This window comes from Oncorhynchus gorbuscha, linkage group LG26 (genome assembly GCF_021184085.1).
Source record: "Oncorhynchus gorbuscha isolate QuinsamMale2020 ecotype Even-year linkage group LG26, OgorEven_v1.0, whole genome shotgun sequence".
Classification (NCBI taxonomy): Eukaryota; Metazoa; Chordata; class Actinopteri; order Salmoniformes; family Salmonidae; genus Oncorhynchus; species Oncorhynchus gorbuscha.
In genome coordinates, this window is record NC_060198.1 from 31486438 (window position 1) to 31630616 (window position 144179).

Here is a 144179-nt window from a genome sequence, read left to right on the forward strand (position 1 = left end):
GCATACCGTACGTTGGACTGGATCGAACACATTAATATGAAGCCGATGATAACATCACTTGAATCTGCATTCGAGATTACATTATTTCAGCCAAGACTTGGTGACGAACTTGCTTTTGTACACCTGTATCTCTATGGCATATCAGATTAACATGCATCAGAGCAATAGTGATCAAAGCTAGACAAGGAACAGTAAAGAGAAAGAGCAGATTGTGGCGTTGAGACCCTAACTTTGCTTGAACAGATGATGTAGCAGGTTTATGCACAGAAATGCTGAATACGAAAGAATGTATTTGAGATAAGGTTGAATGTGAAGGACATTCTGTTTATCATTAAAGAAATTGTAACCCATCAAAAAAGGTAGTAAAACACTGACAAGGGGAAAACCCTGGATGCACTCTACTTTAATTATTCTCTCTGAACGTCAACTGACAGACATGACCAGTGAAAGGATCATCTGTTTTGGATTGGGCAGGACAGAGTAGTGTGGGCCAGCAGCACAGATTGACACACATTGGCCTCGTGACACAGACTGGACATATGGCCTGAGAGAGGATGAGTGCACAAAATTACAGTGATATCATGCAGAGCGCTTCATCATTCTAATGTGCCACTCCAGCAGAGCGGATTGGACACTGCCAGCCAGGTCCGCTTCGCTCCGTTCCCTTCCTATATGGAAAAATACAAGGAAACCTTTTTTTTCAGTGTGGACTGATAGGTCAACTAGAAAATCTCGGTCTCTGACATGTGCATGGTGATGGTGCTCGGTGACTGCATGGATGTTGAAGCACAATGTAGCCCTGCATCAGTGACAGGTGATGTGTTTGTGGAAAGTACAGGATTATGAGTAAAGATCAGGTTCACTCAGACACTTAAATTTGACACCAAGCCACATGTAAATGATCCTTAATATGACATAGTCCAAGTTGTTGACAAAAGTCTTACAAAAACTAGCTAGTCTCCTTACCAGTTGGGTCTTAATGATAACGAAGCTTGGCAAGCAAGGCTATACATTATCTAACTGAATGGCAGTCTAAACCACTTAAATAAATAAAAACTACAGTAAAGTCATGGCAATTATGGTTTTATGAATGTATGAAATTTCACATGGGAACTTGTGCATTCGCAATACAAGCACACATTTTCTTCATTATCAAAATGTAATACATTAATATGGACATGACTGGCATTATTGTGTAACAGCTCTAGCAAAATTCACTGGACATCAAGTGACTATAAAGCACAATAGAGGATTTAAAAAGACAGTAACACATACTTCTCTCACTTAAGTGAGAACAACTCAAATTAACTCAGTCTTACCGACTCGAGTTTGTCCTAACAAATCTGATACATGGTTATTTCCTTGTAACATTTGAAATGGATATACATTAAAGGTTGTAGGACAAACAGGGTGATTAGAACATAAACATAAAGTAGGTCTCAGACATGGACATAACCTTCCTTGTCCTCAATATTAACATGTTAAATTACATTAAATAATTACAAAAACAAAATACTGACCCTGCAATTGCTGATGATTGCTGACAATTTTGATTAAAGTGACAAATGTTTACAGCTTTCCCAAAGTGTGACCTTTCTCTACCCCTCAAGTTTGCTCCATAAATGTCAAATTCAAAGCCTTCCTGTAACCAAAGAAGTTTTTTATAAAGTATGCAAGATGTACCGTGTCTGCAACTCATCTTTTCTCAATTGTTATAAGTTTCTGTTTTTAGAGCAGGTTCAGTCCTGTGTGATGTGTCTATCTAGCACTTATCTAAATGCCTGTACATAGCTAGGTAAGTGAGTCTGGACAATAAATATAGCAGAGGTGGCTGGTGGGAGGAGCTATAGGAGGACAGTCTCATTGTAATGGCTGGAATGGAATAGTACCAAACAAAATCAAACACATGGACAACGCGTTGGACTCCGTTCCATGGATTCCATTCCAGCCATTAATGAGCCTGTCCTCTTACAGCTCCTTCCACCAGCCTCCTATGATATACAGTAAATATAGTGAGTGTGAACAAGTAAGTGCTTTAGAAAGTGAGGGTAAAGTTAGGAGGGCTAAATGAAGCACGACACACTGAGCAAATATTGGAGAAAGAACATCCATGAGGAGCTGTGAGTTAATGTGTGCATAAGAGTTGAGTTGATACGGTGAGGGGAAAAAAGTATTTAGTCAATTATGCAAGTTTTTGTGCAAGTTCTCCTACTTAAAAAGATGAGGCCTGTAATTTTCATCATAGGTACACTTCAACTATGACAGACAAAATGAGAAGGAAAAAAATCCAGAATTTCATTTGGAAATGGTGGAAAATAAGTATTTGGTCAATAACAAAAGTTTCTCAATACTTTGTTATATACCCTTTGTTGGCAATGACAGAGGTCAAATGTAATGTAAATGTAATGTCAAACGTTTTCTGTAAGTCTTCACAAGGTTTTCACACACTGTTGCTGGTATTTTGGCCCATTCCTCCATGCAGATCTCCTCTAGAGCAGTGATGTTTTGGGGCTGTTGCTGGCAACACAGATTTTCAAAGATTTTCTATGGGGTTGAGATCTGGAGACTGGCTAAGCCACTCCAGGACCTTGAAATGATTCTTACGAAGCCACTCCTTCGTTGCCCGGGCGGTGTGTTTGGGATCATTGTCATGCTGAAAGACCCAGCCACGTTTAATCTTCAATGCCCTTGCTGATGGAAGGAGGTTTTCACTCAAAATCTCACGATACATGACCCCATTCATTATTTCCTTTACATGGATCAGTCATCCTGGTCCCTTCGCAGAAAAACAGCCCCAAAGCATGATGTTTCCACCCCCATGCTTCACAGTAGGTATGGTGTTCTTTGGATGCAACTCAGCATTCTTTGTCCTCCAAACACAACAAGTTGAGTTTTTACCAAAAAGTTATATTTTGGTTTCATCTGACATTCTCCCAATCTTCTTCTGGATCATCCAAATGCTCTATAGCAAACTTCAGACGGGCCTGGACACGTCTGGCACTGCAGGATTTGAGTCCCTGGCGGCGTAATGTGTTACTGATGGTAGGCTTTGTTACTTTGGTCCCAGCTCTCTGCAGGTCATTCACTAGGTCCCCCCGTGTAGTTCTGGGATTTTTGCTCACCGTTCTTGTGATCATTTTGACCCCATGGGGTGAGATCTTGCATGGAGCCCCAGATCAAGGGAGATTACCAGTGGTCTTGTATGTCTTCCATTTCCTAATAATTGCTCCCACAGTTGATTTCTTCAGACCAAGCTGCTTACCTGTTGCAGATTCAGTCTTCCCAGCCTGGTGCAGGTCTACAATTTTGTTTCTGGTGTCCTTTGGTCCATAGTGGAGTTTGGAGTGTGACTGTTGTGGACAGGTGTCTTTTATACTGATAACAAGTTCAAACTGGTGCCATTAATACAGGTAACAAGTGGAGGACAGAGGAGCCACTTAAAGAAGAAGTTACAGGTCTGTGAGAGCCAGAAATCTTGCTTGTTTGTAGGTGACCAAATACTTATTTTCCACCATAATTTGCAAATAAATTCATTTTAAAAATCCTATAGTGTGATTTTTTTCTCATTTCGTCTGTCATAGTTGAAGTGTACCTATGATGAATTACAGGCCCCTCATCTGTTTAAGTGGGAGAACTTGCACAATTGGTGGCTGACTAAATACTTTTTTGCCCCACTGTACACGTGTCTGTCTGTTGGTGGTTAGCAGATACGCTTGTATGTGTAGATGTAGCCCTTGCAGTAGGGGCAGGTGTGTATCACATCCTTGAGATCATCGATCAGACAGGGAATCAAGCAGCAACCCAGATCACACCTGTGGTAGAGAGAGAAAAGAAATTACGAAAACAAACCACCTGAGAATACAGACCATAAATCAATAGTCTTATTATAGCTAACATCCCGCTGCTCTCCTTCATTTCATTCTGTGGTGTTTGGCCGGAAATCAAATATTTCCTGCCGTAGTATATTATTCTGTGTTTATACCATGGCATTGTTGAATACTCGTTTCTGACTGGCTTGAAGGTCATTCTAGAGCGTGCATTATTTCCTTATGAGGCATGGTAGAATTCAATGGCTACTTCATTCTTATATGTTCTATGCTTGAGCTGCTTTTGAAAGCAAATGTTTAAATTGAAAACATTATTGGCATTGTTGCATTCGATTTTCATAATAGCAAGCAGAACTGATGGTTTGGTTAGCTATACTAGCAAGTCTGTTTGGTTACAGAGGAAACTACTCTCATTACAGTGTCTTCAGAAAGCATTCACACCCCTTAACTTTTTCCAGATTTTGTTATTTTACAGCCTGAACTTAAATTGGATTCAATTGAGATTTTGTCATCACTGGCCTACACACAATACCCCATAATGTCAAAGTGGAATGATGCTTTTTTATTTGACAAAATGAACAGATCGTACCCTTTTTTTTCCTCCAAAGTTTCACATAAAATGACATACCCAAATCTAATTGCCTGCAGCGCAGAACCTGAAGCAAGGATATACATATTATTGGTACCATTTGAAAGGAAATACTTTGTTGCTGTGATAAAAGCGTTGTTGTTGTGCACTCTCCATGCACTCGCATGGTATTTTTTGAACTGTAATAGCTACTGTAAATTGGGCAATGCAGTTAGCTTAACAAGAATTTAAGCTTTCTGCCCATATAAGACATGTCGATGTCCTGGAAAGTTGGCTGTTACTTACGTCATCCTAGTCACATTAGCAACAACCGTCCCGGTTTAGGGACACCGATCCCGTAGAGGTTTTAATTTAAAAAATGAAAAGTTGAGTCAATAAATACTCAAACCCTTTGTCATGGCAAGACTAAATAAGTTCAAGAGTAAAATGTCTCTTAACAAGTCACATATAAAGTTGCATGGACTCACTGTGTGCAACTGTTTAACATGATTGTTGAATGACTACCTCATCTTTTGTACCCCCCACACACAGTGGTGACTCGTAATGGTAATGTTCCCTAGTTGCACCGTGATTGGCTCATTCTCTCACTCATGGGGACACCACGTCACTGCCAAATCTAAGGGTAGGGCTCGAAAATGTAAGCCTCTTGGGTGCTGCCATAGATCAGAAATGCCCATCCAAGAAGGCTCAAGGTCATTGGCCACAGATAAAATGACATCAAATCGCATTATATCTACAGTAGCTTTGATTGGACTGATCAAGTCAGCATCACACTTTCCAAAATCTTCACTCGTAATCATCCTCAATCAAGTTGACGATCTACTTGCAAATCCTTGTCATATGAAGAGAAATAATAGATCAAACGTATCGGTGCTCATCGGCCAATTGGCATAAACATTACACAACAAGTTGGAAATCGAAAATTCAACAATGAGTGGTTTGGAAGGAATCAGTCTATAACTGCCAGTATTGCAACGCAATCACTAGCCTGCTATTCAGTGGAATGGCTGTGTGGTCCAAGTCTGGGTTAAGGGTCTCTTTTCCAAGCTTAAAATGATAAATATTCAACATTGGCCATGCTGTCAATCCAACATGATTTCTGCCACACTCAAAACAACTTAACTTGGAAATCTGACTTCAGTGAGTTCAAGACAACTAGGAACTCTGGGGGGGGGGGGGGGGGGGGGAAATGAGCTCCAGCTGTGGAAATAAGTTTTAAACGGTCATCCAACTCGGAACTCTGGCCTCTTTCTAGAGCTACGACCTGAAGATCACTGATGTAGTCATGATTCGACCTAGTTTTTTTCCCAAATTCACAGTTGTCTTGAAGCAACATAAATCCAGAGAATGCCAGACTTTGATGACAAAATTTGCCCACAAAGGACCGCTGCGCCACCTTCCTGTTCAAGTGAGCACAGCACAACAAGGTGAGTCCACAAATGTCTTGTATGCTGCTGCATAAATTATGTAATATGCCAGGGAGATATGTATACGGTAGCTAAGAAAGTAATACTAAATGTATGTTGTGTAGTAAGCTTTTTGTAGTAGCCCATGTGCCTCACCCTATTTCACCTACTGCTCTGACCTTGTGGTGCACATGTAGACTATAACATGTTTTTGAGAAATGTAATCATTGAATATTGTAAGACCTTTCATTGTCTGCTTATGTGCCCTTTATTTATCCTACGGTTCTGACTTGGTGTACAGAGAGAACGGCCTATGTTCTGAATTCTGCCTCTGTACATTTCAAAAGTACTGAACAAATAGTTATATTGACTACATCTGTCCTAGCGCGCTGACTAATGTCTTAAATCGAAATTACAGATTGTCTCTTATCCACTTATCGTCCCCTTATGCCACAGTTCGTATATCTCAATTGTCAGTAGAAACCACATTTGTTTAAGCAAGTCAGCCAAAACAGCTGTGTTTTTTTAAAGGCAGTAAATGAGGCTGAATGAGCCGTTTCACTGCCAGATAAGGCTCCGCTGGTAGCCAGGTGTAGCAGTGTTAAGGTGTTGGGACTGCTGTTGGGACTCTGCTGTTAGGATAGCTTTATTTAGGCCCTAACAGTTTGTGGACACCATTTGTCACCGTTATAGTGCAATTAATTTATTGTTTAGTGTTGTGGCTTTGCTGGCTTGCATCCCCCCCCCTCAAAAAAGATTTACATGCTAAAATCACCACTTCCCACACATACAGATAATTGTATGGTCCCTCAGTCGAACACAAAGACCAGGGAGGTTTTCCAATGCCTCTCAAAGAAGGGCACCTATTGGTAGATGGGTCCAAAAAAAAGCAGACATTAAATATTCCTTTGAGCATGGTGAAGTTATTAATTACACTTTGGATGGTGCATCAACACACCCAGTCACTATAAAGATATAGGCGTCCTTCCTAACTCAATTGCCGAAGAGGAAGGAAACCGCTCAGGGATTTCACCATGAAGCAAATGGTGACATTAAAACAGTTAGAGTTTAATGGCTATGATGATGGAGCAACAACATTGTAGTTACTCCACAATACTGACCTAATTGACACAGTGAAAAAGAGGAAGCCTGTACAGAATAAAAAAATATTCCAAAACATGCATACTGTTTGCAACAAGGCACTAAAGTAATACTGCAAAAATGTGGCAAAACAATTAACAATTTGTGTTGAAGAAAAAAAAGTTACTGTGTACCACTCTCCATATTTTCAAGCATAGTGGTGGTCCATCATGTTATGGGTATTCTTGTAGTCATTTTAAGGACTGGGGAGTTTCAGGATAAAAATAAACAGAATGGAGCTAAGCATAGGCAAAATCCTAGAGGAAAACCTGGTTCAGTCTGCTTTCCACCAGACAGTGGGAGACAAAAATGGTGGTCTCGCAAAGATCAACAACCAATTTGAGTTTGAAGAATTTAGAAAATAATAAAAATGGGCAAATGTTGCACAATCCAGGTGTGTAAAGCTCTTCGAGACTTACCCAGAAAGACTCAGCTGTAATCGCTGCTTCTACAAGGTATTGACTCGGTGGTGTGATTACTCATGTAAATTCAATATTTCTGTGTTTCATTTTTTATTATTTTTGCTAGCATTTCTAAAAACATGTTTTCACTGTCATTATGGGGTATTATGTGTAGATTTTTTATATTTGATTTATCCGTTATTTTACCAGGTAAGTTGACTGAGAACACACTCTCATTTGCAGCAACGACCTGGGGAATAGTTACAGGGGAGAGGAGGGGGATGAATGAGCCAATTGTAAACCGTGACTGTGATGGTTTGAGGGCCAGATTGGGAATTTAGCCAGGACACCGGGGTTAACACCCCTACTCTTACGATAAGTGCCATGGGATCTTTAATGACCTCAGAGAGTCAGGACACCCGTTTAACGTCCCATCTGAAAGACGGCATCCAACACAGGGCAGTGTCCCCGATCACTGCCCTGGGGCATTGGGATATTGTTTAGACCAGAGGAAAGAGTGCCTCCTACTGGCCCTCCAACACCACTTCCAGCAGCCAAATGGGTGAGAATAAAAAACAACACATTTAATACATTTTTAATTCAGGCTGTAACAACAAAATATTGAATAAGTCAAGGGGTATGAATACTTTCTGAAGGCACTGTATCTAGTAAACTTGTTAGCTACTTCAGTGGATGTTGAACACATTTCTACCTGCAAATGTGTTCAATTATAGCCATGGTGTGAAAGAGATGATCAACTCTGGACTTTATGCGCTCTCTGGAAAATAATGTGGTGGAACACACCTTCCACGTCGTTTATTATTTTCCATAGAACGTATAGCCACTTGTTGGTTATCCGTTACATAACCTCTACACAATGTAGTACACTAATTCTTCATCTTACCCAACAAAGAAGCAGAAGAGGCAGAAGACAGCGTTCATGAGGCCCACGCTGTGGTTGATGCGGGTGATGATGGGCTGCTGGCAGTGGTGACACACAGTCTGTACGGGTGCTGTCTGGAATATCTCCCCCTGTAGCACGGTCACTGTGGTAGCTGTCCCAGGGGGTACCAGCACCGTGTGAGCCGTCTGACCTGCCACAGGCCCAAATTGAATGGGCCCCGGGCCAAACTGCCCCGGGCCAAACTGCCCTGGGCCAAAGTGACCTGGCGGAGGGTAGAAGCCACCTGTAGGGTAGAAACAAGGCGGTATGTACTGTTTATGTTCTGTATACAGGTGCTATGCCAAACACGGGTATGCATTTAGAGTCGCCCATCTTATTTAATTCCCTCTGTAGACCAGTGCATGCCTACCATGTGGTATGGGCATGGCCCCATCTCCTGGGACGTGTGGAGGCAAGAAGCCTGGCTGTAGCGTGGCCTCGTAGGGTGGAGGGCCATAGTCTGGAGGCAGGGGGTGTCCCTGAGGAGGACCCGTCGATACAGGGACCGCCGAGCCTGGGAGAGAAAACACAGACAAACAAGAAGGATTTATTAGTGAGCTTTCACAGCAATGATTGATTGAAGAAACATTACTTATGTTGGGCTTAAATCAAGTAAGGCATTGGCCCATTATTGAGAACATGCATAATCATCTGTTACTCAGGCCAGAATAGTTATTTTTCATAGCTTTACAATTCTCAAGGATTTGTTACGTAGTTTGTAACAAATACACTTTGTTGATCACATTCCCTTGGCTGGTCGAAACAGTATTTTGTTGTAAGGAAACCTGGGGTGGAGGGGGAGCCCAGACAAAGAATGATTTGTTCACAGACAGGGCCTACTTTCAAGGTTTCCCTGGTGATGTTTCTCTAGGCCTTTCTCTAACCAGCCACACAAGAGCTGATATGGGAGGCATTTAGAGGCAATTATGCAAATTCATACCAGTTTCCCTACAGCTAGTCAGCTACAGTGCAAATACTAAATCAGCAGCCCAGTCGAAGAAACCAGATGGTATTTTGAAGTTCACAGGTATGCCTGTGCGTGGTTCCTACCCGGGACTTCTGTCCATTTGTAAAATAGTCTCTTAAAATGTGTCTCTTTTTGTAGTCTTGTTCCAAACTAAATGTTTTTTCCTCCACATCATACACAAGAGAGAGAGACAGTTCTAGAATAATTGTACCCGGAATGGCTGGCTGTCCATTCTTCTCCTTGATAAGAGGGGCGCTGGGACCTCCGGGGTAGGGAGGAGGGGGGTCGCTGGACATGCTGACTGGACCTTTGGATGGGGGGGGCCTGGGGTAGAAGCTCCACTCACCACTGGCCTTGAACTCACTCAGCCAGTCTGTGAGAAGAACACACACATAGGCCTATCAGTTCACTGACAGTCAGTTCAACACCCACACACTACAACATGATACAGCAGCTGCCTCGCAAGTAAATGTATTTATTTGTAATTTTGTCTCAGTATTGACTCGTCTAGGAAGACCCTAGATCTTTTCAATCAAGTGAATTGGTATGATAAATATGATGGATGCAGACAACATTCAACAGTATAGCTGGATAACACTGGGTTTAAGCTAGGGCTAGGCTACTGCCTCTGAGGCCTCTAGAATATCACATTTGCAGGGATTTAAGTCAAAAACAATGGCAATTGCTTTCAATCCACCCTTTACCTAAATGTGTGTTAGATGATAAACATTAGTATTGTTTATTATCCTAACACACTCACGACAGCAAACATTAGGGAGTTTAGCAATGAGTTGGCAGTCTGACATTAAAACAGAATTGACCTAAAGCCACCAATATTTACAGAAAAACAGAACCCATGGCAGCAGAGTGAAGAGAAGGGACATTAGTCATGATTACCTGCTGATGACAGTGGGGAGTTTCCACCTACAGAGCCTGCTCTTCCGTCTGGTCCAACAGCCTATAAGAAAAAAAGGAGAGAAAAAATACAACAGGTTTATTGCATGTGGTCCTATTTGTAAATTGCAATTGCTACTTTCTCAGGCAAATGAAAAAACACTAACAGTATGCAGCCATTAACAAGTGCTAGGTTAATTATAGACAACTTGCTTCTCTCAAATATTGGTGCAGTAACATTTAGTCTCCAAGATACTAACACATGCCTGCCCATTAATCACAGTCGACTGAATCATGGCATTCCTATGACTTCAATTCATTCACCTGACAACACAAGCGCTTACCCAAGACAATCGCAGTAGCCTTTAAATAAAACAAGCACATTGCCACAAAAATGGAGCAGCAAAGCCGTCTGGTGTAACTAACTTAGCCTATGTCAACCAGAAATTTAGCTCTATAGTCCTACAATTCACTTCAGCATAAAGGAGATTGACTGGCCAAACGACACAGGAGGAGCGGACATTATTGGAACAGTTAAGAACTAGATATCAAATGTTATTTGTCACATGCACCGAATACAACAGGTGTAGTAGACCTTACCGTGAAATGCTTACTTACAAGACCTTAACCAACAATGCAATTTAAAGAAAATACACACGCAGAAAAAGAGATAGAATAACATAATTTAAGAGCCGCAGTAAATAACAATAGCGGGGCTATATACAGGGGGGTACCAGAGTCAATGTGCGGTGGCAATGCAAATAGTCTGGGTAGCCATTTGATTAACTGTACAGGAGTTTTATGGCTTGGGGGTAGACGCTATTTAGAAGCCTCTTGGACCTAGACTTGGCTCTCCGGTATCGCTTGCCATGCGGTAGAAGAGAGAACAGTCTATGACTAGGGTGGCTGGAGTCTTTGACAATTTTTATGGCCTTCTTCTGACACCGCCTGGTATATAGGTCCTGGATGGCAGGAAGTTTGGCCCTGGTGATGTACTGGGCTGTACGCACTACCCTCTGTAGTGCCTTGCAGTTGGAGGCCAAGCAGTTGCCATACCAGGCAGTGATGCAACCCGTCAGGATGTTCTCGATGGTGCATCTGTAAAACCTTTGTGAGGATCTGAGGACCCATGCCAAATCTTTTCATTCTCCCGAGGGGGAATATGTTTTGTTGTGCCCCCTTCACGACTGTCTTGGTGTGCTTGGACCGTGTTAGTTTGTTGGCGATGTGGACCCCAAGGAACTTAAAGCTCTCAATCTGCTCCACTACAGCCCCATTGATGACAATAGGGGTGTGCTTGGTCCTCCTTTTCCTGTAGTCCACAATCATCTCCTTTGTCTTGATCATGTTGAGGAAGAGGTTGTTTCCCTTGCACCACACAGCCAGGTCTCTGACCTCCTCCCTATAAGCTGTCACATTGTTGTTGGTGATCAGGCCTACCACTGTTGTGTCATCAGCAAACTTAAATGATGGTGTTGGAGTAGGGCCTGGCCGTGCAGTCATGAGTGAACAGGGAGTACAGGAGGGGACTGAGCATGCACCCCTGAGGGGCCCCCGTGTTGAGGATCAGCGTAGCGGATGTATTGTTACCTACCCTTACCACCTGGGGGCGGTCCATCAGGAAGTCCAGGATCCAGATGCAGAGGGAAGTGTTTAGTCCCAGGGTCCTTAGCTTAGTGATGAGCTTTGAGGGCACTACGGTGTTAAAAGCTGAACTGTAGTCAATGAATAGCATTCTCACATAGTTGTTCCTTTTGTTCAGGTGTGAAAGGGCAGTATGGAGTGCAATAGAGATTGCATCATCTGTGGATCTGTTGGGGCGGTATGCAAATTGGAGTGGGTCTAGGGTTTCTGGGATAATGGTGTTGATGTGAGCCATGACCAGCCTTTCAAAGCATTTCATGGTTACAGATTTGAGTGCTACAGGTCGGTAGTCATTTAGGCAGGTTACCTTAGTGTTCTTGGGCACAACGGACAATGGTGGTCTGCTTAAAACATGTTGGTATTACAGACTCATATGTCATCTCAGCAATGCAGCGCAATTAACTTGGCTACAGATTAGCCTAACACTTTCCCTAACAGACTCTACAACAACATAAACCTCACCTGACTACTACACGTGTCTGAAAACAAACACAGCCTAGCCTTGGGAGCAGGACACTGCTATGCCACCAGCTGTCCAAACCTGCCATCCATACTTCGGCCTACTAGGCTTCACTTTCCCAGGTCAGCTGACCATGCCTGTGAGAGATCACCATGCATGTCAGGGCGTCTCGAATTTGAACATAAACAGATTAAGAGGCTGGCCTGCCTGCTCCAAAACAAACAGTCAGAATGCCAGATAGCACAATAAAAATAAGCCTGTCAAATGACTGGGTAATCTAAGGCAGAGGAGGAGGCGGAGGAGGAGGAGAGCTATCCAACCAGTTAGTGAGTGTGATGTGAAGACTGATTAAGCTGGGGAAATGACAGGCATGTCCAGGGTATGATAGAAATAAAAATGTACAAATGCATGCATGGCATCTGAATGTAGGCCACAACTCTATGAGAGCTAGGCTAAGTTAATACCCATATTGTGCCCAAGGCAACCTAGATAAGGCCATGAATTTGCACTTGCTTTGTTTGATTAAACTGGAAAGTAAGCATTTAAGCGTCATACATTACAACAGCATCAGAAATTCAGAATCAGAGTACAGAACACTTGGGTTTAAGGGACCTCCAGAGACGCTTCAGTCATGCACTTCATTATGTCTGGATGAGTTTGATTTGATCACAAACAGTTGAAACGGGCCTTCATTTGTTATAACATTACACTGAATTCCAACAAAGTCATTGAGGATCAATGATGGATGCTACAAAAAAAGTGCCATCGCCAATTTATGTTTAAGTAGAATATGAATGAGCCATCATCATTTTCAATAATTGACCTAAAAATAAAGATCAACTACACTATTTTGTCATGTGGAACTGAATCAGGGGGGGGTGACATACAACAACACCAGCATAGGGCTCTCTAGTGAGAGGCAACTTTCTAGAAAGCTTCATCCATCATTTTCCTGAATCCTCTTGCTACAGTAACTTTATTTACATAGATGATCCGCTCAACCCACCAGACAAACACTCTTTACGTAATGTAGCTAGCCATCTAGACATCGACACAGTTTTATATCAAACATACATTGCTATCTTAGCTAGCTAGCTCGTCGTTACTGCATTTAGAACTTGTTGACGTGAGAGAAGCCTCGATTTGACTGGACGTTTACATCAGCTAGCTAGCGTTATACAACTGTCTGCCTAGTTAGTATAGTTGCTACTGTAGCTTGTTCAACTAGCTAGTTAGGTATCTAGCTAGCTATTATTTTCATCAGTGAAAATGGAACACATTTCAAAAGAACAGTCAAGTTACATGTAACGTTAGCTAACTCACATTGAGTAACATCAGTTTAAAACTAAACGGAGATTAACGTTAGCTAGCTACGTTACGTTAGCTAGCTGATTGCCTCTCAAATATTGTTTCCTAGTTATCTCTACACGGAATTTACCTGATGTGTTGTCTCTTCCACACAATTGGAATTAGGTGATGACGACAGCTATATCACAAGCCTGTTTGCAGGGAAGTCAAATGATGGCAACCGTGAGCTCGTCTGTTTATCATTCATCTACTCAACATCCGCCTCTTGTGGTGCTTTCAAGACAACTGGGAACTCGGCGAAAAAAACGAGGTCAAATCACGACGTCGGCGAGCTTCAGGTCGGAAAGTCGGAACTCTAGAAAGATGCAGCGTTCAGAACTCGGAAAGAAATCAGTTCAATTCAAATGGGCTTTATTGGCATGGGAAACGTGTTTGCATTGCCAAAGCAAGTGAAATAGTATTTACAATGTTGATTGTGCTCCACTGGTTGCCCTTTTCACATGGCAACGGCAACAAATCTCACTGCTTTGATTGCACAATGCTGTATTTCGCCTAACAGATATGAGTTTATCAATGCCTGATTTGTTTTCAAATTCTTTGTGGTTCTGTGTGAAATATGTATCTAATGTGGTCATACATTTGGAAGGAGGTTAGGAAGTGCAGCTCAGTTTCCACCAATTTTTTTGTGGGCACACAGCCTGTCTTCTCTCAAGATCCAAGTCTGACTATGGCAGCCTCTATCAGTAGCAAGGCCATGCTCGCTGAGTCTGTAACGTACATAGTCAATTTTGGATCAGTCACCGTGATAAGGTATTCTGCCACTGTGTACTCTCTGTTTAGGGCCAGATAGCGTTCCAATTTGCTCCATCTTTTTGGTTGATTCTTTCCAGTGTGTCAAACAGTTATCTTTTTGCTTTCTCATAATTTGTTTGGGTCGAATTGTTTTGCTGTCCTGGGGGGTCTGTTTGTGAACAGAACCAGCTGGCTGAGGGGACTCTTCTGTCGGTGTTTCACCTGTCTTTGTGATTGTCTCCACCACCCTCCAGATGTCACCCATCTTCCCCATGATCCCCTGTGTATTTATACCTGTGTTCTCTGTTTCCAGTTGGTTTTAGTTTTGTCAAGCCTACCAGTGGTTTTCCCCTCTGCTCCTGTCTCTCGATTGTTCCTCTTTCCTAGTGTTGACCATTCTGCCTGCCATCCTGTACCTTTGCCCCACCTTCCTGGATTACTGACCTCTGCCTGCCCTTGACTAGCCTTTTGCCTGCTCCTGTGATTATAAACTGTTGTTACTTTGACATTGTCTGCATCTAGATCTTACCTGAAACGTGATAGTAGGTTCATCTCTCTATGTAGATGAGGGCTTTGTGGTGGAATGTGAGGGTATCGCTTCCGTTTAGGTGGTTGTAGAATTTAACAGCTCCTTTTTGGATTTTGATAAATAGCAGGTATAGCCCTAATTCTGCTCTACATGCATTGTTTGTGGTTTTGTGTTGTACACCAGCTATATTTTTGCAGATTCTCATTTTGGTCTTTTTCATTTTGTGAATTTTTGGTTGGTGAGTTCAGACCTCACAACCATAGAGTGCAATTGGTTCTATAACTGATTGAAGTATTTTTGTTGTTGCCTGATCCTAATTGGGCTGTTGAGTTTTAAGTTCCTTTTGATGGAGTAGAAGCCCCTCCTTGCCTTATCTCTTAGATCGTTCACAGCCTTGTGGAAGTTACCTGTGGTGTTGATGTTTAGGCTGAGGTAATTATAGTTTGTGTGCTCTGGGGCAGTGGTTTCCAACCTTTTCATTTATTTTACCGCCAACTGAATTTAGCTCTGCCTGAAGTACCCCCTCAGGTCCTAGTATCCCTGGTTGGGAACCACTGCTCTAGGGCAATGGTGTCAAGATCATTTATATTTATTATCCTGGCAACTAGACCATTTCTGGAACACTTATTTTTGTCTTACTGAGGTTCACTGTCAGGGCCAAAGTCTGACAATCTATGCAGAAGATCAAGGTGCTGCAGTAGGCACTCCTTGGTTGGGGACAGAAGTATCAGATTATCTGTGAACAGTAGACATTGGATTTCTGAGTCCAGTAGGGTGAGGATTGATGCTGCAGACTGGGTGCCCCCCCCACCCCCCAACTTTCTAGAGCTCTGACAGGCCTGAAGATAACTGACGTCATTATTTGACCTTAGTTTTTTTTCTAGTCTTTAAGCACAATTTTCCCAGCAACCTACTGCTCTGGGTATGACGATGCATTATTTGTTTCTGTTTCAGACACATTCTTGCACTTTTTAGAAGTGTCACATTTGTAGACACCGATGATACTCAGTAACGTAACAAAGATGAGAAATTAAGCTTTTCATATGTAGACTAATGGCCTAAAAGTACATGTATTATGGATATGTCAACATTGCCCGTAACATAATGTTGACGTTATTCTATTTGATGTATAAACATTTTGAACATAGGATATTTACTGAGCATGGGTTAGATGGGGACTCTTGGATAGCGCCTGCTGTTCAGCTGTTAGCCTCTGCACTACGCTTACAGATCACCTATCTTCTAGGCTTGATGTGCATTCCCCGTAATATACTCGTGTCCCCCGTGGACTGGCTGGTACTCTGCATGAAGCATCCTCCATTCAGGCTGTAAAGGCACCATTTTCCTCCTTAACTAGCTACATTGACAAGAATGCTGGAAAAAAACACAAATATTTTCTGACACCGGTGGCTGAATGCGTTGTGCAACATCCTAAATTGCTCAAAAATAAAATGAGTGAGTGTGATGTGATGTGACCACTGATTAGGCTGGGAAAATTACGGGACGTTCAAGGGTAGGACAAAATAAGAATATACAAATGCATGGCATCTGAATGTATGGCACAGTTCTATAAGAGCTAGGCTAAGTTATCCGTATTTAGCCCAAGGCAACCTGGATGAGGTGATGAGTTTGCACTTTACAGTTTAATCAAACAGAACATGCATTTATAGGCCTCATGCATGATTATAACAGCTTTAGAATCCGAGTACAGAACAATTAGGCTTGATGGACATCCAGAGAAGCTTCAGTCATGCACTTCATTATGTCTGGATGAGTTTGATTAGATCTAGATGCGGAAAAAAAAAGAGGAGGAAGGTCAAAAGGGGGGTGAGTGTAACGGATGTGAAACGGCTAGCTTAGTTAGCGGTGCGCGCTAAATAGCGTTTCAATCGGTTACGTCACTTGCTCTGAGACCTTGAAGTAGTAGTTCCCCTTGCTCTGCAAGGGCCGCGGCTTTTGTGGAGCGATGGGTAACGAGGCTTCGCGGGTGACTGTTGTTGATGTGTGCAGAAGGTCCCTGGTTCGCGCCCGGGTATGGGCGAGGGGACGGTTTAAAGTTAGTCTGTTACACTATAACTTTACCTTGACATCCAATTAGTGAGCAACAAAGTAATTAAGGATCAAGGTTCCACCATGGTGGAAAATTGTGTTTAATAAAGAATGTATGCATAATTTCCCCGTTGTTTTCTGCCTTTTCTGCTCCACTCTCACTCCAATATCACATTGCATCATTTAGTGATAGTTTGCACCTGGTTCGCGCCCGGGTATGGGCGAGGGGGCGGTCTAAAGTTATACTGTTACCTTGATGCTGTTGACCCGGATCACTGGTTGCTGCGGAAAAAGGAGGTCAAAAGGGGGGTGAGTGTTACGGATTTGAATGTATTTAATCCCTGGGTTTTTCTCCCATACAAACAAACTGAAACTGGACATAGGCCCCTGCACTGTGGCAATGATACAAACACAATCAGCCTGAAACTAAATACACACGAGGAAAGGTATTTGAGTTATACCAATGACTGCCTGGGTCTTTCCATGAATAGAGTGCCTTTTTTGCATCACTTCGATATTATTATTTTACTAGGCAAGTCAGTTAAGAACTAATTCTTATTTACAATGACAGCCTACACGCTGGGCCTGTGCACCCTATGGAACTCCCAATCACAGCTGGTTGTGATACAACCTGGATTCAAACCAGGGTGTCTGTAGTGACACCTCTAGTACTGAGATGCAGTGCCTTAGATTGCTGCGCCACTCTGGAGCCCCACAATGAAGTAGAAATTGTTCGCCAATATTCAATTATTAAAGCCCGTGATATTAAATGACATGCCCTTTAATATAAACCACATATAACATTTAATAAATTAGATGTGTGTATATATATATTTATATATATATATAACTGGCTAAAGTACCAGAAATCTGCATTTTGACATGTCCCATGGCATGTTTTACTGAGTTCTAGGACGATTTTAACCCACTTAATCGCCACATTTTCCAAAGTGTCCACCATCATTGTAAAGCCCTAGTTATTTTGATGCCTCAACAGATATTTCTGAAGGCTGTTATTTATTTCATGTGATTAATGATTAACTTATGTTTGTCCCTCATTTTAAGTTCAAGTCTGATTTATTTATTTATATATTTGTATTTAACTGAACTCTTGTTTTAATGTGGTTAAAACATTCCTTTTGAAATACTTTTTCTCCAAAGAAACATTGAGCATCTAATTGTCGAATCATAGTGTAAAAAGCAGGTGAGCTGGTTGTACTATATTTCTTTGCCATTTTCTGGTGTTATGTGTTGGAAAACCCGAGTGCGTCGACTCGAGTATAACTTGTCAACCCTGTTATCCATAGAAAAATAGGGTAGACATGCTTAGACAAAAAGCTCCCATTTGCTCTGTCTGCCACAAGGGGAGTTATGGCTGATTTTAAATATGAAATTGTTAACCCAGTTATGATCAACCCTGTTACTTAAATTGGGACTTGCTATAGTTTACCCAAAAGGCACTCTATTGGTGGATTGATCTGCTGATTACTTTTCGTGTTTGGTTTTGCACTCGCATAGACACTCCCCCAGTCCTCCACACATTGCTGGCCAGTAACTGAACTTACAACTTATGTTTTATTGCCGGGTATGTCAGAAGTCTGTTGATACTGGTCATGATATTTTCAGGAATAAACTGAACTCTTTCCTTGCAGAGTTCTACATCTAACTGTTGAATGGTCTGGAAAAGAGAGGCCAGTTAGGATTTGACTTCACATCAGTCAAATCACATCCTGAGCAAAACGTTGCAATTGTCAGGAAAATGTGTATGTTTGTGCTGATGACCTGCAGTAGCTAGCTTGCTAAATATTCCCTTTCCTAAGCCATGGATAGAGATGGGGATTTGGACTTGTGGTTTTCACCTAATTCTTTGTACAGGCCAATGATTAAAATGGCTATTCTGATCTAACCATAAATTCATATATTGTACCACTGGTGATTGAAGTTCAATATGTAGCCTAGTAGACTCATGTTAACTAGCTAGCTAACTTACCTGGTTTATAGAGCCCCACAGTGGAGGTACACACACAGTGCATTTGGAAAGTTTTCAGAACCTTATTCTAAAATGGATTAAATAGTTATATTTCCTCATCAATCAATCTACACACAATACCCGATAATGACAAAGAAATTTTAAAATATTTTTATGAGACTCGAATTTGAGCTCAGGTACATCCTGTTTCTATTGATCATCCTTGAGATGTTTCTACAACTTGATTGGAGTCCACCTGTGGTAAATTCAATTGATTGAACATGATTTGGAAATGTCTATATACGGTCCCAGTTGACAGTGCATGTCAGAGCAAAAACCAAGCCATAAGGGCGAAGGAATTGTCCATAGAGCTTCGAGACACAATTGTGTCGAGGCACAGATCTGGGGAAGGGTCCCAAAAAATGTCTGCAGCATTGAAAGTCCCCAGGAACACAATGGCCTCCATCATTCTTAAATGTAAGAAGTTTGGAACCACCAAGATTCTTTCTAGAGCTGCCCGCCCGGCCAAACTGAGCAATCGGGGGAGAAGGCTCCCAAGTGGCGCAGCTTTCTAAGAAACTGCATCTCAGTGCTTGAGGCGTCACAACAGACACCCTGGTTCAATTCCAGGCTGTATCACATCCGGCCATGATCGGGAGTCACATAGGGCGGCACACAATTGGCCCAGCGTCATCTGGGTTTGGCCGATGTAGGCTGTAATTGTAAATAAGAATATGTTCTTATTTGACTTGCCTAGTTTAAAAAAAGGTTCAATAAAAACATCTTTGGTCAGGGAGGTGATCAAGAACCCGATGGTAACTCTGACAGAGCTCCAGAGTTCCTCTGTGGATATGGGAGAACCTTCCAGAAGGACAACCATGTCTGCAGCACTCCACCAATCAGGCCTGAATGCCAAGTGTCACTTCTGGAGGAAGCATGGTGGTGGCAGCTTCATACTGTGGGGATGTTTTTCAGCGGCAGGGACTGGGAAACTAGTCAGGATCGAGGGAAAGATGAATGGAGCTTAGTTCAGAGAGATCCTCAATGAAAACCTGCTCCAGAGCACTCAGGACCTCAGGTGACGTTTCACCTTCCAACAGGACAATGACCATAAGCACACAGCCAAGACAACTCTGAATGTCCTTGAGTGGCCCAGCCAGAGCCCGTACTTGAACCTAATCCAACATCTCTGGAGAGACCTGAAAATGGCTGTGCAGCGACGCTCCCCATCCAACTTGACAGAGCTTGAGACGATCTCCAGGGAAGAATGGGACAAACATACCCCAAAAGACTCGAAGCTGTAATCTCTGCCAAAGGTGATTCAATAACGTGCTGAGTAAAGGGTCTGAATACTTATGTAAATTAGATATTTCAGTATTTTTGTATACATTTGCAAAATAAATTTAAACCTGTTTTTGCTTTGTCATTATGGGGCATTTTGTGTGTAGATTGATGAGGGAAAAGAAAAAATGTAATCCATTTTAGAATAAGGCTGTAACTTAACAAAATGTGGAAAAAGTCAAAAGGTCTGAATACTTTCCGAATGCACTGTATATCTGAAGAATACTTGGATAGAATATTACATGTACAGCAATAGTTGAATAGGATGGACTTCACTCAAATACAGTATATACAAATTAAATGGTTTAAACAGTATGTAAACATAATTAAAGTGACCAGTGTTTCATGTCTATGTCCATTGGGCAGCAGCCTCTAAGGTGCAGGGATGAGTAACCAGGTGTTAGCCGGCTAGTGACAGTGACTAAGTTCAGGGCAGGGTACTGGGTGGAGGCCAGCTAGTGATGGCCATTTAATTTGATGCACCTGTACTGACCTAGCCTTCTGGATGATAGCGGGGTGAACAGGCCATGGCTCAGGTGGCTGGCGTCCTTGATGATCTTCTTTGCCTTCCTGTGACACTGGGTGCTGTAGATGTCCTGAAGGGCAGGCAGTGTGCTCCCGGTGATGTGTTTGGCTGACTGCACCACCCTCTGGAGAGCCCTATGGTTGCGGATGATGCAGTTGCCATACCAGGAGGTGATACAGCTTGACAGGATGCTCTCAATTGTGCATCTGTAAAGGTTTGTGAGGGTCTTAAGGGCCAAGCCAAATTTCTTCATCCTTGTGAGGTTGAAGAGGCGCTGTTGCGACTTCTTCACCCCACTGTCTGTGTGGGTGGACCATTTCATATTGTCAGTGATGTGTATGCTGAGGAACTTAAAGCTTTTCACCTTCTCCACTGTGTCCCCGTCGATGTGGATGGGGGCGTATTCCCTCTGCTGTCTCCTGAGGTCCACAATCAGCTCCTTCATTTTGTTGACGTTGAGGGACACGTTATTTTCCTAGCACCACTCCACCAGGGCCCTCACCCCCTCCTTGTAGGCTGTCTTGTCGTGGTTGGTAATCAGGTCTACCATTGTTGTGTAGTCTGCACACGTGATGATTGAGTTGGAGGCGTGTGTGGCCATGCAGTCATGTGTAAACAGAGAGTACAGGAGGGGTCTGAGCACGTACCTTTGTGGGGCCCCTGTGTTGAGGATCAGCGTAGTGGAGGTGTTGTTGCCTACCTTCACCACCTGGGGGCGGCCAGTTAGGAAGTCCAGGACCCAGCTGCACAGAGTGGGGTTCAAACCCAGGGCCCCAAGCTTAATGATGAGCTTGGAGGATACTATGGTGTTGAAGGCTGAGCAGTGTGCAGTGCGATGACGATTGCAGGTGATGTGTTCCTTAACTAGCCTCTCAAAACACTTTATGATGACAGAAGTGAGTCTGTCGGGGCGATAGCCATTTAGTTCAGTTACCTTCGCTTTCTTAGGTACTGGAACAATGGAGGACATAAGGGCTGTGTTCCGTGTAGGCTTACCCTGGTGAGACATTTTGATGTTTGTAAATCTCTCTTGGATAAGGTGACGTTTAGCAATATATTCAGCTCTATTTACTCTCTGATTTGAAAATGCTAATTAGCATCACATCGTGCAAGACTACAAATCGCTGCAAGCTCCTGCATGTCACCTCTAGCTGGCACCTTTGCGAACAGGTTAATTTAAAGAAATGTGTATGATTTTTTTCATTACTACATTTAGATATTCTTACCTTTTCCTCGATTCATCAGTCTTGTCCGGATTATCATGGCATTTGTAGTTATTTATGATAGCCACATTAGCAGCTAATTATAATTTAATTTTGGGGGGGTAAATACAGGCAAGTATATTGATAAAAGTTGCCTTGTCCTAGAGAGATTTACATGGTTATTAAAACGTCATACACAGCCCTTATTTTAAGCATTTTAAAATCCCCTATGGGAAAAATGAACGGCACTGAGCTCTCTGTGATTGATGATTGAGGTGTGATGGTAGGTTGTGTGTTTGTGTGTTCAGTAGACTGCATTGTACAAGATGGCTGCCTCAGTTTTTTGAAGCACACTCTATTGATTGTTTGGTGAGGTTTCGTAAAGTAGACCTTTTCGCTGTAGCTGACCATTATTGATTATTTGTCCCTGAGAAAGCCCTGAGCTGAGCTTTTGGTGCTAGTCAGGGAGGGATTAGTGAGAAAACGAATTCTCTCATCGAAAGATGATGAGAGGGAGGCTTCAGGAGAGGAGACGGGTAGACCTTCCGATGCCAAGTCGGAGGAAGGGGTTGCTCGTACCCCCTTTACATTGCCCCGATTTGACCCTTTATCTTCTGCTTCAGGTCGTTCAGGCGGGACCACTAGGCTGAAGGTGAGGCTGGCTCGGTTAGAAATGGAGCAAAAAGATAAAGAGAGACAGATGCAGTTTGAACTTGAAATTAGGAAAATAGAAGCCGACAAGGAGGTGAGGATCCGACAACTAGACGCTGGCTCCAGTGCAACTCCACAAGCTGCTCATCATCAAGCCCACTTCGATGTGAGTAAAAAATATTGCTTTAGTCCCTCCATTTCGAGAGTCGGACGTTGATTCTTATTTCTCTGCGTTTGAGTTGGTGCCTGAAGCTTATAGACAGAGCTTCAGGAACCACAAGAAACCATCTCACCGTACTTTCGTTGAGTTTGCTAGGGACAAAGAGTCTCTGTTTAGTCGCTGGTGTTCAGCCAGCAAAGCTAACACCTTTGCTGATATTTGGGAATTGATGCTGTTGAAGGACTTTAAAAGCAACCTCCCTGATAGAATTGTAGTCCATTTAAATGAACAGAAAGTGGCGGCATTGGCCCAGGCAGCAGTGTTGGCAGATGAGTATGCTTTGACACACAAGACTGTCTTTGGTGTGCCTCATTTTGAAGGCCGGATGATTACGTCATCAGTTCCTCATTCAGGTCGCTTTTCCTCTGACAACTGTAAGCCTTTTCATGAAATCCGTGAATGTTTTTACTGTCACCAAAAGGGTCACGTGATTGCGGACTGCCCAGTTTTGAAAAATAAACCGAAACAGTCCCAGTCACCGTCCCCAAAAATAAAAAGTTTGGTTTAGTCAAGTCTTTGGCTCGTCCATTGGATCGAGTTATTGATTCAGCATTTGAGAAACCGGATCCTGTCTATGCTCCGTTTATCTCTGCCTGTTGTGTTTCCTTAACTGGAGAATAAGCTGGTCAAAAGCCTATCCAAGTCTTACGAGACACCGGGGCGGCGCAGTCAGTTATTGTTACTGATGTTTTACCCTGGTCTCCTGAAACGTATTGTGGCTCGCATGTCATATTACAGGGTATAGAGACAAAAACCATACCTGTACCATTACACTGGGTCCACTTAGTGTCAGACTTGGTATCAGGACGTATCAGGACTGCCTTTAAAAGGAGTCACATTGCTACTAGGTAACGATATTGCTGGTGGGAACGTTACCCCTGTGTTAGAGGTAGTAGACAATCCAAAAATCAGAACTACAAATGAGAAATTGGTTCAAACATTTCCCCATGTTTTTCCTGCTTGTTAACGAGAGCACAATCTCTCAAGCTTAGAGATGTGGTGGATTTGGCTAGTTCCATTTTTGAGAATGTTGAGGTAGAAGACAATGCACTGAGTATGCCTTCTGCAATGCCGACAGTTTTTACCCCCGTAAAAACTAAGGCAGGGGAAAGCGAAAACACGCCCCAATTACATTACATTATTTTGTCATTCACCCCCGAGAAGGTGATTGAATGTCAAAAGGGAAACACCAGTCTTCGCAAGTGTTTTGCTTCGGTAATTTCCATTGAGGAAGCTAAAACTAAGGAGAATGCCTACTTTATGGAAGCATGAGTTTTGATGCGGAAATGGGAAGCTCATGACACCGTTAATGACTGGAGTGAAGTGTGTCAAGTGGTTGTTCCTACACCGTTCCGACAGAAGGTGCTGTCACTCGCCCATGACCAGGCGTGGTCCGGACATTTGGGGATCACAAAGACTTATAACCGGCCATGTTTGAAGTCTGACGTGGTCCAATTTTGTAAAACATGTCACATATGTCAACTCACTGGGAAAGTGAATCAAACAGTTCCTCGAGGGCCGCTCTGCCCGATTCCTGTGGTGGGGGAACTGTTTGAAAGAGTGATAATTGCCGAAAACCAGGTCAGGTAACCAGTTCCTACTAACAATAATGTGCAGTGCTACTCGATACCCAGAGGCTATTCCCCTCCGTACTATAACGGCTACGACTGTGGTGAAGGCACTAGTGAAGTTCTTCTCATTTACATTACATTTAAGTCATTTAGCAGACGCTCTTATCCAGAGCGACTTACAAATTGGTGCATTCACCTTATGACATCCAGTGGAACAGTCACTTTACAATAGTGCATCTAAATCTTAAAGGGGGGGGTGAGAAGGATTACTTATCCTATCCTAGGTATTCCTTAAAGAGGTGGGGTTTCAGGTGTCTCCGGAAGGTGGTGATTGACTCCGCTGTCCTGGCGTCGTGAGGGAGTTTGTTCCACCATTGGGGGGCCAGAGCAGCGAACAGTTTTGACTGGGCTGAGCGGGAACTGTACTTCCTCAGTGGTAGGGAGGCGAGCAGGCCAGAGGTGGATGAACGCAGTGCCCTTGTTTGGGTGTAGGGCCTGATCAGAGCCTGGAGGTACTGAGGTGCCGTTCCCCTCACAGCTCCGTAGGCAAGCACCATGGTCTTGTAGCGGATGCGAGCTTCAACTGGAAGCCAGTGGAGAGAGCGGAGGAGCGGGGTGACGTGAGAGAACTTGGGATGGTTGAACACCAGACGGGCTGCGGCGTTCTGGATGAGTTGTAGGGGTTTAATGGCACAGGCAGGGACCCCAGCCAACAGCGAGTTGCAGTAATCCAGACGGGAGATGACAAGTGCCTGGATTAGGACCTGCGCCGCTTCCTGTGTGAGGCAGGGTCGTACTCTGCGGATGTTGTAGAGCATGAACCTACAGGAACGGGCCACCGCCTTGATGTTAGTTGAGAACGACAGGGTGTTGTCCAGGATCACGCCAAGGTTCTTAGCGCTCTGGGAGGAGGACACAATGGAGTTGTCAACTGTGATGGCGAGATCATGGAACGGGCAGTCCTTCCCCGGGAGGAAGTGCTGCTCCGTCTTGCCGAGGTTCAGCTTGAGGTGGTGATCCGTCATCCACACTGATATGTCTGCCAGACATGCAGAGATGCGATTCGCCACCTGGTCATCAGAAGGGGGAAAGGAGAAGATTAATTGTGTGTCGTCTGCATAGCAATGATAGGAGAGACCATGTGAGGTTATGACAGAGCCAAGTGACTTGGTGTATAGCGAGAATAGGAGAGGGCCTAGAACAGAGCCCTGGGGGACACCAGTGGTGAGAGCGCGTGGTGAGGAGACAGATTCTCGCCACGCCACCTGGTAGGAGCGACCTGTCAGGTAAGACGCAATCCAAGCGTGGGCCGCGCCGGAGATGCCCAACTCGGAGAGGGTGGAGAGGAGGATCTGATGGTTCACAGTATCGAAGGCAGCCGATAGGTCTAGAAGGATGAGAGCAGAGGAGAGAGAGTTAGCTTTAGCGGTGCGGAGCGCCTCCGTGATACAGAGAAGAGCAGTCTCAGTTGAATGACTAGTCTTGAAACCTGACTGATTTGGATCAAGAAGGGCATTCTGAGAGAGATAGCGGGAGAGCTGGCCAAGGACGGCACGTTCAAGAGTTTTGGAGAGAAAAGAAAGAAGGGATACTGGTCTGTAGTTGTTGACATCGGAGGGATCGAGTGTAGGTTTTTTCAGAAGGGGTGCAACTCTCGCTCTCTTGAAGACGGAAGGGACGTAGCCAGCGGTCAGGGATGAGTTGATGAGCGAGGTGAGGTAAGGGAGAAGGTCTCCAGAAATGGTCTGGAGAAGAGGGGAGGGGATAGGGTCAAGCGGGCAGGTTGTTGGGTGGCCGGCCGTCACAAGACGCGAGATTTCATCTGGAGAGAGAGGGGAGAAAGAGGTCAGAGCACAGGGTAGGGCAGTGTGAGCAGAACCAGCGGTGTCGTTTGACTTAGCAAACGAGGATCGGATGTCGTCGACCTTCTTTTCAAAATGGTTGACGAAGTCATCTGCAGAGAGGGAGGAGGGGGGGAGGGGGAGGAGGATTCGGGAGGGAGGAGAAGGTGGCAAAGAGCTTCCTAGGGTTAGAGGCAGAAGCTTGGAATTTAGAGTGGTAGAAAGTGGCTTTAGCAGCAGAGACAGAAGAGGAAAATGTAGAGAGGAGGGAGCGAAAGGATGCCAGGTCCGCAGGGAGGCGAGTTTTCCTCCATTTCCGCTCGGCTGCCCGGAGCCCTGTTCTGTGAGCTCGCAATGAGTCGTCGAGCCACGGAGCGGGAGGGGAGGACCGAGCCGGCCTGGAGGATAGGGGGCATAGAGAGTCAAAGGATGCAGAAAGGGAGGAGAGGAGGGTTGAGGAGGCAGAATCAGGAGATAGGTTGGAGAAGGTTTGAGCAGAGGGAAGAGATGATAGGATGGAAGAGGAGAGAGTAGCGGGGGAGAGAGAAGGTTGGGACGGCACGATACCATCCGAGTAGGGGCAGTGTGGGAAGTGTTGGATGAGAGCGAGAGGGAAAAGGATACAAGGTAGTGGTCGGAGACTTGGAGGGGAGTTGCAATGAGGTTAGTGGAAGAACAGCATCTAGTAAAGATGAGGTCGAGCATATTGCCTGCCTTGTGAGTAGGGGGGGAAGGTGAGAGGGTGAGGTCAAAAGAGGAGAGGAGTGGAAAGAAGGAGGCAGAGAGGAATGAGTCAAAGGTAGACGTGGGTAGGTTAAAGTTGCCCAGAACTGTGAGAGGTGAGCCGTCCTCAGGAAAGGAGCTTATCAAGGCATCAAGCTCATTGATGAACTCTCCGAGGGAACCTGGAGGGCGATAAATGATAAGGATGTTAAGCTTGAAAGGGCTGGTAACTGTGACAGCATAGAATTCAACGGAGGCGATAGACAGATGGGTAAGGGGAGAAAGAGAGAATGACCACTTGGGAGAGATGAGGATCCCGGTGCCACCACCCCGCTGACCAGAAGCTCTCGGGGTGTGCGAGAACACGTGGGCGGACGAAGAGAGAGCAGTAGGAGTGGCAGTGTTATCTGTGGTGATCCATGTTTCCGTCAGTGCCAAGAAGTCGAGGGACTGGAGGGAGGCATAGGCTGAGATGAACTCTGCCTTGTTGGCCGCAGATCGGCAGTTCCAGAGGCTACCGGAGACCTGGAACTCCACGTGGGTCGTGCACGCTGGGACCACCAGATTAGGGTGGCCGCGGCCACACGGTGTGGAGCATTTGTATGGTCTGTGCAGAGAGGAGAGAACAGGGATAGACAGACACATAGTTGACAGGCTACAGAAGAGGCTACGCTAATGCAAAGGAGATTGGAATGACAAGTGGACTACACGTCTTGAATGTTCAGAAAGTTAAGCTTACGTAGCAAGAATCTTATTGACTAAAATGATTAAAATGATACAGTACTGCTGAAGTAGGCTAGCTGGCAGTGGCTGCGTTGTTGACTTTGTAGGCTAGCTGGCAGTGGCTGCGTTGTTGACACTACACTAATCAAGTCGTTCCGTTGAGTGTAATAGTTTCTACAGTGCTGCTATTCGGGGGCTAGCTGGCTAGCTAACAGTGTTGATTACGTTACGTTGCGTTAAAAGAACGACAATAGCTGGCTAGCTAACCTAGAAAATCGCTCTAGACTACACAATTATCTTTGATACAAAGACGGCTATGTAGCTAGCTATGTAGCTAGCTACGATCAAACAAATCAAACCGTTGTACTGTAATGAAATGAAATGAAAATGTGATACTACCTGTGGAGCGAAGCGGAATGCGACCGGGTTGTTGAGTTCTAATCGGAAGACGTAGGCTAGCTGTTGGCTAGCTAGCAGTGTCTCCTACGTTAAGGACGACAAATAGCTGGCTAGCTAACCTCGGTAAATTAAGATAATCACTCTAAGACTACACACTCTAAACTACACAATTATCTTGGATATGAAGACAGCAAAGACAGCTATGTAGCTAGCTAACACTACACTAATCAAGTCGTTCAGTTGAGTGTAATAGTTTCTACAGTGCTGCTAATCGGTGGACGTTTGCTAGCTGGCTAGCTGCTGGGCAGAGCAGTGAAGACTACGTTAGGACGACGAAATACGATAATTACGCAATTATCTTTGATACAAAGACGGCTATGTAGCTAGCTAAGAAGAAATTGATAAGATTAGACAAATCAAACCGTTGTACTATAATGAAATGTAATGAAAAAGTTATACTACCTGCGGAGCGAAATGCGGATGCGACCGCTCGGTCCCTAAAGTAATCCAAACTGATCAGGGATCCAACTTTATGTCCAAACTGTTTTCAAATGTGTTAATAATAATAATAATAATAATATATGCCATTTAGCAGACGCTTTTATACAAAGCGACTTACAGTCATGTGTGCATACATTCTACGTATGGGTGGTCCCGGGAATCGAACCCACTACCCTGGCGTTACAAGCGCCATGCTCTACCAACTGAGCTACAGATTATGTATTTCCCATCAGGTCTCCAGTCCGTATCATCCAGAGTCAAGGGGCTCTCGAATGCTGGCATCAGACGCTGAAGGCAATGCTACGCAAGTATTGCATGGATACCAGTACCGATTGGGATGAGGGGGTGCCCTTTGTCCTATTTGCTATAAGGGAAATGATACAAGAGTCCTTAGGGTTCAGCCCTGCTGACCTTGTGTTTGGACACACCCCACGGGGTCCGCTGAAAGTTTTGAAGGAGCATATCTTATCTCCTACACCCAGCAGCTCCCCTAAAAATGTGTTAGATTATGTCAGTAATATGCGGGCGAGACTGCACGTCGCTTGTGCGTTAGCCCAAAAGTGTCTCTCCTCGTCTCAAAAACGCATGAAGTTGCATTATGACAAAAAGGCTGTTGGCCGTTCTTTTGCACCAGGGGATCAAGTTTAGTTTTGTTGCCAATCCCTGGCTCATCTCTGTCGGCACGTTTTTCTGGATCATATCTGGTGGAAATGAAACTCAGTGACACCAATTATGTGATAAAGACCCCAGATCGAAGGCGTTCTTCCTGTGAAATGTGTGAAAACATATTATGTGCGTGATTCTCCCAACAGTTCCTCAGGTAAGCCGGTCCAGCCCGCCGTGTCCAAACTATGTTTGCATTTTTTGTGGTGGGTGTGTTACGTTCCCCAGTTTCTGTGTTGTAGTTTGTGTATTTGCATGTGTATATTTCAGGAAATGGATTCCTGAAATCCCTCAAGCAGCTGATTGGTCGACTCTACGGCTAATTGGAGAGCTGACCCCGCCCCCTCGTCAAGACGCAGCTGTCTCCAATTACCCATTCATTCTGAAGCTATATAAAAGCCAGTGTTCTGTTCAGAAGAGAGATCATTGCTGGGAGGAGATTGCAGAAAAATCGATTGTGATTTAGAGAGATCATGGCTGAGAGAGGAGGCTGATGGCTGAGGGTCATATTATGTTTGTTGTTTCTGAGAGTGATACAGGCAGTTGGTATGTACTGTGTTAGTTTGTTGCATTATCAGATAGAGCTTATTTGATGCCCTTTGTTTCTTAGTTTGTTTGTGAAATTGTTTAATATTCTGTTTCTTTTTTTCCAAGGGGGAAGGGGAAGGCACCTAGGGAGTGCTTAGGCAAGAGGCCCGCGAGCATACATATACCCGTAGTATATTCACTGTCTAGGCACACTAGGTAAGACCTGGGCGGACCACCCCCTGGTGGTGCAAAATTAGGTAAGTAGTGGTTAGGCAGGTAAGATAGGAGATGGGGCTTTGATATTTACTTTCTTTGCTTTGGTTCAGTCCAGCCCCTTTTCCCCATATTATCTTGTGACGGAATACATTCCTTGTAAACGGTACCACTCTGTCTTTTGTCATCCTTACTCACACCTACAGTCCATACCTCTTTCACTTCACGGGGAGTTGAGTTGTAGCAGGATGTTGTGTTTGTTATGCTGGTGAATGAGGACCCAAAAGCGACTTAACGAAAACAGAGTCTTTATTCCAGTATATGACAAAAGTGATAATCCTGGAACTTATCAAGGAGAAAACAAAACAGGAAAACTAAATCCACTCGTCAGTAACGAGGACTGACTGGAGACTCGACCATAGACTGCAGGTTGCTTCGGGAAGGCACCGACCGTAGCAGACTAAGACACCTGCTCACACGCAGCATCTGAAGAAGATAAAACACGACAGGGCGAGACAAGGACACAGAACAGCGAACATCATACAAGGATCCGACAAGGACAGAAGCAGAAAACAGAGGGAGAAATAGTGGCTCTAATCAGAGGGCAAAATAGGGGACAGGTGTGAAAAGAGTAAATGAGTGAGTTAGGAGAATGAGGAACAGCTGGGAGCAGGAACGGAACGATAGAGAGAGAGAGAGAGAGGGAGGGGGAGAGAGAGGGATAGAAAGAGGGAACGAACCTAATAAGACCAGAAGGGGGAAACGAACAGAAGGGAAAGCACAAGGACAAGACAATATATGACAAAACATGACAGTGTTCCCTCTTCACAGAGGCATGTGTAACACCCCCCCCCCCCATTTTTTTTGTTTGTTATTTTGGCATTAATACATGTCACATAAGTTTCCAAACAATGTAAAAATAAATCATTGAGTTAATAAAGCCGCATACAAACATGGTCTCTTTTTTTCTAGGCAGCTCCAAAATGCAGGTGTTTCAGCCTACCTCATTGCTTTCTGTGGTGGTGGGGCAGCCAGCCGAAAATACAGAGCGTAGGTCTTGGTAATGTTCTTAAGTTGTGCCATGATTAGCTCAGTGTTCTGTCACTCGTGGGGACAGTACGTCACCGCCAAGTTTAAGGGTAGACCTCGAAAATTCAAGCCCCTTGGGTGCTGCTATAGAGTTACATTAGAAGTGCCCATCCAAGAAGACTCAAGGTCATTGGTCACAGATAAAATTATGTCAAATTACATTATAGCTACAGTAGCTGTGAAGTTCTGACCTTTATTCCTTTGTTTTGTCTTTATGTTACGTGTGTGCGTTTTAGGTAGTGGTGGATTTTCTTTAACCTGTTAGGGGGTTATATTCCTGTGCGGGTAGCGTGACTACAGCTCAAGCTCATTACCATAACGCACAATGCGCAAAAATATTCCTAAAAATATTTAACCTCCACACATTAACAAGTAAAATAGCTCAAATGAAAGATAAACAAGTTGTTTATCTAGCCAGCAAGTCAGATTTCTAAAATGTTTTACGGCGAAAACATAGCACATATTTATGTCAAACCACCACCGCAGACATAGCTCATTAGCATAGCCAAGTAGGAAAAAATATGCAATCAACAAACGCAGGATTAAAAGAAAAATCATTTCACTAACCTTTTGAAATCTTCATCAGATGACAGTAATATAACATGTTACACAGTACATTCATTTTTTTTCAATAATATGCTATATATATCCATAAATCTCTGTTTACAATGATGCATCGTTCAAAAAATGCTACTAAAATGTCCGGAGAAATTAAATAGCTCCGGCAGATAACGTCAGCTAACAAGGAATACACATCATAAACTTTGACTAAATATGCATGTTTTACATATGTATAGGAAGATACACTTCTCCTAAATGCAAACGCTGTGTTACTTTTATTTATAACATTACATTTTGCGTTTACTAGGCTATAATAGGGAGTCGGCGCTCCCACATTAGCATAATGACTCCTCTATCTTGGAGTCGACAGAAACCCAAAATGAACACATAAATATTACCTTACCTTTGCTGTTCTTCCATCAAAAGACCTGGAAAGGATTATACTTACCAAAACAGCGTTTAGTTTTCAAGTCTGCGTCTTTCGGTTCTCAAAATAGCCACTTTTCGGTCAAAATGTAGGCAAAATTCAAGTGGATGCGCACCAAAACGTCGAAATTATATATCATATGTCGAAAAAACTTGTCAAACTATGTTCATAATTAAGCTTTAACATCTTATAAAGGTCTACAGCAATCGTGAGGGCGAACAGACACACACACGTCTTTTAATCGATCCTGAGGGAAAGAGAGAAAATGTGCAGAGCGCGCAAATAGGTGCACTGTTTTTTGGCATGACCGAGACCTTTCGGCACGCTCAAAGTCTCGTGAGCGCGCGATTCTCACAGTTACACACCTCATTGGAAGCAGGCTTCGCGCTGAACACATACAGACTCTTCCCAGGCTTGTAACTGCTTGGTAAGTGCGTATACGATGACGTCAAAGTGGTGCCAACTTTTTCCATTACAAGAGAGACTTTGGGAGAATGCATGCCCTGACACTTCTGCTTTACATAGAGACAAAATTTAAACGGTTTTAGAAGAGTTAGAGTGTTTTCTATTCGATAATATTTGTTATATGTATATATTAGCAACTTTTGAAAAAAATGTATCCTGTTTTATATGGGTACCCAAATCCTCCAGAAGGGGCAGTAAACCGTGGTATCCTGAACAGCTTGGCACCCTGTAGTTTTTGGGTTGTCTCGTTGTGTGTCCCGCGCCCTGTATCTGTTGGGCTTATTTTGTTATGCCTGAGTAAAGCACTTAAACCTCAGTGGAACTCTCTCTGCGTCTGATTCCTGCACCCATCTAGTCCCGTGTGACAGTAGCTATGATTGGACTGTCAACGCCATACTTTCAAAATCTTAGCTTTCAGGCGTCATCATGAATCATGTCGACAATCTACGGGCAAATCATTTTAATCCTTGTCATATGAAGAGAAATAATGAAGAGAAATCATAGATAAAACGTATCGGTGCTCATGGGCCATTGAACATAAACGTTACACAACAAGTTTAGAATTGCAAATTCAACAATGAGTGGTTGGGAAGGAATCCGTAACAGTGGATAACTGCAAGTGTTGCAAAGCAATCACTAGCCTGCTATTCAGTGGAGTGGCTCTGTGGTCTTGAATCTGGGATTAAGTGTCTCTTTTCGAAGTTTAAAATGATAAATCATGCTGTCAATGAAGCGTGATATGTACCGCTCTCCAAACATCTGTTAACTCGGAACTGCCAAAACTTGACTTCAGTGAGTTCAAGCCTACTGGGAATTCCGGAAAAAAGGAGCTCCGACTGGGAAATCCGTTTTGAATGGTTATCCAACTCGGAATTGTACGTCGGGAACTCGGGCCTCTTTCTGGAGCTTCGACCTGAAGATCAATGACGTCATCATGATTCAACCCTGTTTTTTTTCCAGAGTTCCCAGTTGAAAGCACCATAAATCCAGAGAAGGCCAGACTTTGATGACAAAATTTGCCAAGAAAGGCCTGCCGTGCCACCTTCCTGTTCAAGTGAGCACAGCACAACAAGGTGAGTCCAAAGATGTATTGTATGCTGCTACATAAATTATGTAATATGCCAGGGAGATATGTATACTGTATCTAAGAAAGTAATGCTAAGTGTACGTTGTGTAGTAAGCTGTTAGTAGCCCATGTGCCTCACCCTAATAATTTGGTCTATTTACCACTCTTAATTTCGCCAACTGTTTTGACTTGGTGGTGCACATGTAGCCTATAACCTGTTTTAGAGAAATGTAGTCAACACATTTTTTAAGAGCCTTCATTGTCTGCTTATATGCCCCATTTATTTATCCTACGGTTCTGACTTGGTGTACAGGGAGAACACTGTAAGAATGACCCATGTTCTGAATTCTGTCGCTGTACATTTCAAAAGTGCTAAACAAATAGTTATATAGACTACGTCTGTCCTAGCTCACTCATGAATGTTTTAATCGAAATTACGGATTGCCTCTTATCCGCTTGCCGTCCCCTTATGCCACAGTTTGTACATCTCAAATGTCATTAGAAACCACATTTGTTTAAGCAAGTGAGCCATATCAGCTATGTTTTTTTAAAGGCAGTAAATGAGGCTGAATGAACTGTTTCACTGGCAGACAAGGCTCCGCTGATAGCCAAGTGTAGCAGTGGTAAGATGTTGGGACAGCTTTATGTAGGCCCTAACAGTTTGTGGGCACCGCTTGTCACCTTTATAGTGCAATTAATGTATTGTGTTGTGTAGTGGCTTTGCTGGCATGCATCCCATTTATTATTCATTTTTTTGCCCCACCAAGATGTACATGCTAAAATTGCCACTGGAACCACAATGATTTGTCTTTCTTATTAATATGCCTCTGTGTGTTTTGTTTGTAAGCTCAAATGGGCAGTGATGTCCAATGGGCCTTCGAAAAACAAAATACTTTTTCTGTCTCTTATCATAGAATATGGGGTCATCCTGCAGGTTGTTTCCGAAACGAATTAAATATTTGTCAGAACCCATTGAGTCTAACATAGGGAGGGTTTCCTCACAAGGTCAAGAGAGAATGCCCTGTTGTCCACCCCAGCCGCTAACAAGCTACTTGTATCTGTGGTCTCATGTCAACAACATTGATGTGATGATTAAGCTCGTCACCTGGAAGCTTATAGACCAAATATGGTCTACCTACTGGTTTATTGAAATGCTACACTCAAGCTCTTGTGATATGTTGAATTTGATTACAGTTACCAATTATTGCAAGGCATATTATGATGCAAAACCAGGTATAAACAGAGATGAACAAGAAATGAAGGCTTTGAGAAAATATACTTGAGATCTGTACTATTTTCTTCCCAAGGGCCCTGGCATGTATGCCTGTGTCAACACATGTTACGTCTCTGCTTGTCTTTCTCAATAAAACATCTAATACCCTGAAAGCCATCTTTATCTTTCTTTATTATTGATTACCCCAAGACCATCACTGTCATTGAAAGTAACATTATATAATTATTGTTTGTACAGAACTGAAAACGTGATATGTAGCCTCGTATCTTTCTTATAATGTTCCATTTGCTTCGATAATAAGCATGCTGAGTCAGAGATGTCCTTCCTGTTCTTTGGGAGATGTAGGCATATTTTCAGTCCTACAGAACAGACAGTTATGAACCACCAGCTCCCTTTCCTTGCACAGTATGAGAGGAAGTAGTGCTTGGGTGCGAGCCAAAGAAAACCTCCTGATACAGTGCAACTCTGAAGCAGACTATCCACTGAGTCTTCTCTCTGGCTCAGAGCACTCTCAGTTTCACTACCCCCAGATGGCCTCTCACAGTCTTTCTCAGACAGCCACTGTTAGAATACTCAGTAGACACTTGAGAGCAGCTGAGCCCACAACCCTGTACCAGAACAGTGCCATGTTATTTTAAAGCTTGGATCTCTGTTTGTAAAACATTCATTGGAGACTTGTGCATTTAAAAGTAACACATTAGAGAAAACAGTAACCTGCTATGTAAAGAGAGGATTACGCTATTGTTGCCGTTGGCCCTAGGATTGCCCAGACTCCCACTGTTTCCTGAGAGAGAATAAACTTAACTTAATTCCGCCCTCTGTTGAAGATACAATAAATATATACATCATGCTAGGGGTCAAAACAACAAAAACATTCACTTCAACACACAGACATAAACAAAAGAAAGAAAACGGTTGAAATAGGTGTCTCGGTGGAAGTTTGCGATTTATTTATATAGCCTGAATTTGTATAATGTTGCGAAGCAATGGCTCCATGCCTAAAATGTCCACTAGAGAGCACTGTCCACAATGCATAACTATATCCAGAAGTCTCTAGAGAAGAAGACACATTTAGTCTACCACTCTGCACTCAAATGTAACTATTTCCCCCACATCTTAGGTGCAGATGATATGGACAAGTTTATGCTGTTTTACCTCTAATGAGATATTTGTTTTTAGAGCATTCTGTATGGTTTTGTTTCACATGTTGCATTTTAGTCATTTGGCCTATTGTAAGTTTTCCCATGCATTCAAACTTAAACAATAGTGAAGTTCCAGGCACACAAGTTATAACAACAAAGTACTGCTGTTGGCAGAGTAGACACTCCCTTGTTCTCTGGCAAGTTTTACATCCCATAGTCTGAGCCAAGTTTAGAGGCCAACCAACCCAGTCTCTCCTTTTCCATCACACTCCCTGTGATTGGTGAATTTGATCGCAGTTTCCATGTGTTTATTGCCAGATAGATTTGATGTTGCTATATTAAGAAGGTTGTTACTATGTTTTAGTTTTGCAGTAGGATACATATTGACACACTGTCCAGAAATAACTGACTACAGCAGGCTACTAATGAATGTTTTAGTACTAATAAGAAGAGGCTGCTGTAACATGTTGAATCAGCAAAACCAGCTGTAAAGTACCCTCCCTGACAGGACTCTCCCAAACCCGCATGCCGGTGCTACAATTACTACAACTACTACACTGAAGCATGACTGGTGTCCAGAGTGAGATTGTTTCAGCAGACAAGGGGGTGAGGGGTCAGTCAGATGCATGAATGGAATGAATGAAAGGGAGTGTTGTCTGTCCCACCAGAGCGTTATGAAAGGACATTTCTCTCTACCTGTGTTCCTGTATGTTTCGTTTCACTGGAACACTACGTTTCTGTTCTCAGATCAGTATGTGTGATGAGAGACGGGGCACACCGCAGTGCTCTTATGTAAAAATGAGGAATGGGGGGGGGCAAGAGACAGAGAGAGAGGAAGGGAGAGGGTGGGAGTCATGGTGGAAAGAAAAGTGTCTCCTCCCCATCCTTTGAGAGTTGAACAGTCCTATTCCTTCCATTTGCACGAGCAAATGTGAGATGTAATCAGCAGTCCCACAGCAGATACGATAGATGCTCATGGTGTGTGTGTGTGTGTGTGTGTGTGTGTGTGTGTGTGTGTGTGTGTGTGTGTGTGTGTGTGTGTGTGTGTGTGTGTGTGTGTGTGTGTGTGTGTGTGTGTGTGTGTGTGTGTGTGTGTGTGTGTGTGTGTGTGTGTGTGTGTGTGTCAATATGATCATTCCCTTTAGGCAGTAGGCTAAATGCGACATGTTAATGCCATAGTAGCAGAGGGGCTTACGCGTGATGAACAGCTTTTTTCTTCTTCCTCGTTGCTGTAATCTCTACCTCCCTCTCCCTTTCTTCTAGCATCTGCTGCTGTGTCCACTTTGTCCTCATCACCTTTCACCCACTTTCTGCTTTTGAGGGTGCACTCCAGGCTTACCCTCGAGTAGGTTTTTATTACAGCAATCACGTCAGCTTCTCACAAGTTTTCCAAAAACATGTCTTATCTGAGATTGCATACTGCGACAGCATATCCAAACAATGACTCTGACATTAACAATAGCTATCTTGTTATTGTATAGGCTAACCCACAATGTTCTAGAGATGGAGTGTATAATTTATATATATTTGAACCATTTCCCATCAGTACAATAGCTGAAGCACTTCTATTGTGGTATGTCTTTCCTACGGATGAAGTCCCGTTAACGGGATCGATTTGACAATAGCCAGTGAAAGTGCAGGGCGCCAAATTCAAACAACAGAAATCTCATAATTAAAATTCCTCAAACATACAAGTATTACACACCATTTTAAAGATAAACTTGTTGTTAATCCCACCACAGTGTCCTAATTCAAAAAGGCTTTACGGCGAAAGCATACATTGCGATTATCTGAGGTCAGCACCTAGTCACAGAAAAACACAGCCATTTTTCCAGCCAAAGAGAGGAGTCACAAAAACCAGAAATAGAGAGAAAATGAATCACTAACCTTTGATGATCTTCATCAGATGACACTCATAGGACTTCATGTTACACAATACATTTATGTTTTGTTCGATAAAGTTCATATTTATATCCAAATCTCAGTTTACATTGGCGTGTTATGTTCAGAAATGTTTTTCTTCCAAAACATCCAATGATTTTGCAGAGAGCCACATCAATTTACAGAAATACTCATCATAAATGTTGATGAAAATACAAGTGTTATACGTGGAATTAAAGATGTACTTCTCCTTAATGCAACTGCTGTGTCGGATTTTTAAAAAGTTTTGCGGAAAAAGCACACCATGCAATAATCTGAGTTTTTTAAATCTTACCTTCATTTCATTAGGCAAGTCAGTTAAGGACAAATTCTTATTTTCAATGATGGCCTAGGAACAGTGGGTTAACTGCCTTGTTCAGGGGCAGAATGACAGACCTTGGGGATTTGAACTTGCAACTTTTCGGCTCTTAGTCCAATGCTCTAACCACTAGGCTACCCTGTCACCCGAAGGTTCAGACAACAAAACAAGCCATACAGATACCTGCCATGTTGTGGAGTCAACAGAAGTCAGAAATAGCATTATAAATATTCTTAACATTGATGATCTTCATCAGAATGCACTCACAGGAATCACAGTTCCACAATAAATGTTTGTTTTGTTCGATAAAGTCCATCATTTATGTCCAAATACCTCCTTTTTGTTCGCACGTTTAGTTCACAAATCCAAATTCATGAGGCGCAGGCACACTTAGTACAGACAAAATGTCAAAAAAGTTATATTACAGTTCGTAGAAACATGTCAAACGATGTATAGAATCAATCTTTAGGGTGTTTTTAACATAAATCTTCAATAATATTCCAACCGGACAATTCCTTTGTCTTTAGAAAGGAAAAGGAACGCAGCTAGCTCTCACGGCCACATGGCATTCTGCCAGACCCCTGACTCAAGCAGCTCTTATTCGCTCCCCCTTCACAGTAGAAGCCTGAAACAAGGTTCTAAAGGCTGTTGACATCTAGTGGAAGCCTTAGGAAGTGCAATCAGAACAAATTTCCACTGTGTATTGGATAGGCAAAGACTTGAAAACCTACAAACCTCAGATTTCCCACTTCCTGGTTAGATTTTTTTCTCCGGTTTTTGCCTGCCATATGAGTTGTTATACTCACAGACATCATTCAACCGATTTTAGAAAATTCAGAGTGTTTCCTATCCAAATCTACAAATATTAAGCATATCTTAGCTTCTGGGCCTGAGTAGCAGGCAATTTACTCTGTGCACCTTATTCATCCAAGCTACTCAATACTGCCCCCCATCCACCTACAACGCATAAGCTTCATAAACATTGCATTAAATCCATGTAAAGAACTATGAAGTAAGCCTAATGGTCATGGATGTGGTGGGTTTTAATGTGAGCAGTACGGAGTAGCAGAGAGTGGGGCAGTGTATTATAGGAATTTCAGCCATGTAACTCTGTTCCTCCATCTCGTCTTGTGTTCCTGGCAGCTCCACTATCATCCTGGCCAACCTGGCAGCTGCCTGGTATTCATGTCACACCCTGCAAACACAGAAACACAACACAGCCAGCGAGGTGACGGGGATAGGGAGGGGGACTGGGTCCAGCAGGATGGGTCTAAAGGAGACCCACTGCTGCTGCCAGGGAGGTGGAGGTGATATAAGGATAGTCATAGTCAGAAGAGACACACAACTCACCTCTCATTACTGCTGGTTATTTGGGGGGACCGAGAGAGGGGGGGGGGTAGAAATAGAAAAAGAGGGTGAGAAAGAAAGAAAGAAAGAACAGGGGGGTTGTGCATTTTGAGAGCAGACGTTGTTTATGTTTGCATGCCTGAGTGTTCTCCACATTTTGGGGCAAAAGCAAGTCACATTGCTGATCTCCCCTGGCGCATGCTCTCACCATTTCCTCTATTCTATTTCAGGCTAAAAGTACATCTCCAGTATGTATACCCAAACCATCATGTCTTAGTTTGGCTCAAACTAGTTCGTGCTTACAGTACTTCAAGGCTCTGCGCAGCAGGGAAATCTTGTGTTAGTCTGCTTACAGTTTTACAGTGCAGCAATTTGCAGTGTAAACAAACAGCAACACAACTCACCAATCCCATGAGTTTTGAGGAGTTATGAGGATGGGTGGACTGCTCGGGGGCCACTCACCTTTCACTGTCAACTCAGTACAGACAGATCAGATCGATCAGTCTGATGTCAGCATGTACAATGTACCAGGCCTGTCCAGCTACAGAATACAGGGAGGTTCACCATGTGAGCAGAAGAACAATAATTGTTTGAGGTTGATAGGTGCACAGTCCAACTAGGCTCTGGTTAATGTTTGAATCCATGTCGCTATGTGTTATGACTGTTGGAGCATAACCACGCTCACAGAACTTATCACGATCATCAACACTCAAGTCAAAATAGAGAGAAGTTGAATAGCATACACAGGGGATGACATGAATGAAGACAACGTCTATCAAATGGGAAGAGCTGATTTCCTAAGAAGATGGTGGGGAAAGAACAGTGGGGTGAAAAGGTTTGTCATACAAAAACAAATCTGTACCACATAGACAAGGAAGTGGCCATAACATAGCACTGTTTGGTCTCTGCTTGTCCTTGTAGTGTGGGATAAACAGTCTCTGACTCAAGATCTCCTCCTCAGTCTGCTCTGAGGTCTTTCATCAATCCAAGGATGGAGAGAGAAGGCCAAACATTCATCTGTTTAGACCATTTCACATTTCCCCTGTTTTTTTAAACAGTGTATCTCTCCCTGATGTGATGTGTGTGTGACTGAAGATTGCGTCATACCAACTCACTGGACTCAACATCCGCTGAGAAATAAACTGCCATCTGGGAAATACTAAAAGAGCACAGGATGTTGTGGGTTATAGTTCCAGTAGAGCCCCATGTCCATTTGATACATAGAGTCAGACTCCAAGATCTAATGCAGTGTAATAGATACAATATTTATTCAGAAACACAAAATAATGAATTGTCTGGTAATCCACAAAATTGTTGTGGTAGCTGTCTCTTGGAAAACATTGCGGAACAGGCGTGTGTTCAGATTAACCGAAGTGCAAAGCAAAACTAGTGTGATTATCAGATTAACAGATCGTAGAATAGAAAAGGTTTGGATGAGTCCTTCCCTGAATGTATCAGTTCCTTTCAATTGCAATATTCATTCCATTTTACAAAATAAAAAGATGATCAGGTGCATAGACAAAACATTTTTGAGCCGAGAGTTCCTGAGACAGCATCACCAAATATGCAGTTTTCTTATTATTTTTTATTTATATGTTTTAAATCTATATTTTTTCAAATATATTTCCCTATTTATTATTTCCCCCTAATATGTTGATTTCCATCTTAAGCAACAACAACACTGTATCAAAAACTGTCTGCTACTTCGAGATGGTGCACAGCTGGAATATCAAGCAAGAGGTCTCGCTCTGACAGAAACCTTTATCTCACTTTTCCTCTGAACACTAGTGGCTGAAAACAAAATGATACAAAAAACACTGAACCATGATTGTAGTATAACATCCTTTAGCATTCAATGCAGACAGAAACACTGTATACAAAGAGGAGCAGTTTGTAAAGTTGCTTATTAAACACAAGTTGGATTGGCTAGCTGGTGTTCCTTGATTGTTTGTGTGAGTGAAACAGTCAAAGTCATTGCCCAATGTTTGAAAAAGCAGATCCAAGTTGGTTTCTAAGCACATTAGAATACTAGAACACATGATATTCACACACTTACACTGGTTAAGAAATCAAGAAGAATGATGTTATTTATGCAGTGCACCCCCAGTATCAAAGGCATCCAGTCCATTGACACCACTCCAGAAAGACAAAGGAAAGATGATGACACTGTCATACACATCGGTGTGTACAACAAGAAGATCCTTCTTCGGCACTAGTTATACAAGTCCACCTTTGTCTCTGGTTTCAGATCAATGGAAAAAAAATTAAACATATGCCTAACTAAAATTGTCTACAAATTTGTACAATGTGGCGTCATGTGAATGTTCATCAGCTGTATGCTCATAATTCCTCCTTCCTGTCCTCAGTGCATGTCCACAACATCGCTTGGTTTTCTGCTCTCCCTTGCAGACAATTCATTTCTCATTTTGTCAAAGAGGACTGCCCGATATTGGTTCCTCTTGTTATCGCGAGGCCCCTGCAGTGCTCTCATCTCTCTGCCTCCATGGTGACGCTGGCCTGTTCACTGGAGGCCTGCTGTGTGACGGCTTGGGGCCACCCAGGGGGAGGCACCTGAGAGGGCATCTGCCCAGCAGTCCACAGGCCCTGCTGGGTCTGAACTGGGGCAGAAGGGCCCATGGCCCAGTTGACCTGAGGAGGAGAGGTCGCCATGGAGGCTATGGGACTGCTGGCGTTGAAGCTCTCTGAAGCCTTGAGGCGGGAGAACATGGCCAGGGCGTCTGGGAAGTTGGGAGGTGTTGCTGGTGTGTTGGCTGGAGTGTGCATCTGTGGAGAAAGGAGAGAACCATTAATAAGAGAACATCGATCTGTACTAATTTCTGATTACATATTTCACTACTGACTTTTGTAATTACTGGCGCATTGTCTCCAGTTCTAATTGACAAGCTTGGTTTGATTTACTATCTTGACACTTATGTCCTCCCTCAACTGGTCCTTAGAAGTGCCTACATCATAATAGTTGTGGAAGCGAAAAGGGAAAAATATTTTCCCTTCGAAGCCCAACTTCCTCAGACTGACCCCTTGTCTTTCCACTGAATTCTACATCCTGCCCTGAGTCTACCCTCTCAGCTGACACTACAGAGAGCAGGCCTCAGAAGACTGCTCTGTGACTGCCAAACACAGGACCAGTCAGCCAAAACAAACACCATTCCATGAGTAAGAACCTAAGAGGGTCCAAAGGAATCGTACCTTCCAGGACATAAAAGGTCAAAGCAACCAGTGTTAGGATTCACCCCAACCATCTGAAGGCTACCAGACTGTCTGTTTTCTCATTGTGTGGACAGGATATCCACCACATAATAGATTATGCAATATCTCAAACAGTCATGTGGTTTGTAGTGGAACTAGGGGAAACAGATCCCCCCCAAGGCACATGCTTGCCTTCAGAACAGGTTTTGACTACGGTAAACATATTTCTTTAGGAGGATTGTCAGACAATTGAACTACATTTTGTTAATGAGAGCTGAAATATGTATAAGAAGAAAAAGATGTCCACAGGCTAATAAAGAAATTCTTATTACTTGATAAGAACATTAGTGGAGTATCCCACACACATGGATGTCTAAGGTTTCTATGGTGCAGTACGAATGAATGAGTTAATGAATGAATGAACAATCATTGGATTTCCCACAGGCATTAGCGTCGAGCTGCTTCAATAGGAACAAGACATGCCTTTATTCAACATAATCATTTATGATGCGTAGTGAACCATAAAGCTAGTATGTGCATTGCTCAGTTCAGGACAAGCATGTCTTTGTACAAAAAAACAGGTCAGCGGCAGCCATACTAGCATAAGGCTGGCTGCTTCAGAAAAGTAATTTTGCATTTTGCAGTTCACTGGTAGCCTACATTTGCTTCAGTCAATAGCATTGCAATAAATTACAGCAATAAATTGAAAGTGATCATAACAGACTTCCTGTCACCTGACACACATGGCGGCAATAAAACAATGACCTAAGAGTAATGGTTGCATGTCGGTGGCCGGGAAGTCTGGCGCAGAAAATCAAACTTGGTATAAACGGAGTCGTTTAATAAGTGCTCATAAAACTCCAAAAAACAAAATATACAAAAATATTGGGTACAAAATCACATGACTTGCATATAACATACAATAAAACAATCTCCGACAAGTACATGAGGGGAAACAGAGGGTTAAATACACAACATGTAATTGATAGTGTTGGAACCAGGTGTGAAGGAAGACAAGAGAAAACCAATGTTAAAATGAAAAATGGATCAGTGAAGGCTAGAAGGTCGGTGAGGTCGACCGCCGAACACCGCCCGAACAAGGAGAGGGACCGAATTTGGCGGAAGTCTAAGATTTGATTTAGAATTATATATTTTTTTATATTATATCTGCTTACAAAACGGTTAAAACTGTACAGCTGAAAAACACATATAATACAAAAGCCTTCCGTTATCTGACCACAATAACAAGACAGCCTGGTATGTGTGGGAGTTCCCACTGCTTTACATTGAAAGAGGTCAGCAGTGTATAGGGAGAAGGGTGTTGAAGGGGTTGGCTATGTGGACACACAGGGTGTGGGCCTCAGTGTGTGGCAGCTGCTCAGTCAGATCAGCTGGCTCTGTACACATAAACACACAGGAGACCGACCGTGCATTTTCTCATCTGGAGCTGCAAAGTTGCTATAGAAACAGTCCTGTTTGATAGGGATGGATCCTGTAATAGCAGCTGCAGCCAGGGAAACAGTACAAGAGAGCTTGTTTTAGAGAGTGTGGTCTTTCTCATCCCTTTTCCCATTGTTTATTGTCAGTTTGCCATATTTGTGGCTCAGAATAAACAATGGCAAACTGTACCCTGTACTAAAGCCCTGCATCCTACCAACCAGCATTGTCCATTTGAAACAAATGTGCTATTGTACACCAGGCAGTCTACTCTACCATTGTTCAAAGGGCTTGTAAACAGACACATTTTCTTTTCAAAAGTATATCCCGCATCAGAGCACATTTAAATGTAGACACTCAACGTCTAATAGCCATCCCAAATATGAATAACAAGGGCAGTAGTACAGTTTACAAAAGCTGTTTCCTTTGGACGATGTTATGAAGACTCTTTAACTGACTCGATTCATGACTGCCACAGACCTCCTGGCATCCTAGACATTGACTGGGACATTGTGATAAGCCACACGTCTACAATATTGCCACCAGCCTATGCCTTATGAGCCTTAAAAACCCCTGTGTGCATTTCAATCATGAGGGACGTAATCATCTGTGGATGTAACATCCCATAAGCACGTTGAGTTTCAACACTGACCTCCATCGTGTGATCTACAAGATACAATTGTTGAGGGCACCATGGGTAATCTGTCTTTAGCGAGGCTGCACCTTTTTCAGAGCTGTTTCACTAACTCACAGTCACCCTACACAATGTCTGTTTCCATGTACGTGGTCAACTGTCCAACGAGATGAACGAAAGGAAATTCAAACATCACGTGTCACGTGATACACAGCTTACATTACTGTGTCCTGTATCAACAAATCAATCTCACCAACCTCCAACACAAACAGGTCAATGAGCAACCATAAAGTGAGTCAATAATTAACCCAACACAGTCCCTTGTTGTTATTATACAGCCAAGGATAGATTAATATACGGTGCTGGTTTGTCATGTCAACTTGTTCAAGTGACAAGTGTCATTTTAAACCAAGGTCACGGTGCTCTTCATAACAACACAACCACTACTGACAACAGAAACAATAGCCTACAGCACTTTCAAAAACACTTCCTTTAATAGCCGTGGGTGTAACAGAGTTCATTTCGTAACCTCACTCCCCAGCTTGAGATGTCTCCACATCATGTTACATGTGCATCGGGCCTCTCCTACGCTTGACCTTTCTGCGCTGGTCTGTTGAAGCACACAGTGGGCACATACTGCACCGTAGTTAACCTGTCAACCAATTGTCAATGAAAGGGGCTCAACTTAACCTTATGCCACGCCTGACAGCCAACCCCTAATGTAAACAGACCACGCCAGCTGTATTGCCAATGTCACTGCTTCTTATCTAATCTAACGTCTGCCCACATCCTGTTTATTTTCATCAGTTTGAAAATGAAAAAATGAAAATAGGAGCAGGATGAGATCATTGGGAAATGGCAGACAAAGTGGTAGGTTATGAGAGGTAAGGTTCTAGACCTAAATAAACTGATATCTTATTGCTCATGAAGCCAGATGTTGTTTCGAAGGAGGAAATCTATTGGCCAAATGGAAAATCTATATGACAAATGGCCTAGAATAAACTGTGCTAATGTCCTGTTATACATGTGTTAAGATTTTAACACTGTCATTAAAAGACAATGTATGTACAGTTGAAGTTTACATACACTTAGGTTGGAGTCATTAAAACTTGTTTTTCAACCACTCCACAAATTTCTTAACAAACTATAGTTTTGGCAAGTCGATTAGGACATCTACTTTGTGCATTACACAAGTAATTGTTCCAACAATTGTTTACAGACAGATTATTTCACTTATAATTCACTAAATCACAATTCCAGTAGGTCAAAAGTTTACATACACTAAGTTGACTGTGCCTTTAAACAGTTTGGGAAATTCCAGAAAAGTATGTCATGGCTTTAGAAGATTCTGATAGGCTAATTGACAACATTTGAGTCAATTGGAGGTGTACCTGTGGATGTATTTCAAGGCCTACCTTCAAACTCAATGCCTCTTTGCTTGACATCGTGGGAAAATCAAAAGAAATTTGCCAAGACCTCCACAAAATTGTAGACCTCCACAAGTCTGGTTCATCCTTGGGAGCAATTTCCAAACACCTGAAGGTACCACATTCACCTGTACAAACAATAGTACGCAAGTATAAACACCATGGTTCCACGCAGCCGTCATACCACTCAGGACGGAGACACGTTCTGTCTCCCAGAGATGAACGTACTTTGGTGTGAAAAGTGCAAATCAATCCCAGAACAACAGCAAAGGACCCTGTGAAGATGTTGGAGGAAACAGGTACAAAAGTATCTATATCCACAGTAAAACAAGTCCAATATCGACATAACCTGAAAGACTGCTCAGCAAGGAAGAAGCCACTGCTCCAAAACGCCATCGAAAAGCCAGACTACGGTTTGCAACTGCACATGGGGACTAAGATCATACTTTTTGGAGAAATGTCCTCTGGTCTGATGAAATAAAAATAGAACTGTTTGGCCATAATGACCATTGTTATATTTGTAGGAAAAGGGGTGAGGCTTGCAAGCCGAAGAACACCATCCCAACCGTGAAGCATGGGGGTGGCAGCATCGTGTTGTCGGGGTGCTTTGCTGCAGGAGGGACTTGTGCACTTCACAAAATAGATGGCATTGAAGCAACATCTCAAGACATCAGTCAGGAAGTTAAAGTTTGGTCGCAAATGGGTCTTCCAAATGACCCCAAGCATACTTCCAAAGTTGTGGCAAAATGGCTTAAGGACAACAAAGTCAAGGTATTGGAGTGGCCATCACAAAGCCCTGACCTCAATCCCATAGAAAATTTGTGGGCAGAACTGAAAAAGCGTGTGCGAGCAAGGAAGCCTACAAACCTGACTCAGTTACACCAGCTCTGTCGGGAGGAATGGGCCAAAATTCACCCAACTTATTGTGGGAAGGTTGTGGAAGGCTACCAGAAACGTTTGACCCAAGTTAAACAATTTAAAGGCAATGCTACCAAATACTAATTGAGTGTATGTAAACCTCTGTCCCGCTGGGAATGTGCTGAAAGAAATAAAAACTGAAATAAATGATTCTCTCTACTATTATTCTGAAATTTCAAATTCTTAAAATAAAGTGGTGATCCTAACTGACCTAAAACAGGGAATTTTTACTCGGATTACATGTCAGGAATTGTGAAAAACTGAATTTAAATGTATTTGGCTAAGGTGTTTGTAAACTTCAACTGTATGTTTTGTATAGTATGTATCATAAGTGCTGTAGCCCTGAAATCATTTTATTTATTTATTTTGACCTTTTTTAAATTATTTTTTTACTAAAACAATGTTCACTTTTTCTGGAACCACCCTCCCCCACAAGACACATTTTCAAGGCTTTGATTCAAGAAAAAGAATAGTAGCAGTACAGATCATCCATAACTCACATGACTTCATTTGACGACTATAGGTATTAGAAACATAGCAGCCTATCATGTCACCATTCATGTGAAATAACACAGTAAGTAATATGCTACAGTACATGACAAGGCACTATGAACAACGTGGCCAACGTGTGTTTATTCTTGTCAGGCTTGTGTGTGGGTACAACATGGCGGACACGGACGACAAGGGCATGAATATAAATATAATCATAGATGTTGCAATAATCATCATCATGATGTAATAATAATAATAATAATAATAATACATAAATGATTCATTATTAACAATAATACTGTAGGTTTTCTATACTTACCATTTGATGATGGTGACTGTATGGAATATTGGTTTCTTGAAAAAAGACACTTAATGCAGTCTATTGAAAAATAAAATATATGTGTCAATAAGCAACAGTCCAGTGTGCATTACACATATGATAGCCTATTGCAGACAGATACAACCTAAATTGATATTACACTATCTGCTGTGAAAATGTTACATTGTGCCATTAGGCTGCTGAATACCATAGTTAGCTACATTTTCATTGCATAATAGCATTAGCCTACTGGGATGTTGTAAAGATAACCAGATTATTTTACAAATGATTGGCATTACTGTATTAATTAGATGTATTTAATTAATGACTCTGAGAAACAGACACAGGCTGATCTCTGTAACTGATCTATCTTCCATGCACCAAACCCATTGTCAACAAGAAAAGGTTCCCATACCTCGAACTGCCAATGTGCCGCTTGTAGAAGCTGTTTCGCTTGGTCTGCGGCGCATCCAGCAGTCAGGACGAACTGATTTATCATAACTTGGTGCTTTAGATCATCCATATTTGCATAAGCGGGCTATTCTAAACCTTTCCCCTTGGGTTGGTGCTCAGTCCTTGAGGTTATTCTCCCTTGCATTAGCCTTTCCTCTCATCGACCATGAAGAGAGCACAGTCCGCAGTAAAAACCCAAATATTTACTGTATGAACTATGTTCAGTGTCCTGAGCGCCCCTTTGATCGGCAGCACGAGAGCGCAAATCAGAGCCATGGGGAGGGTCGATCAGTAAGTAGGTCGGTGACAGAAAGAACTACAAGTCCCTAACACCATGTAGTTTGACGTATCACACATCAGAAGGCTTTTGGCTAGAAACTTGTGTTTATTTTCTTTAGCGGAAACCCAGTTGTCCTTGGTTCTATCGTTATTCTTGACAGGTACACAGTTGGATATATAAGTGGCTGTGTAATACCGAAGAAAGTCTAAAACTTGTTACAAAACGGTCCCTTGGACGATAAATACACTAGCGTAGGGGCTAGTAACGTTAGTAGTTAGCCAAGTCTAGCTAGCTAGCAACAACAAGGAAAGATGGGGTCGATTCTTAGCCGGAGAATCGCTGGCGTTGAGGATATTGATATCCAGGCGAATTCTGCGTACAGATTTCCACCGAAATCGGGTAAATATAGCTATGAATTTGGATTGTAACGCTAAAACTCGAACTATAGCTAACGCTGCTAACGTCAGTTAAACTGACATCATCAGTTCCCAACATTATAGGCCTAACGTTACATGTGAACGCTGTAAATGGGTAATTGGATGATATTCAGTCGTGGTGAGATGTTTATTTGATGAGGCAGAGATGAGTTGTACATCAGTGTCCTGATCTTGTCCTGATTAAAGATAGGCCTTCCATCCTGATTTTATCCTGATTCTAATCTAGTCACATACTTCTATTTTTTTAAGGGAATTACTTTGCCAGCCATTTTTTCATGGGAGGGGAGAAATTTGACACTCCACATCCAGAGGGTTACCTATTTGGAGAGAACATGGATCTGAACTTCCTTGGAAATAGGCCTGTACAAGTAAGGACCTACAAGTTCGCTATACAGTGGTAAAGATTGTTAGCTATGTTGTTAAGTTTTGCACCTTGCAAGCTGCAGACAGAGAAGTAACATGTACAGCCTATTAGGCATATTAGTTGAAGTGGAAGTTCAGGAGTAGTCCTCGATTCACATCCCCCATGTTATTGGTTAGGCTAAAGCATTTGAAGTTTATCTGTATGGGGCTGTTCTTTTCTTAGACTAGTTGTCATGTCTCACCTTTGCTTAGTTTCCGTACGTGACCCCGGCACCCCATGAGCCTGTGAAGACCCTGAGAAGTCTGGTCAATATCAGAAAGGACTCCCTGCGCTTGGTCAGGTGAGGAAAAACCCCACCATATTCTACAGCGAGTAGTCTTCAGACTAACCTTACCTCATTTATTTTTCTTAGTGGTTTTCATTGTCAAATGATTCAGGTCAAGAATCCAGGCTGATTGAGCTTAGCTTAACATCTCTTCACTGTACTTGTTTAGGCCTATGTTTCATTTGGTATCGACATGCTTTCATAAGTGTGGTGCATGAGGGATTTGTTGTTGTCGTTGTTAACTTAATCATAGCTTCAGTATCAAAGTTATGTCATTTTGAAATTGGCCACTTGAGAAAGCTAGCTTAACATTGTTTTGTTTGTCTGCTTGACTACTAGGTACAAAGATGACACTGATGCTCCAGTAGAGGAAGGAGGGAAGCCAAAGGTTCTGTATGGTGTGGAGTTCACATTTGACGCTGATGCTCGTGTGGCTATCACCCTGTATTGCCAAGCTTTTGAGGAATTCACCAATGGGATGGCAATGTATGTAAGAGTCTGATTCAGAAACCTTTTCATTTACATGATAGACGATGCTTAGCATCAATATGCTATTTTAGTCATTCACTAATTACAAATACATATTTTCTTCCACTGTCTCTTGCTCTCTTGCTAACTAAATCAAATTCATCATTTTACATTTCTCATTTGAAATTAAATCCATGCCTTTTATCTGTTTCTGCAGTGAAATTGTTTTATTCACTTTAAAGACATGTTGTATAAGAACATCTTATGATAGTGGCCAATATACAGCATAGAATGTCAGTCTCCAAAAAGCAGACTGGGAGAGATACAATGGGTCCTTAGCAACCGCCTGTCTCCATGGATACGCATGTCATCTGAAGAGGGAATTAATATAATAGTTTATGCTGAGGTCATTATGTGAGTGGATGGATGTGTTTTTCTGCCTTTTTTTGCATGTTTTTTTATTGAGCTTTTCCATTGACAAATTTAAGAGGGAAAAATTCAGAAATGGATTTTAGTTAGGCCTAATGCTGTTTTTCATTATTTGTGGTTGATGAAAGAGCTCTCAACAATAGATCTGATAAAGAACATCTTATATTTCCGCTATACTAAATTAACGTTGATAGTTTTTGTATTGATAAGATATTGACACCACTGTTTCTGTATTGTGTAGGTACAACCCAAAGGGCCCAGCCCTGGTTTCTGAGACTGTACACTATAAGAGGGGTGTGAGCCAACATTTCTCCCTACCTTCTTTCAAAATCGATTTCACCGACTGGAAGGAGGAGGATGTGAGTATATCTGGGCAGCAGCACTCAATCCTGTGGAGTGATGTCACCAGCTGACAGTTGATAAACTCATCTGTTGTCACCATTTATTTTATCTTTACAGCTGAACTTTGACCTGGACCGGGGTGTTTTCCCCATGGTGATCCAAGCTGTGGTGGATGAAGGGGATGGTAGGTGGTCCAAACGGTTGACGCTGATGTTAATGTACTGCGCTCCATATATCACCTCAAGATTGACTTAACAAACTTAGTTGGCAACTGTCTCTCCGCTGTACCACAATAGCAGGTGCTAGATTAGACACACTGTATGCACAGAGTACAGTAAACCCTTATGAATTAGTGTTTGTCCTTTTCCAGATTGCTTGGGACATGCACATGTGCTGCTGGCAGCTTTTGAGAGAGTAAGTAACTCATTGTGTCAATTGAGTGGAATTGACTCAAATTTGCATCCCGCGTCTGATGTCATGAAGTTCTGTTTTCACACATGAAATATGTGAAGTAAACACTATTTCTTCCTTTCAAGCATGTGGATGGCAGTTTCTCCGTCAAGCCTCTGAAGCAGAAGCAAATTGTAAGTTCATTCAAGTTAATCCATGTCTTCTCTATTATATTAGTCGATTATTCAAAATGCAAATGCCTGAATAACAAAAACATGTTAATTTACAACACATACATTTGTTAGCATGTGTGCTTATATCCTCTTTATCCCCTATGGGACATAAGGCTACAATGTGTTCCTCCCATCGTTCTCTGTCCTTGGCCACGTGTTACCATGTGTGCACTCTGTTATAGGTGGATCGTGTGAGCTACCTGCTGCAGGAGATCTATGGAATTGAAAACAAAAACAACCAAGAGACCAAGGTTGTTGTTCTAGAACTCACCAGGAACAACTTTTGTAGATGCATACAGTAGATTTATTTAACATGAATTTACAAAGGCTGTTGGAAAGCAACACATTTTTACATTATAGTGGTGTAACCACACCTGAATCTATCAGAAATGTGGCTCATTTTCCTGTAGGTTTTCAGACCGTTGGTTTGCGTAGTTTTTTTGCGTAGTTTTTTTCTACATGATCATCACTCTTAACTACACTCTTGTTTTTTGGTTCTCTGCAGCCATCGGAGGATGAGAACAGTGATAACAGCAATGAGTGTGTTGTTTGTCTGTCAGACCTCCGAGACACCATCATTCTGCCCTGCAGACACCTGTGTCTCTGCAACTCCTGTGCTGACACTCTGCGTTACCAGGCCAACAACTGTCCTATCTGCAGACTGCGTAAGGCGCGACGCTAGTTTGTTTCCAATAGGCTTCCAACTGGGATTTCATGCCGTAGCCAATAGGAAATAGACCTGCCAGGCTGCCATGTTTCAGAGCTCAGCGAGAGAGACACCTAATGGACGTGGAGATGAATGCCCTGTGTGGACTGAGCTGATTTAAGGAAAATGCTGTAAAGTTGACATTTTAGTGAAGATGCAGTCCCATTTGACAGTGTGTAGTGTAATCAGTGTTTGGTCTGTCTCTCCCCCCAGCCTTCCGAGCCTTGCTGCAGATCAGAGCTGTGAGGAAGAAGCCTGGGCCGCTGTCCCCTGTGTCTTTCAGCCCTGTACTGGCTCAGACCATGGACCATGATGAGCACTCGGTACGGCACACACGACCCAGGCATTTGTTGTTAATACATGACATCATTTGTGACAAGGATTGTTTCTTTTTATACTTGTATTTAACGAAACTCCAACTCCATCACAATGCAGTTGCAAAGCCTTTAATAAATGACTGTGAATGACTAGTGAAGATGTGAGCAGTCTTTCTACGTGTGCCTCTCTCCAGAGCTCAGACTCCGTTCCCCCAGGCTTTGAGCCCATCTCTCTGCTGGAGGCCCTGAACGGCCTGCACTCTGTGTCCCCCTCCATCCCCCCCGCCCCCCTCTACGACGATATTAACTTCTCTGGGAGCCTGGTAGGGGAGGGCCGGCCGCTGGGCTCCCCAGAACACTCCGGGGACGGGGGCCTGCAGAAGGGCAAGGTCAGCAAGTCACCTGACAGGTAATCCTGAGACACGAGGGTAGTAACAAGCTCAGTTCACTTTATCCTCCATCTGAGATGGACCATCTCCCTGAAGTGTGCACTCGTACACTACACTCCCCCTCATGGATTTAAAAGTAATGGACAGGTGTAAGAGAAGATGGTGGAACCTCCCTCCAGCGAATATTTAAACCAATCCAATGCTTTGTAATCTTTTGAGGTAGGGTGAATCAGTGCACACTTTAGGAAGAAGGGGGAGGAACTGAAGTGGGCTAAAGTCTCACAGTGCTGCTCTCTACGGTCCAGCTGCCAGCTACTGTAATTCTTCACACCATTACCATTTGATTTGAACGGTCTCTAACTTGGAGCATATGCAATTTTGAATGATTTAGTTTTAGTATGGAGTTAATAGCCCTGGCAGATTAACTGCCCTGGATGGATTTGCTTGTTGACATTGGGTTTGACTCTGGATTGATTGCTCATCATTTTGTGTAACAGCTTGGCCCAGGGTCAGAATAAAGAGTGTCCTTATGTTGTGGTGAGCTGCTGCTAGAGTTCATCTTCTGTATCCAGCACCATGCTACAAACTGATTATATGGCATGTCCTTGGCAATCCATCCAATTGACATTGCTGAGCCTTGCCAACCTGCAGAAAATAAACTTACTAGGACAACAGTACAGAGTGCAGTCTGTATATTATAAAGCTTCACGTCGGTTGTAAATGTTTTTTTTGTTTGTTATCCATGTCACCTCATTGTAAGTGTTTCATCCCCGCAGCACCCTGAGGTCGCCCTCATCACCCATCCAGGAGGAGGATGAGGAGAAGCTGTCTGAGATGTCGGACGCCCAGCCTCACACACTGCTCTCCAGCAGCCCTGCTCCCACCGAGGCCACTGCAGCCGAGGATGTACCGGAGTCCATCTCCCCAGATGATGGTGAGTTCTGTCATGCTCTGAATGCACGTAGTTAGCGGTCCAGTCTACATCAAGTTCGAGTAGGTGACCTCTCTAAATAATGACTTGAAATACCTACCAGGGTACATTGCAAACCAGTGTAAGGACATTTAGGTCTTGTTGCATGTTGTGACCTTGTCTCTCCCTCCTGTCGTGGGTGGTACAGAGGACAGGCTGCACTCTGGAGGAGAGCGAGAGATCCTTCAGGACTACAGCAGTGAACACAGCAGCCTGACCAAAACAGAGAGTGACCCGCCAGGGGACCTGTCTCTGCCAGGTAAGCTAATAATAACACAAGGCCCAGGCCTGTGTGTATCTGTGCACAATTGTGTATGTTTGTCTGGATATTAAAGATATATTCTCTGGTTCTTTTGTATACTTTTTAGCTAGTAGTTCTGAAAGTAGCGCCCACGAGCCAAAAGTGGCCCCAGAAAATTGCGTACTCTGTCACATATGTGCATCATGTCTCTCTCTGTCTACTGTGTGCGGTTTGCTCGACGTCACTCCCTTGGCAGGCTGAAGATCATTGGCTGAAACTTTAATTGCTAGGGGGCTGGCCCATGTGGGGGTAAATGTAGGGAAAATGGCGCTGCACAGCTTCCAGAAAACAGTCAAACTAGGGATTTCTTGGCTAGTTCTGCTCATAGATTATGTATGAACTACACATTAACACACAGAAAATAGGAAACTTAAAAAATACTTACTAGTTGCCAAAGTACCAGAGCATGTCTTTAAGGCTCAAACCAATTGTTAACATACATTTTTGATTGCACGTATAATACCTTTTGGCTCTTTTTCTCTTTATTCTCCCAGGCTTTCAGTCCCCCAGCTTTGCATCTAACCTGTGTGCTGTTTGTTCTTCTCTGTTTCCTTACTCCCTGCCCTGTCCCTTTACCTGGCCTTGCTATGGCCAGCTCTAGGTCCTGATGCCTGCTCTATTGGTGTGGAGGAATAAATGTGGTATGTAGGACTTCTCTGTCCTGTCTTTACCTATCTGCTTTTCTGTCTCGTTGCTTCAGAGAAACCGATTCCTCGCTATCTGTCAGATTCAGGACAGTTGGTTAATAATCTGCTGCAGGTTGTAACTCTGTTTATCATGCAAATAGACAGCAAGTTTGTATTGATAAGTATGCAACTGTTTAGATTTATTTCACTGAAGTAAGAGCTCCTCTTGTTTAATTGGATCATGCTCCTTGTATTCACAGGGTCATCAGAGAGCCTGAAGAGTCAGAGTACCAACTGCTCTAGCCAGCCCCTCCTGTGTCCCCTCAGCAGCCTTCACATGGAGGATGAGCAATTTGACCCCTAACCTCTGGGCCCAACGGTTCTCCCTCTCTGGCTGAGTCCCAATTCACTTTCTCACATGGATTTCACAATGGTGGAAACTCCCTCCAGTCAATAATTACACCAATCCAATGCTTTTAAATCCATGACGGGGAGTGTGAAAGTGCACATTTAGCCTAAAGGATGAATAATTGGGACTTAACCATGGTCTCCTCCCAAGCCCATCCCTCCCCTATGATCCAGTCCCCTTGGGCCTTGTAGAAGACCTCTCTCCTACTTTGGTCACCGATTCATGCCATAACTGGCATTGATTCAAAATGTGTTTGTGGTGGTCATTGCAAGGATTTACTAAAACCATACTATACCTTAATAGAAAAACAACAAGTCCTTAATTAGATTGCTTTGCATACATACATTTAGGAGTGTGTAATTGTTTATCCATTCTGGATGGGGTTGTGATGCAGTGGCGGACATTGCATGATTCCAGTGGTTGAGTATGACTACCATCATATGGTAGTACTAGAAGCACACTCACTTTCAGTTTACTCTATTCAAATTATTGCTTGACACTAATTGTTTTCGAGAGCATTAATACCATTCATGTTGTATTCATCTAAACTAATAACTTTTTTTAACTGTTATTTCTTGGTGCTTGTATGATATGAAACGTTTTTGAAAGCAAACTTTGAAACATTTCAGTGGACATTTGACATGATCTAAACTTGACATAATTGAATGGTGTCATTTGTTTTAAAGGTTTTGAGGATTCATTCATTTTACTTTGAAATGGTGAATTCCCCTGTCATAGCGAGTCAAATTGAGGCATTTCATTTCAAGTTGTCTTCAACGGTAAATATCTGCATTTGTTTGTTTTTATACTGAATTATGTGATATCTTATATATTGTACCTGTACTAGAAAATTGTGTAGATTAATTTGCAAAATTGTATATTTGTGTATTATAGAAGAACATCTGGGGATTCAAATAAGGAGATTAGTAGTTACAGCTACATGCACAGTATCTCACATTTAGCTGATCGATTTTTAGTGACAGAGTCCAGCTTTACACCCGAACAGCTGAACACAAAGATAGATAGAGCCTGCAACAAGCCAATACGCGATGCTGACTGTATAGCACAAAGTGTGTTATTTGTAGACGTGGCATATTTCTGTAGCTATATTGTGGCTTGTCATCCTGGCATAGTCGTTGCCTTGCTCAAGTTCCATGACTTGCAGTGTCTGACTTATCTGTAGATGTAGCACCATACATATAGATCTATGTGCCTTCAACTAAACAGATATGGCTGCTGCTTGTTGCATTTTTGGTGTTCTTGTGATGAAACTGTTTCAGGATATACAGCTGTATGAGCTGATATACAGAGCTGTAAAAGTATGACATTTCTTTGCATTCTCAATGGTTCGTTAAATATTTTTAAAGAAACCTAATTGTTATTAAAACCAACTGTTCAGCAATTACAATTATGTCAAGTCCATATATTGATACATTTAATCAAAAGATTAACTACATTATGAGTAGACTTGGTTGTTATATGGTCTGTATTGTATGTGTTCTAATTTTTTTCCCAGGGGGAATAAACTAAATGCTTCTCAACCATTTTACTTATGCAACATCTTGAGACATTGCATCTTTAACATTAGGTTATCTTTTGCTTGTGAGTTTTGTTGTAGAGGGGTGTAAAACTATCCAATCTGTTTTTTGATTAACACTGTTCATGTCATGTGTCTTTGATTAACGATGTGTCAACTTTGATGATGCACTTGTGCCTTGTTCCTGTTTCTCACTATTATTCACCTGGTATCCAGGACAACACCACATTTAGTGATTCATAACTCTATCAATATCTGTCTTTCCCTATGTACAGATGTAGGATCTTCATTTGATCAATATTCTGTTACTGAGAATTTTCCTTCACAGCAGGAAATGCACAATTGTAGTGCATTCAAGGTTTAAAAAGGCTTCTAAAGTTTGTCATTTCTACTTTAAAATATCAGACTAGATTTGCACTAACGAAAAATGTATTAACCCCTACAAAATTGTCCCATTCACTATAATCCACATAATTAAAATTTCCTGTTGCTGCAGGATTATTTTCCTGCTGTAGCAAACTGGCTCAAATTAAGATCCTACATGTGTAGCCTATAGCCGCATGTGAATAACAATTAAATACATGTAATGTTGAACACTTCTGGTTTTAACTGCATGTCTCATGCTTGACCTGTGATGACCATTTAGGGTGAATTCGGAAAAAGTGGGACACTTTGCATTTCCATCTTCTGTAACCTCTTTCGACATCTATTCAACATATTAGCCCAACACATGACACATTTCTGAAATCCTACAGATGTTTCGTAATCACACAAAAAAAACGACTGTTGGTTTTATATTCACAGGAGGCATGACCATATTTTCAGTTCGCATTTGGTCAACTTTGACACCATTATTATAGTCCTAATTGTACTTCAATGACGATTCAATTTTGTGTGATTAGGAAACATTTGAGGATTTCAGAAATGTATCATGTTGGGCCGATATGTTGTATAGGTGTCTGAAGAAGTTACAGAAGACGAAAACGCAAAAAGTATCCTGCTTTCTGAATTCCAGAAATAACAGTACTAATAACAGGATATAGTACTACAAGAACCAGAGCCTAACCTAAATACAGGTGGTCCCTAATGTAAACTGGTTCTCTCCTCCATTAGAAAAGCCCACTCCATTCTGCTACTTTCACTAGCTATGGTTGGTAAAGCCGGATAACAAACATGACAATTTCAAAATTGAAAGATAATATTGGCAACTATGTATTTTGATGCACCAGTACATAGTATTCACATTTACGTCAACATTCGGCACAGTGCATTATGTAGGACCGTTTTATAACCTTAACAACAAAACAGAGAAGCTATGTCACTGATTTTTACCGTGAGCTTCCTGTTTGCTTTCTCTGCCCCTCAATGATGTCACTAATTAAGTGATGTAAATTTTGCTTTTAGTAACAATAGTTTAAATGTTCTTTTGTCAGACCAAGAAATAAAGGAATCAGGATTAATCTGTCCCAGTTATATCTTGTCCCACTCTTTCCCGAATTCATCCCATGCATAGTCCTACAAGTTGAAATGAAATGTGTATATATTATATATACAGTACCAGTCAAAAGTTTGGACACACCTACTCATTCAAGGGTTTTTATTTATTTGATTATTTTCTACATAGCAGAATAATAGTGAGAGATCAAAACTATGAAATTACACATATGGAATAATGTAGTAACCAAAAAAGTGTTAAACAATTCTAAATAGATTTTAGATTCTTCAAAGTAGCCACCCTTTGCCTTGATGACAGCTTTGCACACTTGTGGCATTCTCTCAACCAGCTTCACCAGGAATGCTTTTCCAACAATCTTGAAGGAGTTCCCACATATGCTGAGCACTTGTTGGCTTTTCCGTCATTCTGCGCTCCAACTCATCCCATACCATCTCAATTGGATTGAGGTCGGGTGATTGTGGAGGCCAGGTCATCTAATGCAGCACTCCATCACTCTCCTTCTTGGTCAAATAGCCCTTACACCGCCTGGAGGTGTGTTGAGTCATTGTGCTGTTGAAAAACAAATGTTAGTCCCACTAAGTGAAACCAGATGTGGTGGCGTATCACTGCAGAATGATGTGGGTTATCCATGCTGGTTAAGTGTGCCTTGAATTCTAAATAAAGCACAGACAGTGTCACCAGCAAAGCACCATCACACCTCCTCCATGCTTCATGGTGGGAACCACACATGCGGAGATCATGCGTCCACCTACTCCGCGATCTGACAAAGACTTGACGGTTGGAACCAAAAATCTCAAATTTCGACTCATGAGACCAAAGGACAGATTTCCACCAGTCTAATGTCCATGGCTCGTGTTTTTTGGTCCAAGCAAGCATCTTCTTCTTATTGGTGTGCTTTAGTTGAGGCTTCTTTGCACTTTGCAGCAATTAAACCACGAAGGCCTGATTCACGCAGTCTCCTCTGAACAGTTGATGTTGAGATGTGTCTGTTACTTGAACTCTGTGAAGCAGCAGGTAGCCTAGTGGTTAGAATGTTGGGCCAGTAACTGAAAGGTTGATGGATTGAATCCCTGAGCTGACAAGGTAAAAATCTGTTGCTCTCCTCCTGAACAAGGAAGTTAACCCACTGTTCCCCTGTAGGTTGTCATTGTAAATAAGAATGTGTTATTTACTGACTTGCCTAGTTAAATTTAAAAAGCATTTATTTGGGCTGCAATTTCTAAGGCTGCTAACTCTAATGAACTTATCCTCTGCAGCAGTGGTAACTCTGGGTCTTCCATTTCTGTGGCGGTCTTCATGAGAGCCAGTTTCATCATAGCGCTTGATGGTTTGTGCGGCTGCACTTGAAGAAACTTTGAAAGTTCTTGACATTTTCTGCATGGACTGGCTTTCATGTCTTAGAGTAATGATGGACTGTCGTTTCTCTTTGCTTATTTTAGCTGTTCTTGCCTTAATATGGACTTGGTCTTTTACCAAATAGGGCTATATTCTATATACCAACCCTACCTTGTCACAACACAACTGATTAGCTCAAACGCATTAAAAAGGAAAGAAATTCCACAACTGAACTTTTAAGAAGGCACACTTGTTAATTGAAATGCATTCCAGGTGACTACCTGTCACACCCTGACCTTAGTATTCTTTGTTTTCTTAATTTCTTTGGTTAGGTCAGGGTGTGACAAGGGTGATATATATGTTTTGTCCTGTCTAGGGCTTTTGTATGTATATGGGGTTGTTTCTAGTCTAGGTGTTTTTATGTCTATGGTTGCCTAGATTGGTTCTCAATCAGAGGCAGCTGTTTATCGTTGTCTCTGATTGGGGACCATATTTAGGTAGCCATATTCCTTGGGTATTTTGTGGGTTATTGTCTATGTATTAGTTGCCTGTGTCTGCGCCAGTGTTTATAGCATCACGGTTGTGTTGTTAGTTTATGTGTTCTTCCTTTAATAAGAGGAATGTCACGCTGCGCCTTGGTCTCCTCGTTACAACGAACGTGACACTACCTCATTAAGCTGGTTGAGAGAATACTAAGCATGTGCAAAGCTGTCATCAAGGCAAAGAGTGGCTACTTTGAAGAATCTCAAATATAAAATATATTTGAATTTGTTTAAAACTTTTTTGGTTGCTACATGATTCCATATGTGTTATTTCTTAGTTTCGATGTCTTCACTATTATTCTACAATGTAGAAACTAGTAAAAATAAAGAAAAACCCATGAATGAGTAGGTGTGTCCAAACTAATGACTGGTACTGTATATACAAAAGTATCTGAACAACCCTTTAAATTAGTGGATTTGGCTATTTCAGCCATACTCCTTCCTGACAGGTGTATAAAATCGAGCACACAGCCATGCAATCTCTATACAAAACATTGGCAATAGAATGGCCATACTGATGAGCTCAGTGACTTTCAACGTGGCACCGTCATAAGATTCCATCTTTCCAACAAGTCAGTTAGTCAAATTTCTGCCCTGCTAGAGCTGCCCCGGTCAACTGTAGGTGCTGTTATTGTGAAGTGGAAATATCTAGGAGCAACAATGGCTCAGCAGCGAAGTGGTAGGCCACACAAGCTCACAGAACGGGAATGCCAAATGCTGAAGCGTGTAACTCGTAAAAATCGTCTGTCCAAGGTTGCAACACTCACTACCGAGTTCCAAACGGCCTCTGGAAGCAACATCAGCACAAGAACTGTTCGTCCCGAGCAGCCGCACACAAGCCTAAGATCATCATGCGCAATGCCAAGCATTGGCTGGAGTGGTGTAAAGCTCGTCACCATTGGACTCTGGAGCAGTGGAAACGCGTTCTCTGGAGTGATGAATGACTCTTCATCATCTGGTAGTCTGACACATGAATCTGGGTTTGGCGGATGCAAGGAGAATGCTACCTGCCCCAATGCATAGTGCCCACTGTAAAGTTTGGTGGAAGAGGAATAATGGTCTAGGGCTGTTTTCATGGTTTGGGCTAGGCCACTTAGTTCCAGTGAAGGTAAATATTAATGATACTGCATACAATGATATTCTAGACAATTCTGTGCTTCCAACTTTGTGGCAACAGTTTGCGGAATGCCCTTTTCTGTTCCACAAAGCGAGGTTGATACAGAAATAGTTTGTCGAGATCGGTGTGGAAGAACTTGACTGACCTGCACAGAGCCCTGACTAAAAAACCATTGAACACCTTTGGGATGAATTGGAACACCTACTGCAAACCAGGCCTAATCTCCTAATATCAGTGTCTGACCTCACTAATGCTCTTGTGGCTGAATGGAATCAAGTCCCGGCAGCAATGTTCCAACATCTAGTGGAAAGCCTTCCCAGAAGAGTGGAGGCTGTTATATCAGCAAAGGGTGACCAACTCCATAGTAATGCCCATGATTTTGGAATGAGATGTTTGACGAGCAGGTGTTCACATACTTTTGGTCATGTAGTGTATGTATGACTAAAACCATATAGAGACAGTGTAGAAACTATAATGGACCTACAGTACCTTCATACAGTTTCTTGACTGCGTCCAACTCGTTAATAATCATCGAAATTAAAGATAGAAAGTCAGGGAGTATATACAATTTAAAAAATGATGGAGAGAGAACTATTTTAGGCCAATTTCTGATGGCGAGGAAATATAAGACATTTTAGTGCGTCCTCCGGACATCGTCGAAGACCGAGTGCGCGAATGCGATCTGCGTGGCAAAATGAGTATGACACCCTGAGTTAGAAAGACAGAGTTTGTGAGCCTGTGTCCCAGACTCCCAGGACCAGAGAAAGAGTAACTGTGATGGAGTTTTCTACAATGATCATATTCATTTTAACGGAATCATAGTTTCCCTGTCAGCTGGGTATACCTACTGATTAAAAAACGGATACAGCAAATTCGAGAACCTAACATCGACAATAACCAGTAGATGTCACTAATACATCATGTCAAAGCCAGAATTACCCAATTTCATCCCAGAGCCAGTATGTTCGCAGTTTCAACTACACACATTGTCATTAACTGTAACATTTATGTCTTCAATGTCTATAAAACGAGGAATTAATCAAAAGTCAAATATCGACCATGTGTAGCTAAAGTCACATCACTGTTGTAAAAAATGTAACTCCAAAGGTGGCTGTTTTACAATTAACTAAGGATGTATTCATTATCTACAATTATTCAGGATATATTTTAAATATTAGGTATCATTAACTGTCCAATAGCCTACAGAAGACCCTTAGTAACAAAACTGCACTTCAGTTTTTAAATCAAAACTCATTCTTCTTACAATTCATGAATGCACAACGTATTCATGACAGTCAGAAGCCACTTTGTTTCTGATTAATTAGATAAAAAATAATACATAGAATATTCTGTGTAATTACATTCTGTTTGTTTTCGCTGATTTAACACATTTTCCCTGTATATGCACGCATACAGCGAGCCGTAGAGACAAAGGCGAAACCTGAAAACCATGGAGCCAATCAGCGACCTGCTATTTGTTTGGGGCTATTAAAACTCAAGGCGGTCTTTTCTGTCTTTCCCTCAGTATGTTCTGATCTGCCCATCGCCGTTGTGGGATTATTATCACACATCGACAGGATCTGAACGAATGCGGAAACATAAAGGCTGCTTTTGCCCAATGAAGTCTTGGCTTTACATGTTTAGATAGCAGTTTCTCTTCAAGCCATCTGTACAGACATCGCAATAACGTGTAAGAGGTTTGGGTACCATATGAGAACAGTGGAGCTGATCATTCAAGCTGTACTGCGGAGTACACCAAGATCAAGGTAAATGTACTGCTTTTGCAAATACTTCTTTATGAATGAATGGCCACTGTTCTTTTATTTGTATGAGATTATAATGCAGTTGAGTGAAATCACACCAATATATTGTGGGGATTTATTAACAGGGACACTTTACAATGTCAGTACTACCAAGTCAGGAGATTGCCACCAGATTCAAGGAGAAATGGATGAAGCTTCACCCAGAAGACCAAGACAATGAGAATGGTTCAGTGCACCTGGATGACAGTCTCACCAGCCTCCAATGGCTCCAGGACTTCACCATAGTCAGTGTGAGTCTAGAAAGCCTACCGGGCTCCACTTGCCAGCCGTACCACCTGCCTCAGCCCAGCCACCTGCATCCTCAAGGCTCCGACTCCCCCTCCAGTCCACCTGTTGGGGACACTGCAGCCTCCGGCATGCCTCGGAGTACAGGCAGCCCCATCACCTCCAGTGCCTCAGCCAACAGGACTAGTTACTACTCACTTCAACCGACAGTGACCAACAACCACCACCAGATCACTGTGCCAGCCAAGTCCCTGGAGGAGGTAGACTTCAAGACCAACCACGAGGTGAAGCCTCCCTACTCCTACGCCACACTGATCTGCATGGCCATGCAGGCCGGCAAGAAGAACAAGATCACACTGTCTGCTATCTATAACTGGATCACAGAGAACTTCTGCTACTACAGACACGCTGAGACCAGCTGGCAGGTTAGTGACTCAGTCTGTCTTCTACATTATTGATCAAACCTGAGAGAGGTGCACAACACAGGGGGAGAGAGACGGGTGGGCGATTGCATGCAACTAATCCCTCAGATACAGTATTTATTTTGATGTTGTATGGAAAATATGTTCTAGGCCTATCATGATTATATATGTGCATCCTTGATGTAATCATGGGGTATTTAATGTTTGATAAGTAGAAGGTGCTCAACCAACGTGAGTAGAGGTGCAACCTAAAAATGGGTAGACATCATTGTACAAAAAAAAGACGCAACGCAACGCTCGCTCACCATTCAAAATTGGTAGTTTTATTAGACAAGTTAAATGATTGACTTTGTTTGATTTTCTTGGAATCTCTGTGATGGGGGCTATATGATTCAGGAGTACACTGAACTGAAATGGTTATTACCTTGTCCTGACGATGCACATTTGACATGTTATAACCAATGATTTATATATACGTCATTAGTTATAACATTATGACGATCCAGCAACAAATGACAGAGAATCTTTAATGAGACTGCTGTCAGTTAGCTCATGTTTTCATGAACTACATTCTATTCTCTCCTCAGAACTCTATCCGTCATAACCTGTCACTCAACAAGTGCTTCATGAAGGTTCCCAGGCAGAAGAATGAACCAGGAAAAGGGGGATTCTGGCAGATTGACCCTCAGTACGCGGACATGTTTGTCAATGGAGTCTTCAAGCGCAAGCAGATGTCAGCCATCCATTTCAACACCCAGAGGCACAGCAAAACCCAAGGATCATCCCGTAACCGGAAAACCCAGGAGTACCACCAGCATTTCTCCCAGGCCCACTACACAGTGTCCCACAGAGGGGCAGGTGCTGGGAACAGACGCAAACTTGGTGGCACAAAGTGGGAGACCGTCCATAAGTCACCACTGTTGACACCGGATCTCATGGAACCAGAGGCACTGAAGGGTGAACTAGACTGGGCCATGGTGTTTGACGATGTTCTGAATGGGAGCAGCAATAACTTTGAGGATCTAGACATTAACTTAGCTCTGAACTCCCTGGGCTGTAAGGTGGAGCTCTCCCAGCAGGATCAAGGCCGGGCCTGGCACCTGGGGAGGTGGTGTAGCGGAGGGGCTGACCGGGACCACCAACAGGCCTGCAGGTACATGGGGGGGACCACCATAGGCTGCTACAGCATGGAGGAGATCCAGCAGCACCTCAACCTGACTGGACTGCAGCAGCCGCTCCCTTTGGAGGTCCACCCGCAGCACTTTGAGGAGCCGACCCTGTTCCCTGATGAGCAGCAGAGGCACCCCTGGGAGGAGCTGAAAGAGGAGGTGCAGGCAGTGCCTATTACCCTGGACCATAGTCTCAGCTTCTGTGAGGGCTTCTTCACTGAGATGCAGCCATGGGGGACAGCAGAGTCTTATATGTGACACCCTCACCCAGCACCAGCCCCAATACTGAACAAGCAGTCCAGCAGGAGGCCAGAGGACCTATAGACTACTGTTTTGCTACATTAGCATTATGGATTTATTCGGAGAAACGTCTGAGTCACATTTACTGTGTTTTTTAATGTGCATTTTCTATTTGCTTTGTGATTGTTTGCATCTATGAAACAAACATGTTGTTTTTATTGTAGTATTGAATGTCTGTTATAAAACAAAACAAATCTATCCTAATTAGCAACCACTTCATTTTTCATTACACTACTTGTCAAACGTTTTAGAACACCTACTCATTCAAGGGTTTTTCTTTATTTTTTACGATTTTCTACATTTTAGAATAATAGTGAAGACATCAAAACTATGAAATAACACATATGGAATCATGTAGTAACCAAAAAAGTGTTAAACAAATCAAAATATATTTTATATTCTTCAAATAGCCACCTTTTGCCTTGATGACAGATTTGCACACTCTTGGCATTCTTTCAACCAGCTTCATGTGGTAGTCACCTGAAATGCATTTCAATTAACAGGTGTGCCTTCGTAAAAGTTCATTTGTGGAATTTCTTTCCTTCTTAATGTGTTTGAGCCAATCAGTTGTGTTGTGACAAGGTAGGGGTGGTATACAGAAGATTGCCCTATTTGGTAAAAGATCAAGTCCATATTATGGCAAGAACAGCTCAAATAAGCAAAGAGAAACGACAGTTCATCATTAATTTAAGACATGAAGATCAGTCAATCTGGAAAATGTCAAGAACTTTGAAAGTTTCTTCAAGTGCAGTCGCAAAAACCATCAAGCGCTATGATGAAACTGGCTCGCATGAAGACCGCCACAGGAATGGAAAGCCCAGAGTTACCTCTGCTGCAGAGGACAAGTTCATTAGAGTTACCAGCCTCAGAAATTGCAGCCCAGATAAATGCTTCACTGAGTTCAAGTAACAGACACATCTCAAAATCAACTGTTCAGAGGAGACATGCACAAATTGCTGCAAAGAAACCACTACTAAAGTACACCAATAAGAAGAAGAGACTTGCTTCGGCCAAGAAACATGAACAATGGACATTAGACCGGTGACAATTTGATATTTTACACACATATGAAGGATAAGAAATCATTTCTGATGAAAAAAACAAATGTGAAAAATGTGTGTATATAGTGTTTTGGAACTCTTCACATATTAATATAATATAATTTCATAATCAGTATTTTGTGGGCAATCAGATCAGACATAATGCAAGAGAGAGTTGTGTCATGACAGTTTGCTGGCTGTCTTGCAGGCTACATTATACTCTGACAGTCTTCAACTGTAAAACTTTATGATGATTTTTTATATTCTTTCCATTAGTAGATATTCTAAAAAGGCTCAGGATTACCGAACATTAGTATAGCCATGGTTGTATGGGTATGTTATGTAAAGGATGTTTTATGTATGATTCAAATACAGTTCGAATATGAAAACACTGAATCACTTTTTCTGCATAGATGGTCATCTCTTTGGCAGTAAGTTTATCTAAACGTACATGTGATGAATGGGGTGATGATTTATTAAATTATTAATTAAAAGGCTGTAAATAATGCATTAATTAAATAAATACAGTGGACTTAAAAAATAAATTATTTCATGATGTAGTTTATATGATCTTCCTAAGGATAGGAAAAAGATGGAACAGAGTAAATAGGTGTTAACTTGTGGAATAGACACTGGCTGGAATAAGTTTTAACCAATCAGCATTCAGGATTAGGCCCACCCGTTGTATAAATCTCATTATAAACTGTGTGGTTCGAGCCCTGAATGCTGATTGGCTGACAGCGCTAGTATATCAGACCGTATACCACAGGTAGGACCAAAAACATTTTTTTTACTGCTCTAATTATGTTGTTAACCAGTTTATAATAGCAATAAGGCACCTCAGGGATTTGTGGTATATGGCCAGTATACCACTGTTAAGGGCTGTGTCCAGGCACTCTGCGATACGTTGTGCCTAAGAACAGCCCTTTTTTTTAACCTTTATTTAACAAGGCAAGTCAGTTAAGAACAAATTCTTATTTCAATGACGGCCTAGGAACAGTGGGTTAAATGCCTTTTCAGGGGCAGAACGACAGATTTGTACCTTGTCAGCTCAGGGATTCGAACTTTCAACCTTTCGGTTACTAGTCCAATGTTTTAACCACTAGGCTACCCTGCCCCCTTAGCCATGGTATATTGGCCATATACCACACACCCTTGTGCCTTATTGCTTAATTATACTGGATGATCTATTGTTAATGTATGTAGACAGACAAATATTATTATACTCTACCAGGAATGAACTGCCCTATCTCTATCCCCTACCTACACCCTCTCACCATACACTACTGAACCTTCGTCTCATGAGGACCAGCCTGCCTAAGCCCAGGTCACTCATTTCATTCTGAAATGGATGGTACAAAACAAAGCACTTCACCCAGCAGGGCAGATGAACACACTTCCATCTCTGCAAGATGAAACATTTCTTTCAGTTCCCTCAAGGAGGTTTTTCCCCAACAAATCCAAATTCCATTTCCAGAGGAGGATCCATTAGCGATAGAGCGTGATGAGGTATTGTAGCAGTGCCCATTCAATTCCACTCATGGTGGAGAAGTTATTCCAGGATCAAAATAATAATTTGGTGGTGTGTGTGTGTGTGTGTGTGTGTGTGTGTGTGTGTGTGTGTGTGTGTGTGTGTGTGTGTGTGTGTGTGTGTGTGTGTGTGTGTGTGTGTGTGTGTGTGTGTGTGTGTGTGTGTGTGTGTGTGTGTGTGTGTGTGTGTGTGTGTGTGTGTGTGTGTGTGTGTGACCCGTTCTGAACACTTCCCTCCTTCTCTTGCCCCATGTTATAATGAAGATAACCTCTTTCTCTTTCACAACAGAAAAAAGTAGATATTTCTCTCAGGCAAGTCTGAGCTTGTCGAAGATTCATAAAATGGCCAGACCCACTGGACTAATAACCATGGTGCAACTTGCTTTGTCTGTGTAAGTCTAATGTTTTTGTAATCGTCACCCTGAACATGAGCAGCCCAGAGGCAGGTGTTAAGGAAGAGTCAGGTCAGGTGGAGGTGGTGGAGCAGGTCTGGGCATGCAGGGGCCATTGTGTTATTATGCAGTTCTGAGTAAACATAAACCAGTTGGATGTGTAGGTAGGTTGGGTCATCCTGAGGTCCATGGCCAATCTGCACATCACTTAAACTCAAACTGAACCACACCACGGCTTGTGGACCTTACGACAGTTTACGTTCTAGACAATCTAATGGAAGGTACAGCTGGGTGGTGAGCTCAAATCTAACATTCCCCCCTGGACAAACGTTTTGTCTGGTGTCGAAGCCAACTCTCCTGAGCTGCCCTGATAGACTTATCTCCCTGCAGGCTGAACCATGGGGCTCTATTCAAACAAGGAACGGTGGCACACTGTCAGCCCAACATGCAGATCTGTCAGGGTGAACAAGCAGGGCAGTCAATTCACCCTGACCATGTCTGCTTTATGTCCTCCTGGTACTGCTGATTACAGGAGCTGACTGCTGGGGGGCACAGGACAGCCAAGGAGGAGCTGACTGGACAGCCAAGGAGGAGCTGACTGCTGGGGGCACAGGACAGCCAAGGAGGAGCTGACTGCTGGGGGCACAGGACAGCCAAGGAGGAGCTGACTGCTGGGGGCACAGGACAGCCAAGGAGGAGCTGACTGCTGGGGGGCACAGGACAGCCAAGGAGGAGCTGACTGCTGGGGGGCACAGGACAGCCAAGGAGGAGCTGACTGCTGGGGGGCACAGGACAGCCAAGGAGGAGCTGAAACAAAGGGTGAACTGATACTGATGGGTTCACTCATGTACACAATACATGAACAAATCAAATCATGTTGGTTTTTATTAGTCTTTCCAGTGATATACAGTAGAAAGCACAACACAGAGTGGGGACGGCCTGAAAGCTCTATGGGTTGTTCTGTGTATGTTTCTTTTACGTCTGTACAAACAGTCCCGACCTGACATACCTATTATTAAACAAGTGGTCCCCAATCCCCAGAGTCCATTCACTCTGAGAATGATTGCTTCTCATTGTTCCCTGCATCTTCATCCAAACCAAGTGGACGTCTTTGTGTGGTGGAGAGACGTCTGGGGATCCATCTCCTTCAGATGTGTGTGAAACCAGAGCAGAGAAGGGGATGAGGAGCTGCATCTGACTGCATAGTGCCTTGCATTAGTCAAGTAAACCTCTGTCCTAATGCACAGCTCTGCTGAGTTTAAAACATCATTCTAAATATATTTCTATACTCTTGAGCATGGTTATAGATATGTCTTTAATTATCACTGTTGTATACATTATGATAGGAGAATCCTGACAAGTTCCAACTTTTACATTCTCGGCTTTACTTAAAAATCTTTTGGGAGACCAAATGTCATGATTGATATTCAGACACACAAAAGAGATCCGTTTTTTTTTTTCAAGTGGGATGACTGTCTCGTATCTGTCACATTAGGGGTTAAAACAGACTAATCTAATTTTCTCCCATGGTCATTACATTTCCACGGTCCATTCCCAATTCTGACTTGGGCTGACTGATCAATGACATCCTCCAGAAAGAAAGACAATCTAAACATAGAAAAATATATTGTTTGTTTTTACCATGCTGTTTTGACAACCAGACTGCAGACCAAGTTGCCTACTGTTTGTGACTGGAATCTTCACAGGAACACAAAAAAAATGGATATTTTTTTCTCTCAAAGACTGTCACGTCCTGACCATAGAAAGCCTGTATTTTCTATGGTAGAGTAGGTCAGGGCGTGACTAGGGGTTTTAGTTTAGTTATTTATTTCTATGTGGGGTTCTAGGTTTAATTTTCTATGTTGGTGATTTGTATGATTCCCAATTAGAGGCAGCTGGTAATCGTTGTCGCTAATTGGGGATCATACTTAAGCAATTTTTCCAACTGTGGGTTATGGGATATTGTTCATGTTTAGTTGCCTGTTCGCACTGCATAGTCGTCATGTTTTGTTTATTCTTTATTGTTTTGTTTTTTCTAAGTTTCACCGTCTATAACTATGTGGAACTCTACGTACGCTGCGCCTTGATCCGTCTATACTAACGAACGTGACAGAATATCCCATCAACAAAGGACCAAGCAGTGTGCCCAGGAGGAGGAAGTATCCTGGACTTGGGAGGAGATCCTGGCAGGACATGATCGCCTTCCTTGGTGGGAGTCGCCTAGGAACATGAGAGGACAGCGACGACGTCAGGGAGCAAGGCCACAGAAACCCCAATAAATAAATACAATTCTGGGGCGGGGCTGAGGAGTGAACCAGAGCCAGTCTGGGAGAAGAGGGAGAATTTTGTATTTTTTTATTTATCCGTTATTTTACCAGGTAAGTTGACTGAGAACACATTCTCACTTGCAGCAACGGCCTGGGGAATAGTTACAGGGGAGAGGAGGGGGATGAATGAGCCAATTGTAAACTGGGGATTATTAGGTAACCATGATGGTTTTGAGGGCCAGATTGGGAATTTAGTCAGGACACCGGGTTAACACCCCTACTCTTACGGTAAGTGCCATGGGATCTTTAATGACCGTAGAGAGTCAGGATACCCGTTTAAACGTCCCATCTGAAAGACGGCACCCTACACAAGGCAGTGTCCCCAATCACTGGCCTGGGGCATTGGGATATTTTTTAGACCAGAGGAAAGAGTGCCTCCTACTGGCCCTCCAACACCACTTCCAGCAGCATTTTATTTTTATTGATTTATTTCACCTTTATTTAACCAGGTAGGCTAGTTGAGAACAAGTTCTCATTTGCAACTGCGACCTGGCCAAGATAAAGCATAGCAGTGTGAACAGACAACACAGAGTTACACATGGAGTAAACAATTAACAAGTCAATAACACAGTATAAAAAAAGGGGAGTCTATATACAATGTGTGCAAAAGGCATGAGGAGGTAGGGGAATAATTACAATATTGCAGATTAACACTGGAGTGATAAATGATCAGATGATCATGTACAGGTAGAGATATTGGTGTGCAAAAGAGCAGAAAAGTAAATAAATAAAAACTGTGGGGATGAGGTAGGTGAAAATGGGTGGGCTATTTACCAATAGATTATGTACAGCTGCAGCGATCGGTTAGCTGCTCAGATAGCTGATGTTTGAAGTTGGTGAGGGAGATAAAAGTCTCCAACTTCAGCGATTTTTGCAATTCGTTCCAGTCACAGGCAGCAGAGTACTGGAACAAAAGGCGGCCGAATGAGGTGTTGGCTTTAGGGATGATCAGTGAGATACACCTGCTGGAGCGCGTGCTACGGATGGGTGTTGCCATCGGGGCACCCATCCAGGGACTGACCAGGAAAAACCCTGCTTAGCTTCAGAAGCAAGCCAGCAGTGGTATGCAGGGTGGTATGCTGCTGGATGAGAGTGAAATGGGAGAGTTGTTGAGTTGGTGGAGGATGCACGGCATTTGCCCTAAGGAACATGTTGTCAGTTTAGTGCCACCTGAGTCAGCTCCCCGTACTCGTCCTGAGAAGTGTGTTAAAGTTCCAGTACAATTGATACCGGCTATACGCACCAGGTCTCCACTGCGTCTTCACAGCCCAGTACATCCTGTGCCAGATCCTCGCACTTGCCGTGCGAAGTGTGTTAACGTTCCGGTACAATGTGTGGCGGTTCTGGCAAAGTGTCTCCAATGCGCCTTCACAGCCCGGTGCGTCCTGTGCCAGCTCTCCGCACTTTCCGTGCGAAGGTTGTCATCTGTCCAGAACACGTTGTGCCAGCTCTAAGCTCCAGACCTCCAGTGCACATCCACAGCCCAGTACTTCCTGTGTCTGCTCCTCACACTCTCCCTGAAGTGCGCCTTCCCAGTCAGGTACGTCCTGTGCCTGCTCCTCTCACTCGCCCTGAAGTGCGTGTCACCAGTCTGGCGCCACCTGTGCCGGCCCCACGCATCATGCCTCCAGTGCTCCTCCCCAGTCCAGAGAACCGGCGACAGTTCCCGGTCCGGAACCTCCTGAGGCGGTCCACGGTCCGGAACCTCCTGAGACGGTCCACGGTTCGGAACCCCCTGCGACGGTCAATGGTCTGGAACCTCCAGCTCCATGGTTGGAGCCTTCCCCTGTGCTGATGCCCAGTCTAAGCACGGTGTTCAGCCTAGGTCCATGGCTGGATCCGCAGGATGAGCGGATACTTCGTCCCGCACCAGAGCCGTCTCTGATGCTGGCGGATGAGCGGGTACTTCGCCACACGCCAGAACCGCCACCGACACTAGATACCCCCCCCCCCCGTCAGAGTCCGCACCTTTCGGGGGGGGGGGGGGTACTGTCACGTCCTGACCATAGAGAGCCTGTATTTTCTATGGTGGAGCAAGTCATGGCGTGACTAGGGGTTTTAGTCTAGTTATTTATTTCTATGTGGGGTTCTAGGTTTAATTTAATACTTAAGTAGCATTTTTTCCACCTGTGAGTTATGGGATATTGTTCATGTTTAGTTGCCTGTTCGCACTGCATATTCGTCACGTTTCGTTTATTCTTTCTTGTTTAGTTTTTTCTAAGTTTCACTGTCTATAAATATGTGGAACTCTATAATAACGAACGTGACAAAGACAAAGCATGGTTGGGAATAATGGTTTAATATCCAATGGTCTTTCATTAACTTCCTCTATGAAGCTATGTGGTCTCCCACATGAAAACATACTGTCGTATAGAGGTTGTTAGTCGGTCAATGGAATGCAGACCGTGAGGGATAGAAGGGAGCTGGATTGGGGCAAATTAAACACATTATATTTTTTAAAAGTGGATATTCATCAAATCGATGTCTTGTAAGAGACCCAGAAGCATTTCGCTACACACACAATAACATCTGCCATATACTGTTGAAGTGGGAAGTTTACATACACCTTAGTCAAATATATTTAAACTCAGTTTTTCACAATTCCTGACATTTAATCTGAGTACAAAGCACAGATCCTGCAGCAAAGCACCCCACAACATGATGCTGTCACCCCCGTGCTTCACGGTTGGGATGGTGTTCTTCGACTTGCAAGCCTCCCCCTTTTTCCTCCAAACATAATGATGGTCATTATGGCCAAACATTTCCATTTTTGTTTCATCAGACCAGAGGACATTTCTCCAAAAAGTACGATCTTTGTCCCCATGTACAGTTGCAAACCGTCGTCTGGCTTTTTTATGGCGGTTTTTGAGCAGCGGCTTATTCCTTGCTGAGCGGCCTTTCAGGTTATGCCAGTATAGAACTCTTTTTACTGTGGATATAGATACTTTTATACCTGTTTCCTCCAGCATCTTCACAAGGTCCTTTGCTGTTGTTCTGGGATGGATTTGCACTTTTCGAACCAAAATATGTTCATCTCTAGGAGACAGAACGCTTCTTCTTGCTGAGCGGTATGACAGCTGTGTGGTCCCATGGTGTTTATACTTGCATACTATTGTTTGTACAGATGAACGTGGTACCTTCAGGTGGAAATTGCTCCCAAGGATGAACCAGACTTGTGGAGGTCTACAGTTTTTTTCTGTGGTCTTGGCTGATTTCTTTTGATTTTCCCATGATGTCAAGCAAAGAGGCACTGAGTTTGAAGGTAGGCCTTGAAATACATCCACAGGTACACCCCCAATTGACTCAAATGATGTCAATCAGAAGCTCCCAAAGCCATGACCTCATTTTCTGGAATTTTCCAAGCTGTTTAAAGGCACAGTCAACTTAGTGTATGTAAACTTCTGACCCACTGGAATTGTGATACAGTGAATTATAAGTGAAATAATCTGTCTGTAAACAATTGTTGGAAAATGTACTTGTGTCATGCACAAAGTAGATGTCCTAACTGACTTGCCAAACCTATAGTTTGTCAACAAGAAATGTGTGGAGTGGTTGAAAAACAAGATGTAATGACTCCAACCTAAGTGTATGTTAACTTCTGACTTCAACTGTATATGTATGTGACCAATACAATTTGATGTGGTTCCTAAAGTCCGATGTGGATATATTTGGCTGTTACTGCAGAACATTTAGAAGTTGCCCCTGTTCAGATTTAGAAGAAGTGACTGCTAAATGCTAACACCCATAAGTATAAGCTTTTACCATAGCTAGTATACAGATATCGATGCTGGTAGTCAAAGTTGTTTTGAACTGTAATGCAGTTGATTGATGATGACAAGATGAACATATATTGGGGTTGACATCCTGTAACGTTCGTCGTTGGGAGAAACAGAGGAGGACCAAGGTGCAGCGTGGTCAGTATTCATTATGCCGTTTAATGAAAACGAATACTCCAACAAAACAACAAAACGATAAACGAGAATGAAACGAAACAGTCCTGTTTGGTGACATACACAAAGACAGAATATAATCACCCACGAAACACAATAGAAAACAGGCTACCTAAAATATGGTTCTGGATCAGGGACAACGATTGACAGCTGCCTCTGATTGAGAACCATACCAGGCCAAACACAGAAATAGCAAATCATAGTTTTTCTAACATAGACAACCCACCCAACTCACGCCCTGACCATCCTAAAACAAAGACATAACAAAAGAACGAAGGTCAGAACGTGACACATCCATACAAACGATATACTCCAATTTTAAACTCAATATAGTGTGAAATACACATACGTGTATAAACAATAAGCTAAATGTAGGCTAATTTTGCTGGGGGGCAATGAGGAGATTCAGGCTTTTTCCCCCATGGCACCTTCCCACTACACGTTTACATGGCATTTCCATTGTTTTGGTTGAGTTCCATTGACCTCTTTACTGCATCTATACCACATAGTTTCTAAACATGCTGTTCTGTCGTTGTCTATATTATGGTATAAATACTATAGTATTCACTGAAGTATTTTGTCGACTTTACTATAGTATTCACTGTAGTGTTTTGGGCAAAAACACTACAGTGAATTCTGTGGTATTTACAGTTAACTATAGTATAAATACGGTAGTAAAAAGAAAACTGTAGTATATACGACAGTAATATGTTTTTTCTTCACTCAAATCGTGAGTGTATTGAGAACAGAGGCAGGTTGAAACCTTTCAAGTACATTTAAGGAGAACCAATTTGTAAGTCGCTCTGGATAAGAGCGTCTGCTAAATGACTTAAATGTAAATGTAAGGTAGAAGGATGCATGTGTGTGAAAGGAACTATACAAGGAATGGACTTGGAATGCTGGAAGGATAACCCCCATGAATAAACCACTTAATTCCCAAACAGCATCTCTTTAATGTGAGGGGAACTAAATAGGCCCAATGAGTGATAATCCAATCTGTTGTGGTAAAGAATTATCGGAAGTGGCATTCCTGTTCTATTATTCACCCAGGAACATGGAAGAGCCTCTGTGGTGTCCTGCAGTGGTGGTTCACAAGTTCAGAAAGCAGTTGATTCCTTATATGAAACGGTAGTGGGAGCATGTCTCACCCCTGAGGACTCCGGACAGAAAATAAAACCACAGCATGGGCTTAATGCCATTTTTAATATAGCTATGTTCTAGATCTCTCTGTGTATACACCAACACACAGCTGGGGTCATGCAGTGTGCCCTCTGGCTTTGATGGGCAGCAAGGTAAAGGTCAGAGGTCACAGATCTGTCAGATAGTTCTCCTGTTGAGGCGGTAATTAACTTGGGCCCCTCTGAGAAAGGGGGTGAAAAGGATTGTCTCCTTTTGATTTGGTCTGACTAGATTTGGTCTCATCCTTGGCCCTATCGATAGTCCAGTTCGAACATCTCCCAATCTCAGTGCATCAGCAGGATATCTGACCATTGATGTCTAAACAAAAGAGGGGTCCAATTAGAGCAGCATTATGTCAGAGAATCCTGCAGCCCAAGGTGAGGTGACAGGCTGGGGGTGAAACATCATCTTTACGTCTGTTTGAGAACCTCTGGTCAGGTGATCCTTAGTCATCATCATTTATGTTACATTTGAGTCTTTTAGCAGATGCTCTTATCCAGAGCGACTTACAGGAGCAGTTAGGGTTAAGTGCCCCACCTCCACCTGCTGTGGGTCTGCTCTATCCCTGAGGGGAATGTGGATTATCATCAAAAATGAACACCAAACAACAGCCTCCACTCCAGACCAGACTGAGGAAAGAGGAGAATGAGTGGTGGAGAGGTGGGTCCTTCAATAACTTGCATCCCCTGAACACAGCATGTTGATTATTATTATTATTTAACCAGGCAAGTCAGTTAAGAACAAATTCTTATTTACTATGATGGCCTACACCGGCCAAACCCGGATGACACTGGGCCAATTGTGCGCCGCCCTATGGGACTCCCAATCACAGCCGGTTGTGATACAGCCTGGATTCGAACCAGGGTGTCTGTAGTGACACCTCTAGCACTGAGATGCAGTGCCTTAGACTGCTGCACCACTCAGGAATTAGCTCTTGCAAATCTATCGGTCATTATAAGAAAGTATTTTCTGCCACATCAGTGCAGTCACCAATAAATGAATGTGTTCATTTGAGTTGTGTGCTGTGTGTGTGTGTGTGCTGTGTGTGTGTGTGTGTAAGCGCAGATGCTCAGTCCTCTTTTCTATTTCCCTCTCCTCACAGCTTTCCTGATGACTAAGAAGGTGGGTTTACATTGCAGGGATTGTCTGGGTCTTGAAGAGAGTCTTACTTGATTAGCTGCTCCTTGTTTTATGAAGCCTGGCATCTGGCTCCCTGGGCCACCTAACTGGTTAATACAGGGTAACACTATACCTTCCTTCCCAAGGCCTGGGACCGGGTGACTGCACTGGGAGCTCCCCTAATCAGCTGTCTGGATGGAGGGATGTGTGTATGCATGCTGGAGGAGATTTGACGGGGAGTAGAATCTCTCTCACCTGCTCTCCTCTTAGGACATCATCATACTCAACACAATAGTCTCTCTCTTTTACTAATCAGACTAACAATCAGTAGTCAATATTGACCAATGAAAAGGACAAGGATCAGACAGTCGAAGCAGACCTGTTTAAAGGTTGGAATGACTTCCTGGAAGGACTATTCCGCTTTTGAAAAAGTTGTATGTAACTGGCATTCCCAAAACATTTTTAACCGGACTATACTGTATATATACTGAATAACAAAGCTCATATTGTGGAACACTTCTCAACCACTAACAACAACATTTTAAATGTAAAAACACGCAGATTTTAAAACATTGCAGAAATGATAGAGGCAAACAAAAGATGTAAAAAGCCACACACCAGTCCGTAACACCATTGATCAAGATACTGCCAACGGTGGCCTCTCTTGCAGAAGAGATCGGTGGGATTCATTAAAAGCGGTGTAATTACTGTAGCTGGGACTACACCTGTCCCCGGCAGACTGTTGATCAAACATGCAGTACATCTGCCTGACTATTGTGATTGGCCATGAGTCACAGCAGGTGCTGTGTGTGCAGCTCCCAGAAGCCTCAGTTGCTCTAGGTGAGAGAAGGGTACCCTCTCCTCTCCATCAGCGCTACTTTAAATATTCATGCTGGATCAACAGTGGAACACAATCCTTCTCCTGGGTTTTCTCCTTCCCTGCTTTGAGAGGCATAGGTCTATGGTGGCAGACCCATTATGGGCCGTTATCTCGCACATACACACAAGCAGAGCACACACAGTAAGCCGTCATCATACTTAACACCTGATGAAAGCAGGCATATTGCAGGTGTTAAAGTGCATTAATCAGACAAATGTACATTTTCACAGAAAAACATAAAAACCTTATCCTGTTGGACAGCAATGTTATAAAAATATTTGTATTTTTCTTGACGAATTACTGCACTGTCAAATATTAGAGTCCGAAGGCTCTTTTTCATCTAAAACCAGACGATGGGCATGAGACCTCAGAGAGAAGAAGCTACCGGTACACTGTGGGTAGGAGCATGGTTGGTATCTCAGGAAGTTCTATCAGGTACCAGGGGACCCTGGGAGTCCCTAGGGGCCAGAGCTCATTAGGCAGCTGCTTAATGAGAGAGCTGAGGGAGAGATGAGACTTGTGGCTAGGCTCTCGTTAATGCTGCACTAGGTGGTAGCAATGGGAAAGAGAGGGAGAAGGGGGGGAGAGAGATACCTGGAGACCATTCTGACCTAAATAGACAGGGTGAAGAACATTGTGTGCAAGTATTGGTGATGTTTACACCATTTGCACACACTGTACATAGACTTTTTTTCTATTGTGTTATTAACTGTACTTTTGTTTATTTCATGTGTAACTCTGTGTTGTTGTTTGTGTCGCACTGCTTTGCTTTATCTTGGCCAGGTCGCAGTTGTAAATGAGAACTTGTTCTCAACTGGCCTACCTGGTTAAATAAAGATGAAATAACAAATAAAAAAATAAAAAAATGTAACAAGCACATTTACAGCCAAGATCTCCCTCATCACCACAGACTGGAAAAGTCCTTTTGAAGTAGTAGTGCTTGGTGAAAGTATGAGTAAAGCCTAGTATGAATGCCTTATTCCAACAGACCTTCATTTTTGACATTTTGATACTGTCTTCCAGAGAGCACAAACAGATTTCAGTCACAAGGACACATATTACACTACACCATCAAGCACACAATTTGGCCAAATGATTCAGTGCTCTTACTAAAAAATGTAGTATGGGGCGTGGATACTTGATGAGAATGCTGACCTCCGACCTTCAAACTAATTCAGAGCATTGTTTCTGAGGTATTGTTCAATACCCCTATTCAGATCATATGAATACTTGATTGAGTAACTCTTTAGCGGTTTAATCTGTCCATCCCATGGCTGAGAGAGGGGTATTTGTGTAGTGGTAATCATGGGGGCTTGCTCTGGCATTAGGGTCAGGACCTGCCCCCCCCCCTTCTTATATCTCAGCACCAACTATCCTGGACTACGCATCCCTCTCTCTCTCTCAGTTTGCTTTATTGGCATGATGTAACAATGTACATATTGCCAAAGCTTGTTTTGGATATTTACAATATAAAAATCATGAGAATAAAATTGTCAATGGGACAACAGTAACCAAGTGTCAAAATAACCATACATTCAACAATAACAATATGCATACAGTAGAGTACATGTGCAGGTTGATTGGTCTGTCAGACACTGTCCCTCAACTTATGGCAGGCAGCAATGTAGTGCGCTGCCAACCCACAGCTCTCTGCGTCCTCCCCCAACAGGACGGGTAGCCTACCCTCATCAGAGAGGTCTTTGAAACCTTGAATAAGGGTTTCAAATTTTGGGGAAATGACACTCTCTAATTGTTTTATATTTTGTCAGGAAATGTAAATCAGTCTCAGGTTCTGCTGTTGTGCAGTGGTTGCACAGCCTTTCCTCTACAGGGAGCCAGGTTTTCCTGTGTCTACCCTTCTCAATGTCACTCTCTCAATTCTCTCTCAATGTCTCTCTCTCAATGTCTCTCTCTCAATGTCTCTCTCTCTCTCTCTCTCTCTCTCTCTCTCTCTCTCTCTCTCTCTCTCTCTCTCTCTCTCTCTCTCTCTCTCTCTCTCTCTCTCTCTCTCTCTCTCTCTCTCTCCCTCTCCCTCTCCCTCTCCCTCTCCCTCTCCCTCTCCCTCTCCCACTCAGCAGCGGTTGGCACTCCAAAAGGACCATGCTAACCTCCCATTGGTCAACCGCAAGCTCAAGTTAACAGCTCAGATGTTCCATCCCATCTGTAAGGTGTTTACTTGGATATGACTGAATCTGTGTACAGAATTGGAATGGACAAAAAGGAGAACACTGAAACAAGAATGTTGAACCCCATGTCAGATCACAATCAACGAACTGTACTGTCAATAAGATCTCGCTTTTCTGCTCCAAGGTTATATTTGACCTAGAGTAACTGAAGCTATTTGTTATGCACCTGTGTTAGGCTAATAATGTACAAGAGGGACTGATTGAGACATTGCTGGGTCATGCAGGTTTCACAGTGCCCCCTGCTGATGTTCTCCATAAAACTGGCCTTCTGGTTCTCATGGTTGCAAGTAGGTAACACGAGCCCGTGTGTGTTAAACTTCGATTATACTTCCTCTTCTGCACATCAACCACACAATAAACCTATACAACCACTTACCTGAAATATGCTAATAGAATTGTCTGTTATACTCATCTCCATTTGACTATCTCTTATTTGCTGTCCGGTTTCCTGAGAGCCATTTTACCATGACAACAGGAGTGTCCCTATATAGCCCTCCTCTCCTCCCTGTCTGGTCACGGTCACTATCGTCTACAAAATGACCGTGTATGTCCTTAACATGATGCCTAAATGTCCAGTTCGTCCTTTTAGACTACGGAGCTTTTATAGTCAACATGTAATACATATGTGAAAGAAAGAGAGGAACAACACTTAGGGCATGTTTAAGAAATAGGTCTTCGTAAACACTAATGTTGTTACCGGGATACGGCGCGGCACAACTTCATTTGATAGTTTACACCAGAATGATGTGTCTGTTGAAAGAAGAGACAGGTCTGGACTGACGTGGATACTGTGAAATGTTTGGTGCTGTCAAAAAATAATCAGAGGGGTAATGTGATAGATCTGGAATGTATAGTTACTTGGACAAGGGATAAGGGTGGAGGTGGCCCTGGGTCAACACTGGTTGCCTTTCAACTGATAACAAAAGGTTGATCATGAACAACCTTGACAGTTCTTGACAAGCCGTTTAACATGAACTATTGTTCTTCAAAGTTTGTATTCTTCGTGATCCCTAAATATTGTGAATACAGCATGTATCATTTCTAGAATAGCCCTGTACAGATCATTCTCAACACTTTAATTTTATACCCCCCGAGGCGCCCTCTAGTGTGGAAACTGAAGTATAACCAACGGCAGATGAGTAAATATGGTCCTTGCATTAAAAACCTGAACAAAATGCATTGTAAACGATGGGCTGTCAATAAATAACATACGGACACATTTACTGAGAACCGATGATGCACGTCAGAACTGCAGCCGGCTTCCAAGAACAGGCGTCATGTTTGAGTAGACCAGTATGTTAGGCAAGAACCCGCTGAGACCCATAATTGTGCACTATGGATAAGGACTAATAACTACTTGCCTCCCTGTCCATTATGGGTTGATGTGAATGACCTATTCTTCTGAACCAAACCTGCTACCACAGCAAGCCCGTACATGCTCTGGCAGAGTGTTGATTACTGATTAGACAGTTCAGCAGGAACTAGTGAAACACCTGTAATAACAATGGATTGGTCACGAGTCAATGGATTGGTCACGTTAGGTATTATTTTGCCCATATCATGTGTGCAAGGGGTGATACAGATCTTTATCAACATTATTTATATATTTTTTTGAGTATCTACCCACTGGGCGAAAACTGGTTGAATCATTGTTGTTTCCAAGTAATTTCAACCCAAAATTCAATGCGATGACATTGAATCAACGTGGAAATTTGATTGGATTTGAAAAAAAGTTATCAACGTAAGGAGATTTCGGGGGGGGGGGGGGTTCCACCCAAATATAAACCATAATCCAATGAAAAGGTGTCCTTTTATGCTGATTTCACATTGAATTCACGTTAAGTTAAAAACTCGACCAAATGTAAAACTAGACGTTGAACTGAAGTCTGTGTCCAGTGGGTCTAATTTCTCCAATCCCAGAGTAAGATCAATGTTCAGCTATGATTCACCTCTGCATCCTCTAAGTGTAGCTCGGGCCTTTATGAGGAGCGGAGTCCTTACTCATAATATCTGTATACACTGAGTGTACAAAACATTAAGAAGATCTTCCTAATACTGAGTTGCACCCTTTGCCCTCAGAACAGCCTCAATTCGTCAGGTCATGGACTCTACATGGTGTTGCAAGTGTTCCACAGAGATGCTGGCCCATGTTGACTCTAATGCTTCTCACAGTTGTGTCAAATTGGCTGGATGTCCTTTGGGCGGTGGACCATTCTTGATACACATGGGACACTGTTGAGCATGAAAACCCCATCAGCATTACAGTTCTAGACAGACTCAAACCGGTGGGCCTGGCACCTACTACCAGACCCCGTTCAAAGACACATCTTTTGTCTTGTCCATTCACCCTCTGAATATCACACATACACAATCCACGTCTCAATTGTCTCAAGGCATAAAAATCCTTCTTTAACCTGTCTCCTCCCCTTCATCTACACTGATTGAAGTAGATTTTGTGACATTAATAAGGAATCATAGCCCGGATTCACCTGGTCAGTCTACGTCATGGAAAGAGCAGGTGTTTTTAATGTTTTTTATACTCACTGTATATTACGTATTTTCAAGCCCTCATTCTCCCTCCCTTCATTAGTCCAAGTATGTTTTATAAATGACATTGTATGACATTGTGTGGTTTCTGTTATGCATCAAACTGGATACTGGATAACTGTCTCTAAGCACAAAGAGGAGAGTGTCTCTCACTGGACACTGGATAACTGTCTCTAAGCACAAAGAGGAGAGTGTCTCTCACTGGACACTGGATAACTGTCTCTAAGCACAAAGAGGAGAGTGTCTCTCACTGGACACTGGATAACTGTCTCTAAGCACAAAGAGGAGAGTGTCTCTCACTGGACACTGGATAACTGTCTCTAAGCACAAAGAGGAGAGTGTCTCTCACTGGACACTGGATAACTGTCTCTAAGCACAAAGAGGAGAGTGTCTCTCACTGGACACTGGATAACTGTCTCTAAGCACAAAGAGGAGAGTGTCTCTCACTGGACACTTGCCCGGATGTCAAGTTACAAGGTCAGTCAGTCAGCAAGTGCAAGGCCAGGTCCCCCCCCAAGACAATCAACTAACCCTAACCTCAACCCTAACCCTAAAGCTTACCGTATGCTTCCCAGTCAAAACAGTTTGTGCTTCCCAGTCAAATCAGTTTGTGCTTCCCAGTCAAAACAGTTTGTGCTTCCCAGTCAAAACAGTTTGTGCATAAATTATATATTTTTTGTTAGTTTTGGTCTGTAGCAGGTTTTTTTCCGGCTGTTCGTGCACACAAAACATATTATTGAGGCAAGTCGAAGTTCGGTAGCCGAAGTCTATGCCCCTTAGTCTGTGATTGGTCAACTGTACTACTCCTAGTAGGAGTGGGAACATGAAGAGTTTGTTCTCATTCAACGACAGACGACTAGATTTCATGCATTTTTTTACTTGAGATATACTGCACCAAACATCTTAGTTAAATGTACAATTTTAAAAAAGATCACCTCACCAAAAACGTCAAAATTAATGACAGATTTCTTGAGTTATTTTAGATTAATTCGGACTATTTTGAGGAAGTATTTCTGGCTATGTTGTTGCTATGGTGACTCAGAATGGACAAATGCTTTTTTCTTGTTTTTCAAGCGAAGGTCTATAGGGAGTATGAGAGCACAGACGGTCGTTTCGCCTTGCCAAGTTCTGCTAGGAGCAAACCAAACCTATATTATGTATGCAGATTCCTTAACCCTAGCTTCATGTCCACACCCTGGCTCAGCCCTAAGCCGAACTTCATTTAGGAGGACTCAGACCATATTTACCCCTGGATTTCACCCATCCATCCTTTTGCCATTGCTGTTGACCTGTAGCCCGGTCTCTGTGTCATTTGTTAGGCCAAGTAGAGCTACTAGCCTCATAACCAGCTAGCGTAATCTCCCAGCACAGAAGGGTAGAAGTGTTATGAGACTACGTTGTCAGCGGATGGGTGATCCTCTGGATGTGCCTGAGCAGGCAGCAGGTCGGTACAGATTAAAACAGTCTGGCACACTGTGCCAACCTCACCCACTAACCTCATTAAGCTGACACTGCCAGTACAGCTCAAGAACCAATTCAATTTGCACACACACTGATGCACATGCATGCACACATGTGCACACATGCACCACTGTTCAAAGGTTTCTGGTCACTTAGAAATGTCCTTTTTTTTTTTAAATGAAAAGCACATTTTTTGTCCTTTAAAATAACATCAAATTGATCAGAAATACAGTGCAGACATTGTTCATGTTGTAAATGACTATTGAGGCTGGAAACGGCTGATTTTTTATGGAATATCTACATAGGCGTACAGAGGCCCATTATCAGCAACCATCACTCCTGTGTTCCAATGGCACATTGTGTTAGCTTAAGTTTATAATTTTAAAAGGCTAAAGTCCCTTCTCAGACTGGCCAGACTGGCCAATAAAAAGAAAATATTAAGATGGGCAAAAGAACACAGACACTGGACAGAGGAACTCTGCCTAGAAGGTCGGCATCCCGGAGTCGCCTCTTCACTGTTGACGATGCGACTGGTGTTTTGCGGGTACTATTTAATGAAGCTGCCAGTTGAGATCTCGTGAGGCGTCTGTTTCTCAAACGAGACACTCTAATGTACTTGTCCTCTTGCTCAGTTGTGCACCGGGGCCTCCCACTACTCTTTCTATTCTGGTTAGTGCCAGTTTGTGCTGTTCTGTGAAGGGAGTAGTACAGAGCGTTGTACCAGATCTTCAGTTTCTTGGAAATTCCTCACATGGAATAGCCTTCATTTCTCAGAAAAATAATAGACTGATGAGTTTCAGAAGAAAGCTCTTTGTTTCTGGCCATTTTGAGCCTGATATTGAACCCACAAATGCTGATGCTCCAGATACTCAACTAGTCTAAAGAAGGCCGGTTTTCTTGCTTCTTTAAATCAGCAAAACAGTTTTCAGCTGTGCTAACATAATTGCAAAAGGGTTTTCTAATGACCAATTAGCCTTTTAAAATTATAAACTTGGATTAGCTAACACAACGTGCCATTGGAACACAGGAGTGATGGTTGCTGATACTGAGCCCATGTACGCCTATGTAGACATTCTATTAAACAAAATCTGCCGTTTCAAGCTACAATACTCATTTACAACAGTAACAATGTCTACACTGTATTTCTGATCAATTTGATGTTATTTCAAAAACATTTCTAAGTGCGCCCAAACTTTTGAACGGTAGTGTACACAAACACACAGAACATTCTGTAACACTACATTATAGTGCTCTTCTTATTCTGTCATTACTTCTTGAAAGTATTGGCACATCCTGATCCAGTGATCCATGATTTTAGGTTATCAAAGTATTTAGGAATATAATGATATTCGTCAACAACTTTGGAAGATGGAGTCTTTTATCGGAGTGTAATCCAAAACATTGGACACTAACAAACAAGGACATGATGTCACATGGAAAACATATAGGAGGTGAGAACCTGATATGCCCTCCCAAACCCCCATTGCACGTCACCACGGCAGAATTTCCTCCTCAACTCTCATTTAAAGTGGCTAGAAGCTGCAGCTCAGAGGTTTGAGTGCTCCTTGAGATAATTACCTTCCTGACAACAACAGTGAGACCCTACTCTCCTCTCCTTTTTCCTTTTCAAGCAAACTAGTGAGATTAGGAAGACAAGAGCTTTAGGTGGATCCCAAAACAATCACGCCATCATTAAAAAAACAGAATCCGTGCATACGCTCTAGGCCTAATATCCAGTGAGCCCAACAAGTGGGGATTTTCTCATTGTGATTGTCTTGGAAAGACGCAGCTGTTGGCTGGAAATAGAGATTTCACCATCCGTTTCTAAAGTAATCCTACAGACAATGCTTTTTGGTAGAACAGTGGTCTACAGAGCCGAGTTGCTCCACATTCAGTGGTGTTAAAGCTATTATGGCTTTGCTAAGCCTGTGTGGATAAGGCTATGGTGGGGGGGGGGGGGGGGGGGGGGGGTTGGTTATCTTTTAAAAAAGTAATGTTGACATGGACAAAGTTCTCTTGTCTACAATATCATCTTAATGTAAACATTATGACAAGTAATGAAAGGCTATACTAATAACTGATAAGGAATGGGCGGCGTGACAATATTTAGCTTTCTCATAATCTTATTGGCTTTCTGTAAACTACTCAAGGAATATTGTTTTGGGGATTAATGTCCATTTCAGTCACTATGTGAAGAAATGCTGCCATTTTACAATTAATCTGGCAATCTCAATATTTCGAAACTAACAGACAAAAGCTGCACTTTACAGATGGCCCTGGTAGAAATGTAACAGTAAAATGATCAATTACTCCATAAAAATAAAATATAATATTCTACATGTGGATTAGCTGCATACAGCAGAAAATAAATATCACATTAATGATCACCATAAATAACTAGCATAGTGCTACATAAATGATCACCATAAATAACTAGCATAGTGCTACATAAATGATCGCCATAAATAACTAGCATAGTGCTACATAAATGATCACCATAAATAACTAGCATAGTGCTAACATAAATGATCACCATAAATAACTAGCATAGTGCTACATAAATGATCGCCATAAATAACTAGCATAGTGCTACATAAATGATCACCATAAATAACTAGCATAGTGCTAACATAAATGATCACCATAAATAACTAGCATAGTGCTACATAAATGACCACCATAAATAACTAGCATAGTTCTACATACTGTACATGTTTTTAGTGCTACATAAATGATGGCCATAAATAACTAGCATAGTTCTACATACTGTACATGTTTTTAGTGCTACATCAATGATCACCATAAATAACTAGCATAGTGCTAACATAAATTATCGCCATAAATAACTAGCATAGTGCTACATAAATGATCACCATAAATAACTAGCATAGTGCAACATACTGTACATGTTTTTAGTGCTACATAAATGATCACCATAAATAACTAGCATAGTGCTACATAAATGATCACCATAAATAACTAGCATAGTGCAACATACTGTACATGTTTTTTAGTGCTACAATAATGATCACCATAAATAACTAGCATAGTTCTACATACTGTACATGTTTTTAGTGCTACATAAATGATGACCATAAATAACTAGCATAGTTCTACATACTGTACATGTTTTTAGTGCTACATAAATGATCACCATGAATAACTAGCATAGTGCAATATACTGTACATGTTTTTAGTGCTACATAAACAATCACCATAAATAACTAGCATAGTGCAATATACTGTACATGTTTTTAGTGCTACATAAACGATCACCATAAATAACTAGCATAGTGCAATATACTGTACATGTTTTTAGTGCTACATAAATGATCACCATAAATAACTAGCACAGTGCAACATACTGTACATGTTTTTAGTGCTACATAAATGATCACCATAAATAACTAGCATAGTGCTACATAAATGATCACCATAAATAACTAGCATAGTGCAACATACTGTACATGTTTTTTAGTGCTACAATAATGATCACCATAAATAACTAGCATAGTTCTACATACTGTACATGTTTTTAGTGCTACATAAATGATCACCATGAATAACTAGCATAGTGCAATATACTGTACATGTTTTTAGTGCTACATAAACAATCACCATAAATAACTAGCATAGTGCAATATACTGTACATGTTTTTAGTGCTACATAAACGATCACCATAAATAACTAGCATAGTGCAATATACTGTACATGTTTTTAGTGCTACATAAATGATCACCATAAATAACTTGCATAATGCAACATACTGTACATGTTTTTAGTGCTACATAAATGATGACCATAAATAACTAGCATAATGCAATATACTGTACATGTTTTTAGTGCTACATAAACAATCACCATAAATAACTAGCATAGTGCAATATACTGTACATGTTTTTAGTGCTACATAAATGATCACCATAAATAACTAGCATAGTGCTACATAAATGATCACCATAAATAACATAAATAACTAGCAACATATACATGTGCTACATAAATGATCACCATAAATAACTAGCATAATGCAACATACTGTACATGTTTTTAGTGCTACATAAATGATCACCATAAATAACTAGCATAGTTCTACATACTGTACATGTTTTTAGTGCTACATCAATGATCACCATAAATAACTAGCATAGTGCTACATAAATGATCACCATAAATAACTAGCATAGTGCAACATACTGTACATGTTTTTAGTGCTACATAAATGATCACCATAAATAACTAGCATAGTGCTACATAAATGATCACCATAAATAACTAGCATAGTTCTACATACTCTACATGTTTTTTAGTGCGACATAAATGATGACCATAAATAACTAGCATAGTTCTACATACTGTACATGTTTTTAGTGCTACATAAATGATGACCATAAATAACTAGCATAGTGCTACATACAGTTAAAGTCGGAAGTTTACATACACCTTAGCCAAATACATTTAAACTCAGTTTTTCACAATTCCTGACATTTAATCCGAGTACAAATTCCCTGTTTTAGGTCAGTTAGGATCACCACTTAATTTTAAGAATGAGAGAGAATGATTTATTTCAGCTTTTATTTCTTTCATCACATTCCCAGTGGGTCAGAGTGGGTCAGAAGTTTACCTACACCTTAGCCAAATACATTTAAACTCAGTTTTTCACAATTCCTGACATTTAATCCGAGTACAAATTCCCTGTTTTAGGTCAGTTAGGATCACCACTTAATTTTAAGAATGAGAGAGAATGATTTATTTCAGCTTTTATTTCTTTCATCACATTCCCAGTGGGTCAGAGTGGGTCAGAAGTTTACCTACACCTTAGCCAAATACATTTAAACTCAGTTTTTCACAATTCCTGACATTTAATCCGAGTACAAATTCCCTGTTTTAGGTCAGTTTGGATCACCACTGTAACGTCGTTCTTCGTTTGTAGAAAGAGAGTCGGACCGAAATGCAGTGTGGTTGTTACTCATGTTCTTTAATGAATGAAATGACAATACATGAAAATAACGTAATATACAAAATACAAAACAACAAATGGAACGTGAAACCTATTACAGCCTATCTGGTGAACACTACACAGGGACAGAAACAATCACCCACGAAATACACAGAGAAACTCAGGCTACCTAAATACGGTTCCCAATCAGAGACAACGAGAATCACCTGACTCTGATTGAGAACCGCCTCAGGCAGCCAAGCCTATACAACACCCCTACTCAGCCGAAATCCCAAATACTACAAACCCCAATACGAAAATACAATATATAAACCCATGTCACACCCTGGCCTGACCAAATATATAACGAAAACACAAAATACAATGACCAAGGCGTGACAACCACTTTATTTTAAGAATGAGAAATAATTATTTATTTCAGCTTTTATTTCTTTCATCACATTCCCAGTGGGTCAGAGTGGGTCAGAAGTTTACATACACTCAATTAGTAATATAATTTAATATAGCCATTTCGCTTTACTTACAGTTGTTTAACGTATGGGTGGTGGGATCAAACATTTACAAGCGCCATGCTCTAGCATTTCCTTTATATTGTTTAACTTGGGTCAAACATTTCGGGTAGCCTTCCACCGGCTTCCTACAATAAATTGGGTTCATTTTGTCCCATTCCTCCTGACAGAGCTGGTGTAACTGAGTCAGGTTTGGAGGCCTCCTTGCTCGCACACACTTTTTCAGTTCCGCTCACACATTTTCTATAGGATTGAGGTCAGGGCTTTGGGATGACCACTCCAAAACCTTGACTTTGTTGTCCTTAAGCCATTTTGCCACAACTTTGGAAGTATGCTTGGGGTCATTGTCCATTTGGAAGACCCATTTGCGACCAAACTTTAACTTCCTGACTGATGCCTTGAGATGTTGCTTCAATATATCCACATCATTTCCCTACCTCATGATGCCATCTATTTTGTGAAGTTCACCAGTCCCTCCTGCTGCAAAGCACCCCCACAACATGATGCTGCCACCCCCTTGCTTCATGGTTGGGATGGTGTTCTTCAGCTTGCAAGCATCTTGGAGCCTCTTTCAGGTTATATCGATATAGGACTCGTTTTACTGTGGATATAAATACTTTAATACCTGTTTCCTCCATCATCTTCTCAAGGTCCTTTGATGTTGTTCTGGCATTGATTTGCACTTTTCGCACCAAAGTACGTTCATCTCTAGGAGACAGAACGCGCCTCCTTCCTGAGCGGTATGACGGCTGCGTGTTCCCATGGTGTTTATACTTGCATACTATTGTTTGTACAGATGAATGTGGTACCTTCAGGCGTTTGGAAATTGCTTCCAAGAATGAACCAGACTTGTGGAGGTCTACAATTCTTTCTCTGATTTTCACATGATGTCAAGCAAAAAGGCACTGCGTTTGAAGGTAAGGCCTTGAAATACATCCACAGGTACACCTCCAGTTGACTCAATCGCAGTCAATTTGCCTATCAGAAGCTTCTAAAGCCATGACATAATTTTCTGGAATTTTCCAAGCTGTTTAAAGGCACAGTCAACTTAGTGTATGTAAACTTCTGACCAACTGGAATTGTGATACAGTGAATTATAAGTGAAATAATCTGTCTGTAAACAATTGTTGGAAAAATGACTTGTACCCTGATGAAGACAGCTTGTCTGTCGGATAGACATCTGATGGACATCTGAGCTCCCAGAGTGTGCGGCTCTCCTTTATTTTTTTAAGTGTTCCACTCCGCTAGCCAGCACCTCGCCTAAGTAGGAGTGCGCTTCTTTCGCCTCTGGAAAAATGACTTGTGTCACGTACAAAGTAGACGTCCTAATCGACTTGCCAAAACGATATTTTGTTAAGAAGAAATGTATGGAGTGGTTGAAAAACAAGTTTTACTGACTCCAACCTAAGTGTATGTAAACTTCCGACTTCAACTGTATATGATCACCATAGTGAACTAGCATAGTGCTACATATATGATCAACATAAATAACTAGCATAGTGCTACATATATGATCAACATAGTGAACTAGCATAGTGCTACATATATGATCAACATAAATAACTCGCATAGTGCTACATATATGATCAACATAAATAACATTATCATATATGATGAACATAGTGAACTAGCATAGTGCTACATATATGATCAACATAAATAACTAGCATAGTGCTACATATATGATCAACATAAATAACTCGCATAGTGCTACATATATGATCAACATAAATAACTAGCATAGTGCTACATAAATGACATTATCATATATGATCATATTACTTTATTTGACTACAAATCTGTTCAGTTGTCTGAGTAGTGACATCAAGAGTAGTCATTCTGTAACCTACTCATCCTACCCCGTTCCTCCAGGCCCAGTAGATATAAACAGGTTTACTCTCCTCCAGGCAGCCCAGCAAACAGGCTGCTTTCATTCTCATTAATTAGCAGATGAGCTAAACCTCTAAGCCATGACATCAGCCTTACAGCAATCCACCCAATCCACTCTTTCTCTCTGGGTTTGTTACAGTGAAAGCCCACATGCCCTTGGAACTACACACACATGCCTATCACGCCAGTAAGCCAGAAGCCACGCTACAGCCCTTTACGCCACCGTCTCCAAAACACACCCCCAAGGGCCCCCCACGTGTCAACACAATGTGAGCTACAGTATATCGGCTAGCTTTGCTACGTGCAGACACCCTGGACCAGATCCATGACATACAAGCGTGGGTATATTGTAGCACGAGCCCGGGAAACATGAGAGCCGTCCAGAAAGGATGACGTGGGCGATGACGTTAGCGTGCCAAAATGACATCATCGATGTAAGAGACAAAAAACCCTTGGTGATCTTGGTCACACTTTGAGCCTTAACTTCAAAAGCTTAATGAAGGCTTCAGAACTCTTTAAAGCCTACACAGAGGTTTCACTCGTCATGTTTTAGTGTATCATATAATGGTGATATAAGTAGCCCTTACATACAGTATGGGGCTTGAAAGTATGAACTGTGAACTTGATGGATTTCTTTGTGAATGGATGTAATAACAGTGCAATGAAAGGGACAATATATTAAAAACTGGCCTTCAATTGAGTTTTCTAAGAAAACCCTGAACAAAATGAACACTGAAGAGAATGAATGAATCAATAACTAATATAATGGATATCACAGAGTTCAATGGTTTCCTTTAACCCAGACACTGCTATGCATAAACATGCTTGTCACCAGATTTGGTGAATTGTTCACCTCACGTGCCCAGACAGTGATCCCCTCTTTGGAAGGACCACTTTGACAGATCCGGGGATGGGCCAATAAGAGAGAGATAGCAAGAGAAGGAGATCAGGGAGGGTAAGTGCTTGCAGTGGAGGTGTTGAGACAAAAGGACAGGTACTATTCTACTGGTGAGGAGAAATACTAGTCAGTTGACAGAGAGAGACAGGCAGATAGAAAGCACAGAGCAAGATAACCTCAGATGTGTTTTTAGTGTTGGATTCAAAGACTATTATCATCATCAAACCACTCTGGAACAACAACAAAAACGGTCAAGAGGAAACCAACATCTAACCAAGAAAATATCTACAGTCGTCTCTACACCAGAAGACTGGAAAGAGAGCTGCTATACTTGTAGAGACAGGACAGAGACTGTTTCATCGTTATTATTCACCAGCCCAGGAACTGACCATCATGACACATCAGGTCAGCCGCTCTCCATTCCTCAAGCCCTTCTACACCAGGACCCCGGTTGGTGGGGTCATTCCGCGAACCCAGAGACGCCACACGCTCCCCGCCAGCGAGTTCAGGAACCTGACCCCACAGGACGCCATCAGCGTGTTCGAGATCGAGAGAGAAGGTAAGAATATCTCCAGATTCTACTGGTTACTCAGAAAATGTTGATTGTATAGGATTTGTTGGACTAGAGAGGCTTTTGGGTCTTAACAAAATGCACATTTATCTTATCATTTCTAACACATAATGACAATAGCTGTCAGTCTCCACTATATAAATAGCTAAGGAAACTAAACAATGCCATAATACCACCAAATGTGTGTTTATCCCAGATTTTTGTCCCAAAAAATGGATTGTGAATGACATCAATACACTGTGATAAGAGAACAAGCAGCCTGTAATCCCTGGTTTGTTTGTTAATCTTCCAAGATGCTTCATCTGCTCACTGACTGACCGTGTGTCTCGTCTTTCCTCCCACCAGCATTCGTCTCTGTGTCTGGTGAGTGTCCACTCACTCTTGATGAGGTGCTGAACTTCCTAAGTCAGTGTCCGGAGCTCTCCTTGGGCTGGTTTGAAGAGGGCCAGCTGGTGGCGTTCATCATCGGCTCAGGCTGGGGCAAGGAGAGACTGGAGCAGGTGAGACAGACACCACAATTTCCAGTAGCTACCTCCATTGCATATTTGGAATTGTTTTGCCCCCCCAAAAACAGACATATTCTTTTCATAATCTGAAAGGTAACCATCAATAAAATACATGTTTTTACTCTGATCATACCTGGTCATTAACCCTACCTTTGCCTTTCCCTACCCCAGGAGGCCATGACCCAACATATCCCAGAAACCTCGGCAGTGCACATCCATGTACTGTCTGTACACCGCCACGCTCGCCAGCAGGGTAAAGGTTCCATCCTGCTGTGGCGCTACCTGCAGTACCTGCGATGTGTGCCAGGCCTCCGGAGGGCCCTGCTGGTCTGTGAGGAGTTCCTGGTGCCCTTCTACCAGAAGGCAGGCTTCAAGGAAAAGGGGCCTTCTGCCATCACCGTGCCCAACCTCACCTTCCAGGAGATGGAGTACCATATCGGCGGAGCGGCCTACGCACGGCGGAACAGCGGCTGCTAGTCACTGCCGGCCATCACCACCCCGCTCATAATCACATCAATCCTAGCACTGGAACTCATCCACCATGTAAACATAGACTCTGGTCATCACAGGTGACCGTCCAGACCACACTATAGCAGACAGACAGATCCACGCACCAACCTGGTCTCAGAGCATTTCATAATATTCTGTACGTAAATTCGAGACACTCCATTTAGTATGATAGGTTACATTTGGTGTGGTTACATAAGACAGATGGTTACTTAAGGAGGGTGGGCATTTAAAACGAACATCTAGTAAAGATTGCGAGTTCAAATCTCCTCACGGACAACATTAGCAACTTTTCAACGACGTACTACTTTTTAGCTACTTTGCAACTACTTAGCATGCTATCCAAAACTTCCCCTAAGCCTAACCTTAACCCTTTAAGCAAACCCTTCACGTTTAGCTAACCTTTCACGTAACTCTAACCTTAAACCTTTTAGCTAATCTTCCCCTAAACCTAACCCTAACCTTAACACTTTAACTTAACTCATAAACTTAACCCTAACCCCTAACCTAGCTAACATTAGCCACCTAGCTAGAATTTGCAACATATTACATGTTTTGTAAAATCCTAATATATTGTATGTTTTGCAAATTCTGAACATATATAATATGAATTGTAAATCGTAATATCATACTAAATGGATTATCTCAGATTTACATACAGAATCATATGAAATGCTCTGAGACTAGGTTGCAACCACAGGTGCTCCATGAGAGAAGGCACTGCCCCATCAATCTCAGCTGCAGCACCAGCAGGCTCGGAGACACCATCTTTCAGTGCCTCACAGACAGCATCCCGACCCCCTGCAACATAGAGAGGGGACATGCACCATCGCATGAAGGGGACAAGAATGGGCTTTCTTAGAAAACAGCAACAGAAAGAAAAACAAATTGTTACTGATAACAGACTGAATCAGAATATGTTTGAGATGCAATGTCGAGTTTCTGCATACTTTGTGTATACGTCATTGAATTATCAAAGTTCGAATTTTGCAGTCCCAACATTCTCCATTGTAATTATGCTTCGTTTTGAGAGTATTTAAATTAAATGTTCCTTGCCACAAATCGTACTTTGTAGTACTATTCTCGTTTGAGGTTTGCATTACTACTAATACTACGATTAATACTACTAATACTACTATACTATTAATACTACTAATACTATTATTGTTATTGAGATACTAACTCTACTTTTGTTATTGAGATACTGTTACTGAGATACTACTATTATTGAGTTCTCTGAGTGTGATGTAAATACCATTTTATTTTTCGAAACCCCATTAGTCCTCTAGTGTGTTGAACTCTTTGGCTGTTGCTCACCTTTCGTATTAACACTATGATGTACGAAGGCGACAAAGGGAAACGATGCCACTGATTTTATAGCTCCTCATACTCCCTATAACATTGACATACATCACGGAAAACAGTGGTGCCTTCAACAAAGCCGACTGTTAGCGAACGGTAACTAATGTTCATGTCTGAAAGTAAAAGGGCAGCATCAGTCACCACAGAAAATCAGACAGACTTCACTGACGGATTTCTTTTCAAAGTTTTCTTTTTTTTACTGTTGTATTCAGTTACATACGAGTAGATAGGTAGCTAAAACACTACCTTGTTTCCATCCATCATTACTTCTGAAGAAGCAACAAACCAATCAAAGGATAGCATTTGAGTGCTCAACGTATTGTAACAAAAATATGGCAGTAGTTGGTACATTTATCAGCAAGGCACCAAAGGTATTCATGTCTGATTTGTTTGTCCCTGGTTGTTTTGAGAGGTTGCCTGAATAATTACAAAACCTACTCCTCGATTGTGAGTGTTAAAAACATGAAAATACAAATTTAAACATTTGAAAAACATACAGACATATTTCCTTCTGTCTATTGTACCAGTGATGACTCCTCCAAACCCTGCCTTTTACGTGAAGAGAGAGAGAAATGTGTGAAGGGCTTAGATAAGGGGATAGACCATACCCTTCTCTCATTGGTCAGTGGAGGAGAGAAAATGGTGTGTGTGTGTGTGGGGGGTGAAAAGAATGTGATTAATGCAAGTCCTCATGACGAGTGCAGTGGCATTCCTACTTATTCATACAGACAGCCCAAGTAAAAAACACAAGCATATTGTCATCAGAGTTCAGTTCACAGAGCCAGAGGAGAGGGAGCTCCGAACAGGACCCCCCCTCCCCTTTAGCCACACTATAGGGCAGAACAGAGACAAGGATAGGTTGATAACACCTGCCAATCGATGCCTCTTGACCTGACGCCCCTCCTCTGGCGCTATCTTCCCCCTCCTCAGTGGAGGTGGGCGTTGAGGTCATACTTCTCACAGAACTTGTCTGTGAAGGGGATGCAGGTGAGCAGTTCACACCAGTCACACTTGATGGGGTAGACATAGAAAAGCACCACGAGGCCGGCGAACAGCCCCAAGAACACCACCAGGAAGACGATGATCTGCAGCCGCTTGCGGTACATGTCCATGCGTCCGAAGCTGATGTAGGGCAGGAAGGCGAAGGACAAGAAGAAGCCAGAGATGAAGCCAAAGATGTGGGCAAAGTTGTCGATCCAGGGCAGCAGGCCGAAGGCGAAGAGGAAGAGCACCACACACAGCAGCTTGATGAAGGCCCGCCACGGCTGGGCCAGGATCTGCCAGCTCTGGAACAGCTCCACAAACAGGCAGGCCAGGATGCCAAACTGGGAGCCTGCCGGACCCACCTGACGGAGGGAGGGGGAGAGAGAGGGACCGGTCAGTCAGTGGAAAAGGTCAACATAGAAATACTCAGCACCTAGACACATTCTATTAGACACATTCTATGAGCTGCACAAAACAATGAAAGATCCCCCCCCCCCCCAGTCTGAACCATACATCTAGTCTGTCTCATCTGACACCATTACCAGTCATGTGTTCTGAGCTGTCCAAATTGAAGCCTACATATTGAGGTGTGTGTGTTAGTGTGTGTTATGGGGGAGACCTCTGCTCTGTAGGGCAGGAAGATGGCGCTGGCTAGGTTGCCGGTGATGCCAGACAGGATGTATACGATGGAGATCCTCAGCCAGCCTGCCAGCTTCTCCAGGTCTCTCAGGATGGTCATCTGGAAGCACACTGACACCATGCAGTGAAGGATCCTACAGGGTGACAGAAAGACACGTTACACCATGCAGTGAAGGATCGTACAGGGGGACAGAAAGACACGTTACACCATGCAGTGAAGGATCCTACAGGGTGACAGAAAGACACGTGACACCATGCAGTGAAGGATCATACAGGGGGACAGAAAGACACGTTACACCATGCAGTGAAGGATCCTACAGGGGGACAGAAAGACACGTTACACCATGATGTGAGAGATCCTGCAGGGGGACAGAAAGACACGTTACACCATGCAGTGAAGGATCCTACAGGGGGACAGAAAGACATGCTACACCATGATGTGAGAGATCTCTAGTTTATCCAGCATCAATATGTCTCTGCTGTCTGTCTATCTCCTCAGGCCTAATGAGGGCTACTGCCTGCAGAGAGGGCATTTCCTTCAATTACCCCGGGGAGGAGAGGAGAGAGAGGAGAGAGAGGAGAGAGAGAGAGAGAGAGAGAGAGAGAGAGAGAGAGAGAGAGAGAGAGAGAGAGAGAGGAGAGAGAGGAGAGGAGACAGAGGAGAGAGAGGAGACAGAGAAGAGAGAGGAGAGAGAGGAGACAGAAGAGAGAGGAGAGAGAGAGAGAGGAGAGAGAGGAGAGAGATAGGAGATAGAGAGAGGAGAGAGAGGAGAGAGAGGAGAGAGAGGAGACAGAGGAGAGAGAGGAGAGAGAGGAGACAGGAGAGAGAGGAGAGAGAGAGAGGAGAGAGAGGAGAGAGAGAAGAGAGATAGGAGATAGAGAGAGGAGAGAGAGGAGAGAGAGAGGAGAGAGAGGAGAGAGAGAGAGAGAGGAGAGAGAGGAGAGAGAGAAGAGAGATAGGAGAGAGAGGAGAGAGAGAAGAGAGATAGGAGATAGAGAGAGGAGAGAGAGGAGAGAGAGAGGAGAGAGAGGAGAGAGTTGAGAGAGAGAGGAGACAGATAAGAGGCAGCAGAGAGATGGAGGACTGCTACTCTGCTCCCTCCTCTTCCTCCGAGTGGCACGTTAGTGTACACACTCAGCTCCTTCTACTAATATAGGCTCATGACATCTGCGCTGTGGGACCACTGACATTCTGACAGAAGAAGTCAAAGACATTAATGAGGTGCTTGAAGAAGGAGTTATTGGAGAAAGTGTACATGACACATAATAAATCAGTGAGAGGACACATAATTGGTCACCCAATGGAACGAATCGTAGGCCACCCTTCTGCCTCATTATAATACAGCTGCTCCAGGGATGTCTAACAGTACAGTCCCGGCCGAATGTATTAAATGCCGCTAAGATGGGCAGAGGATTTGTGATGAAATGGCAGAGGCAGGCAGCCACTTACCCAGCGTGCAGGAAGAGAGAGAGCCACAGTCTGTAGAACTGGTCTGGGATCTCTGGGTTGAGGAAAGGCAGCAGGCCACACACATCATCCATGCAGTGAACCTGGGGGAGGAGGTAGACTACATCACATACAGGACACCATCTCTCTCTTTGTCTCTGTACACACACACACACGCACGCACGCACGCACACACACACACACACACACACACACACACACACACACACACACACACACACACACACACACACACACACACACACACACACACACACACACACAGATACCCACCGGATTTACAATAACTTATTTTACTGCCATGCAGTTCTAAGACAAACATGTCGCTGCAAGTACCAGTAGTAGAGGATGGATTTTCATTTGACACATGTTGTGGAATGAATACATCCTGTTTATAATGAAGAGCCTTCCGTGTGAATATATTTACTTGTGCCCTGGATATTCTGTAGCTCAGAGCAGAGGGGATTACAGTGAGGACAGTTTGCCTACTCAGTAGGGTATTGTGTGGCACCCTGTAGGGTGATTAAACACTATCCACTCTGACAGCTTAGGTCTTCCTCTGCTCCTCAACGGCTGCCTCCGACTCAGCCTGTCTCATTAACCTAGTCGGAACGGGGCCGGGGTTATGGTCCGCGTTGTCTTTTGTAGGACGCGGGCTATCGTATCCATCATACTAGCTAGCCACTGAAGATGACTTGGCAATATCCTAACTCAACGTAATAGTCCGATATTCATTGAGTAGAGAGATGCTTACTTACTTGGGAGCAGAGAGTAGCCTCCTCGTGGAAGTAGCCCTTCATGAAGTCACAATACTCCCTGGACGTGATCTCACACCTGAGGAACGGGAGAACCACAGCATGACCTCGTGGCCACACACTCCCATTGACTCCTCCCCTTCATGTGCACTAATAGGTCATGAACAAGACACATGGTGACCACTACACTGCTTACATATTGCTGCTTTACCAGATCAGTGCAGATGAAGGCAAGAGGGGAGAGGAAGTCCATGTAGATTATTGAGATGCAGCCCCCTGCCTTGTTTAAGCATCCATCTACATGTACCACAGACACAGGCAAATCAACACCAGAGTGTCTATAGTAAATAGACTCCCAGGAATGTGTGTGTGGTGTCTGGCGTGACTGTTTGCATGTCTGGTTTTGTATGTAGGCTCTCCTCACCTCCCTTTTGTGCCGATGCAGCAGGGCCGGCCTGTGATGGTGCAGTCTATGTGAGGCAGGTTGGTGTGGTTCCCTGTGTTGTACCTGGTGCAAACCTAAAAACACAGCCAGAGGTAACAAGGAGACACTGACTGATTGACAGGTCCTCTGACCTCTCACCCTCTCATCATGACCAACGGGGTTACACAGTACTCACTGGCCACATGGTGATGTCGTCAGGCCATTCATGCGGTGCCACCGATGCTGGCTCGAGACAAATCCTGTTGTGGGGTGAAAAATATTGATGAAATATTAGTATGGATACACAGTTCAGTCCGTGGTCCCAATAAGCACACAGTGCAACAACAGTAGCATGAGGAGTGTGACGGCGTACTGCTGAATGTCAGAGTGGTTCTCTCACCGGGGGTCCTGATGGCACACTGAGCCGTACTGCCTGTCTCTGCCCTCCAGCTGAGGGGTGCTGGGATGACCAGGCCACTTCACCCACACGGCCAGAGTACTCTGAGGCAAAACAAAGATCGAAAGGAAAAAATATTGACCCCTGAATAGCTCTTTCGTGGAGGTAGAGTACAAAAGAGTGAGAGAGAGAGAGCGAGAGAGAATAGGTCGGCTCAGGGACTCACGACTCACCGAACACTCCTCCTCTGAGGTCTGTAGACAGCCGGAGCGGTCGTTGCGCACACAGCAGGCAGAGTCTCTCTCTATGTCTCTCTTGTCCCGGATCAGGTCGTGCACCTGCTGGTCCTGACGCATGCAGGGAGAGTACTTGGCCCCCAGGTGGATCAGAGCCTCCTAACGAGGGAGACAGATGGCATGCAGACAGTCAGGAATAGACACATAGAACACCCTCCCTTTATCAGGCCTAGTTAAAGCGCTCACATAAGTACCTTCCAAACTGAAAGGATCGGACATATCTGGTCATGGAACAGAATGTTTGAATGAACAAAAGGGGAGCAATGTGAATGTGCTTACTGAACTGGGCCCGACCCAGAAGTTCTCTTGTTGTACAAACTTGACATTTTCATATACACCTTTGTTTCTTAGAACCTGTGGAGGAAAACATTTCACATTTCAAGTTGATCCTGGAAGGATGGAATAGAAGGTCATAATGACTGTAAGGCCATTGTAAAGCTGTAATGATTCGTTCAGACGTTTCTTGATTTTAGTTTAGGATTTTTTGATTGAAGTTTCACTGCACGGTTAGGAGCTAGTGACACAAGCATCTCACTGCACTGTTAGGAGCTAGTGACACAAGCATTTCACTGCACTGTTAGGAGCTAGTAACACAAGCATTTCACTGCACTGTTAGGCGCTAGTAACACAAGCATCTCACTGCACTGTTAGGCGCTAGTAACACAAGCATCTCACTGCACTGTTAGGCGCTAGTAACACAAGCATCTCACTGCACTGTTAGGAGCTAGTACCACAAGCATTTCACTGCACTGTTAGGAGCTAGTAACACAAGCATCTCACTGCACTGTTAGGAGCTAGTAACACAAGCATCTCACTGCACTGTTAGGCGCTAGTAACACAAGCATCTCACTGCACTGTTGGGAGCTAGTACCACAAGCATTTCACTGCACTGTTAGGAGCTATTAACACAAGCATCTCACTGCACTGTTAGGCGCTAGTAACACAAGCATCTCACTGCACTGTTAGGAGCTAGTAACACAAGCATTTCACTGCACTGTTAGGAGCTAGTAACACAAGCATCTCACTGCACTGTTAGGCGCTAGTAACACAAGCATTTCACTGCACTGTTAGGCGCTAGTAACACAAGCATTTCACTGCACTGTTAGGCGCTAGTAACACAAGCATCTCACTGCACTGTTGGGAGCTAGTACCACAAGCATTTCACTGCACTGTTAGGAGCTAGTAACACAAGCATCTCACTGCACTGTTAGGCGCTAGTAACACAAGCATCTCACTGCACTGTTAGGAGCTAGTAACACAAGCATTTCACTGCACTGTTAGGAGCTAGTACCACAAGCATTTCACTGCACTGTTAGGAGCTAGTAACACAAGCATCTCACTGCACTGTTAGGCGCTAGTAACACAAGCATTTCACTGCACTGTTAGGCGCTAGTAACACAAGCATCTCACTGCACTGTTAGGAGCTAGTAACACAAGCATCTCACTGCACTGTTAGGCGCTAGTAACACAAGCATCTCACTGCACTGTTAGGAGCTAGTAACACAAGCATCTCACTGCACTGTTAGGCGCTAGTAACACAAGCATCTCACTGCACTGTTAGGCGCTAGTAACACAAGCATCTCACTGCACTGTTAGGCGCTAGTAACACAAGCATCTCACTGCACTGTTAGGCGCTAGTAACACAAGCATCTCACTGCACTGTTATGAGCTAGTAACACAAGCATTTCACTGCACTGTTAGGAGCTAGTAACACAAGCATTTCACTGCACTGTTAGGAGCTAGTAACACAAGCATTTCACTGCACTGTTAGGAGCTAGTAACACAAGCATTTCACTGCACTGTTAGGCGCTAGTAACACAAGCATTTCACTGCACTGTTAGGCGCTAGTAACACAAGCATCTCACTGCACTGTTAGGCGCTAGTAACACAAGCATTTCACTGCACTGTTAGGAGCTAGTAACACAAGCATTTCACTGCACTGTTAGGCGCTAGTAACACAAGCATCTCACTGCACTGTTAGGAGCTAGTAACACAAGCATCTCACTGCACCCGCAATAACACCTGCTAAACTGCGTACGCGACCAATAAACTTTGATTTGATTTGACCAGGGAAGTGAGGTGGTACTCACAGAATCAACCGTCTCGTGCTGGGAGAAGCCCACGGGGGCGATGCCATAGATGCAGACAGCCAGGATGGTGATCAGCAAGTGGACAACGGTGATCCAGTATGTAAAGAAAGGCCTGATGGAAACACAATGTCCATATTAGAAAACAACGGTTTAAACACAGAAGTGCTCTACTCTACACCGATGGTCTCATGTATTAAACACGCTGAGCCTCAGCATGGTCTTAGAGACCATTACCTATGGTCATCCATGTCCTCTATCTGCCTCTTCACATAGCTGTCGATGCGCTTGCGGTAGGTGCGGTTGGTGAGCTTTCCCACCATGCCCAGTCCGTAGGGCCTCTTCTCCCGAGCGAACAGCTTCTTGACGGGCACAACGATGCGCTGCCCCCGTCGCTGTCCGTTCACACTCACCACCTCCTGCCGCAAGGGCACCTTGGGCGGTCCTGGGGTTCCCTCTTTGGCCTTACGCCACCCTCGCTCCAGAGGCCTGGGAGGGGAGGGGAGACAGAGAGGAGGGGTAAAGCCAGTTTAAAGAGGAACCCACCACAGAAACACCCGTGGGGAGAGTGTAGGTTCTCTTTAAACCGAACACTGTGTCGTCACAACTGAATGGTTCACTGAGATGCTCTGGTGTATTGGATATTGGCGACAGGAAACCAAAGATACTCTAGTCGTTTCAGATGTTTCGGTGTACTAGTTGTCATGATGAGTGGGCCTGACTCACAGCATGAGATGGCTCCTCTCCAGTTCACTCTTGTCCAGAGCGCTGCCGGTCAGCTCCGTCTCGTCCAGCTTACTGCCCTCCTCCTGCACCACATCCATCACAGCCGCGTCCGACGGAGACTCAAACACCTCGTCAGCGTACGTGGACAACTCCTCCTGCATCAGATAGTCCTGGGGGAGGGATTGGGAGGGGGTAGGCCAGGTCTGAGAACAGTAGTGGGTGGGAACTAGGCACAGGAGAGTTCCCTGGTCAACTCACACATGGTTTAGGAAGAACTCCTGGTCCTAATGAAAACACACACTAACTGGTCGGCCAATCACAGGCCTTTAGACTCTATCCCAGGCTGCAACTCTGTTAGAGACCTCCAGGGGGTGCTGTATGCCTGAGATGAGTTTCTAACTACAGAGTAGACGAGGACATGTCCTTACTCTGGCGAAGAAGGATGTGTCCAGCTCATCAGGTAAGTCCACCACGTCCTCTTCCATGAAGCTGGCAGGGGTGAAGCTGCGTCTCTGCATCCGCCGCAGGGTTGCGTTTTCCCGCAGGGAGCGCCCCTGATATGCACACACACACATGACAACACAACACACACTATAAGCTGTCACCTAGCACAGCAGGACAATACGGAGCTGACCGGCACACACACACACACACACACACACACACACACACACACACACACACACACACACACACACACACACACACACACACACACACACACACACACACACACACACACACACACACACACACACACACACACACTAACATTGAGTTGAGTGTATTTTTGCATGTCAGAAAATGTTGGGGACAGTACCTCATAATTATAATACATGCATAGTAGGCATATCAGAGCTTGTGGAGCCATGTTCGTTCATTCCTCCACGTCACTCTTGCACTTCCAAAACGGTACGCTCTTTCATAACAGTAGTCCTAAGCACGGCACTGCTGCTCCTGAACATGCAACACAGCGCATAGTGGTCTCCCTCAACACAACACAGAGATAATGTCTCCTTTCGAAAATAAATGTGTCCGTCCCCGATGGAACTCGGTGCTGTTCTAGAACGCCGGAGGCCGACTGATTCCACACAACTGATCAGGCCATGCTGTTTCACCGAGGGTACCTTATCGATTAAGGGAAGAGTTTGGTCATAGTGGTACTGGGTGGGTATGGTTTGGATCTGTGTGTACAGTAACAGTAGAGGGCTTTAGCAGCTGACCGTCTCTAAAAGAATGAATCACTTCCTTCAATAGAATGTCTCGTCACACAGCAAGCTCACCTTAACCAGAGCTGCTGCTGCCCTGAAGCTCATCTTGGCGACAGACTCCCTCTTGCGTCGCCGCGGCAGCCGGTTGAGGCCTGAGCGGGAGGAGGTGAAGGAGCAGAGGGAGGCGGCGCCGGGGGTGACGGGGGTCTGGGGCACGCTGTAACCGTCCACCTCCTCCACCATACGGAACGCGCGCCCCCTCGCCAACGGGTCCACGATCTGAAGATGACAGACACATCGGTTAGGAGCGGGCTATCTAGGACTGAGTGTATATTGTGAAACTGGATTGTGGTCGAATAATCTACCGAGATTCTAATTGAAAAAAATACGGTGGGTACCACAGGAGACAAATATTGATACATCCTAAAATATGTTGTCAAGATCCACAATGAAACCCTCACTGAAGTACAAAAGTACTATAGGCAATAATGACCCAAATATATAGATGACAGAGGCATCATACCTTCTGCATGCCAAAGGCATGTGCTGAGGAGGGTACGTAGAGGGGCGGGGGCGTCTCGGTGCTGGTCAGAGAGATGTTGTCCTGACTGGACAGGTCCATCTGCCGGATCACCTGGGGCTTCAGACGGCCATAGCGCATGCTGCAGTGGCGCAGACTCTTCCTCTGCCATTTCTGAGTGGCATCGCCGTCCTTACTGACCCCGAACCAGTCCGCTGTGCCCCTGACACCACAAACACCAGCCACTCAGTCCGCGGGAAGCACACATCTCATCTCATAAACTCCACCCTACCCACAGAACTCTCTCTGATCAGCTAGTTCCCCAGTACTTCTCTCGTAGAGGGAGTCTGCTAACTCCAGCTATCTAGCACAGAGTGCATCAGTAAATGGCCAGAGAGATTTAGAGCTGTTATTAGATGTCCCTGCTCAAAGCCCTGTTCGGAAGACTGGGTTGGCAAACATGCAATGGACCGATAACGCCACACTTCTCAGGAAAAGAAAAAATGACTAATTGTTCTTGACTGCACTAGTAATAGACCATCAGCCAGAGAGAGGGAATAAGCCCGGACATGTTCCAGTCCAGGCACACACCCACCCACACACACAAACACACACACGCACACACCCACCGACCCACACACACACACACACACCGTCTCTCTCATGGGTCCGGTGTATATTGTATTACTTTGCCTGCCTTTGCAGCATTACAGCACAGTAATAAAGTCAAACATTTGAATCAATGTAAAAGACTGAACTTTCTCCACTCTCAAAGCATGCTGGAGGCATTCTGTTGCTGGAAGAAAATCTGTCCATTTCCTCCAGATGACTAACTTTAGAATAAAGACATTTTTGGAATGGACTATTCTATTACAATTTGAGTTTTACAACTATTTTACAACCTGGTTCCTTGCACTGAAAGTAGTCTATGGGCCAGGATAAACTCATCTACAGTTCAGTTCTCTTTAAACATCCACTACAAACTTCAGCTAACTTTAGCCGCTACAGACTTTTTTCCTTTTACGAGTCGGGCTCCCGACGTGAATGATATACTGCTCTCCCGGGAACAGACCCAGATTCTTCTGAGAATTTGTAGGTGACCGAATAAACCCCCACTTCTACGAGCAAACGTGCAATCTTTGGAAAATAAAATTGTCGTCCTACGTGGAAGATTAAACTACCAACAGGACATTCAAAGCTGTAATATCTTACGCTTCACGGAGTCGTGGCTGAACGAAGACATTATCAACATACAGGTGGCTGGCTATACGCTTTATCGGCAGGATAGAACAGCGGCGTCTGGTAAGACGGCGGCAGACTATGTCTTTTTGTAAATAATAGCTGTTGCACGATATCTAAGGAAGTCTCAAGGTTTTGCTCGCCTGAGGTTGAGTATCTCATGATAAGCTGTAGACCACACTATCAACCAAGAGAGTTTTCAGCTGTATTTTTCGTAGCTGTCCACATACCACCATAGACTGATGCTGCTACTAAGACGGCACTCAATGAGTTGTATTCAGCCATAAGCAAACAGGAAAACGCTCACCCAGAGGCGGCGCTCCTTGTAGCCGGGGACATTAATGAAGAGAAACTTAAATCCGTCTTACCAAATTTCTAGCAGCATGTTAAATGTGCAACCAGAGGGGGGGGGAAGTCTGGACCACCTTTAGCCACACACAGAGACGCATACAAAGCTCTCCCTCACCCTCCATTTGGCAAATCTGACCATAATTCTATCCCCCTGATTCCTGCTTACAAGCTAAAATAGCAGGAAGTACCCATTACTCGCTCAATAAGGAAGTGGTCAGATGAAGCAGATGCTAAGCTACAGGACTGTTTTGCTAACACAGACTGGAATAATGTTCCTGGTTTCCTCCGATGGCATTGAGGAGGAATCACATCAGTCATTGGCTTCATCAATAAGTGCATCGATGACGTCGTCCCAACAATAACTGTACGTACATACCCCAACCAGAAGCCATGGATTATAGGCAACATCCGCACTGAGCTGAAGGCTTGAGCTGCTGTTTTCAAGGAGTGGGACTCTAACCCGGAAGCTTATAATAAATCCCGCTATGCCCTCCGACGAACCATCAAACGGCAAAGCGTCAATACAGGACTAAGATCGAATCGTACTACATCGGCCATGATGGATGTGGCAGAGCTTGCAAACCATTACAGACTACAAAGGGAAGCACAGCCGAGAGCTGGCCAGTGACAGAAGCCTATCAGACTAGCTAAACTACCTCTATGCTCGCTTCGATGAACATAACACTGAAACATGCATGAGAGCACCAGCTGTTCCGGAAGACTGTGTGACCACGCACTCCGCAGCCGATGTGAGTAAGACCTTTAAACAGGTCAACATTCACAAGGTCAGAGGGATTACCAGGACGTGTACTGCGAGCATGCACTGACCAACTGGCAAGTGTCTTCACTGATATTTTCAACCTCTCCCTGTCCGAGTCTGTAATACCAACATGTTTCAAGCAGACTACCATGGTCCCTATGCCCAAGAACACTAAGGTAACCTGCCTAAATGGCTACCGACCCGTAGCATTCACGTCTGTAGCCATGAATTATCCCAGAGACCCACTCCAATTTGCATACCGCTCTAACAGATCCACAGATGATGCCATCTCTATTATACTCCACACTGCCCTGTTCCACCTGGACAAAAGGAACACCTATGTGAGAATGCTATTCATTAACTACAGCTCAGTGTTCAACACCATAGTGCCCTCAAAGCTCATCAATAAGCTAAGGACCCTGGGACTAAACACCTCCCTCTGCAACTGGATCCTGGACTTCCTGACGGGCCGTCTCCAGGTGGTAAGAGTAGGTAACAACACAGGATCATGCTGATCCTCAACACAGGGGCCCATCGGGGGTGCGTGCTTAGTCCCCTCCTGTACTCCCTGTTCACTCATGACTGCACGGCCAGGCACGACTCCAACACCATCATTAAGTTTGCCGATGACACAACAGCCTGATCACCGACCACAACGAGACGGCCTATATGGAGGAGGTCAGAGACCTGGCCGCGTGGTGCCAGGACAACAACCTCTCCCTCAATGTGATCAAAACAAAAGAGATGATTGTGGACTACAGGAAAAAGAGGACTGAACACACCCCCATTTTCATCAATGGGGCTGTCGTGGAACAGGTTGAGAGCTCATTGTTCCTTGGTTTCCACATCACCAACAAACTAGAATGGTCCAAACACACCAAGACAGTCGTGAAGAAAGCACGACAAAACCTATTCCCCCTCAGGAAACTAAAAAGATTTGTCATGGGTCCTCAGATCCTCAAAAGGTTCTACAGCTGCACCATCGAGAGCACCACTGCCTGGTTTGGCAACTGCTCGGCCTCCGACCGCAAGGCACTACAGAGGGTAGTAAGGACGGCCCAGTACATCACTGAGGCCAAGCTTCCTGCCATCCAGGACCTCTATAACAGGCGGTGTCAGAGGAAGGCCCTAAAAATTGTCAAAGACTCCAGCCACCCCAGTCATAGACTGTTCTCTCTGCTACCGCACGGCAAGCGGTACCAGAGTCTAGGTCCAAGAGGCTTCTAAACAGCTTCTACCCCCAAGCCATAAGACTCTTGACCATTTAATCAAATGGCCACCCAGACTATTGCATTGCCCCTCCCCCTCTTTTACACCGCTGCTACTCTCTGTTGTTAATATCTATGCATAGTCACTTTATGAACTCTACCTTCATGTGCATATTATCTCAATTACCTCGACTAACCGGTTCCCCCGTACATTGACTCTGTACCTGTACCCCCCTGTATATATAGTCTCGCTATTGTTATTTTACTGCTGCTCTTTAATTACTTGTTACTTTGATTTCTTATTCGTATTTTTTTTTAAACTGCATTGTTGGTTAGGGGCTGGTAAGAAAGCATTTCACAGTAAGGTCTATTCCACCTGTTGTATTTGGCGCATGTGACTAACACAATTTGATTTGATGTGACAAGCTAACAATCAATGGAAGTAATGTTTTTTAATTTTTTTAATCTCCTTTAAGTAACATCAAACCAAACATGGAGCTGATTTGATTGTATTGTGTTTTGACGTTCCGAACACATTGTCTTCTGCGGAGGTACAAGGGAAAACGAGCTTGGGTCAGTCATGGAGATAAAAGTGCTGAGAACATAAAGTCTCCCTGTTTGAAAAGAAGACGGAGAACCAGCTGTGAAGGACAAATGCTTGGAACTTTGGTGTAAAATAATATTGCGATAGTTGATACGATATATCGTCACTACCACAACTGCCCACTGAACCAGTTTTCTCATGGCTCCCTCTTGTCCCTCTGCAGAAGACATAGGGTGAGCAATATGTTCGGAGCGTCGAAACGCAACAAAATCACAGTATCAAATTGCAATACATATATAATTTTGAGAATCATGATAATATCGTATCATGAGGTCCCTGGCAATTCCAAGCCCTACTGCCTAGCAACAGTTATTATAGCCCACTATACACCTACTGTACCTGTTGCATGTAAAGGATTATTCTGGGTAATATGGACAGATCATTTGAAATACTGTGTCCTGTGTTCCTCTGGGTTGTGGATGGATGTACTATCTCTATCAGTCTGTTAGTGACATTATTGAATTTCTGGCATTTCAGACCAGCTGCCCTGTCCTCCAGGTCGTGGCGTGTCATCAGAGTGTGTCAGCCTGGCATCCGTGACCTCAGAGGCTATAAATAGACCTCTGCCTGATGGAACATCTGGAGCACCTCTCCCCTCTCCCCCTCTCCTCTCTCTCTCTCTCTCTCTACCTCTGCCCCCCTCTCTTGCTCTCTTCCTCTGCCCCCTCTCTCGCTCTCTCGCTCTCTACCTCTGTCCCCCTCTCTCGTTCTCTTCCTCTGTCCCCTTCTCTCGCTCTCAACCTCTGCCCCCTCTCTCGCTCTCTACCTCTGCCCCCTCTCTTCTTGCTCTCGCTCTCTTCCTCTGCCCCTCTCTTCCTCTGCCCCCTCTCTCGCTCTCTACCTCTGCCCCCTCTCTCGCTCTCTACCTCTGTCCCCCTCTCTCGCTCTCTTCCTCTGCCCCCTCTCTCGCTCTCTACCTCTGCCTCGCTCTACCTCTGCCTCGCTCTACCTCGGTCTCTCTCTCTCTCTCTTTTTAGTTGCATAGGAAACATATGCTTATCAAATTAGATTTGTTTTCAAATTCTTTGTGGGTCTGTGTAATCTGAAGGAAATGTGTGTCTCTAATATGATCATACATTTGGCAGGAGGTTAGGAAGTGCAGCTCAGTTTCCACATCATTGTGTGGGCAGTGAGCACATAGTCTGTCTTCTCTTAAGAGCCAAGTCTGCCTTTGGTGGCCTTTCTCAATAAAAGGTCTCTCCCTCTGCCCCTCTCTCTCTCTGCCCCTCTCTCTCTCTGCCCCTCTCTCTCTCTCTGCCCCCCTCTCTCTCTTTCTCTTCTCTCTCTCTCTCTCTCTGCCCCTCTCTCTCTGCCCCTCTCTCTCTCTCTTTCTCTCTCTCTCTGCCCCTCTCTCTCTGCCCCTCTCTCTCTCTGCCCTCTCTCTCGCTGCCCCTCTCTCTCTCTCTGCCCCTCTCTCTCTCTCTCTCTCTCTGCCCCTCCCTCTGCCTCTCACTCTCTCTCTCTCTCTCTCTCTCTCTCTCTCTGCCCCTCTCTCTCTCTCTCTCTCTGCCCCTCTCTCTGCCCCTCTCTCTGCCCCTCTCTCTCTCTCTGCCTCTTTTTTTCCGTGAGCTGTTGTTTTCTATTGAATCATATAATCTGTACATTCAATAAGGATGACAATACAATGTTCTCTGCCTCTGCCAGTCTAATCTAATCAGGGGCTGCAGAAGGCCACGCTAACCCAACCCTGACGCAATATACAAACTAACCAGAGTGGCTTTGTTTAAAGAGCAGCTCAGGTTATTTTAAGACTCAGTCAAACGCAATTATGGTCTTTTAGTGACTGTAACATCAAATCAGTGGACATGTATTCTATGGTCCCTAACTCAGACAGAGATTCATAAAGTCTGAGGCGACATTATTGTTGCTTAGTCTTTGGCCTGACCACAATGGTGGTTGTTGTGTATTCCAGGAAAATGGCAGGTCCCTGTGTTAGGACCCTTTATTATGACCAATTCCGTGTGAGTCAGATGTGTCAATGTGGTGAGTCATATAACAACACCAGTCATAGCACAGAGAGAAAACAACAGCCACCCTGAAGAGGCTTATAGCTATATGCAATGGAAGACAGTTCATTCAAGCTGTGCCTTTATGCCTGATGCAGTATTCTGTCTTACAGAGAGCCTGCACTCTGTTGATAATTCTCTCTGTTCTGAACTTCATACTCTTTGTACTCTCCAGATCTGAGCCACCACCAACATAACCTAGGACACAAACACTGGTGGGGTAAATACTTAGCTAAACCTTCCCTCTCCCCCCCATCACAAGATGTTCTGGCTCCTCATGATTGCACACTGTATGTTACTGTATGCTACTGTAATGTAATCAGACAGGAAGTGCTATCCTCATTGGCCAGTGTACTGTGGGCCCAGTCTGACCTCTGACCCCTGACCACTGGCCTGCAGTACCTGAGCAGGGTTCTGGAGAGAGAGTGATGCTTCCTGGGGCCGTGGCGAGATGCCCGCTGACCCTTAACGGGCACTGTGTTAATCCGCTCAAAGTGCACCCTCCTGCTGCTGGAGACGGGCAGGGGTGGGGGGAGAGGGTAGGGAGGTGAGAGGAGGAGGAGGACAGGGGGAGAGGGTAGGAAGGTGAGAGGAGGAGGAGGACAGGGGGAAAGGGTAGGGAGGTGAGAGGAGGAGGAGGACAGAGGGAGAGGGTAGGGAGGTGAGAGGTGGAAGAGGACAGGGGGAGAGGGTAGGGAGGTGAGAGGAGGAGGAGGACAGGGGGAGAGGGTAGGGAGGTGAGAGGAGGGAGGAGGACAGGGGGAGAGGGTAGGGAGGGGAGAGGAGGAGGAGGACAGGGAGAGAGGGTAGGGAGGTGAGAGAAGGAGGAGGACAGGGGGAGAGGGTAGGGAGGTGAGAGAAGGAGGAGGACAGGGGGAGAGGGTAGGGAGGTGAGGGGGAGAGGGTAAGGAGGTGAGAGGAGGAGGAGGAGGACAGGGGGAGAGGGTAGGGAGGTGAGAGGAGGAGGAGGACAGGGGAGAGGGTAGGGAGGTGAGAGGAGGAGGAGGACAGGGGGAGAGGGTAGGGAGGTGAGAGGAGGAGAAGGACAGGGCAGAGGGCGTGGGAGAGGGTAGGAAGGGAGAGGAGGAAGAGGACAGGGCAGGGGGTGGGGGAGAGGGTAGGAAGGTGAGAGGAGGAGGAAGACAGGGCAGGGGGAGAGGATGGTGAGAGGAGGAGGAGGAAGACAGGGCAGAGGGAGAGGGTAGGATGGTGAGAGGAGGAGGAGGACAAGGCAGGGGGAGAGGGTAGGAAGGTAAGAGGAGGAGGAGGACAGGGCAGGGGGAGAGGGTAGGAAGGTGAGAGGAGGAGGAGGACAGGGGGAGAGGGTAGGAAGGTGAGAGGAGGAGGAGGAGGACAGGGGGAGAGGGTAGGGGTGAGAGGAGTAGGAAGGATGGAGGGAGAGGAGGAGGGAAGACAGGGCAGGGGGAGAGGGTAGGATGGTGAGAGGAGGAGGAGGAGGCAGGGGGAGAGGGTAGGATGGTGAGAGGAGGGGAAGACAGGGCAGGGGGAGAGGGTAGGATGGTGAGAGGAGGAGGAGGACAAGGCAGGGGGAGAGGTAGGATGGTGAGAGGAGGAGGAAGTCAGGGCAGGGGAGAGGGTAGGATGGTGAGAGGAGGAGGAAGACAGGGCAGGGGAGAGGGTAGGATGGTGAGAGGAGGAGGAGGACAGGGCAGGGGGAGAGGGTAGGATGGTGAGAGGAGGAGGAGGACAGGGTGGTGGGAGAGGGTAGGAAGGTGAGAGGTGGAGGAAGACAGGGCAGGGGAGAGGGTAGGATGGTGAGAGGAGGAGGGAAGACAGGGCAGGGGAGAGGGTAGGATGGTGAGAGGAGGAGGAAGACAGGGCAGGGGGAGAGGGTAGGATGGTGAGAGGAGGAGGAGGAGGACAGGGCAGGGGGGGAGAGGACAAGGCAGGGGGGGTAGGATGGTGAGAGGAGGAGGAAGAGGGCAGGGGGAGAGGGTAGGAGGAGGAGGAGGAAGACAGGGCAGGGGGAGAGGGTAGGATGGTGAGAGGAGGAGGAAGACAGGGCAGGGGGAGAGGGTAGGATGGTGAGACAGGGAGGGGGGAGGAGGATGGACAGGGCAGGGGGGAGAGGGTAGGATGGTGAGAAGAGGAGGAAGACAGGGCAGGGAGAGAGGGTAGGATGGTGAGAGGAGGAGGAAGATAGGGCAGGGAGAGAGGGAGGGAGGATGGTGAGAGGAGGAGGGACAGGGCAGGGGGGAGAGGGTAGGATAGACAGGGCAGGGGGAGAGGGTAGGATGGTGAGAGGAGGAGGAAGACAGGGCAGGGGGAGAGGGTAGGATGGTGAGAGGAGGAGGAAGACAGGGCAGGGGGAGAGGGTAGGATGGTGAGAGGAGGAGGAAGACAGGGCAGGGGGAGAGGGTAGGATGGTGAGAGGAGGAGGAAGACAGGGCAGGGGGAGAGGGTAGGATGGTGAGAGGAGGAGGAAGACAGGGCAGGGGGAGAGGGTAGGATGGTGAGAGGAGGAGGAAGACAGGGCAGGGGGAGAGGGTAGGATGGTGAGAGGAGGAGGAAGACAGGGCAGGGAGAGAGGGTAGGATGGTGAGAGGAAGAGGAAGACAGGGCAGGGGAGAGGGTAGGATGGTGAGAGGAGGAGGAAGACAGGGCAGGGGGAGAGGGTAGGATGGTGAGAGAGGAGGAGGAAGACAGGGCAGGGGAGAGAGATGGTGAGAGGAGGAGGAAGACAGGGCAGGGGGAGAGGATGGTGAGAGGAGGAGGAAGACAGGGCAGGGACAGGGGGGGAGAGGGTAGGATGGTGAGAGGAGGAGGAAGACAGGGCAGGGGGAGAGGGTAGGATGGTGAGAGGAGGAGGAAGACAGGGCAGGGGGAGAGGGTAGGATGGTGAGAGGAGGAGGAAGACAGGGCAGGGGGAGAGGGTAGGATGGTGAGGGAGGAGGAGGGAAGACAGGGCAGGGGGAGAGGGTAGGATGGTGAGAGGAGGAGGAAGACAGGGCAGGGGGAGAGGGTAGGATGGTGAGAGGAGGAGGAAGAGGGAGGAGGGTAGGAGGAAGACAGGGACAGGGGGGAGAGGGTAGGATGGTGAGAGGAGGAGGAAGACATGGGGAGAGGGTAGGATGGTGAGAGGAGGAGGAAGACAGGGCAGGGGGAGAGGGTAGGATGGTGAGAGGAGGAGGAAGACAGGGCAGGGGGAGAGGGTAGGATGGTGAGAGGAGGAGGAAGACAGGGCAGGGGGAGAGGGTAGGATGGTGAGAGGAGGAGGAAGACAGGGCAGGGGGAGAGGGTAGGATGGTGAGAGGAGGAGGAAGACAGGGCAGGGCAAAAAAAGAGAAGGAAAGAGGAGAGAAGAAAAGGTGGTGAGCAAGAAACAGCATCTAGAAAAGCGATAAAAACAGAAATAGTGCAAAATGGAGTAAAGTTTTGCAAGCATTGAAATTGTAAAGGGAAATGAAGTTTGAACATGCATTAGAATCATACACACTGACCAGACGAAGAACCAGGCATGCAGAGGGATTCCCAACTCATTCATTCAGACTGTTGAAGAATCAATGCACACAACACAGCCACAGTGATTTCAACTTTCATACACTGTAATATGAGCCCATCTGCAGACCCAGACAGGCACTGATAAAACACACCACAAACAAGCACCTACAAATACTAGTCTGTCCTGTCAAACAAATACAGGTGTCTGGTAAAAATCAATATGCAACCAAACCGCCAAGCTGAAGTGGGCGGCGGCAATCAGGCAGAGAAATGGACATTATGGTCTCATGCCTTGTTACTGGCATCACACAAGTAGCCTACAGTAACACAAACTGGTCAAAAACATGCCATCCCTGACTAAAACATTGCTTACTTCACACCGTCATGACAATTTCATCATCAAATATTTTCAAGTGGCCCACTGCTCAACACCAAAGATAACCAAATCCCATGGAGGTCATACGATTCCGGGTCACAACCATGATCTAACCAATCAAGGTGTCCTTCAGTAGCTCCAGAGCGTTGATATGTTCCCCTTACCTCTTGATGGTCTGTGTGATGGAGGACTGGCGTAGCAGGGGCGGCCGGCGAGGGTCAAAGAGGTCGCGAGGCGGGGACCGGAGGTGGGAAGGCTCCACTGGCATGCTGATACTGCGGAGGAAACCCTGACGCTTCACCGGCTGCAGGGGGGGGCATGGGAAGAGACAGAGATGAAGTACACACGATGAGAGCCATATTGCATGCAGAGATTCACATACAGTTACAACAGACCACAACACAACACTGTGGGAGAGGCAGTGAGAAAGCAGGGAGAAGAATGGAGACAGAGACCCAGAGAGTGTTTGAGTGAGTGAGTGAGTGAGTGAGTGAGTGAGTGAGTGAGTGAGTGAGTGAGTGAGTGAGTGAGTGAGTGAGTGAGTGAGTGAGTGAGTGAGTGAGTGAGTGAGTGAGTGAGTGAGTGAGAGAGGAAGTGAGTGACAGAGAGAGAAAGAAAGAAAGTGAAAGAGAGAGAGAGAAAAAGAAAGTGAACGATATGGATAAAGAGTGAGATAGAGACAGGGAGAGAGAGAGAGAGAGAGAGAGAGAGAGAGAGAGAGAGAGAGAGAGAGAGAGAGAGAGAGAGAGAGAAGGAAAGAGAGTGTGTGTGCTGTACCTGGACGAAGGTGGGTGGCTCATCCAGGGACACCTGAGCAGTGGGAATGTCCAGTTTGAGCCATGGAGGCTTCTTCCTCTGCAGGCTGCTGGTGCTCTCACGGCGTGGTTCAGCCATGCTCCCAACCCCACCCCACGCCTCCCACCTACAGGGAGAGAGACAGATGAAGGGAAAAATGAGATTGATACATATCCATCCTTCAAATGTAATCACATCGTCCCTCAGGAGTTTCATTTTAAAAGACTAATCAACAATTCATAAATGAAAGCCTGAGAGCATCGCGCTAATGATTTGATTTGAAACTTTGATTTGAATAGCTTGTGTTGCAGAGTCATTACACAAGATGGTGCTGAAGAGCCTTGAGTCACCCCATGTGACAGGGTCTGGTACTGCTATCGAAAAACCAGTTAGAAGAGCAGAGAGCGCCAAACGGAGAGATTACCAGACCACAGCTGTTTGCTCTTACCCAGAAAGAAACACACGGAACCACTTAACAAAGCAATAAATATTTGTGCAACGGGAGTGGAGAAGTTTATGATCTAAGGACTAAAAATGCCAGAGATTTAACTGAACTTAATCCCACCTTGTTGTTATATATTGTCCTATTCTAGGCCTATCCCCCGCCAGGCATTTGTGGGAGAGCCTAAATTGCTAGGTCTCTTCCCATGACGCAGCCTCGACGCCACAGGTGGTGCAATGAACCTCGCCGGCCTCCGTCAGAGAAACCTCCTCATCCCTAAAGCATCGTTATCAACAATCCTTCACTTCAGCTTGGGTTCTCTCACAGTCTCACTTATCTCTCTGTTTGTAATATCCTCTTATTATCCGCACTGCTGATTACGGTAAGATAGTACAGTGTCCTTCAAACACCAGGGTGGCAGTCTAAAAGTGCCCTGCGACATTCTCCCCAGGGGCATCATAGGAAGACTGAAACCGTCATTCCCGCGGTGAGATACATGAACGCGTAAATAAAGACTATTTCCGCCAAGAAAAACACTGAAGAGTGCGCCATTGGGTAGTTCCTTACCAGAGTAGCTGTCATTAAAAAAAATATTAAAACACTCTCCTCACTTGTCACATGATAATTGTCTTTCACAGACTCTCATATTGCTCAAATGCTCCACAAGACGAGGGATGAGGGCCCTAAATGTGGTCTTGTGCCTTCACTTCAGCAGCATCAGAGGGCTATGAGCAGGCTGGCGGCAGTCATACAGGGTCACGCATCCCCCTTCTATGGTTACAGAGCTTTAGGTCCTTGGAAAGTCCATGGCAATGTCAAGCACATCTGCTTTGCGTTGCATTTTAACACACTGCAGGCTCCTGTTTTAGCCCAAGTGATGATGGGAGTGTTCATGTGAAACATAGATCCTGCCACAGAGCCAGTGAGGCTGACAATGGAGGGCAGTGGAGGCAGGCAGGAGTGAAACCCCAGGCCGGAGGCCCTGTCCACGGATAGAGAGGAGAGGAGAGAAGGTGAGGTCAACCACACTGCTAGTAACAGCAGCCTGGTCCCAGTCAGCCAAGCCATCATTGACGGCTGGTGTTCACGAGCCATCGGTTCACAGCAGGACACACATATGCAGTCAGTCCCATCCTGACCTGTCCAATCATGTGTGAAAATGGTCTGCAACACACAACTGGGTTCAAGTAGTATTTGCTTTATGTAAATACTTTAAATGAGTTTGATTGAGCTCGCCTGGTGCAATGGAACCAAGGGAATAGTACCAAAAGTGCAAACCCTGACAATATGGCACTCCGTGTAGGCTCAATCAAATTCAGCAAATATTTGAAAGAAAACACATACTATTTGAACCCAGGTTGGACACAGAGAGCGCGTACTGAACAAGTCCATAAGCTTGTGGTAAATAGCTAGCTACTGTGAAGACAGAGCCAACTAGAGGTCGGTCACTTCACCCATGGATGCCATGCTGAGACATTCTGCCCCACTGCACAGAGTGTAGAGAGGGCTCTGTGGTGGAATGCTGTCTGACCACCCCAGCCTTTATGTCTGGTCAGGAGCTCTGGGCTGTGATGACTGGCCAGGATTAGCTGTTAGCTGAGCCATATGGGAACCAAGCAGGCCAGCCTAGGGTGTGAGGGAGGGAGGTGTGAGGGAGGAAAGAGGGGGAGACCACCCTCACTGACTTGCAACCAGGTTCTTCTGTGCAGAGAAAATATCACAAGATTACACATTTCGAAGCACGGTCACTAGCTTAGACTTCTAGTGACGGTACAGGTCATGACTGGGGGACAGCTTCCCCTGGTCTAGTGACAGCCTCCCCTGGTCTCCTACTGGGGTGAGTCATGGGCAAGGTGAAGCTCTGTTAGACCAGCAAGCAGCCAACGCCTGGAGGAGGGAAACTTCAGCCTGTCCATCTTCAGCCTTTGCACTTGTACAAAACACCCACTGCAAGATTGCTGCCAGAACCACACACACAAACCCTCTCTTCTATAGCCCAGACATCCCCGAAGCCACAGCTCCCATAATTTGCTTTTAACGACAAACTCTAGGGATCTTAGTGCTTAGTGATCCAACACAGCAGAGACAGCATATGCCCTGGTTCTGCCGATTGTATCGAGGGATGGGAGCCTAATTGTCTCATTTGATTCCAGGCCCTGGAGCCGTGACTGTAGTGTGTTTGACCTGGGACTCAGCCTCTGTCTCCTGCTGAATCTACGCTCCACTATCTCCTGGGTTTGTAGCAAACACTGGGGGCGTTGGCGCCTCAGATTCTCCCCACGGTTTTCCTACGGCCAACCCACTTAAATCCTCCTGCCTGTTGCCTGGCTTTCCTCTCATCCTTACTACCCTGTGTACACACTCTTGAGTGTAACTCTGAGAGAGGCCAGGTGGTTGACGCGACTGGCACACTGAGACCTATGAAAATCTGAAACCTTAAGACAGACCTACTTACAGACTGACAGACACAGACCTACTGTAAAACAGCTTCTATCTCAAGGCCATCAGACTGTTAAACAGCCACCACTAACATTGAGTGGCTGCTGCCAACACACTGTCATTGACACTGACCCAACTCCAGCCATTTTAATAATGGGAATTGATGGGAAATGATGTAAATATATCACTAGCCACTTTAAACAATGCTACCTTATATAATGTTACTTACCCTACATTATTCATCTCATATGCATACGTATATACTGTACTCTACATCATCGACTGCATCCTTATGTAATACATGTATCACTAGCCACTTTAACTATGCCACTTTGTTTACTTTGTCTACATACTCATCTCATATGTATATACTGTACTCGATACCATCTACTGTATGCTGCTCTGTACCATCACTCATTCATATATCCTTATGTACATATTCTTTATCCCCTTACACTGTGTATAAGACAGTAGTTTTGGAATTGTTAGTTAGATTACTTGTTGGTTATCACTGCATTGTCGGAACTAGAAGCACAAGCATTTCGCTACACTCGCATTAACATCTGCTAACCATGTGTATGTGACAAATAAAATTTGATATGATTTTTGATTTGATTTAGACAGGCAGACCTACAGACAGACAGACCTACAGACAGACAGCTGTCTCCTTTCTCTCTTGTCCTTCAGTCCAGTCCAAAGTCAACATGGCAGCTGACTTGGCAGAGTTCTGAGGCTTGTGTCTGGTGGGAAGAGGATGGGAGGATGGCGGCAACCGCCAACCGGATACTAGGTCTGCAGGCTCCAGGACACCCAGCATGGACACAGGCTGTGGTTATGGCAGTCACCACGGGCCAGTCTTTAACATAGCAGTCATCTCCTCTCACCAGGATAATGAATGAGTACAGTGCATTAGGCCTGCATGAAGGCCAAGGGCCTAGCTAGGATTCAGGATCATCCATCCCAGTCAGAGAGGCACACTGACTTGACTTCATTGGGAGGAAGTCCTTGAGCAATGGAGACGTCCTTGAGGAGAAATGATGTTGATTGAATTCTACATTTTGGTCCCCATCCAAGGACACGGGATTATCATTTTCCCTGACTCCTTATAGTTTCAACTCACATTCAAGTTCCAAAAGGCTTGAAGGCAAGTGGCTCAACCATTTATTTATTTGATACTATCACATTAATGCTTATTACTGCTTAATATTATTCATTGAGTCGAAGACTGTCTTATCTAAAGGTTAAAGGTTAAAACTGAACGTTGCGTGGCAACAATTTCATGCCTGGAGATAGCAACAGTTTTCCCACCATGATAACTACTCTGTCTGTCTCTGTCTGTCTGTCTGTCTGTCTGTCTGTCTGTCTGTCTGTCTGTCTGTCTGTCTGTCTGTCTGTCTGTCTGTCTGTCTGTCTGTCTGTCTGTCTGTCTGTCTGTCTGTCTGTCTGTCTGTCTGTCTGTCTGTCTGTCTGTCTGTCTGTCTGTCTGTCTGTCTGTCTGTCTGTCTGTCTGTCTGTCTGTCTGCACTCAGCATTCTTAAGGTTAACCATAGCCGCGGGAAGTAGTTTGGGGGTGGGGCTGGATAAATCTTTTTGCCCGTGCTGGCACTGCAAGTGGATATATTTTTTTATTGATAGTTTTTAAAATTCTGATTTTTTCAGGGGTTGCTGCAGCACCGTCAGCACCCCTACTTCCCACGACTATGAGGTTAACGCGATTTAATCTGTGGGCCCTTTAAAGAGATTTGTTTTATCTTCCAGATCCACATCCGAAGAAGGAAAACACCCACTCCCATCCTTGCAACATGCACACTGCAAGATTAGCTTCCTGCTGACGCTTCAACTCCAGGCTAATGGATGTGAGAAACAAACACTTCCTACTCAACCATGAGATGCATTTACAACAAACTCGATTGACTGTGTTTTTACGTTCTGGTGTTGCTGTTGCTCTCCATTAGCGGGGAAGACTGACAGGCAGACTAAGCCCAGAGGACAGACCCGGGTCTCTCCAGGTGCAGGGTAGGACAGAGACGTCCATGAGGCTTTCAAGTTATCAAACTGACTCAACCACAGTGCTTTACCTCCCTGGGAGCCATGTAGGTCTATTGTTGGTGTATGTGCAAGCGGCACCAACAATATGCCCACGCACGCACGCACACACACACACACACACACACACACACACACACACACACACACACACACACACACACACACACACACACACACACACACACACACACACACACACACACACACACACACACACACACACACACACACACGCACACGCACACGCACACACACACACACCCTGGATGAGGTTTTTAGGCCATCTATTAATATAATGACTTGGTAAATGGGTGCCAGTCATGCACAGGGAGGCAGTGAGTATTGACAATGGAGGACCCAGCTATAACAGGTAAAGCTTGAAGACAAACAGTGGTGAGGAGGGCTGGGGGCTGCAAGGAGCTTTGTAGATGTGACGGCCTTCCTTCACTACTGCCTCTTTCAGATGCCTGTCTGAAAGGGCTTTAGGTGTGCGAGGGCAGGGGTTCATTCTCACGGTTCACTTTTCAACAGGACCTGGTTCTCCTGCTGCGATCTCACAACAACGCTTCCTTAATTGACACATCCTGTTTGACGTTACCCACATTCTAAATATATCCCTGTTTTGATGCCTGCTGAAGCAGAAACAAATGTTCCACTGAAAAATCTTCATGTTATCTGTTCAAACTGGTAGCCCTAACTTCCTGATACTCAACACCCCTCGACATAAGATCTAATCGATAGAAAAGGACAACATGATCCATCCATTTCATTATCCATGTGTGCAGGGATGCATTTGTCAGCAGCCTCTCTCATCTAATGCCAGCCCAGATTTGGAAATAGAAGTGAAACATTATACATTTATAAAATGGGTCTTGTACAGTATGTTTCCCAAGACCTCCATCCAGGGACATAACCTGAATTCATAATAAACTGTCACTGGAACATTCCATAGCAACATTCCATATGATCTTCAGTTGAACAGCCCCCACCATCTCTCCCCCTCGAGATCGCTGGCTCAGCTGTTAGCAGGACTGGGCCCTCACCAACCAGCCAATCATTCAAATTCCTAAAGGACTGTGGAACATCATCTCCCCTGTGGCCCTCACCAACCAGCCATCCATAGAGTAAAGGATACCAGCCACTGTATATCAACCATATAACCACTGTATATCAACCGTATGCCCACTGTATATCAACCGTATACCCACTGTATATCAACCGTATAACCACTGTATATCAACCGTATACCCACTGTATATCAACCGTATAACCACTGTATATTTATACATCTGCTCATTCTCTTCCAGCGCTATGCTCACTCTACCTAGTTGTATATAATGTGTGTAAACTTCGTATGAACTCAGTTGCCTGTATTCTGTCTCTAAATGTTGTCTATCACTAGCAGCACCATATCACCAAGTCAAATTCAGAGTTATGTGTAAATGTACCTGGTGAATAAAAGGTGATTCTGAAAGTGAGCAGCATTGCTGGAGAAAGCACATCAAGTCTAACCAGTCTGTTCAGCCAGTGTCTGGGCTGGGTGGGGGGTTTCCTCCCTGCTCCTTCTGTTTGCTCACTCCCTGCTCCATGTACAGGACAGGACGTCTATGTCCCAAATTGCACCCTATTCCCCATAGAGTGCACTACTTTTGACCAAAAAGTGGGGTGTCATTTCAGTAGGCCCTGTGTGCGGACAGTCACAGGAAAATGATTTGTCTTATTGTAAGTGGACAGTGCAGCTGGCTGCGGGGGCTGAGGTTAAGGAGGCAGGCTGGGTAGATGAGGGTGGCTGGGTAGAGGAAGGCAGGCTGGGTAGATGAGGCAGGCTGGGCAGAGGGAGGCAGGCTGGGTAGATGAGGCAGGCTGGGCAGAGGGAGGCAGGCTGGGTAGATGAGGCAGGCTGGGCAGAGGGAGGCAGGCTGGGTAGATGAAGCAGGCTGGGCAGAGGGAGGCAGAATGGGTAGATGAGGCAGGCTGGGCAGAGGGAGGCAGGCTGGGTAGATGAGGCAGGCTGGGCAGAGGGAGGCAGGCTGGGTAGATGAAGCAGGCTGGGCAGAGGGAGGCAGAATGGGTAGATGAGGCAGGCTGGGCAGAGGGAGGCAGGATGGGTAGATGAGGCAGGCTGGGCAGAGGGAGGCAGGATGGGTAGATGAGGCAGGCTGGGCAGAGGGAGGCAGGATGTTGTAGATGAGGCAGGCTGGGCAGAGGGAGGCAGGCTGGGTAGAGGGAGGCAGGCTGGGTAGATGAGGCAGGCTGGGCAGAGGGAGGCAGGCTGGGTAGATGAGGCAGGCTGGGCAGAGGGAGGCAGGCTGGGTAGATGAGGCAGGCTGGGTAGCGGGAGGCAGGATGGGCGTAGGGGGAAGAGGAAGAGAAACAGAGAGTTCATGCTGGCGTGCAGGCCGAGGCAGGCGCCATGATGGATGATCTCATTAATCTGGGTACTGAGAAGGCTGGACACTTCCTTCCTGAGAAACTGAACATCCTGACCCAAGGCTCTGCTTCCTCGCTCTCTCATTCTCTCTCGCTTCCTCTCTCTCTTTACCCAGCATTTCTCCAAATATATCTTTATCTTTCTCTCGTCTTCTGTTGCTGAACCTCAATCACTTTATTTTGGTTTTCTCTAAATGTATTTGTGTATAATTGTATTATTCCCTCTATATGAGTGACACACTTGCCTACTCATGACCCAAGATAAACTATGGAAAACTACAAGACAATGACTTCGCTTTAGTACCGCATATCATGTCCCTTTCGACCTGACAGAATATGCACCATAAATACCGTAAACCTGGATAAAAACAGAGATTCTTCTTGGTATTGTTGACCTTCCCCATGCTGGAGTTGTCACAAACAACAATGCAACCTATCCATCATGGCTGCAGTCCGCCTGCCTCACTACATGTTGAAAGCAATGCAAAGCCTGAAATAAAGGAAACAATGGGAGGAAAATATGCCATTGAGCCGCTCCCTCTCTTACCCAAACACTGACCTCACTCCTCATCTGACTCTATAGGCTTACTATGCTGCAATCTGCATGCACCTTAGGCAACCACACTCCCACAACGTCGTTACTGCCAAGGAGCCCAACAAGACCTCATCCTTCAAGTGTGTTTGGATGGATAAGGAACGTGCTAAGCAATTGGAACACCCATCTGATCTGGCAATGGACCGAGATGGGAGATCTAGAGACCGTGAATCAATTGCACTTAATAACAACGGCCTCAGTGTTGTGTAACACCTGATCCATCTGAGGCCCATCTGGGCTTTTATTACAGCATGGTGCTGCTTTTTATCTTTAAATAGCACACACACACACACACCACTGTCAAGCGAGACCCATTAAGAAGCTGACAGAAACTGCAGTCTCTTAGTTTGGGAGCCTGTGGATGACTTCTGAAACAGACGCAGATTAAAGGACTAAGAATATCAACACAGCGTTCGTGTTGGAGGAGCGACAGGAAGACCAGGTGACCACGCTGATTGTGGAAGCAGAGTTAGGACGCAGACGAGAGGTGCCTCTGTGAATTAACCAAGGGTGTAAACGCAACTCTTTGTTTCTCTTTCCCTCCTTCACACCTTCTCCCTGATGACTAACAGAGCAGTGTGACTCTCAACCACGTGGTTTCCATGCACACGGCGCTGGGATGACAAGGGGATTTTCACCAGGGTTTTTTAAGGGGAAAAGGAAGGAGGGTCCAGATCCGGTTCCTCTCCTCAGTCTGGGCGTATGGCCTGGCGGTATACTCCTCTTACATGGAAGGAAATACTCCACATAGCTGCAGACCAGGCCTGGGTAGCGGAGGCCAAGGAGCCGCCCTGTGTCCGGCCCGCTCCGCACCATTAAGATTCAGTGTCTAGCCTGAGGCAAACCGACACAGTGACAGGCTGTCACCCCGAAACATCCTCGTCTGACATTAAAACACAAACACAACAGGAATACCCTCTGCAGCTGACCCAGAGATCCAGTGTCATGGCTGGGGAGGGGCCAGAGGGAGGGGGAACTGGCATGACAGGCCTATCTGGTGGAACCTCATTCCATTCCCCATGTTTGCTCACTCAGGCTCGCCCTACCGTCCGGGAAAACACACACACCGCACGCACGCACACACACACACACACCACGGGGGGATTTTATAGTGCAAAGTCAACACTTGGAAGTGAGTGGCTTTCAATCCAAATTGAGTGTGAACGTGCTACATTACGGTGCATGGGAAAAACCTCTGCTACTGCTGTCCAAACAGCATTGACTGTGTGCTAAGATCTAGTGCCAGAGGTACTATGTATGAGAGGATAAGTAAGTCTCTGACGCCGTTCTGTGTGCATACAGTCTATTTATAGAACTTCAATGGCCAACGTCCTGCTGGAGATAGACTATAGAAAAAGCTTACATAAAGGCAGACATGCTAGATATCAAGGCAGTAGAAAGTACTCTAGGATGATATAACGGCAAATGCACCTACTGTAACTGGCAAAATGATGTCCTTATCCTTTTAACATCTCACGAGTGACTTCACAGTACGATGTGCACTGTACTGTGCAGTGACAGTGTTATGCAGTTGATCACTCTCATAACACCCTCCTGCCTCATATACAGCATATTTAACCGGCAGTTAAAAAGTTGAGCGGGCAACATCTCAATGAATACATTGAGAAAACAGTGCATATATCTTCCTCTGCAAATCAACATGAAAAAAAAGGGTGAGATGTGTTTTATATCAGGGAGAGGAATTAGCTCTGAATTGCCACGTCTACTGATCCAGTTCACTTGAAGTTGAGTAAGTTCTGCCCGGGCAAAATGGTTTTTCCACTTTTCTTTAGGGGGTGAAATATTATTGCAAGGGTGGATAATTCAACAGATAAATTATTAAACCATTCTACACTTGTGAATAATTCACGGTGTATTTCCCATTGGAGCTGGCATGGCACACACACACACACACACTCTCAGAGCGACAGAGAGAGAGAGAGAGAGAGAGAGAGAGAGAGAGAGAGAGAGAGAGAGAGAGAGAGAGAGAGAGAGAGAGAGAGAGAGAGAGAGACTGAGAGAGAAAGAACCACTTGGCCCATAGCACTCTGTGACTACAGTAGTACACTTACTGTCTCTTTTCTCAAAACTCTTTAACGTGCCCCTCTTAGCTCAACTCTTTAGCATGCTCTTCTTAGCTCAACTCTTTATCATGCTTTTCTTAGCTCAACTCTTTAGCATGCTCTTCTTAGTTCAACTCTTTAGCGTGCTCCTCTTAGTGCAACTCTTTAGCGTGCTCCTCTTCAGTGCCACTCTTTAGCGTGTTTCTTTTAGTGCAACTCTTTAGCGTGCTCCTCTTAGCTCAACTCTTTAGCGTGCTCCTCCTAGCGCAACTCTTTAGCATGCCCTTCTTAGCGCAACTCTTTAGCATGCTCCTCTTAGTGCAACTCTTTAACTTGCTCCTCTTAGCTAAACTCTTTAGCGTGCCCCGCTTAGCGCAACTCTTTAGCGTGCCCTTCTTAGCGCAACTATTTAGCGCGCCCCACATAGCGCAACTATTTAGCGTGCTCCTCTTTGAGCAACTCGTTAGCGTGCCCCTTTTAGCGCAACTCTTTAGCGTGCCCCTCTTAGCGCAACTCTTTAGCGTGCTCCTCTTAGCTCAACTCTTTAGCGTGCCCCTCTTAGCGCAACTCTTTAGCGTGTTCCTCTTAGCGCAACTCTTTAGCGTGCTCCTCTTAACGCAACTCTTTAGGGTGCTCCTCTTAACGAACTCTTTAGGGTGCCCCTCTTAGCACAACTCTTTAGGGTGCCCCTCTTAGCTCAACTCTTTAGCGTGCCCCTCTTAGCTCAACTCTTTTTTTTACCTTTATTTAACTAGGCAAGTCTGTTAAAAACAAATTCTTATTTACAATGACGGCCTACCAAAAGGCAAACGGCCACTTGCGGGGACGGAGCTGGTATTAAAAAGATATAAATATAGGACAAAAACACACATCACGACAAGAGACACCACAACACTAGATAAAGAGAGACCTAAGACAACAACATAGCAAGGCCGCAACACATGACAACACAGCATGGTAGCAACACAACATGACAGCAACATGGTAGCAACATAACATGGTAGCAGCACAAAACATGGTATAAATATGATTGGGCACAGACAACAGCACAAAGGGCAAGAAGGTAGAGACAACAATACCTCACGCAAAGCAGCCACAACTGTCAGTAAGAGTGTCCATGATTGAGTCTTTGAATGAAGAGATTGAGATAAAACAGTAAATCTTGGGAGGGGCCAGCTGAGTATAAGACTGTATCATCTGCATATAAATGGATGAGAGAGCTTCCTACAGGAGGAGCTATGTTGTTGATGTAAATTGAGAAGAGCGTGGGGCCTAGGATTGAGCCTTGGGGTATTCCCTTGGTGACAGGCCATGGCTGAGACAGCAGATTTTCTGACTTTATACACTACACTCTTTGAGAGAGGTAGTTAGCAAACCAGGCCAAAGACCCCTCAGACACACAATACTCCTTAGCCGGCCCACAAGAATGGAATGGCCTACCGTAATCAAAAGCTTTGGCCAAGTTAATAAAAATAGCAGCACAACATTGCTTAGAATCAAGGGCAATGGAACATCATTAAGGACCTTTAAGGTTGCAGTAACACATCCATAACCTGAGCGGAAACCAGATTGCATACGAGAGAGAATACTATAGACATCTTTAGCTTGCCCCTCTTAGCTCAACTCTTTAGCGGGCCGCTCTTAGCTCAACTCTCTAATGTGCCCCTCTGAGCTCAACTCTTTAGCTTGCCCCTCATAGATCAACTCTTTAGCGTGCCCCTCATAGCTCAACTATTTAGTACGCCCCTAAACTTGCCTCGTGGGCCAGATGCCTTATACTATTCTAAGACAAGTAAATGTAATTTGATTTACCACAATCAAATATTGTGTCTTCTTGTGCATGGACAGTGATTACATCAGCTGATTCTTAGGGAATGCACACACACACACACATACAACCTCCTCAAGTCTGAGATGTGGTGGGAATAGAGAGGGTGTTTTATCCGAGCCTGAAGTCCCTGAGATTGCTGCTATCATGCCAGGGCCCCAGATGGTACTTTTTCGCATGGAAACTCTTCTTATCTCCCCCAGCAGACAACCCAGTGTGCCCACGCAAAAAGGCCTGTCACCTGGGGAGAGAGTGGGAGTAGAGATCCACCTAGATTCAGGGCCCCTCTGACATCCACCCCCCCAGACCACTGCAGCCTGGAGGACAGGGTGTGACCATGACAACAGCTTCTCCATGTAGCCTGTATAACAGCCTTGTAATAGGTATATCTATGAGTTTCCAGTATTTAACAGCCTGGAGATGGGTATGAATGCTGTGGGGACAAAGAGCAGAGTAAAGAATGGAGATAATAAAATGAACATGAGCATGACACTTACAAGGACGTGACCTCATCTTACATGACCTAATTTTAACGGGAACTAGGAGATCTGGGTCAAAGGTTGAAAACACAGAGGAGGTGTGTGATTGGACTAAATCAACCATGACCATCGATGGCTCTGAACGAACTTTATTTGACTCTTTGCAAACTGGAAACCATATATCCTGAGGCTGCATTCATTGTAGTTGGGGATTTTAACAAGGCTAATCTGAAAACAAGACTCCCTAAATTGTATCAGCATAACGATTGCGCAACCAGGGCTGGAAAAACCTTGGATCATTGCTATTCTAACTTCCTCAACGCATATAAGGCCCTGCCCCGCTCTCCTTTCGGAAAAGCTGACCACGACTCCATTTTGTTGATCCCTGCCTACAGACAGAAACTAAAACAAGAAGCTCCCGCGCTGAGGTCTGTTCAACGCTGGTCCGACCAATCTGATTCCACACTCCAAGACTGCTTCCATCACGTGGACTGGGATATGTTTCGTATTGCATCAAACAACAACATTGACGAATACACTGATTCGGTGAGCGAGTTCATTAGAACATGCGTTGAAGATGTCGTTCCCATAGCAACGATTAAAACATTCCCAAACCAGAAACCGTGGATTGATGGCAGCATTCGCGTGAAACTGAAAACGAGAACCACTGCTTTTAATCAGGGCAAGATGACCGGAAACATGACCGAATACAAACAGTGTAGCTATTTCCTCCGCAAGGCAATCAAACAAGCTAAGCGTCAGTATAGAGACAAAGTAGAATCTCAATTCAACGGCTCAGACACAAGAGGTATGTGGCAGGGTCTACAGTCAATCACAGATTACAAAAAGAAAACCAGCCCCGTCACGGACCAGGATGTCTTGCTCCCAGGCAGACTAAATAACTTTTTTGCCCGCTTTGAGGACAATACAGTGCCACTGACACGGCCCGCAACCAAAACATGTGGACTCTCCTTCACTGCAGCCGCCATGAGGAAAACATTTAAACGTGTTAACCCTCGCAAGGCTGCAGGCCCAGACGGCATCCCCAGCCGCGCCCTCAGAGCATGCGTAGACCAGCTGGCTGGTGTGTTTACGGACATATTCAATCAATCCCTATCCCGGTCTGTTGTTCCCAAATGCTTCAAGAGGGCCACCATTGTTCCTGTTCCCAAGAAAGCTAAGGTAACTGAGCTAAACGACTACCGCCCCGTAGCACTCACTTCCGTCATCATGAAGTGCTTTGAGAGACTAGTCAAGGACCATATCACCTCCACCCTACCTGACACCCTAGACCCACTCCAATTTGCTTACCGCCCAAATAGGTCCACAGATGATGCAATCTCAACCACACTGCACACTGCCCTAACCCATCTGGACAAGAGGAATACCTATGTGAGAATGCTGTTCATCATCTACAGCTCGGCATTTAACACCATAGTGCCCTCCAAGCTCGTCATCAAGCTCGAGACCCTGGGTCTCGACCCCGCCCTGTGCAACTGGGTACTGGACTTCCTGACGGGCCACCCCCAGGTGGTGAGGGTAGGCAACAACATCTCCACCCCGCTGATCCTCAACACTGGGGCCCCACAAGGGTGCGTTCTGAGCCCTCTCCTGTACTCCCTGTTCACCCACGACTGTGTGGCCACGCACGCCTCCAACTCAATCATCAAGTTTGCGGACGACACAACAGTGGTAGGCTTGATTACCAACAACGATGAGACGGCCTACAGGGAGGAGGTGAGGGCCCTCGGAGTGTGGTGTCAGGAAAATAACCTCACACTCAACGTCAACAAAACTAAGGAGATGATTGTGGACTTCAGGAAACAGCAGAGGGAACACCTCCCTATCCACATCGATGGAACAGTAGTGGAGAGGGTAGTAAGTTTTAAGTTCCTCGGCGTACACATCACAGAAAAACTGAATTAGTCCACCCACACAGACAGCATCGTGAAGAAGGCGCAGCAGCGCCTCTTCAACCTCAGGAGGCTGAAGAAATTCAGCTTGTCACCAAAAGCACTCACAAACTTCTACAGATGCACAATCGAGAGCATCCTGTCGGGCTGTATCACCGCCTGGTACGGCAACTGCTCCGCCCACAACCGTAAGGCTCTCCAGAGGGTAGTGAGGTCTGGACAACGCATCACCGGGGGCAAACTACCTGCCCTCCAGGACACCTACACCACCCGATGTCACAGGAAGGCCATAAAGATAATCAAGGACATCAACCACCCGAACCACTGCCTGTTCACCCCGCTATCATCCAGAAGGCGAGGTCAGTACAGGTGCATCAAAGCTGGGACCGAGAGACTGAAAAACAGCTTCTATCTCAAGGCCATCAGACTGTTAAACAGCCACCACTAACATTGAGTGGCTGCTGCTAACACACTGACTCAACTCCAGCCACTTTAATAATGGGAATTGATGGGAATTATGTCAAATATATCAATAGCCACTTTAAACAATGCTACCTAATATAATATTTACATACCCTACATTATTCATCTCATATGTATACCTATATACTGTACTCTATATCATCTACTGCATCTTTATGTAATACATGTATCACTAGCCACTTTAACTATGCCACTTTGTTTACATACTCATCTCATATGTATATACTGTACTCAATACCATCTACTGTATATTGCCTATGCCGCTCTGTACCATCACTCATTCATATATCTTTATGTACATATTCTTTATCCCCTTACACTTGTGTCTATAAGGTAGTAGTTTTGGAATTGTTAGCTAGATTACTTGTTGGTTATTACTGCATTGTCGGAACTAGAAGCACAAGCATTTCGCTACACTCGCATTAACATCTGCTAACCATGTGTATGTGTCAAATACAATTTGATTTGATTTGATTTGATTGGACCATTTATCAACATGAACCTTTTAAGCTGGGTTGGTTTGAGTGGTTTAACAAGATAACGTCTATAGTAGAACAATGCTGACACTGTCTTCTGTCAAACTAAATATTAGCCTACATAACGACAATAGCATAACTTGTTACTGAAAATGCCAAAGGGTTATCCAAGTAATAACATTACTCAATATTACATGATAGATTAACATGACACTTTTACACTCCATAATAAATCACAGTAATTACATGTGTACAAATAAAATACTGTCTCTCCGCTCTCTGTACTGACAGTTTACTTATTCACAAATTCAAAACACTGCTGTGAAACCGGCCTGACAGGGCAAGGGAAACTACTGGGTGAGCCACAGCATGCAAATCTGAAACAGCCCTCTCTCTCTCTCTCCAAAATCAGTCAATCAATAATATCAGCATTTGACTTATGCACCCGAATTTTAGCGTGTTTGACCTCTTGACCTCTCACCGTTGGACATAGAAGTGTTTGTATGGATTTACATCCTCTTGAGAGACAGGGTAGCTTTAAACAAAACAAAGGAAAACAAACTCAAAGCAGAATGTCTCTCCTCCACTACTATCCCCTGTAGAGAGGCTCCCAGATGCATCCCCAAACTAGCTAAACAAGCGCCTTATTGTCTGTAGAAAGCAGAAGCTGCCCTTCCTGTTAGCCAAGTGAGCTAAGAGGGGACTCAGCAGCAGCATGACCAAACATGTGATCCCCATCTAAATAGTTTCCAGCATGATATCAGCCTGAATCGCTCCCGCCTACAAAAGGCTGCATTGTGTGCTGGGCATCAGGCTGATGATGCGCATGGGGCTGAAGGAGGGTCATTGTTGTGGAGACTGATCCAAAATTCTTCCTCAACGTGAGGGAAGGAAGGGGAAAACCAGGCTGACTGAAGGATTCATTCCTTTATCGATCAAAACTGGGGTGTCAGCAAGTTCTGTGTTAAGCTAATGACCTTTGTGTGCCCTGAGTTCGTTAACCCCACCATGGTTAGGAGGGAGTAGATGTGGACAGACTCCAGCTGTATCGGACAGACAGCGTATCTTGTTATGAAGTCCTTCAGACAGGTGTATTCTGGAGGTGATACGGCCTGTCACCACCATATTACTCATTGTGGCCACTCCTAGGTTTATTTACACGCTCTGGCCAATCAACACGAGTAAAAATACTTCACAAAGAGACGCCATCAACAGTGTGACCTCACATCCTCCCTGAAAGACCACCAGCACGGAGAGGTCAGATGACTGCTTATTTAAGACGTGCTGGGAGGAAGTGGAGAGGAGAGGAGGAACTGAAGAGACCTCCGAATGAAACAAACAGCAGGAAACACACTGCTGTCTGGGAGGCTTCCCCACAATGTTCACTGCGCACAGCCACAGAAACAACGCACACACACTAATCAATTTCACACCATCACCGGCTATGAGGCATCCCTCCCCTCCAAATACCACAGTAGAGAACAACAGCCACCCCTCCCTCCTGCCTCTGTCCTGTCCCGTCAGCGCCATCTGGCATCTCCATGGAGTGTGAAATCTAAGCTGTTGTCTCTATTGAGAAGAGCAGACGAAGTGTGGCCTGTTGCTCTGGGACAAAGGAATTAGCCAGGCTACACACGGATTTAGCCAGGGAAAAGAATGGGCATTTGGCCTGTCCAAATCAGCCCTCTGATCTCCAATCAAAGCCAATGAGGTCAAACCTCCTGATAAACTGGCCAGGGAGGGACTGGCAGGAACACCCACCCTCTGTCTGTATGTCTGCTGGGGTGAGGGATCAACTGCCACACCATCAGACCAAACAGTATTTGTTTACTAAACTCAGGTTTAGTCTTTGAATACTATTTGAACCCAGGTCCGACAAAACCGCCAGAGAAAATTAGCTTCACCGTTATGTACTAAAAACATAGGCATATACTGAAAGGTTCATTTAATGACATTCATAATCCCATGGATTCATTCATTTATCCATTTACTACTAAATATTTCATTCATATATTATATTAAAACGTTCACTACTTGGTAATTAGTTTTATTCCGAAGGGAATTCTACAGTGATTGTAATATGATTGAAAGCCTCTTCTAATCCCTTCATACAGATTTGCTTGACCTTTATGGTTAATTAACAATTCTCTATTCTCTCTATTTTTCATTCGTTTTGGGTTTGGAGTGAGTCAAATATGTATTGGGTTTGGAGTGAGTCAAATATATATTGGGTTTGGAGTGAATCAAATATATATTGGGTTTGGAGTGAATCAAATATGTACTGGGTTTGGAGTGAGTTAATTATGTATTGCGTTTGGAGTGAGTCAATTATGTATTGCGTTTGAAGTGAGTCAATTATGTATTGCGTTTGAAGTGAGTCAATTATGTATTGGGCTTGGAATGAGTCAAATATGTATTGGGCTTGGAGTGAGTCAAATATGTATTGGACTTGCAGTGAGTCAAATATGTATTGGGCTTGGAGTGAGTCAAATATGTATTGGGCTTGGAGTGAGTCAAATATGTATTGGGCTTGGAGTGAGTAAAATATGTATTGGGTTTGGAGTGAGTCAAATATGTATTGGGCTTGGAGTGAGTCAAATATGTATTGGGCTTGGAGTGAGTCAAATATGTATTGGGCTTGGAGTGAGTCAAATTTGTATTGGGCTTGGAGTGAGTCAAATATGTATTGGGTTTGGAGTGAGTAAAATATGTATTGGGCTTGGAGTGAGTCAAATATGTATTCAAGGACACCGTACTCTTCACCTATCACTTCCTCAAACCAAGAACATTCTTGTATGGAAGGAAGTGACCTCAACTGGTTCAGCAGACGGGCGGCTTCTGGTGAAACGTGTACACAAATGAGAAATAACACACAGAATACACACAAGCAGATCGAAGGAATTGATTTCCTGACCCGCATCACAACAAACAGGGTCTGTAATCCCCATCACAGCAGGGGCCATAGATGAACCACCGACTACTACAGCACACTGTTGCTATGCAGTACGCGTCTCCATATGGCAACAAGGCAATTCAACAATTGGGGGCAACAATCTGAGGTCTCAAACTATTCAACACATGTACAGTCACTTACACAGTAGCTGTTGAGGATGTGTACTATGGATATTTAATCTTCTACACAGAGTGACTCCAACCAGACAAACCCATTTACCTTTGACATATACACTACCGGTCAAAGGTTTTAGAACACCTACTCATTCAAGGGTTTTTCTTTATTTTTTACTATTTTCTACACTGTAGAATAATAGTGCAGACATCAAAACTATGCCAAGAGTGCAAAGCTGTCATCAAGGCAAAGGGTGGCTATTTGAAGAATCTCAAATAGCAAATATATTTTGATTTGTTTAACACTTTTTGGGTTACTACATGATTCCATATGTGTCATTTCATAGTTTTGATGCCTTCACTATTATTCTACAACGTAGAAACTAGTAAAAATAAAGTAAAACCCTTGAATGAGTAGGTGTTGTAAAACTTTTGACCGATAGTGTATATATATATATATCCCTCTGGTGTTATGTCTCTCTGTCTAACCCAGACACAACAGGGTGAGTTTCATAACCCTCCAACGTTTAAATCCCTTTCATCTGTACTAAATCGCAGATATCCAGGGAGATAAGAGGATAAAAGCGGAACAGGTGAGACTCAGCAATATAGTCAAATCCAAAGGTAGAAAGAGGAAGTGAGGTTCTTCCTGTGGTTGATTGAGTCTTCGAGGTGTATCACTGTTGCCATGCGGTGTTCTAAGACAGGTGCTTCACTTCCACCTTGAACATGTGCACTGATTCCCAAGGCCAGGCAGCCAGCCACCCAGACTGCCTGTTTACAAGTCCCCACATTCATCAACTTCAACATGTACACTCTGCCCAAACTAGTTGCTGTGTGTGTGTGTGGGGGAGCAGCACTCTCAACTATACTGCTGCTATGCTGATATGATCTCTTTCTCTGAACTTCTGACCCTTATAGAGTAAACCTCTAAGCCTGGAGTTCATGACAGTTTCTTATTAAAGCCTCTACTAAAATATTGGTGTCCTGTGTAACTTTGTATTAATAGAGATAAATAGCACACGTGAGTGTTTTTGTGGTTGATACACTGCATCATAGTCTCCGGAGCACCATCAACAGACCGTGAAAATAAGATACAAACGTTACAATGACAATGTCGAAGCGGTTTAGACGCTATGTCTGTATTTCATATCACTCAGTATTTCATATGTGCATTGTATTAGATGAAGAGGAGAAAAATAAGTTAATAATCTCTGTTTTAGCTATCTTTAAAAAAATGTTTTAGCTACATTTGGTCATTCTCTCAGCTCTCACATGCCCTGGAATCTCCCCCACACAAAACATTTGATTGACCTGTTTCAGACAAGCCTCTCACCTGTATCTTTACATCTTATTCCCTAATCTAACACGGTGCCATAGGATTCTCTATCATCTCTGGGGAAGTGAAGCTGGCCCTGGTGGATCATCAGAAGGGAGGACCGCCAGGGTTCAGGTCTGAGGGGTCGGGGAGAGAGAGAGCAGGGGCGGGCGGGCCTGCTGCAGTCAGCTGTGCTGCACAGAGAGTCGTGGAAACTCCCAAACACAGGCACAGGAAGGCTGGGGCAGACCCCATGGGAGATACAGTAGGCTGAAGGGGGCCTCCTCGGTCCTCACCCTGTAGATTGGGCTGAGGAAAACACAGGCTCCTCCACAGAGATGAGCGTAATGTGTTGACAGGGGAGATAAGGGGGGACAAGGGAATGACACATATCCCAGCTTCCCAGATGTGCTCGTCATTGTGAGATAATCCAAATAAACCCTCATCAGTCAGGTAACAGGTTATGGTGTGACAGAGTAATTTGACAGAGTGGTGGTGATGAGTGTGCATTAGTCAACCCCCACAGCAGCAGAACCAACTTGACTCACTGTATCTGGGTTACGTCCCCAGACTGAAGAACCTGACAGACTCTATTCATTGATTTCTTTTTCTGTTGAATCGCTGCTCTACATGCAAATCAAATCAAATCAAATTTATTTAAATGTCCTGATATCTCAAAGTGCTACAGTGCCTAAAACCCCAAACAGCAAACAATGCAGTAAAAAGAATCGCAACCCAGAAGACGGCTTTATTATTGCAGTGCGTGACATGATCAACTGGGTGGCAACACTGGCAGGCTTTACATCATCTTCCTGGCACAAGGCAATGCCAAGCACAACCACTGACAACTGGCCAATGGATGGAAAAGTTGGCATAGATCTGAAGTGTAGCACAGGCAGCTGTAGCGGTTGTCATAGGTGGAAGAAGGTGAAGAGGACCAAGGTGCAGCGTGGTACGTGTTCATGGTAGATTTAATAAAGAAACTGAACACTAGAACAAAAAAACAACAAAGTGGAAACAAACGAAACAGTTCTGTCTGGTGCAGACACACAAAGACAGAAAACAACTACCCACAAACACAGGTGGGAACAGGCTACCTAAGTATGGTTCTCAATCAGAGACAACGATTGCCAGCTGCCTCTGATTGGGAACCATACCAGGCCAAACACATAGAAATACAAAACCTAGACTACAAAACATAGAATACCCACCCCAACTATATGTATATTATATGTATACTATGTTGTATTTACTTTGTCACCATGGGCTTTTTTTGCCTTTACCTTCCTTATCTCACCTCATTTGCTCACATCGTATATAGACTTGTTTATACTGTATTATTGACTGTATGTTTGTTTTACTCCATGTGTAACTCTGTGTCGTTGTATGTGTCGAACTGCTTTGCTTTATTTTGGCCAGGTCGCAATTGTAAATGAGAACTTGTTCTCAACTTGCCTACCTGGTTAAATAAAGGTAAAATAAATAAAAAGTGAAAGAAACTCACGCCCTGACCAAACTAAAACAGAGACATAAAAAAAGGAACTACTGTCAGGACGTGACAGCAGCAGACAAGAACCGGAGAGCAAACTGGGAAGGACAAGCAGAAGTACAGGATGACTTCTTACCAATTTCAATCGTTGTGACACAAAGATCTTAAAACACAACAGAACAGTTCAACTACAGAACCTTCCTGTGCTGTAGCACTTGGACGACTTCACTACTTCAGAGTGCTTTAACAAGAACAGCCAAGGCACACGCTCCCTTACAGCAAGTATGGGAACATGATGGTCCATTGAAACTGGAAATGTCAAACCTTCTGTCCAAGGTTAGCAGTGTGCTTCAAGTTTCAGTACAATGTGAAGTGCACTCGGAGTGATCCAAGTGGTCTCCCTGTCAGTTATCATTAGTCATTCCTGGATCCACCTCCTCCCATAGGGCCAGGCAAGGCCAAGTCACAGAGCTGTTCCAAAAGCACACCCTCATTTCTTGGAAACTCCGTTACAGAGTGAGTTGGGCCCAAGGTATGTGATGGAGGTGGTGGTGTGGACTGTTGGTTGAGACTGTCCAGATATTACTGTGTATGACTCTTGTGTGCTCTTCCATGCAGGGGAACAGTCTACTTGAGTTTACAGCGTGATACACTAATAGGGCAGGTTTACCCAACTGGTGGCCCATGGCCCGAATTTGGTCCTTGGTTGATTTTCTTTGGGTTAGGGTTAGGGTTAGGGTTAACCCTTTGGTTAACCCCCCAAGTTGACCAAGCAAAAAAGTAGTTTTTGCTGTTGGGACATAAAAGACTGTAAAAACACCAGCAAATCAGCTCCAAGTGATCTTCATTATGGAAATCTGTTCCAAAGTATTCCCACGTACAGTAGAGAGTAATACAGTCCCCTCTGAAATTATTGGGACAGTGAAGAATTTAGTCTTCTTTTGAATCTGTACTCCAGCACCTTGGATTTGAAATGATACAATGACTAAGGGCAAAATGTCAGCTTTAATTTGAGGGTAAACGGTTATGACAGCATTGTTTGTACATAGTCCCCCCATTTTAGGGGACCAAAGGTATTGGGACAAATTCAATTATATGTGTATTAAGTTAGTCAAAAGTTTAGTATTTGGTTCCATATTCATGACACGTAATGACTACTTCAAGCTTGTGACTCTACAAAAATGTTGGATGCATTTGCTGTTTGTTTTGGTTGTGGGTTGTGTTTCAGATTATTTTGTGCCCAATAGAAATGAATGGTAAATAATGTATTGTGTCATTGGAGTCACTTTTATTGTAAATAAGAATATAATATGTTTCTAAACACTTCTACATTAATGTTGATGCTACCATGATTACGGATAGTCCTGAAGGTATTGTGAATAATGAAGAGTGAGAAAGTTACAGATGCACAAATATCATCCCCCCGCAAAAATGCTAAACTCCCCTGTTATTGTAATGGTGAGAGGTTAGCATGTCTTAGGGGTATGATATTTCTGCGTCTGGAACTTTCTCACTCAACTTATTCACGATAGTGAAACTCATGGTCATTGTATCATTTTTGTTTGGGCTTTCTTGCGGTCAATTTGCATTCTACAAATGATTTGTAATTATGTTCCGCCCCGGAAAAAAATTGTCCTGTGACTGAATCTAGTTGATGATCCCTGCACTAGGGTCTGACGGCTTGCTGTGCCAAAGATAGGTTCGGAGAAGGCAGGCCGCCCTATTTAAAAAAGATGTGCTCTCAACTGTAACAGTCCTGGGATAGTAACTATAATTGTCCCTCTCCAGTCCTTGTGTGTGTCTGGCCATTCAGTATTTTAAAGAGATAGTGAGTGTAGGAATCTAACACTATGGACAGTCTGACAGTAGAGACCTGTACTAATGGGCTCTAACTGAAAGCTGAAGAACAAAGATTTCTCTTGAGGATTTTGCAATAATGGACATTGTCGGTGTACATTAGAACAGCCACTTCCTAGCAAAAAGGCGAGGAAAAGTGCTGAATGTGGTATATGTTATTTTTAGTCCCGCACTCAATACTCCTGTCGAAAAAGAACAAGACTGACAATAGTTCCACGAACTGTCCACTTGACAACCATTTAAAAAATCAGGCCTATATTTTATCTGTTTTGAGTGGCAGGATCTGAATTGGACTAGAGATTCTGACTTGTTGTGTAAACTCTGTGATATGAGATACTACACATGTCAGGATCTGAATTAGACTAGAGATTCTGACTTGTTGTGTAAACTCTGTGATAGGAGATACTACACAGGTCAGGATCTGAATTAGACTAGAGATTCCGACTTGTTGTGTAAACTCTGTGATATGAGATACTACACAGGTCAGGATCTGAATTAGACTAGAGATTCCGACTTGTTGTGTAAACTCTGTGATATGAGATATTACACAGGAGCTGCACTATCCACATGCCAAAAGCTATGGAACAATCCTATGGACCCCTTCTTTTTATCTGTGAAAAAGAATAACACCCTTATAGTTTCTGTCTACAGACACAGAGCCAGAAGGTGAAAATACACAGAGCAGTTCCTCCTCCTTGGAGCTCTGGTCTGCTTGGTGGGAGCACCCACAACATTCCCATAGTCCTGAGAATGACGAGTGCCGCCGGGTAAACCAGTCTCAGACGAGACGCCACCCCATTGAGAACAACAACCAATGGAATCCATAAAAACCCCAGCAGCAAGGACCATGCCCTAAATATCATCTCATCAGACTAAGCCCCACCTAAAATCAGCTTAAAACAAATAATAACATAAAACAATCTATATTAATCCCTATATTCAGTTAAAGCAAGTTCACATTCTGCCCTGTAGTCATAACAGGAGACATGGGTATTTGAGTTTCTTGGGATTCCTGACTGTGGATCCCAACATAGGCCATGGCTGAGCTTTGATAGATGAGGTGGTAACATGGGGACTAAGAGAGAGAGAGAGGAGCAGGCAGAATGGCTTGCTGGCAGACAGAGCCTTGGAGACCAGAGGTAGACCTGAAATAGCATTACATCACATCTGACTGAGTTTGCAGTCCCGTCTGTTGGCCGGGCCTAGCCTCTGCAGCCAATGCCCTACATGCCACCTCCAAGATGTAATGGGAGGGTTACAGTTAGCTGCTTAACGGCTGCTTTCCTGGGACTCACATAATCAAGGCCTGAACACTGACAGGAAACTCACAGACCAAAGCAATTTTCCATTTATCCATACACGGCCAAACTCAAGACACCCGAGGGAGGACCATGGCCACGCCAACTACTCACACGACACAAAATGGTGGGGGGTTGGTTTTGATGAGGCTTTTTCATTGTGACTGTTGGGAACTAATGTGAAGGTTTGTGTATTTGCATGCATGTATAGAAAGGCTTTCAGTGTCTGACAGCATGAGGGAAACATATTCCTGTTCACAAGTATTCCACATAAAGCGTAATCACCACGGCATATTCTCCACGGTTCATAGATTGACGCGACAAATTATTTTTGCAATGTCTGAAAAGAGTGGTCTGTTTTTGATTATCAAGCATTCCTGAAGCCTTGACACAATCTGACACAAACCCCAGGCCGACTACAAGCACATCAAAGTTATTGACGATAGTGGTTGAGCAAGCACCAATGGGGCCCAGATCAAAGAGAGCGCATAGGCAGTAAATTGTTCTTCTCTCGCCATTATTCTTCAGTGCCACTATACCTGCCATGCTTGTAAAGCCCCGTCTATCTGTCTGCCGTAGTGGGAACACTCTTTACTGATCTGCTGAGCAAGAACATTCCGCTTATGTCACGTTCGTTATAAGGATCGGACCAAGGTGCCGCGTGGTATGCGTACATTCTTATTTATTAAAAGAATGAACACAGGGCCTCCCGGGTGGCGCAGTGGTTAAGGATGCTGTACTGCAGCGCTAGCTGTGCCACCAGAGACTCTGGGTTTGCGCCCAGGCTCTGTCGTAACCGGCCGCGAGCGGGAGGTCCGAGGGGCGACACACAATTGGCCTAGCGTCGTCCGGGTTAGGCTGGTAGGGAAATCCTTGTCTCATCGCACACCAGCGAGTCCTGTGGCGGGCCGGGCGCAGTGCGTGCTAACCAAGGTTGCCAGGTGCACTGTGTTTCCTCCGGCACATTGGTGCGGCTGGCTTCCGGGTTAGATGGCGCTGTGTTAAGAAGCAGTGCGGCTTGGTTGGGTTGTGTATCGGAGGACGCATGACTTTCAACCTTTGTCTCTCCCGAGCCCGTATGGGAGTTGTAGCGATGAGACAAGATAGTAGCTACTAAAACAATTGGATACCACGAAATTGGGGAGAAAAAGGGGTAAAATAAACTAACAAAATAACAAAACGAAATGTGAAGCTATACAAATGAGTGCTGACAGGCAACTACACATAGACAAGATCCCACAAACACCAAAGGGAAAATGGCTACCTAAATATGATCCCCAATCAGACACAACGATAAACAGCTGCCTCTGGTTGGGAACCATATCAGGTCACTATAGACATACAAATCACCTAGACCTACAAAAACTCTAGACATACAAAAAAAACTAGACAATACAAAAACTAGGGTACCCACCCTAGTCACACCCTGACCTAACCAAAATATAAAGAAAACAGAGATATCTCAGGTCAGGGCGAGACAGCTTATTGTTCCTAAAGCTGTTCACCAAGTTTGTTGACATGTTTAACTGCAAGACAAGAGATACAAGAGATACTGTTGCTTTGCCCTATATTTTACAACTGCAAGCATGCTTCCACAAACAGAGGAATCCTCAATTGAGATATGGATACACATACATAACTCAGATTGTTGGGTGTGTGAGCCAACACTAACTACAATTAACCCAAAAGGGTAAAGAATTTTCAACCACAGATATACTGCCTGTAGTTGAAAATGTCTTCTCTTCAACAATTGATATTACTTTGATTAATACTAACACTATAATTACTAATAAGAGAGCAATTATAATTATCTATTACATCATCCCAATGGCATTATAGCACGCCATAGTCATCACTACATGATTATAATCTCTGGGTCTCACATGATGTAGTGAGGCCTTTTGAAGCCGCAGCAGCCTGCCTGGGGTGATTTAGAAAAGTAAGTGCTCAGCACACACACACACACACACACACACACACACACACATACACACACTAGAGGTCGACCGATTAATCGGAATGGCCGATTAATTGGGGCCGATTAGGGTCGATTGTATTTTTGATCACCGATTTTGCCGATTTGTAAAAGAACAAACATTTTTACACCTTAATTTCATCTTTATTTAACTAGGCAAGTCAGTTAAGAACACATTGTTATTTTCAATGATGGCCTAAGAACGGTGGGTTAACTGCCTCGTTCAGGAGCAGATGACAGATTTTCACATTGTCAGCTTGGGGGATCCAATCTTGCAACCTTACAGTTAACTAGTCCAATGCAACGACCTGCCTCTTGTTGCACTCCACAAGGATACTGCCTGTTACGCGAATGCATTAAGCCAAGGTAAGTTGCTAACTAGCATTAAACTTATCTTATAAAAACAATCAGTCAATCATAATCACTAGTTAACTACACATGGTTCATGATATTACTAGATATTATCTGACTGAGCATACAAGTATCTAAGTATGTAAATAAGCGGTGGTAGGCAGAAGCAGGCGCGTAAACATTCACTCAAACAGCACTTTCCTGCCTTTTACCAGCAGCTCTTCGTTGTGCATCAAGCATTGCGCTGTTTATGACTTCAAGCCTATCAACACCCGAGATGAGGCTGGTGTAACCGAAGTGAAATGGCTGGCTAGTTAGCGCGTGCTAATAGCGTTTTAAACGTCACTCGCTCTGAGACTTGCAGTGGTTGTTTCCCTTGCTCTGCATGGGTAACACTGCTTCGAGGGTGGCTGTTGTCGTTGTGTTCAAGGTTCGCTGCCCAGGGAGGAGCGAGGAGAGGGACGAAAGCTATACTGTTACACTGGCAATACTAAAGTTCCTATAAGAACATCCAATAGTCAAAGGTTAATGAAATACAAATGGTATAGAGGGAAATAGACCTATAATTCCTATAATAACTACAACCTAAAACCTCTTACCTGGGAATATTGAAGACTCATGTTAAAAGGAACCACCAGCTTTCATATGTTCTGAGCAAGGAACTTAAACGTTAGCTTTCTTTCTTTTTTTCCTTTTTTACCTTTATTTAACTAGGCAAGTCAGTTAAGAACAAATTCTTATTTTCAATGACGGCCTAGGAACAGTGGGTTTACTGCCTGTTCAAGGGCAGAACGACAGATTTGTACCTTGTCAGCTCGGGGGTCTTACATGGCACATATTGCACTTTTACTTTCTTCTCCAACACTTTGTTTTTGCATTATTTAAACCAAATTGAACATGTTTCATTATTTATTTGAGGCCAAATGGATTTTAATGATGTATTATATTAAGTTAAAAGAAGTGTTCATTCAGTATTGTTGTAATTGTCATTGTTACAAATACATTATTTTTTAAATGGGTGGATTAATCGGTGCCGGCTTTGTTGGTCCTCCAATAATCGGTATCGGCGTTGAAAAACCATAATCGGTTAACACACACACACACACACACACACACACACACACACACACACACACACACACACACACACACACACACACACACACACACACACACACACACACACACACACACACACACACACACAAAGAGAACAAGAGAACAAGAGAGAGAGAGAGAGAGAGAGAGAGAGAGAGAGAGAGAGAGAGAGAGAGAGAGAGAGAGAGAGAGAGAGAGAGAGAGAGAAAGAGAGACAGAGACACAGAGAGAGAGACAGAGACAGAGAGACAGAGACACAGAGAGAGAGACAGAGAGAGAGAGAGAGTGAGAGAGAGAGAAAGAGAGAGAGAGAGAGAGAGAGAGAGAACTGTACAGAGGCTAGAATAAATGTTCTCTCCCATGGCCTTCAGGTAATGTAGTTTCATAACAAGACAGACTGGTCTTATAGACTAGATGTAACATAGTAAACGTATGATATGTTATGTTTGGTATGGTTACATAAGATAGAAGTTACTTAAGGCAAAAACGAAAGGAGGGTGGTTGGTCGGTGATAGGTAGGTGGGCCCAAAGGTTGCGTGTCGGTAACATATTTGTAACATATTGTATGTTTTGCAAATTCGTAAAATATTGTACGAAATGGATGATGGACATCCACAAATGAATACATACCATATGAAATGTAACATATCATACTAAATAGAGTGTCTTGGGATTACGTACAGAATCATACGAAATGCTCTGAGACCACGTTAAACAAGAAGATCATTCCAGGAACTGCTTTTTTTTCGTACCAAGGGGCTGCATCATCTCATCGACTGGACGGAGCAGCAGAGGATCTGACATGACCATGACACATCTGAAGTCTGGTCAGCTTTTCATCATGATCATCATGAGGTGATTAGAACAAACACCTACACAGAACACAACCTCATGGCTGCCTTAGAAGGCCTTACATATAATAGAGATGCATGCACACTACCATGCTGGTGTCCTTAAGGGTAAAGATTTAAAAAACAAGACCGAAACAAGTCTGGCACAGTCTGGTGGTTTCAAAACA

At 44.1% G+C, this 144179-nt stretch overlaps 6 protein-coding genes across 10 annotated transcripts in view; 3 read left to right on the top strand and 3 right to left on the bottom strand.

Moving 5' to 3' along the window:
• Positions 1 to 3555: 3555 nt before the first annotated feature.
• On the bottom strand, positions 3556 to 13952 carry cdip1 (cell death-inducing p53 target 1). The gene is made up of 6 exons (XM_046331492.1): positions 13710 to 13952; positions 10171 to 10231; positions 9485 to 9646; positions 8677 to 8820; positions 8268 to 8550; positions 3556 to 3812 (listed from the first exon to the last, which is right to left on the bottom strand). The coding sequence occupies exons 3-6, from the start codon at positions 9567 to 9569 to the stop codon at positions 3701 to 3703; spliced, it is 624 nt and encodes a 207-aa protein (XP_046187448.1). The 5' UTR covers positions 9570 to 9646; positions 10171 to 10231; positions 13710 to 13952; the 3' UTR covers positions 3556 to 3700.
• A 26877-nt stretch (positions 13953 to 40829) lies between these two features.
• Positions 40830 to 48720, bottom strand: LOC124015225 (UBA-like domain-containing protein 1). The gene is made up of 3 exons (XM_046330279.1): positions 48440 to 48720; positions 48025 to 48084; positions 40830 to 42374 (listed from the first exon to the last, which is right to left on the bottom strand). Exons 1-3 carry the CDS (start codon positions 48545 to 48547, stop codon positions 42078 to 42080), a joined length of 465 nt encoding a protein of 154 aa, XP_046186235.1. The 5' UTR covers positions 48548 to 48720; the 3' UTR covers positions 40830 to 42077.
• A 90-nt stretch (positions 48721 to 48810) lies between these two features.
• On the top strand, positions 48811 to 57021 carry LOC124015224 (probable E3 ubiquitin-protein ligase MGRN1). Of its 2 annotated transcripts, XM_046330278.1 has the most exons (16): positions 48811 to 49156; positions 49444 to 49562; positions 49810 to 49898; positions 50223 to 50369; positions 51022 to 51139; positions 51240 to 51306; positions 51493 to 51536; positions 51659 to 51706; positions 51928 to 51996; positions 52251 to 52410; positions 52665 to 52774; positions 52963 to 53177; positions 53934 to 54091; positions 54276 to 54386; positions 55024 to 55069; positions 55315 to 57021. In XM_046330278.1, the coding sequence occupies exons 1-15, from the start codon at positions 49069 to 49071 to the stop codon at positions 55062 to 55064; spliced, it is 1584 nt and encodes a 527-aa protein (XP_046186234.1). In that variant the 5' UTR covers positions 48811 to 49068; the 3' UTR covers positions 55065 to 55069; positions 55315 to 57021. The 2 variants fall into 2 exon arrangements, with proteins under 2 accessions (XP_046186234.1, XP_046186233.1); XM_046330277.1 differs by lacking the exon at positions 55024 to 55069.
• Positions 57022 to 62987: 5966 nt separating this feature from the next.
• Positions 62988 to 65746, top strand: LOC124016369 (forkhead box protein J1-B-like). 2 transcript variants are annotated; one of them, XM_046331928.1, is made up of 3 exons: positions 62988 to 63216; positions 63339 to 63923; positions 64508 to 65746. In XM_046331928.1, exons 2-3 carry the CDS (start codon positions 63351 to 63353, stop codon positions 65345 to 65347), a joined length of 1413 nt encoding a protein of 470 aa, XP_046187884.1. In that variant the 5' UTR covers positions 62988 to 63216; positions 63339 to 63350; the 3' UTR covers positions 65348 to 65746. The 2 variants fall into 2 exon arrangements, with proteins under 2 accessions (XP_046187884.1, XP_046187886.1); XM_046331930.1 differs by having other exon boundaries at positions 63358 to 63923.
• A 26569-nt stretch (positions 65747 to 92315) lies between these two features.
• On the top strand, positions 92316 to 95685 carry LOC124015435 (serotonin N-acetyltransferase-like). Its single transcript, XM_046330621.1, has 3 exons — positions 92316 to 92817; positions 93175 to 93329; positions 93507 to 95685. Exons 1-3 carry the CDS (start codon positions 92652 to 92654, stop codon positions 93810 to 93812), a joined length of 627 nt encoding a protein of 208 aa, XP_046186577.1. The 5' UTR covers positions 92316 to 92651; the 3' UTR covers positions 93813 to 95685.
• Positions 95241 to 144179, bottom strand: part of LOC124015434 (inactive rhomboid protein 1) — a 50755-nt gene continuing 1816 nt past the window's right edge. Inside the window, exons 2-19 of one of the 3 annotated variants that reach the window (XM_046330618.1) lie at positions 115495 to 115639; positions 114882 to 115021; positions 111282 to 111389; positions 104715 to 104934; positions 104264 to 104470; positions 103409 to 103534; positions 102981 to 103150; positions 102492 to 102743; positions 102258 to 102369; positions 100447 to 100521; positions 100105 to 100266; positions 99875 to 99975; positions 99671 to 99734; positions 99475 to 99569; positions 99054 to 99129; positions 98278 to 98378; positions 96808 to 96961; positions 95241 to 96550 (exon numbers count right to left, since the gene is read on the bottom strand). In XM_046330618.1, coding sequence (XP_046186574.1) covers positions 96131 to 96550; positions 96808 to 96961; positions 98278 to 98378; positions 99054 to 99129; positions 99475 to 99569; positions 99671 to 99734; positions 99875 to 99975; positions 100105 to 100266; positions 100447 to 100521; positions 102258 to 102369; positions 102492 to 102743; positions 102981 to 103150; positions 103409 to 103534; positions 104264 to 104470; positions 104715 to 104934; positions 111282 to 111389; positions 114882 to 115021; positions 115495 to 115611 — 2700 coding nt within the window. In that variant the 5' untranslated portion in view covers positions 115612 to 115639 and the 3' untranslated portion in view covers positions 95241 to 96130. Of the gene's footprint in view, positions 96551 to 96807; positions 96962 to 97192; positions 97232 to 98277; positions 98379 to 99053; positions 99130 to 99474; positions 99570 to 99670; positions 99735 to 99874; positions 99976 to 100104; positions 100267 to 100446; positions 100522 to 102257; positions 102370 to 102491; positions 102744 to 102980; positions 103151 to 103408; positions 103535 to 104263; positions 104471 to 104714; positions 104935 to 111281; positions 111390 to 114881; positions 115022 to 115494; positions 115640 to 144179 lie in introns of those variants that run through there. The other 2 variants (XM_046330619.1, XM_046330620.1) reach the window with 2 other exon arrangements.

Excerpts from the sequence above, each read along its gene's own strand:
- LOC124015224 (XM_046330277.1), top strand. The coding sequence starts at position 49,069 with ATGGGGTCGATTCTTAGCCGGAGAATCGCTGGCGTTGAGGATATTGAT. Across the intron at positions 49,563-49,809 it reads TTGGAAATAGGCCTGTACAA|TTTCCGTACGTGACCCCGGC; the intron begins GTAAGGACCTAC and ends ACCTTTGCTTAG. Across the intron at positions 53,178-53,933 it reads GTCAGCAAGTCACCTGACAG|CACCCTGAGGTCGCCCTCAT; the intron begins GTAATCCTGAGA and ends TCATCCCCGCAG.
- LOC124015435 (XM_046330621.1), top strand. The coding sequence starts at position 92,652 with ATGACACATCAGGTCAGCCGCTCTCCATTCCTCAAGCCCTTCTACACC. Across the intron at positions 92,818-93,174 it reads GTTCGAGATCGAGAGAGAAG|CATTCGTCTCTGTGTCTGGT; the intron begins GTAAGAATATCT and ends TCCTCCCACCAG. Across the intron at positions 93,330-93,506 it reads GCAAGGAGAGACTGGAGCAG|GAGGCCATGACCCAACATAT; the intron begins GTGAGACAGACA and ends TCCCTACCCCAG.
- LOC124015225 (XM_046330279.1), bottom strand. The coding sequence starts at position 48,547 with ATGGATGATCTAAAGCACCAAGTTATGATAAATCAGTTCGTCCTGACT. Across the intron at positions 48,085-48,439 it reads CGGCACATTGGCAGTTCGAG|ACTGCATTAAGTGTCTTTTT; the intron begins GTATGGGAACCT and ends ATTTTTCAATAG. Across the intron at positions 42,375-48,024 it reads ACAGTCACCATCATCAAATG|ATGCACACTCCAGCCAACAC; the intron begins GTAAGTATAGAA and ends CTTTCTCCACAG.
- cdip1 (XM_046331492.1), bottom strand. The coding sequence starts at position 9,569 with ATGTCCAGCGACCCCCCTCCTCCCTACCCCGGAGGTCCCAGCGCCCCT. Across the intron at positions 8,821-9,484 it reads TGGACAGCCAGCCATTCCGG|GCTCGGCGGTCCCTGTATCG; the intron begins GTACAATTATTC and ends TTTCTCTCCCAG. Across the intron at positions 8,551-8,676 it reads GGCCATGCCCATACCACATG|GTGGCTTCTACCCTCCGCCA; the intron begins GTAGGCATGCAC and ends TCTACCCTACAG.
- LOC124016369 (XM_046331928.1), top strand. The coding sequence starts at position 63,351 with ATGTCAGTACTACCAAGTCAGGAGATTGCCACCAGATTCAAGGAGAAA. Across the intron at positions 63,924-64,507 it reads ACGCTGAGACCAGCTGGCAG|AACTCTATCCGTCATAACCT; the intron begins GTTAGTGACTCA and ends TTCTCTCCTCAG.